We start from the raw sequence: 144,179 nt of genomic DNA on the forward strand, positions 1-144,179 counted from the left end.
CAGCTTTAGTGCTTCAAAATACTTCTAAATGTGAGTTAGGGATAGAAATAACCAGTAAAAAAGGTTAATCAGTATAATCAATGTTATGTATAGTTAAATATACAAAATGAAAACAAGTTATGATAAAATTGTTTCCAGACTAAACCATCTACAGTTATGGTTTAGTGAGAAAAATAGTGATATCACCTACAAAATGTGAACAATAATTACAATAAAATTGTTTCTAGACTAAACCATCTACAGTTATGGTTCAGTGAAAAAATAATGATATCACCTTATATTCTCTTCATATATACTGGTCATGAATCATAAAATTCATTTTTGGAAAAAATTGTGTATGATAAACCTACAGTTAAACAACCTTAGCATTAGTAGTATCTCCACTCACAAAGGGAAATGTTTGACTCTGGATCACTGAGGAATTAGTTAAAGGTGGAATGCGGGAATTCAAGACAAAAACACACACAAAAAAGGATAAACTTTATTTCAAGACATGGAAACCCTAGGCCAGTGTTGCATCAATTGGAAAACAAATGCCTTAGACTTCAGTGTATGCATTAAAGTCATGACAGAGGAAAGGATTCTATTTTACATTCAACAAGATTCAGGGTTTCAGTTGATATAAAATTCAGCAGACATCATTGTCTGGAACAAGAGCATATGTCTTTCATCTTTTACAACAGTGAAGGATGTTTGAAAACGCAAGATAATTCCATATTTTTCTGATAATTACCTGTAGCCTTATATCATAGACAGGGGAAACAGAAAAGGGGGGTTCAAAAACAAGAACAAAAATCAGAACAAAAAATGAAATGGCAACACCCATGACTATCCTAAGGTTCTATCCTTCAATTATTCACTTTAGTAAAGTATAAACAGAAAACTGAATATGCTATAGCACAAAAGAAAGGTAAATTACAATGTCATTTGAGGAAGTGGTCCATGCTTTTGTAATGGTTGATCCTCTATTTTCATATATCTCATAGACATCCATCTTCTTGTGTTATTCCATTATGGCAGATAGTTTAGTGTGACTTGTTTACTGAACCCTTTTTAATGCTATAGGCTGGACATTTGTACATTGTTTATATTGTGTGATTTGTTTGTTTTATGGTTGCATAAAAAAATAAAAAGAGAAAAAAAATTATTCGTGTCTGGGGGTTACCATTGATTGAGGCCCCCCCCCCCCAAAAAAAAAAAGAGAAACATTCTATGGCCCCTAGTGGACTAGATCTCTCTCTTGCCTTGTCAACAGACTCACTAAATGCACACTTCTTAAGTTTGTGAAAATAAGCATTCTTTTGAAACCCACTTTCATATTGAAACATTCTTTTTTTTCTGGAAATGGTATGAATTAAGGAATTAGAAACCAAAAATAGCTGTAAAGATTTACACAATTTGTTTTCACTTCCATGAACATGTGTGATGATACACAGCAGTCATGAGATATGGAGTTTCTTTTAGTTTGTTTCTCTGTTTTACATGTACAAATGTATTTGAATATATTTAATTTGTTATTATCATTTTAAATGTGACATGCTTATTCATTACATGTGATTGATATCTTGGACAAAACATACTCATTTTCAAGATGTGTATATTGACCTTTTTCTGTGACCCCCTTTACTTGAACCCCCCCCCCCCTTCCAGATTTGCGAATGGGGGGGGGGGATGGGGGAGGGAGTTAGAAGTTACAAACAGTTTAAAATGCTCACAGGAGAAGCTTATCTACACAATGTTCATCTTTCACTGCAGGAATGTCACAGAATTCCTGGCCAAGAGAGAGAATGGCCAAGCTCGCTGCAAAGTGCACCTTCCCTCTGCCACCACACGAGGGCTCTCTTTCCTCTCCGGTTGGTGAAACTACTGGAATAGCCACATAGTGCCCACAATGTGGATCTGAAAGGCCGGCAAGCTTTATCTCCACTGACAAGCACTCTGTGTTTGACTACTGGCTCTTTTGAAAATAGCACTGCAAATGTTTACTTTAAAAAGAATTTCTGTCTCTCCCTCTCTCTCCCTCTCTCTCTCTCTCTCTCTCTTCCTATCCTTAGTCTCATTCTTACCCTTCTGCGATTTTAATCCCACGGAAGCCGTGAAATAATACTGATTACCGCTGACTTCATGAATAGTTTTCGTCAATGAGACAATTGCCGGATTTGCTCTTTCTTGGCCTCACTTTCACTTCCCATTATCTCCTTCCGAACCCCCACTTGCCGTCTCAGCGGGGGGCTTCCAAACAAAATCAGCGCTGCGGCAAAAAGAATGAATGACTTGTCGAGGCAGAAGTTTCAGTCAAAAGCATCCAGATTGGAGTATTTTTAGCATGCTTAAGGTCTGGAGCGGAGTTTTAAAGGGAAGGGGGGAAAAAAAAACGTTTTACTAAGGCATCCGTGCTGCACGTGAATGGCCATCCCTGGCAAGGAATGCGAAATGAAACGTGCTCTTGGCAAGACTGTTCACAGTTACGCTCAATTTGCCATTTTTTTAAGATAAATTGAGTGCTGTCAGGGGAGCCTTCTTAAAGTATAGGTGATGGTCCAGGATCAAATTTGACCATTCAAGTGTCAAACCATTCTTCCCTTTTCACTCCGAGCCGCTGAGCAGGCAAATTAAGAGGCATTCTCCTGCTATACCAAACATTCATTGACTAAATGCTCTAAATTTCACCCTTTTTTAGATCCTGGCCACGTACCCAACATGTACGACACAAGACATCCACCAGCACTCCATACCACAAACTTTAAGCGATGTTCTTCACATTTGGCTTTTTTGAGTAATGACACAAAATTAGTGTTTGTGCACCATGAGTCTGTATAAAAACTTGACATCGGACATTCCTAATTAAGATGTGATAGCAGTAGTCTAGCTTCCATTTCAAACACATTCAATGCATATTCAGTTTGAGCATTAAATTCAGAAAGCACATGCTGTCGCTGTTGCTTGGAAATGAAAACAAATTATACTGAATCAACTCAAATGCAATCAAACAAATTAGATAGAGTCAACGCACCAAAACCTCCTCGGTTTCATAGAAGAAAAAAAAAATGAAACAAACAAACATAATCTTCCCTTTTCTACACAAGTCAGAGCCAGCGACAAAAGGAGATCTCTCATAAATATTTGATCTTGCTAAGTATCGGTGGGGCTCAATCCACCATAAAACACCCCTCGAAAGAGATATCGCCCACTATAAAAGTTTGGGCCGGATGACAATGACATGCACCATCGCCCATTCATACATCTGACCCGCAACACCGCATAATCATGCCCCGCTGAGCAATGCACATTTCATTACCCCGATTAAATTTTTGGCTGCTCTATCAAAGTCAGAAGTATTGCTTGAACTCTGAAAACAAATACACGTACACACATTCGCCTCTCCTTTTAAAACATCAAGCTCCTTGCAGATACTTGTACAGGCACTGCTTCTACGGCTAAACAGGATTACTGAGGACAGCATTAGGTCATAAAATGGGCCAATAATTTGTCTCTCCAATGATGTAAATCAACATCAAATACACTAACTAATACAGTTCGACCTCAATTATCTGGGCTCCTTTTATCCGGACGCGTTCACGCAGTGAAGGACTTTTTTTTTCATCCAAAAATTGAGAAAAAAACAGTGACTTTCATGGATCAATTTCACTAATTTCATAGGATGTGCATGATAGGTTTCTCAATATTTAATGAGGTAAAGCATGTATGATATTCACATAAAGATATACTTTATTTTTGTGAAGAAGGGACTACAATTTTGCGCAGGCTAGCATAGATTACACCACCATTCCGGGGTACGCTACCTGCCTAGCTGCCAATGCACTGGGATGGCAGCTTGGACGGCAGCTATACACTATACATTAAAGGGTGTGTACAGTTCTGGTTGAGGTGAGGATTTAGCTTTTAACGTTTTGCGAGATATTCAGAAACCACTCTATGAGATGTCAAAGAGCATGCAGTTCTAAGGGGTATCAAAAGTTTATTCGATGAAAATCGGTTTTGAAATGGCTGAGATATCCAAAAACAAAGTGAAACAAAGAGATCCTAATAAAGTTGTGGCATGTCGCCTTTATTATTAGCACTTTTTTGGATATCTCAGCCATTTGAAAACCAATTTTCATCAAACAAACGTTGAATCCTTCTTAAAATGACATGCTCTTTCATATTTCATAAGAGGCTTTTCATTATCTCACTTGGGAATGTTCAAAACACGAATTCCCACCTCAACCAGTACTGTACAGTCCCTTTAACATTGTGTCTCCCATATCTGGCCAATTCGCTTTAATATCCGAATGAGCGCCGGTCCCGACATGGCCGGATAATCGAGGTTGAACTGTACAACAGTCTGTACCACTAGTATACAGATCTACAAGAGCTCATGTCAGATATTATTTCACAAGGATATTATCAGAGAGATATCATCTAGGAAGCGCATGAAATGGTTTAAAAGAAAAACAATTATTAGATCATCACTGACAAGGCCATTAATCTGCATTTAATACAATAAATTTCCACACTAAATTCTCATGTTGTATTTATAAAACAATTATCTCTCAGTTGTAAACATCTTTCATACCATGCCTGCAAATTACCAATATCTTTACCAGAGAATTTACTTTCATGTGCCGAAAGAGGAGGTTTAAATTTTCTTTTCTTGTTTTTTTTCTTCGCCTATACCTTGACTAATCTGAACCAATTTCTGAATCATGTATTAATAAGCCACACACACACAAAAAAAAACAAAACACAATCTGTTGAGAAATAACAAAGCAACATCATTTGTGTATGTGCATAATATGTGTGTTTGAGAGATAACTTGTAACGTTTCATTTGTTCCCATAGATCTAAAAAAAAAAAAACCACACACTTGTAACCGAGGTTTAGCATGAGAGTCGTGTCCTGTGAAACTTCCATTTTTGTCTTGGTAGTTGTTTTGTATGTACAGTGACACATATATGTCATACTTGATATCCCAGAAATATGTGTATTGTTGGAAGAATATCACATGATGTAGCTAACATACTAGTGGCAGGCTGTACATGATTGTTTGTATATTCTTGTCATTTCAATGTTTACATTTTGCTAACTAGCTCAGGAAGCCAATAGCACGCCGGAAATGTTATACTAATACATGTATGTCAACATTCAGGCTGGCCTAAATCTATGGATAATCTTTAATCCTCTTCTGCTGTTTTCCCCTCAGTCTGGTATTCATATTTGTTCATTTTTTATGTAAATATTTGATACTTGTGCCTGCTTACAATTGTGGAAGCTTTATATTCCATTTACTGAGCAAATAAATCAAAAGAAAACTGTTTTGCTTCACAGATTACACAAACGTCTGTGACTACAGGCTCCATATTCATGTTTCTGTGAGTGACATGACTTAAAACTGCATCCGGCCATGTTACTAGTTCGCTTTATTTGCACAGATATCAAATGGTCATTAAAAAAAAAAACTATACTAATAAAAAGAAAAGCACTCTGAGAGCACAGACCTCCACCAAGCAGCTAATTTCTACTCATGCACACATGTTGAAAATTGTGTTCATTGACCCTATTTGCAAAAAGATAACAAATCCTTCAAAAATCCATAAAATTCACAGATCACTAAAGAAAATTTTATCATCTGTTCCTTGTGCTGTTATCAACATTTCCAGCAAGTTTCATCCAAATCCGTCCACAACTTTTTGAGTTATTTTGCACATAGACAAACAAACGAACAAACAAACCAACGCCAATGAAAACACAAATGTAACCTCCTTCCTTGGCGGATGTGATAATGAATCTCTGTATGATACTAACAAAGGAACACACTCCCACATGTGATGAGAACATGGATAAGAGTGATATCTTGATAGAAATCTATTTTAGTGCTTTGCAATAGTGCAAACAATGAGAAAGATTGCAACAACAAAATGAGTAAACCCGCCATTTGTCAATATTTGCTCTTCCGAAGGAAGTATTGTGGTTTGCACCCACATATGAGCTTTGAGAAATATGTAACAATGATTAAAGTATGTTATTCTGCAAATCTTCAAATACCTTTCTCTCTCTCTCTCTCTCTCATACAAAATGCATATGTGAATACATATGAAATCACACATGTATATACATATACAAATATGATTGTATATAAATGCAAATACAATATACAATAGACAGATAAATATATAAACATAAAGATATAAATGTAGAAATATGCATAGACACCTATAAACATATACAAGTATATTGACACAAAATATCTTTCCAATCCCACAAGCCATCAACAGTATCATGCATAGCATCACTTAAAAAAAGGTGACAGAGTGTACTTTTGGGGATTCGTGAGCGTGCCAAATTTAGGCGTTCGGGTTCACGCAAAGTACTCCAAGACGACGGCGTTCCCAGCACGAGGTACGCCGTGAATTAGGCACGGCTAGAAAACAAACAGACCCTAGGAAGAAGTTGAGGAAATCCAGTGCTCCGGGGCCAGAAATGTGTGTGCAAAAATCAGTAGGCAGCACAGAGGACAATGCTGGTGAAAACGAGAAACGATCAAACGTCTCTGTGGGGAATACAGCAACAAATATTTGGGGCTAAACATCCATAAAATAGATGTTTACTTATTAGTGGCCAAGCCATACAAATCTCTCCCTGCTCTTTTTGTCACAGAAGTTTTTTAACCCTCCGACAAGCAAGCACAGAGATGTATTCCAGGCCAAAAAAGATAGTAGCTAGCCCTTTATTTGCATGCCTCTTCAGCTGTACTGTACCTTCCTACCCAGCTCTCCCCCCCCCCCCCCCAAAAAAAAAAAAAAATATATATATATAATAATAATAATAATAAACAAATAAATAAATAAATAAATAAAAATTAAAAAAATAAAAAATAAAAAATAAAACCAAGCAGTATTCTCATATTTGTAACAATTAAGTAACAATTACCTGGGCCCTGTTTTATGTAGTCTTATAATTGATTATATAGTTGATTTCTATTATATGTCTATGGCAGCCGCTGTGGTGAGGAAATTTATAATCGATTATATCTTTTGATAAAACGGGGCCCTGGTGAACAATCTGACATTTGTTAGAACTGTTAATAAACTTGTTTTATCAATGTATTCCTGGATGAAAACCAAATGGAAAATGATCCAAGAGGATACTCGGATCACCCAACAAGACCCCTGAGTAACAGCTATGCATGTGCTTTCATAGCAACTACGTGTAACATTCAGGGAAATTATATAGTAGACATACTTATATCAATGCATTAAACTCTATAGCTTAGACTGGGGAACTGAATACATTTCACAGAGTTTGAAATACACGACTTCAAAAGCTACGGTTCTTTAGAGAATCTACTACTCACTCTCGCACAGCACACACTCCATTCTGTGAACACTAGAGGGCGCTCTGACACTTTAGCAGATGGTTGCACACCACAGAGGACTGTGTGAGAATTCTACCAAATAATATGTGAGGATGGCAGTGATACCAACCGTATCCCAGCAAATACGGAATGACAGTTGTTGACATAGAGACAATAGCTTCTTTTGTTGTTTTGTTTTCTTCAAATCAGTGATTTTACAGCTGACGCTGAGGGTGGATCAAAAGGCACGCTCCCTTCCCAACTTCCTGTAAAGTTGTTTTCAAAGTCAAGGCTGATGGCCGCTGATCAAAGAATTTTTGCTGAGACACAAAAGCCGATTATCTTCGCTATCTGCTGCGGATCTGACCAAGGTGTGAATCCATTTGTTTGTTTCCACACAACGAAGGAATACTTCACATTCCTGTGGCTGCGGTAATTGTTTATATCACAAATGCTGCATACACTGTCAAAAAATAAATAAATAAATAAAATAGATCCTTCAATCAAGCCCTAAAACGTGGGTGTCCGAAAAAGCTTTTTCAATAATACGTGAACATGCTTTTTTATGAATCATTATCTGCACTGAGATGTGGTTGCTGCAGGACTGTTTTTTTTTTTTAACTTTAATTCTTGAATAAAGGTATAGTTCTCCTATTTGCTCATGAATCACATCACAGCTCTTTTAACACAATCCTATCAGAATTAGTCACACAAGTTTCATATTACAAGTGTCAACAAAATAAGATTTCTAAAGTTACATGTTCACCTGTTATTATACAGTGCAGGTTCCATAGACTTTTACTTTACTCAATGAAGAAATTCCCATTTGCATCAACATTATTCCATTCCTTTTGGGAACCTGGTATATCAGGTACCAGCAGCATCAACTCATAGGCAGGAACTGGGCATACTCAATTACCAAAATGCAAACAAGAATGTCTGCACTTGTGGCATGAATTCATATTTGCTACTATCACACTAAGTTAAAAGTTACTTTTCTAGAAGATTAGAATTTCTGCTATCATATACATGCCTTTTTTTTCTGTCTCAGAACTGCTTGTATTTTGTGTAATTTACCTTTTCCAACATCGCAGCATGCCTGTTTTGCTGCCAAACTTGTATGAAGATACACATAACAATCAAAGCTGAGCACATTAGACTTTACTTTTGCTGACCTCATTTGGGTGCCATTATACAGAAGTGTTACAAAAAAAAGAAAAAAAAAAGTGTGTGCCCAAGTGTACACTCTATTCATATCTCACGTCGGGATTGATAGTACTGGTATACAAATAGTGAATGGGCACAAGTGCGATGGTACATGATTTTGCAAGAGGTGAAAGATAGAGGCGCTCTATTCAACGAGGCGAAGCTGAGTAGAATAGTATGCCTCATCTTTCACCGAGTGCGAAATCTTGCTTCATTGCACGAGTAAAGACCATACACTATTTGTTTTATACAACACCTCGAACGTCAACAGATGTGGTCCACACAGATTCTTGAATTTAGTACAGAAATGGCAACCATTTTTATCATGAAAGGCTGTGGAGTGGCACAGTCACAGTTTAATAGTTGTACACGAAAACTGATCAGTTGAAGTTGTAGACAGTAAAATGAATGACTGAATGTGTTCTTGTAACTGTTGACTGCACAGGACATAGGTTTGTTTATCGTGACATTAGAGCTGTGCAATGGAACAAAAACTATGAGTTGATGATGAGTTTACCATTGGAATCAATGAAAATTGGTGACGTCAGTAATGCAATATCCATTTTTGCTTAAACAATATTGCACAGCTGACAGCGAGAGCGTGCAGTGGTACTTCTGCATGTCGAGTGATAAGTAATCGATCAATCACATACACTTGTAGCTAGATTATTTTCAGGTGCCATATAATTTGCATCGTTCATTGGCACATGCAATTGACCACGAAAATGGAATTATGCATGTATTGTTTGACTGCTTTCACACTGGCGGGTTTGAATCAACTTGTCCATTCCTTGTCAACTGGCAAAAAGAATCTTGCTTGTGAGCATGAAAGGTTCTTGGAGAATTAAAGAAGGAACGGGTTAAGCATGAAAGAGGGAGCAATAATATCTGTACATAATATCCACTGGTAAAGCCATCATCAATACCTATTCAGTATCATTAAGGTAAGATACAATTTAATCACACTATTTATCCATTTGTCACATATATTTCATATATAACAAGACTCATAAAAGTACTTGTTTGCAGAGATACCAATGATTTTATGAGAGCATGTCGAGTGGTCTAAGAAATCAACGTTTCGAGAATACCACCTTCAAAGTTTTCATTCCGACGCGATTGTGATCAAGGGGAGGTGAAAGAGTTTTCATCTCTTGACAATAGAAGATATGCGCCAGCAACCTCCGCAATGATCATTCAAGCTTTAAACAGCGCCAGTGGGTCTATGCATGACCAATCAGTGACCAAGATGCCATGCACTGACCAATAAGATCAATCCCACGTTGCTAGGGGCAGAGTCTATCTGCGGCACTAAATTCAAATCTTCGAACAGGTTTCTGTTCCGTTAAAAGTCGGAAAATCATGGCTCAGAAAAATGCTCATTTCTTGCCTTTCCTTTGATCATTTAGCTTTGAAATTTCAGCATATAATAGCCAAAATATTAGACTACAAAACTATGTGAAAAGCAGAAATTTGATGGTTTTGACCGATTTTGATGACCTGACTACAAACTTGATTTTCTTGGCTCAGCCATCAGTGACTTTCGGATCCTTTCATTATGGCGGGTCGCATATTAAGAAAGACTGACTGATTTAGGGATCCTTTTACTGGGGCTTGCCTCTCTTTGATGGATTGACTGGGTTTCTTGGTAACAACCCTTTACTCACTTCTCTCACCATTACTGCAGTGACAAAGCCTTTGACCAAGGCTAATAAGCACTAATATTTGCTTTCATTCAGAAAAAAAAAAAAAAATACTTTCTTTATTACAGGAAAATTAAATTCAAATAATATCATTGGCAGAATGAACTGACTTTACTGTTTACTTGCATATATATGCGTGAGGAAGGATATCACCTAGAATTGGTGAAGATGATGATAAAGATGCATGTACTGTATAGAGGAATCTGTAGGCATCCCCTTTAAGTATGAGACAAAGAGGTTTATAGGCAAAAGAGTGCACAGTCCAAAATGGAGGCAGTTGCAAAACTCATTGCTGTCACAGGTGCTTGTCTTGCCTGGATACTGTACAGTCATTGAACAACAGATGGCAGCACACAGTTCTTTACTCTCCATACTTCACACATGGTTTAAAATACTTGGATTACATTTAAAATCAATTGTGCTATCATTGAGCAATCACATTGCTAAAATAATATCCTAGTCACAATTTATTTTGTGAATTTAAAAAAGAAAATGCTTTGCTCTGTGCAATAGTTGACAGTATTAAAACATGGTTATGAAAATTAATATCTGACCAATGAAATATAACCGTGGTTCCAAGAATGTCGTTTACAATTTTTTTGTTATGAATTAAATTTCATCATGAATTCTAAGATACGAAGTTATGAATTTTCAAAGTTAAGTGTTGTAATCACTGGATAAGGAGACTACTAGAGAGTATGACGTCATATTATGTGAACAATAATATAACGAACATATAAAGAGAATTCCACAAAAATTAATTCTTCATGAAAATTACACATTTCATGAACTTGATACTGACATACATGTAATTTGTATGTTAAGGGTAGTAATTATTCCCCCTGCTTTCTGAAAACGGTTTGTCAAGTGCTCTTTCATTCGCAAGAAAAGTGAAAGCATGTTGAATTTTCTTTATATTTTCTTTATATTGTTGTCCACACAATCCTATGTCATAAACTCAAGTAGTCTCCTTTTCCAGTGGTTCTAACACCAAAACTTTCACTAATATGTTCTACCAATGTTGCTGCTTTCACTCAATCCGCATTCCTCTTTGGGTTTTCGTTTTCTTTAAGGGCCTTAGCAATGAAGATGAGGTGCCTTGCCTAGGGGCACAAACCGCTCTAGCCGGGGGACTCAAACCATCAAACGTCCTGATTTATAATACATGGTCTCATCTGCTGTGCTACAACAACTCCTCTATACAGTCAAACCTGTCTATAGTGGTCACCCAAGGGAGACGAAAAAAAGTGGCAGTTATATGACAAGTGGCCGCTGTAGACAAGTTGCCTAGCATGCCTTTCCTCTCAGAGGGAATCATTTTTAGAGGTCGTATACAGCAGGTGGCCGCTATATAAAGGTGGTCTCCGAGACAGGTTTGACTGTATAAGAAGGAACAGACAAAATAGTGCTTTTAACAGGAATAAAATAAAACAGAATATGCAAGACATAATCAGCTTTGAAAAGGTAGCTTGTAATAAATTTATTAGGCATGTACATGTACGTTATGTGTGAATAACATATATGTAACAAAATATATCAACAATTGTTCAGCAATTTGCTGCTTTACATTGATCTTGTTCTGTTACACATTAAGATGATAAATGGATTAAAATGCTCGATACACTGCAGCATTTCGTTATCAAAAAGAAAACAAAAAATACATGCATTATCATTTTCAAGTCTTTTTGTTAACTTTGTTTTACATATATATTTAGATATGATGATTTTTTCATTCTACTGCTATAACCCTTTTATAGTCAATAATAAATCCTATTGACAAGTAGTCATTAAGTTAAACAATGCTTTTGACTTTATTAATTCTTCTTAACTGTTTGCATATGAAATGATCTAAAGCATCAATAGCTGCTTGAGACATTGTTCCATGACTGCACTTTGTACAGGTGCAACATACAGCAGTGTCTGTGTTGCAAATTTAGGAGAAGGAACCATGTGCTTTAATTATTCCACATGGCCATTAATTTCATTTAAATTTCATCTACATCTAGTACATTTTATACAAAGATACATGTAGTCATTTTCAGGCTTCCACTAAAAAAGTAGAACATTTAAAGGCTTGCATTTAATGCTATACATTTTCAGTGCTCCTAGGCCATCAAATAGGAGAGAAAATTTCAGTTTATACAGTGGTTTGAATATATTCAAGAGAACTTCTTGAAAGAAGGCTAAAAATTGCACACTGACCATACAAAACACAGGATAAGTTGCAGGTGTGACTGTGGCAGCAATAAATGTGTTGTAGCTATATATATCTTTGTTGGGGCAACAAAACCTTGCATCTCACAAATATCAAAATGTTCAGGAGAGCGAAAAAACATGGCAGCCAAAGCACTATAATGAATGGAATTGCCTTTCACTTGACATGCCATGGTGGCTTCATTTTGGGAATAAGTCAGCTAGGATTTGGATAGGATATCACTTGTGTGATTATCTGACAATTGATTAAAAAAAAAAAGAAAAAAGAGGTGATTTTCACCAAAATTTTAGATACATGGTCTTGTCCCCCGACGACAATACAGTTTATGAATATAGCTCATGTGCTGTTCCAAATCAAAAATTTAATCATATGAAATGTAAATTTTACACAATTTTCCAGAGATTGCAATATTTCTCAAATGAGTTTGATGATGATCACATACGTTCACCAATATCCATACAGTAAGACTTGTCTAATTTAGCATTGAACTAATTCTACTGCATAATCAGATTACATGCTACAATTATGTATGTGTTAAATTTCTCAATAAAGATTAATTTAAAAACTTTCACAAAACAAAATACAGATGAAGTCATTTTTGCATCCACCTTTGCCTCTACTATAGTGATATTAAAGAGTAATGACAATCATTAAAAAAAAAAAAAAAAAACTAGAGCATTGCACTAACCCTCAACATTTCACAATCCTGTCAACTTTGTGATACTACTGTGAGTTATAATACATACAATCTGTTCCTGGAAAACTTACATGTCATGGCAGCATATTTGCATCGCATCGATATTTAAAGATACCACTGCTCTACCCAGAGTTAAAATAAATATCTGGACTCGTTAAATTTTCAGGGTACAAGAACTTAGTGCATAAATACATAGATGTGTCAATGCTTGCTGCTCAAAACTTTTCAACCCGTAAGATTAAGAAAACCAGAGCATTTTACTATACAAGCTAACCTTGCTCACATGAACATGGACACAAAATTTCATTAGTGTGAGAACGTTTTTTCCAGTGTAGATCTATTTTTTGAGCGCATGTGCCTATGGCATAATTCACTTGATATAGGGAGTTTCGTTCTTTTGGAAACGCATACCAGTAATGAGATTTTGTTCGTACAAGAGATTTAACCAGTATTTTCAGTATTGCCTGGCTTGCTTTGATCATTCATGGGTCGTTCTACTGGATTGGGGGAACAACATTTCATTATTATTATTTTTTTTTTTTAATAATAATATGTTAGCTTTATTCTGAAAATGTTGTTCGGTGTATGATGGCGCAGTGTGGTTTTGTTTGAAGGCAACTGTATTGTGATCACTAGATGCCAGAATAAATAATGTCGAACCATGAGCATTAGAGTTAGTGTGATTTTAATTGATAGCGTATGGTCTCTTATTGGGGGTACCCAGTGTGAAATAGAAAAGGAGTCATATTCAGCTGAAGGTATCTCACAACAGGGTAAACCTTTATAGTCACAAACAAATGGTCATATCTGACATCACAACATGCGTTTATCAATAAAATAGTAGTGGATTTATCAGAAGAGAAAAAGACTCTATGTAATAAGTCATTAATAAACCACAGCATTGTACTGAAAGACAAGAGAAAAATAATACAACATAAAACAAAGGATGAAGCGACTGAAGGAAAAGGAAGAACAGCAAAGAATTTTGCTTGAAGAACAGAAAATGAAACTTGATGAAGAACAAAAAGAATCAAAGAGCAGAGGAGGAGAGACTGAAAAAAAAACAACAACAACAACAACCTGCGGCAGCTGAGAAAACAGTGTGAGAGGATGAAGAAAAAAAATAGCGTCAAACACTGAAATAGAATGAATGACAATCCTCACTGGTCAAATGAAGGGCAAGAGAGAGTGTCTTTTGAGAGCTAGTAGTATGCTTTTACCAGATGCCAAAATCCTTACAGATACAACACATGGTCATGTTACCCGTTCGACTCCTAAAAGAAAGAAAGCTCTGCACAATAAGGGAATCAAGCATAGTAAAACAGACAAAGACAGCACAAAAAAATAAAAACACTATATAAATACAAATAAACATATGTTCTGTTTTGTTTTTCTATAAAGAAGATTTTGTATGCCTTGGGTTGGCTACATGTACATCACTACAAAAAAAAATAAACAAAGAAACAAACAAACAAAAAACTTCAGTATTACATCAACGCTGCTGGTGAACTTGGAACAAGAAAAGTATAGCAATCCATTCAGCCAATTCATTGCAGTGAATGATATGGGTAGATCATGTTATAAAGCAGAAGTAAAACCCAAATACTACACAACAAAAATGTTAGCAAAAAGACTTTGCAAACAACTGCTGCACTACAGAGGCCTATTCCTTATTGCTCAAAGAATTCCAGGAAAAGCTTGTCCAGAAGTTTAAAGATGATTAAAATCTTTGCTTTCATGCTACATCTAAAACCATATTAAACCCATGGGGTTTTCACAAGTTGAGAGGCTGCTTGTGTGAGTGGTACAGTATCGAAGCATTCACCTCAAAAAGAGTGAGACCAATGTCCTTTGTGCAGAGTACTAGTACACATCTTCCCCCAGCTGCCACATACATGACAGCTTCTACGCATCTCACCTTCAAAACCCGACTCTTTGACCAAAAACATGAAGATAAAAAATATAACGAGCCAGCATGCACTCAACGACACAGTCTTCTCACTGTGGCGCAAAACTAGCACAAGACCACTCACAGTCACTTCTTGATGAAACAGAAGCTGATTATCCCACTGAGTGAAGTTGTTGGGGACTTTTTAAAAAAACGCAACAGTCCATAAAACGTGACCCGCTACAAGAAAAGGATCCGAAAGTCGGGGGAAGACGATTTTCTGAAAACGACAGGACATTATTCCCTTACTCTTCCGCGTTAATTTTGTGTATAACACGACTCATAAAAGTACTCGTTTGCGGAGATGTTGGTGATTTTATGAGACCATGTCGAGTGGTCTAGGAAACCAGCGTTACAAGAAAACCGCCTTCAAAGCATTCTTTCTAACGCAATTGTGATCAAGGGAAGGTAAGACAGTTTTCACCTCTTGACAATAGAAGGTCTGATCATAGCAACCTCCACAATGTTTATTTAAGCTTAGCGCCAGCAGTTTACGCACGACCTATCAGTAACCAGGGTGCTACGCACTGACCGATACGATCACTCCCTCATTGCTAGGGGTGGAGTCTTGTATATGTGGCGCTAAATGCAAATCTTCGGACACGTTTCTGTTCCTTTGAAATTCAGAAAATCATGGCCCAGAAAAACGCTAATTTCTTGCAGGGGCCTTTCCTTCGATCAGTTAGCTTCGAAATTTCAGCAGATGATAGACTACAAACTTATGTCAAACACAGAAATTCAATCGTTTTGACCAATTTTGATGATCTGTCTTCAAATTTAGTTTTCTTGATCAGCTATCAGCGACTTTAGGATCCTTTTGTTGTGGCGGGTCACAAATGGTACTCCAAAGTAAGACCTGTATTCTCCCTGACTTCTTCAATGAGCCATTTGAGGACGTGCAATACTCCTCTAGCCATCTTTTCTAGTGGTTTTGGCAGCACAGGCAACTACACTAACCCCGAATCGAGATCCACCTGTAAACACCCTGGTTGCTGTCCTTGACTTCACTAAAAATTACAGTGACATTTACAATCACTGATGCTCTAGGACATGAAGCTCCTACAAAGTACTATTTTCATTATCATTATCATTGTCATTGCTTTGTACTAAGTTGCATATCTTTGTAAAGCAGGGAATAACCACATATATTCAAAATATGTAAAGACAGAAGTAAGCAAATACAGAAATACAAATAACAGTAAATCTTAAAAATGTCATATAACACTCCTGAGAAACAATCCAGTACTCTGCTTTGTTTGTTTGTGTGTTTTCATGCACTGATCAGGCATAATCAAAATCACAACTTCAAAGATAAGACAATCGTTTCATTATCGATCATCCATAATGACGAAGAAAAAGTTTATTGATGGCTTCAAAATTCAAGAGACTCTCTTCAAATTCAAGAAAAACTATGTTTTATGTAAAAAGTGTTCATTAATGTCAATCTCAATGGTACTGCTCATGCAGAGATAAAGAATATTCCCCAGGCAACTAAGTTAACGTCACTTGAAAAGACAGAAAGGAGGAAAGATATACCTAGTTTATTCTGAAACTGGGGGAATTATCACACTGCTTGTCACTGACTGAAATTAACCCTGACCAAAAAATAATGAATAATCAAGTCCCTGAAAGCAAGGTATTATTCAAAGGGGTGAAAGTTCAGGTGTGAGTTTCAATTCCTCTCCCTCTACAAATTCCATTTGTAGATGAAGACAAATTGAAGAAACTCACACCTGAATCAAGTCCTTATTGGTGAACACAAGATTTGATGCTTGAGGGGTATGGAACACAAAACAAAATGAGTTCACAGAGTGACATCACAGAACTTTGTGTGTGTCCCACAAAATAGGATAACAGAATCTGAAGGAAGAGAGTTATCAATAAGTTTATAGTCAAATGTCATATGAGGCTAAGCTGATACTTTCGGGCATTCAAATTTGAAATGGAAATAATTTCATACCCCCAAGAACATTTCAAGGATGACTTTCAAAGTAGGTCCAGCTACTAAAGGAGATTTTCTTTGATGCTACAGGTCACTTTGACAAGTGAATTTTGTGAATTTCAGATCAACTATTTGTAAGAATATTGCGCATTCAAGTCAATTTGAAATTACCATTTTGCATTATTCTAATGAATGTCTTTTTCGACATGCGTTTCACAAAATATTTGCTAACTGTACAAGAGTTCAATACACTCATTTCACTGTAGGAGAGGATACCCACTATATGTCACCGGATTGTGCCAAGTCAGTTAAATATGAAAGCATGATCAAATCACTTACATATCTGTATGACACAGTATTTGTATGAAAAAAAAAATTTGGATGCAAAGGTGTCTGTTCACATAAAACATGTAGACATCAAAAAGCATCAGTCAAAATGTGTACCTCTTTTCTTTACACTGCAAAAATCAAAGACTGTATTTAATTGTGAACATTTAATGAAAATTCATCATTATGCTATTTCAAAATGTATGTTTGAAAGTAACTGAAGATCTTTTAATTTCTTTATAGGAGTTTCTTCAGTCACCTATTTAAAAATCTAGGTTTCAAAGTATTTGTGGAGGAACACTGTTGGGAAATTTTAAAGAAGTTTACATTTGACTAGTCCTTACGTGAAGATGTCTAATTTTTGCAAAATTCTCCAGAAATGGCAGTTTCCTATCAAATCTCACACACAGAATAGGATTGCCGAGATCTTGCAAGGAAAGCCGTAAGGTAATATTAAAGAGTATATCACAAACAGATATACTTAAGTGTCGTCACGTCTGAAGCAACAGGTATCTCTGGAGAGGGGCTGGAATCGGCAGCTTTTTCACCACATCCGGCATATGTCGACTGGTAAGGCAGTGGCGCACGGCGTAGCGGCATTGCTGCCGCAGCGGGCGGGGTTGACAGCAGTGCTGTCGTAGCAAGTCGCACAACTCGGTGTCGTCGGCGACGCTCCGCGAAAACATCCCGTCCTCGTCGCGGACGTCGAACTGGCCCGACGCCCGGATGAGCACGTCCAGGCACGGCCGCTCGTTCTCCGTGTCCAGGCCGGCCGCGATGAGGCCCGCCACTCGCGAGATGGGCGTCGCCCCGTCGTGGCTGACCGTGTGCGGCTCGGCGCCGTACTCCAGCAGCAGTCGCACGCACTCGTAGTTGCCCTTCATTGCCGCCCAGCTGAGCGGCGTGTTGCCGTGGATGTCGCTGACGTTGACCGCAGCCTGCCTCTCGAGCAGTGCCTGCAAGCAGCCGGACTTGTTGCGGAAGGCTGCCCAGTGGATGGGGGTTTCTTCATTGCTGCTCAGAGCGTTGGGATCAGCTCCGCAATCCAAGAGGAGGGTGACACAATCCACGTCCTGCTCTGCTGCATAGTGGAGGGCGGTGCGGCTATATCCATCCACTGCGTTCACCTACGTGCACGATTAAGTAACAATGAACAATTTTCTTTCATCTGATTTTTATTTATTAAAGTCTGAAGTACCCAATCATATAAGTTTCCCCATTAAAGTTAAACTGATTTATTGTGGGGGGATGATAGTCTGCCATTTTGAATGAATTCTCCATCTACCTTTACTCTTGTTTACTATTAGAGGTGAAAAAAAATTAAAGAATGCGCAGCTTGAACTCCTAAGTTCAATGACCCTACCTGCCAAAATATTGAAAATCCTTCATAAAATCCATAAAAGTTTCTGGATCACTATTAAAATTTTATCATTTGTTCCTTGTGTCATTCTCAACCTTTCCTGCAAGTTTCATCTAAATCCGTTCTCAACTTTTGGAGTTATTTTGCACACGGACAAACAAACAAACGGTATCGAAAACATACATGTAACCTCCTCCCTTGGCAGAGGTAACAATCTAAAGCACAAGCCAGCTTTGTGCCCAATACTGTAGAAACTCTTGGTGTTACAGCAGAGCTTTGCAAATCTGAATCTCTGGACGGACCACAATTTTAAAGGGGATGGCTAGTAACTGATCAGTGGGAATCAGAGGGAATGCAGGGGGTGATTGTTCCAATCGTTGTGGGATTCATTTAAGAGTACATTATTGTTGTGTGAAAATTATTTGCTTCAGAATGGTCTCATATTCAAGTAATGTGCAGTTTAATGTTTCCAGGTTAGCGTGCCTGTACAGTGACGGGGCATTAAACTGCACATTACTTGAATATGGGACCGTTCTGAAGCAAATAATTTTCACACAACAATAGATATATAATGTACTCTTAAATGAATCCCTACAGGGATTGGAACAATCATACCCCAGCATTCCCACTGATTCCCAATGATCAGTTACTAGCCATCCCCTTTAAGTCTTGGGGAAACTCATGAGATATCCCATTGTTAATACTAGGGGTAAGTTTTACTCCACTTCTTTTTTGTGTGTTTGTGTTTCAGTGGGAGTATACCACACTTCAGACTGACAAGGCTGAGCAGGTGCTTCTGAGAAAACCAATCAAAATACTAGAGAAGTACTCAGAGAGCACAGACTGCCGCCAAGTAGCTACTCTCCACCTGTATTGTGATTTCCACTGTAAAAACAAAAAGAAAAGAAAAGAGATTCCGGATGCAGAGGGTGATCCAGATCGCTGCCAAAACTCAAACATCCTTTGCTTGCATCATATCAATGGTGACCCGCTACAACAAAAGGATCCGAAAGTCGGGGAGGACAATTTTCTGAAAATGGCATGACATTAATCCCTTATACTCTTCTACTTTAATTTCATATACAGTTGAACCTCTCGTATCCGGACAAGTCACCCGGGGCTCATCCGGATAAGGGATTTGGCCGGATACGGGAGACTCAATGCTTTATACATGTACATATACATACACATGTACTGATGTAGCCCATTGTAGTACCACATGTAGTAATGTGTATACTGCAACCTTTTCATTGTTACACTCAGCAACAGACCCCAAAATAGAGGTGTATGCTAATGTTGGAAGTAATATGTAATTCATGTGTGTTTGTGTAGGAGTTCTCGAGGAGTTGGGAATCCCCCTTTCCTCCCGTAATTATTAAAAAAAAAAAAAAAAAAAATCACGGCGAGATTGCGTCCGTATAATAGAGAGATCCGGATAAAGGGAGGCCGGATAAGAGAGGTTCAACTGTATAGCACAACTCATACAAGTACTCCTTTGCGGATATATCGATGATTTTATTAGCGCATGTCAAGTGGTTGAGGAAATCAGAGTTTCGAGAAAAACGCCTTCAAAGTTTTCCTTCCGACGCTATCATGATCAAGGGGAGGCGAGACAGTTTTCATCTCTAGAAAATAGAAGGCATGCTCCTAGCGATCTCCGCAATGTTCATTCAAGCTTAGCGCCAGCGGTCTACGCACTGCCAATCAGTAATCAGGATGCCACGCACTGACCAATAAGATCACTCCCTCATTGCGAGGGGCAGAGTCTAGCTGCGCCGCTAAATCCAAATCTTCGGACCCGTTTCTGTTACTTTGAAAGTCGGAAAATCATGGCCCAGAAAAAACGCTGATCTCTTGCCTTTCCTTTGATCATTTACATCGTAGCTTTGAAATTTCGGCAGATGATAGATGAAACATTAGACTACAAAATTATGCCAAAAACAGAAATCCGTTTGTTTTGACCAATTTTGATGATGTACTTCAAACTCAATTTTTTCAGCTCAGCCGTCAGTGACTTTAGGATCCTTTTGTTGTAGCGGGTCACAATTTTTTCCTAAAAATGTTATCCAAATCCGTTCAGAACTTTTTGTGTTATTTTGGAAATGGACAGAGAGATACAGAGAGACGAATAGATGACATGAAAAACATAACTTCTTCGGCGATGGTAAAAAAAAAAAAAATGCCTGGTCTGCATGCGGTATAATGGTGTGACAATCCAGTATCAAAAAGGGATATAGCGGTGTGACCACCCAGTATGAAAGGGGTATACTGGTGTGAACAACATCTAAAATTCTCACCTCTCCACCATGTTCCAGAATGAGTTTGACAATGTCCACATCACCCCTCATGCAGCTACACTGGAGAGGGAGAAGGGTGCCGTGGGGTCTATTGACGTCTGCTCCTTCCGCTAGTACTGACTCGACAGTGTCCTGTGAGGAAGACGGGTCGATTAACGAGAAAATATATTTCATTTTCAATTCAATTCAATTCAGTTCAATTCATTTATTTCATTCTCATTTTTCTTCCAACAAAACATAACACAAGGTAAGTCAGAAAATCCATCATAAGCATATAGTATACAAAGTGCGAAAGATAAACGACGTACCAGATGTATTTGAAATGGCACATAACCTTAACCTTTCAACTTGGAAAGGGAGTTTAAAGACCCAGTCGTGTACGGAAAAAGAGGGTCTGCCCAGTTGAATGGATCCCTCATTCGCTGTCCACCAGGGTACATTAGAAAACCAATCGAATCCTTTACAAAGCAGAAAAGCACGCTGAATTATCAGCTGTTTTGACTCCATAGGGTTTATGGCCACTAAACACAGGTCAAATTTCCTTTGGGAAACAAAATTGGTGGCCGCTAAGTACAGGGATCTTTAACATAGCTTTTTCCCCCGAGGGAATTTTTAGGTCCCTGTACATGGCAGGTGGCCACTACAGACAGGAGGCCGCAAAGGCAGGTTTGACTGTAGGAATATATCTGAACAGGACAACATTACCAAGACAGCACTCTACTGGACTCCAGGAGGGAGAAGGAAGAGGGAGGAGGCCCAAAAACACATGGAGAAGAACCGTGGAGAGAGAGATGAGGAACTTAAAGGTGCATGGTCCCGGAGTTTTAGTCAAATGCGTACGCGGGCACACGGCGCAAGTTTCCTATAGAGACCTACACTATCTACTCCTCTTTAGCGCTTACGCTTTGGCCCACTTCCCCGAGTCCGAAGAAGTCCGATCCACTGTAGTCAGTGGTCCGATCACAGTTCAGCTCATGATTCAGCTGAGGAGGATGACAACTTAAGCAAACTTCTTTTGTGATGTCATAATAACAAGCACATATGCACGCACCCTGGCATTACTACAGACTGCGCGATGCGCAGAGAAGACAACGAAGGCAACGTTACTTAGCAACACCTACGCACTTTACTCTTGATGACAGCTCAACTTCGGTAATCTTCGTATCAATGCTAACGGTGATCGGCAGTATCATCAACAGCCCCCTCTACACTACCGGGACTATGCCCCTTTAAACTACACCTTGGGGACACTACAGCACCTGGCCATGGACACAGCCGAATGGAGGACTTCTGTTGCTGCTCTACGTGCCTATGGCATAATGGGCAGTACAGTGTAAGTACAATGTAAGTACAATGTAAGCAAGTAGGAATAATCTATATATCCCCCTCTCACACATTACATAGGATCTTACCTTGGGGTTTATCATCCAGCCACTGATGGCTCGGATAAGACGTTCTGACAGCATGTAGTCATGTTGCGCCATGGCAACGCGATGGTGGGTACTCATAGCATAACTTTCTCGTCCGTCATGGGATGTCTTATCAACAGCTGCACGGTGTACTGTACCTGTACCAATAAAACAGACAGCTGATGCATATCATGTTCCATGATTTCATATAATTTGTTTGTTTTTAACCATCCCAAGAAACATGTAGGAGTGGTGATAAAAACCATGATACCTAATCCTGAACATTGGCTTTGGTATAACAAATGTGGTTTAGAATACAAAGAATTTTGGAGCAATTTTTCCCTCTTTTTGACTTTTTTTTTAAAGGAAAACTTACGGAAATCATTGATTACGAGACGGTTAGAATTGGGTGAATTGTGCAATTCATGTGCCAACTGTGTGAGAGTTAGCAGGCTCCCTGCTAGTTCATGTAGTACTGATAAATAGGTACAGATGCAGAGTGTCATAAGTGGAAATGGACGCAAATACAGCTTTGAACATTTTACTGGTTTAAGGACACATGTCATGAGCTCAACATCGAAGAGTCATACAGCCCAAGTCACAAAGCCCAAAAGCTAGACATTGCAACGTATTAAGTGAACAATGCTCATGAGCTCGACATCATGGTAAATAGGCCCACAAACTATAGGCCTACAGTCCATGAGCTAAACACTAGGCAAATAATGACAACAAACTTGTACACAAACAAGGCCCACAAGCTTTTAAAAGAGACAAACAAGGCCCACAAGTCTGACAATTGGCAAAGAAGGCCCATTGAGCTCCACAGGACAAACAACTTCATCTGCAGTGTACAAACCAATGATACACAAGAGTGTAAAGGGTGTCCTGATAATGGCACTAGGCCTATGAAAGAACTGAATAATGGGAGAAAAATATAAAATGATGTCCACACTCAGATCAGCCTTCTGGAAAAATGTACACTTGTGAAATGAAGTTTACAAGGAAGCATTTTACAAATTATTTCTTTCATTAAACTTGATTCTAAAAATTCTTGAGAGACAGGTAGGATAATTTGCATTTAGTCTATATACAGTTGTAGTTAACCAGTGAAGTAATTTAGAGAAAAGAGAGAAAGAAAAAAAAAATGTCTAGCCCATTTACCTTCTGGCATTGAAAAGTAGCAAGCCTAATAAGAATATCATTTACTAGCAAAGACCCAAACTTGAAGCTCTATGCATGGTATACTGTTGTTGTTATTGTTGTTGTTTTGCACTTAAAGGACAAGTTCACCTTCATAAACATAAGGAATTTTTAAAACTTTTGTGTTGGAACTGCTGGACGAGGAGACTACTACAGCTTGTGATGTCATATGAGTACAACAGCATAAAGAATGTGTAAAGAAAATTCAACATATTTTCATTTTTTCACATAGTAAACGAGCATTTGACTTCAATTGCCTCTTTCTAAAGGCAGGGGGAATAATATTACCCATAACATATACCGCTAACGAGTCAAGGGAATGTGTGCTTTTTTCAAAAGATACAATTTTGTGAAATTCTCTTTATATTTTCCTTATATCATTGTACGTATGTGACATCGTACACTGCAGTAGTCTTCTAATCCAGCGGTAACTGCACAAAAATTTCAAATATTCATAACTTTTGAACGGATTGTCCAATTTTCCTCAAACTTTCAATGATGTGTTCTACTAATATTGCTACATTTTCTCAATCCTTATGTTTATAAAGGTGGACTTGTCCTTTAATTATTTTTTTTGGGGGGGGTGTCCATGAAAAGCACATTACGGAACGGAATATAAAATTTGTATATTTTAATAACAATCTTGTGCCTGATAGCATAACAAAACTGCATATCCCCTCCAATCATTTTTTTCTTTTGTCATAATTGTAAAACCCTGTACAATACACCTCATCATATTGACAGATGGCGCTGATCATCCTGTCGAGATCACAGACCTTATTTGCCTAGTGTCGAGCTTGTAGGATGCATTTAGGTCGACGACTCATGGACCTTTTTTTCATTGTCGAGTTCATGGGCTGTATTACGACTTGTGTCGAGCTCCAGGGACAACCTGGCCCATCAGTGGCATCACCCCTTCGACCAAGTGACCAGTACAGCGTAGCTATTTTAGGGTGCTGTTCGTTATTCCGAAGGTTCGATATTCCGAAGGTTCATTATTCCGAAGGTTCGTTAATCCGAAACACACAAATTTCCTATACCTAGAGGTTTGTTAATCCGAAAATGAAAAAGGGTTCGTTAATCCGAACATTTGTGGCGTTATTCCGAAGGTTCGTTCTTCCGAAGATTTGTTAATCCAAAAATGAAATTCGGAAAAACGAACCTTCGGAATAACGAATCTTCGGACTGAAGAGCCTTCGGAATAACGAACCTTCGGAATAACGAGCTGTAACCCTATTTTATTATAGTAGGATAGCCTTGGTTGTGAGTGCTCTGACTGATGCTTCCTGTAATCATTAATTTACCTTCACCTAGTACTAGCCCAACCTGGCGACCATATGCCGTGCGGTAGCTTTGCACGGCGTCCCAGCTGGAGTAGGAGGTGCCTCCCTGGTCCCAGTGACCGCTGTGCACAGTGATAGCGACAGGGCCGTGTACCGATTTGTGGATAAACGAGGCCTAATGAGTAAACTCGGCCCCTTATAATGAGGTCGTGAGGGGTCGAGTTCACCTAGTTAGGCCAAGTTTACCCACAAATATTCTTACAGCAAAATTACCGGTACTTAGTTAACCTTCATCCTTCTTAATCTTTCAATATTTGCAACTTTACAGCGACAGGGCTGCAGGGCTGCCAACCTTGAGTGAGAGTTTGGCGTGAGACACCGGGAGGGAGCGGAGCGACCTCCTGGCTAGCACTTGGCGGCCTGCTGTGCGGACGTACGTATGTACTACGTACACAGTCAATGTATGTAAAGTGATGTAAAGCACACGTCATAGCCATACATGTACTGTAATTTGCCAAAAGTACAAGCTACGCTCACGTGGTATAGGTAGAAACCAATCGTAATCCAATAGCTCGTCTTTGCGCGCGAACCAAAAACGATTATTATTGGGTAAGCTTTACACCCAAGCGGGAAAATCTTGAAATTTTGGGCTTGGGCATATCGATATTCAGAATATTAGAGAATTTAGAGATAGATCCACCTCTATATTTATTTTTGTAGTCATGTACATTCCATTTTGGGGGTTTAGCGTGAGATTTCGTTTATCACAGTGAGACAGTCAAAATTGGTTGAATTGCGTGAGTCTCACGCTCAATGCGTGAGAGTTGGCAGCCCTAGGGCTGTGACTAGCTGTGAGTGACACCATCATCCATGCATTTATAGATCCCTGGAGAGATCAGCACTGAGCAGTGTATTGTATTGTCACTGTCACCAACAAAGCCACGCATGCGATGCTTGCCATCTTGCTCTTGCCAGGGCCTGGTGCAAAGTCCCAGACAAGTTCTAATGAGTAAAATTTATCATTTAATTCCCACTGTGCATGGATTCCCTGGATTCGCAATTCCCAAACCACTGAGTAAATTACTGTAACCGTTAATCTGTATCGTGACCATATTTACTTTATACATAGTTCTAGGCCTACTGCCACTGCACTGGTCTAACGTTAGTTTTATTTTGCAGGTCATGAGTTGCACTCTTGCATTGATAGAATACCTTGGTTCTTCTTAGTTCGATCGGGAGCTTGCACGGGAGCTTTCAGCAAAATGGCAGTCCGATGCTCACTGTCTATATCGCAATTTAGTTTGGAAAAGTGACCTGTCATTCACTGGATCGGGAGTCCTTTCCGGCGAAGCATCAAATTCGTCCGGCTCGGTTGTCTAGATCATATGCGCTTGGCCTTGGTGGTGGTGGTGGTGTTCTACCGGTTTACGTATGTGTGACGCCACGCGATATACTGCAGATTCTCCCGTGTGGTTGTAAAGTCCTTTGCGTGTACCACACTGACCGAACTTGTGTACCAAAGTTTTGTTGCAGTGTTTTGTTATTGTGGAGAGCGCTCTCTATTGACACTTTTAGTTAACTGGAAGGTTGGCGACCCAGGCTAGGGTACAGTCATGTAACTTCGGATTTTCTTTTGACACAAAAAGGTGAAAGGTAAAGCAAAATTAGATATCGAAATGAAACTTATATGAAAATATCACTTTCACTAAGAAACGAAAATAAATCGGCACTAGTAAACTAAAAAGAAGCCATATACATAGGGGATACAAGAGAAGATGTTGATGATTACGGTGATTTCATGTTGCTGATTTTCGGGGGTGTATGTGGGATGTGCAAAAGATGAAAATTTTATAACGATAATTATTCCTTTAATTCTACAGTAATAGATAGAATAAAAAGGAGGAGGAGAAGATTAAGCAAGTAGAGATTTGAAATAAAAATGATACAGATTTCAAAGATGGATATTTATACATGTGTTAGAATAATCATACAGAATGGTCGCTCAAACCACCGGCGCGCCTGTGCACAGCGGTGGTTTGCCGCGGCGGTGCACCATCGCATAATCATGAGAATTGCAAAAGAAAAAAAAGTGTTACATTAATTTTTCATTTGCCCTTTATATAAAACAAACAACCCAAAAAAAAAAAAAAAAAAAAAACAAATTAAATTGCTCAGTTACATGTGCGATGTTTACCTTGTGGACTTGTAAAATAACTGGTGCCTCATAACGCATATTGTGACATAAGATTATTGGTTCCTTCCAATTTTGTGACAGTTAAGGCCGGTTTTGCTCACGTTTTCTCATCAGTTAGACCGTTCCTTATTCCAAAGATTCTTTACTATAACGAAATGAAGTTCGCTACCCGGAAGGTTCGTAATCCCCCGCCCCTAAAAAGTTCATTATTCCGGATGTTCGTTTATTAATCAGAAAATGAAGAATGATTCATTATTCCAAAGGTCTGTCGATCCTATAAATAGAAACAAGGTCAGTAATTTCAAAGTTTTATTTGGTGCCCACCTTCTTTTCATTTTCAGATTAACGAACCTTTTATTAAGAAACCTTTGGAATAACGAACCTTCAGAATAACCCTATAAATGTAACGATTAACGAAAGCCCTTTTCGTGTTCATATTAAGGAACCACTTTTCATTTCGGATAGCGAACATCTATAAGGTATACGAAATTTGCGTGTTTCGGTATAACGAACAGTCAAAACAGGGAACTCTCCTTCATTTTAGAACTTAACGAACCGTCGGAATAACCCGGCGGAATAACGAGCATAACTATTTTCTTCGTGTATTACTTAAACGTATCATCGTTGCTTAGATTTAGTCTATGAATTGTTAAGTTCGCCGTTTGGAAAATGCTCAGCGGGTTGAATTTAGTGCATAGATTATAGATAGCCCATGGTTTTGAGAATCCATGGATTGATTAATATTTGAAACTTTGATGGGACGTTTTGGAATTCGGACCATGGGTATTGTCGCTGTATGGGTGCCGAACCTATTGTGTCCGTCAATAGTGCAAACTAGTTATTAAATTTTAATCATGCCAGGTACTAATTTCAAAGAAAATAGAGAAAGAGGATAGAGATCACTCTCCTTCTCATTCTAATTGTATTTTGGTGGTCACGCCGACAGCCATGAGTCATACGGCCCTTAGAGCTCGACATTGAAAAAAATGGGGCTCCATGAGTCATACAGCTTATCAGTCATACACCCCATGCATAAACTCGACACCATAGCCAAGTATGGTCCACGAGTCCGACAGTAGGCAGACAAGGCCCACGAGTCCGACGCTGTCGCCCCGGACTCGAGGACCTTGTTTGACTAGTATCAGACTCAAGGCCCTTTTTTGTCCAGTGTCGGAATCGTGGGCCTTGTTTGCCTATATGATAGTGTCGGGCTTATTTGGACCCCACTGTATTTGCCTAGTGTCGAGATTGCGAGCTGCATCGCTGTATGTTTCTTGAGCATTATGTTGAGGCAGCCTATATCATCTGTATATCAATGGCTCGTGTGTGTCGGACTTGTGAAGTGCACCCGTTATTTCACAGCCATTAGACACAGCATCGAATCCATTCATATGAACAGTATTATATAACTACTTCATACACTAGTCTATGTACAATGAAATTAATAGAGCTGAATTAAGAGGTGGCACGGGTGATTGATTTCATATAAAAATCATGCACTGGATCAAACTAAAACAAAAACAGAGGAAGCCGATGGAATACCTTGTTATGGTTAGTGGAAATTGTGTACAAACCCTAGTATAAAGTACATGTATGTAACTCTATTACAGGGCAATTTTTTACCAAACTTAGCAAATCTATTGCATCGGCCTATATATGTGGCTTTAGCGACAGTACAAAGATAGATCACACACACACACACACAAAAAAAGAAAACACGAAGAAAAGTTTGAGGAAAATTAGATTAGTCCCTTCTCAGAATTGTGAAATGTTTCTAATTTCGATTAATCATGTTTGCTGCCCTCTCAAGACGAAAATATTACAACAATCGCTATGTCGGGGGTGGTAAAAGCTACATTATGTACATTAAAAAATTACAAGCCTTCATCATTTTTAATTACACGATTCAATTCACTTTAAAACACTTCAAATGCCCGAATTCACCAAGGTGGTACAAATTTAAACCATGGTTTATGCAAATCTCTCCTGCGTAAATACGTACGATCGACTGATTGAGTACGCCAACAGACGTCCAGTAACAAACTCGCATTGATACGCGCATGTCAAGGGTCCTCCTATTTCACGCTTATTTTATATCATGGTCTAAAAGTTGTACCATGGTCTAGGATTTAGCACCAAGTTTAAACCACCTTCGTGAATTCGGGCTTTAATGTTTATGCAACTATATGGACCTTCAGGTTGAGCTAGATCAAATGCTATTTCAATGCCGTGTGAAATGCGTTCGTATGATATTCTTTATACTAATTATTTTTCATATTAAGATATTATAATACACAAAGCATATAACCGACCACACCGCGACGTACGTCTACAATCCTGTAGTTATATTCGAATACGTCTAATATATATATGAAGAGTTTGTTTGCAAAAACCGATAAGCCATATTTGCCAAATGGAGATATTTGCGATTAAAGGTCAAGAAAAATAAAGAGAATAATAAGAAAATGTTTGCTTCTTTTGACCATTACTTCAAAAATATACCTTTATATGTAGTGACCAATATATCATTTAAAAGGTATTATTTTGTACTTTATGACAGAGACCGTACTTCAAAATCCTCAAAAATGGACTTATCGGTTTTTGCAAACAAACCCTTCATATATATATATATATATATATATATATATATATATACCGTTATAATTAGCCAAATGTACTTAGAGAGAACCCAAACCCAGAGAGCAATGTGGATTGCCGGAGTCAGAGTAGCAGCATTAGTAGAACACATCAGTGAAAGTTTGGGGAAAATGGGACAATCGATGCAAACGTTATGAATTTTTACGGTTTTGGTGTTGTAATGACTGGATGAGGAGACTACTCCAGTTTATGACATCATGCGTGGACAACAATATGAAGAATAAATATAAAGAAAATTCAACATGCTTTCGCTTTTCTACATTAATGAAAGAGCATTTGACTTACGTCTTTCAGAAAGCAGGGGAATTATATTACCCTTAAAATAATTATGTCAGTAACAAGTTGATGGAATGTGTGATTCTGCTTTTAATAATGTCGCGAGGACCTTCTTAAGTACATTTCTGTGCTTATTCAATATTGAGGAAAGTAGGCCTACATGCATTTTGAGATTGAGCAGAAACAATGACTTCCAATTTGACTTTCGAAAAATAAAAGCTCCCTATATGGTTTATACAATCGAAAATTAGCGCCCCTTTAATCATATTTCTTTTATTTTAAGAAAAGTTAAAGAGGTGTGCCCGCCGGTGGACCCCCCCCCCCCCCCTCCGATCTCCGGACGGAATCCGTGGACAGCATGTGGTTTTCTTTTGTTTGTTTGTTCGTTTTGTTCCCTTGCTTTTTGTTATCTTGTTTTTAATCCAAAGTGCGCGTTTGTGTGTTTGTGTGTGTGTGTGTAAGGGGGGGGGGGGTGTAGGTGGTTGCAAACTTATAGCCTAGCCTAGCCTAAAACTGTTGTGACAGTGTCGTTGAACATCGATATTTCGACTCCGCCCTCCCCCTTTTGCACCCTTGTTGATTTTCGAATCTTTGCATTCATTCACTTTTCTGCTTTCTTCTTCTCCGTCAAGGTATACTATTTCAAAAATAGTTAAAAAAATATGTTAAAAATAGTGAGCATTTTATTATTTTGGATCAAACATTCATCCTCTTATCAGTGATTGGTTGAAAGAACTTCACGCGATTATATCATTCTAGGTATTTTCAGCTCATGTTTTCATGTTCGACACTCTATGGAGCACTATTTGCAAAATGACGTCACTTTTATGACTACATTTTGCAAATAAGGTCTAGCATGCTATATGCAAAATGATGTCACTAAAGCAAATTTGAAAATGCGCGCAGCTTTGTCCCCTCACGCTGTGAAATGTAAGAATAAATAACAAAAATATCGCGACATCACAAAACATTTTTGGCATTGCGCGCTACTTCGTACCCTCACTCTGTGAAATGTAACAATAATATTCTAACATAACAATTGTGACGTCACAATTGTAGTTCTGACATTGCGCACTGCTTTGTACCGTCACTAGTGCCTCTGTGCAATGTAACATTAATTTCTGACATAACAATTGTGACGTCACAAAGTAATTCTATCAGTGCGTACCCTCACTCAGGATCTGTTATAACTCGTAATGTAGCAATAACACAACTGTGACGTCACAAAGCAATTTTGACATTGCGCACGGCGCACTCTGTGAAATGTAACAATTTTGACATTGCGCACGGCGCACTGTGTTAATGTAACAATAATTTGTAACATAACAATTGTGACGTCACAAAGTAATTCTTACAATGCGCACTGCTTTGTACCGTCACTCTGTGAGATGTTACTAGTACATTATTTTCGAACAAAACGAACGTCACAAAGCGGTTCTGACATCGTGCGCTGCTTCTTGGGGTCAGCGTAGGGTCCCTTCACCACCACACGACTTCTCTGCTCGCATTTTCTCAAATTCCCCCCCCTTTTTTTTTTTAATTTTGAGCCAAAATATAAAACAAAGAATATATACTTTGCCTAATTTCGAGTTTCCAAAAGAACCATCCACGGTTCACTTCGGGGCTGCGCCCTGTCGGCGAATAGTTCTTTTTGAGTCATGGTTCAGCCCATATGTGTAGTTTTAATCAGGAACTCTCACTTAAGGCAAATATTTAAAATGTGAAACGCGGTTCTAAGGCAATTAATTACCCCCTGGAATTACCCCCAAGTTCCCCTAACTCCAAACCAGTTACATTATCACTAACCAGTATTTAACCGGGGGTAATTGTCCTCAAGTGGGGATAATTGATCTGATACGGTGAAAAGCAAGTGTTACATCATAAAAAAAAAACAACAACAACAACACACAATTGTGACATCTCACTAACTGCGCAGTGCTTCGTATGGATGCAAGATCCCCCATCACACGATCATCGCCTCATATTCTACCCTTCAAAGTGTTATAATAAATCAAATTTTAACCACAAATAAAAAATAAATATAGGGGTCGGCATTTATTTTCTGCCTAAATTCGAATTTGTAAAACTTTTGGCCAATCCAGTTTTTCCATCAATAGGACGTTACTTCAGGGTAGCGCCCCTCAGTGAGTATACTCTCTAAATTCCTTAGATTGGATATCAATCTACAGACTACAGAGTATAAGATTGTGGTGAGGGACAAATCTAAATTAGACTGAGAAAAAAAAAAGACTTCTAAATGTATTAGTTTCAGATTTTCAATCTAAGTAATTTGGGCTTTGTCCCATCTCAATCGAAATACTAGTAATTTAGAGAGACAGAGTAGGGCATACTAGTTTGGTAAAACACAACTCTCAAGGCAAATTGTATTAGTTTTGCATAATGTATATATTTAAAAAAAAAACAAACAAACAAACTTGGGAGGGACGGAGATTTTGTTATTTCTTAATAATTTTAGTAGAAGGAACGACCTGTTTTGGCCGTGGGCCAGAATGTAGTATTCGCGCAGGCCTCCGAATCGCGTGCGCACCAATCTATTACATTTACTTCCGGGGCCGGGGACATTCAAAGTAGGCCAAAGTTCACAGACCGATAATAAATGGAGAGACCGTGAATACAGCGTGCGAGAACTCATGAAGAATTCGTGAAAATGGCGTTTAGATGTGTATTATTAGTATTCGTTACTTTATTAACAATACACAGTGTATCTGGTGAGTATGACCAAGCTGAATTTTGTCTCGCTGTTGCTCTTTGAAGTGAATTAGAATGTGATAGGGGCTCGTAGTTACGAATACAAGTATGGCTGTGTGTACTGAGATGCAAAATGGCGTCTTGTTTTGGGTTTCGACGCGAGCTCCGCGCCACGCACTGTCTCTGCAGGTTCTCTCGCAGGGCAGCCGCGCGAAGCTGGGGAGAGCACACCCTTCGCTGTAGCGTCATGTGTATCCAAGACCTGCTGCTCGCTTTGCGACATTCTCATCCATTTCATAATGACATTTTGGGGTATTATCATGTGTTGAAAACTATTACAGTTATCCTTTAACGTTAGTGGCAGCAGAATCTTATATTGTGTAGAACTGAATGAAAATGTGGTGAAGCTTAGCTTAGAGGGACCCAGTCGATTTTTGTCTTGAAAGAAATTCTCGTGCCACATGTCCCATGCCCATCTAACATTACAAACCAGTCACCACTGTGTCTGTGAGTGTGATTGTGACCGAGTTGCCACATGTGCTGCTATTTACCGTGTAAATTTACAACCGTGTGTGGGAATGGAATGGTAATCATTGTTACTGTACTGGGTGCAGTACCCATGTCCAGGCAAAAAAAAAAAAAAAAGAAAAAAGAAAAGAAAAAGTATTTAGACTAGTCTAGAAAAACTCTAGATCTAAATTTTAGTGTTAATTTTAGAAACCACATTATCGCTAAAGCAAGTTGCCCATTTTTCGACTGCCTAATTTGGCGAGCATAATTCTAACGCCTGCGTTGTGCCCATCGTTTGAACACCTGTGCCCATCGTTCGACCCCATATGCCCATGCTTCGAATTTGCGACGTACATGTACTGTCATGCCGCTGCCTATGAATGGGGAATGAACAACCTCGCGAAATATTCGGTGTAGGAACCTGTACAGTATGTGGTGCTAATGTACTTGCGTATCTTGAATTTCAGAAACCCAAATTGCACCAAAATCACAGGATATATAGTTGGACCTACCACACTTATTGTCCACTTTTTGAATGAATACCTTGTATCTAAGAAAATGTCCCTCATGTTCACCCTAATTTCATTCCACTCAAGGCAGAAAATACCGCAGATTCATATCCCGGCTCAGATTGTTGACTCGTACCGTACGCGCGGAATTTTCAGCGACAAACACAAGTGACATTTTTCACTGTACGCCAGCGCAAGCTCGAGCTCATCATTATTAATCGACCGCCCGTCTTCCCATTGAAAAGCACGTAAATCCAGTGAATGGGCAAATATGTGTTAACAATAATTACGTGTATTTTACTAATGAGGATTTTCTTCAATTCTTTTTCCTCCTTTTTCCTCAGGTTATTTACCTGCATCCCCCTAATTTTCTTGATTTGTATTCATGTTAGAATGTTCCAGCGTATTGCGCCCCGTCCATACGTGTTTTTTACTTTATACGCGAGAAAGCCACTGCGCGAGGGTGGTCGATCTAAAAATAGGTGGTTGATGAGTAGTGGACTTACTATTGACCGATTCTGTGACGCGCTATGTGTATTTTTGGCATGGGCAGCGCCATTACGCGGTGTCTCAGCCGACCCCCCCCCCCCCTTCCCACTCCCCACCCCTCTCCCTACATTAGCACGCGAGCAGGATGAAAAACTGATTCATGGTTGCTTTAGCCAATGGGGGTCTCGTACTTAGTGCGCGAACGTTTGTTACAAGTGCGCGATAAATATGTTGCCCGGGGGGTGGGGGAGAGCAGGGGGGGTCGGCTGAGACACCGCAATTTGAGCTCATGGCTGCGCCCAGTGCCATAAAATGTCTGCTGCCCTCAACGAACCCGAATCGGTCAATACCTGACCCTCTGCATTGCACGGTAATTTTGTGTGTATCGGTATGGTCCTTTGTATGTGAAATTTGCACACATTTGACTCTTTGGCACAGAAAAGGTTGGAAACTTACTTCCAATTTCTCCTGAAAATCTGAACCAAACTGGTCATCGGGAAGTGTCGATATCGATGTCGACTTTGCGTCGTCGCTCAAAACAACTCGTTCTTTGCAGTCCATCGTGGTATGCACTGCCTGCACAATCAGAAACTGAAGTCAGCAGTTCAATTTTATGCAACGAATCTAAGATAGTAACCTGGGCCATGTTTCGTAAAGCCTCTTATCAAAAGCAAGTTATTAAAGATAGTTGTTATAAGCTATTGAAATCTTTGCATCTGATTGGCTGAGAGCAAATTTTTCACAGATACGGGACCTGAGAGCAACAAATCAGTGGTTTTACATCTGATCTGGTTCAAATTCATGTGAATAATTGGAAATAAGCTGTCAAGTACAGTACACAGGTGTATATCCTGTGACTTTGATAGACTTTGAGATCTCTACATGGATACAGAAGCACATGTAGAGCTCAAATATATGATAAATGTAAAGAGGAATACATTGTATGATCAAAATTATTTTATACTTTTGATGTCGAAATACTCGAAAGTAACTTGTTATCGTTGCAGCCATTTTTTTTTCCCCCCCGTAGAGCCCTGCAATATATTGCAAGAAGATTAAGTTTGAGCCCTTCCGGGGAGTATGTTTTGGCTTTTAAGTTACAGTCAAGGTTGGATTAAAGTCAGAATTAAGGTTGAGGGAAAACTCACATCTGATTGTCCCAATCCCATTCAGTATTTGTGAATTTTTATGTGGGAGACCACAAAATGGTTTTCTTGAATTATGAGGAACTAATTTCTTCTTTGTTGTTTGAAACGCATAGGAAGAAACGTGTGGTAAAAATCTTAGAACTACGTACAAGGGTACAGTAAAAGTAAAGATGAATATTCTGTACAATTACAATGTAGTGTGTTCATTGTATTAAATTACATGTCTCTCTGACAAATAATCCCCATGAGCTGTGGCAAAATGCAATATTGTACAAGGTAATTTTCAACACTTTTGAAGGGGATTTCCCATCTCGTACATTAGAGATTAAAGAAATTCCTGCAATATAGAAATAAACTTGGCTTGAAGTATAAGTAGTGCATTCTTATCCATAGTACATCCTTCTCTTTCCAAATTGTTATGTGTGGGACTAATGAAGCACTAAATTAACAGATTGATTGCATAATGCCAAGGCAGCATACAAGCAATATCCTACTTTAGAGATTGCTGGGCAGTTTTTGAAATGGGAAGTTTTTTTTTTTTTTTTTTTTTTATGTGGGTGTTGTTACTTTAATACCAACATGTGGTGTAGACTAGTAGAAACCACTCAAATACATGAGTATGTAAGAAGCAATTTAAAAACCTGAAAGTGTGGGGAGGGGGTGGTGATTGAATTTATCTTCATTTGCGGAGCTGTAAATCCCGAATGTGACTTAATTAATACTGTACGAGCTGAAATTTTCGCGGTGGTTTTATTTTCGCAAATTTCGCGAATTGGCTTTGAACCGCGAAAATAACAACACACGAAAATAACAACGCGCAAATAGTTACTTTCAGTAAGACTGTCGCAACCGCGAAATTAACAACACGCGCATTGTCCTCCAAGTAGCAATTCGCGAAAATATCTGTACGCGAAAATTTCAGCTCATACAGGATCTAAATGCGTGCCATGTATTTTATGATAATGCTTCTGTTATTTTTTTTTTCCAGATGACCCTAATCGCCCCCAAAAATGAAGAAAAAACAACAACAAACAAACAAACAAAAAAAATTTGCAAACCAAGATTCTGCCTTTGATGTCATCTGTCAATCATTGCTAAAGTACTGCGGTAATTAACAAAAGACACAGGAATGCACCTTACACTGGGTTGAGCATAATTTGCATGTTTCTGTGTTACTATTATGATTAACAAAAGACATTTTTCAGGGAAACATGCAAGTTACAGCTGTATGCATGGTGCATAGTGGGAAGGTGCATTCCAATGTCTTTATTTTAGCAATGATTGACAGATGATATCTCTGGCAAAATCCTGGTTGTAAAGGTTGTTTTTTATGCCTCCGCCACGAAGTGGTGCCGGAGGCATTATGTTTTCGGGTTGTCCGTCCGTCCGTCCGTCCGTCCGTCCTTCCGTCCGTCCGTCCGTCCTTCCGTCCGTCCGTCCGTCCTTCCGTCCTTCCGTCCGTCCGTAATGAATTTTGTGGACAAGGTAACTATCGAAACCTGTTGAGGTATCCTCATGAAACTTGGCATGTATGTGTATTAGGGGGTGAAGTTGTGCCTATCAACTTTTGGGTGCACATGCTCAAGGTCAGAGGTCAAAAGGTCAAGGTCAAATACATAAAATTTCACTATTTCCACCATATCTATTGAATGCCTAAAGATATTTTCTTGAAACTTAGTGTATACATGTATTACCCAATTAAGATTCTCTGGTGAAAGTTTGGGTCATGAGGTCAAAGGTCAAAGGTCAAAAGGTCAGGGTCAAATACATAAAATTTCACTATTTCCACCATATCTATTGAATGCCTGAAGATATTTTCTTGAAACTTAGTGTATACATGTATTACCCAATTAAGATTCTCTGGTGAAAGTTTGGGTCATGAGGTCAAAGGTCAAAAGGTCAAGTAAAAATATTAAAACTTCTTTTTTTTCTCCGTACCTTGGAAAATTGTTCAAGGTATCTTCATGGAACATAGTATATACATGTACTGACTGGAAGTGATTATCTAGAGAATGTAGGGTTCATGGGGTCAAAGGTCAAGTGCAAGACTTCAAAATTTTACTATTACCCTCATATTCATGCAATGCCAGCAGGGTTATTTTTTACACTTGGTGTATGCGTGTGTAACCTAATAGAAATTCTCTGGAAAGTTTTTTTTTTCTCTTTTTGCCTCAAAGGTCAAAAGGTCAAAGATCAAGTGAAAGTGCTGAACTAACTTTTTCCTCCATATCTCGGAAGTGGCTCAAGTTACCTTGAAACTTAGTACATTATGCATGTTCTACCTGAAAGTAATTATCTTATGAATTTTAGGGTCAAGGGCCAGATGAAAATGGTAACAATTTACTATTCAATTCAGAAATTGCACTTTTTCTCCACACCTGTACCTTGAAAATTACTCAATGCCTAAATGTATGAATGGGTCAAAGTCAAGTTAAAGTCCTTAAATCCCTAGATACATACTCTCTTATTCATCCAATTAAACCTACGTCAAGGAAGGTGAACATTCAACACATTTGTGACAAACTTGTCATTCCAATATTTTGCCAATTTTGTGAAAAATGTAATCACACAGTGTCCACATGTACTATCTAGACCTATTGGGAAAATCATGCATTATGGCGGAGGCATACCAGTCGCCAAAGCGACATTTCTAGTTTTTTTTTGTTTTGTTTGTGTGTGTGTGGGTGTATCCAAGTAATCTGAGGAATGAGACAGATATGAAATCCATGACTTCATTAATATTTAAGGCGCGGTCAGACTGGCAAAAGATCGAGAAGTTAAAGGTCGCAAAGTTTTGGCCATTGGTATGCCCGCAAGCAAGAGTGCGCCGTCCGATGGCTAGTGATTGTGACGTAACAATGCACATCTGTACATGACAATGGCCTCGCGCTTCGGAGGCACCGCCCGCAAACAGATCGAGGAGTTTTGCGGGAAGTTTGCGTTCACACTGGCAAAACTTCGAGATCTTAAAGACCGCGATCTTAAACTTCACGATCTTTTGCCAGTCTGACCGCGCCTTTAGATACTTTTTTGTCAACATCAGTGATGACCAGGGTAAACTAAGAATCGATACAAGTCAACTTATGCTTGAACGGCATAGTCCCTCTAAATCTACGATGTACTTTATTTTGTAGAAGCACAATGGTAGCCTCATACACATAGTGACTTTGTCAAGGTGCTGTTACCATACCCCAATGCTTCAATTTCAATTTTCGTAACTTTATTCTTGTTTGTCTAATATTCTTATTAAAGCAGTTGTCATGTTTTAAATCGTACAGGATATACATGGTATGCAGAAACTTATTCCTGCATTAACAATTTCCCTTCTTAATTCCAATCTCAGAGAGAAATTGCTGCAAGCATGCCTGTGTGATACCTTTGTTTTCATTTGAAAACTTCAAGATGAAGATAAATATAAAATAATGAATGTTTTCTGTATATATGCTGTAAATACAATGTGAGCAATTGCATAATTATTGCCACAATATTGTCTTATAAACAGTGAATAAATAACAGATTTCTTAGTCTTCACTTAAAATTTGTGCGGTAATATGCTTTGATGCACATATTTGCCCATTGGTAATGCTATTCCAGCAGGTATGTGCTTGCCATGTTTGTTTGTTTGTTTGTTTGTTTTTTTATGTACCGTAGTGGGCAGCAATTGAACACCAATTGAAAGAAAAAAGAAGAAGGAAAAAAAGAAATTCCACAGTATCTGTCAATTGTTTTTTCTTTAGCATTCGAAGGAATGTGCAATGAAATGACAAGAAACAAATATTTACAAATGGTATACGTTTGTACCGTGATATTCCCCATTACCACGTAATCCAAATGATACATTGTATCGTGCCCTTTCTATTCATATATTATTCATAATATATCAGAGGAGATATATCTGTGTGATTACTTTAGTGTTTGCACTGCTGGCTATGTAGAAATGAATGGAAAACAATGTGAGTATTATATTGGATCATACAAACATGCAGTCTACTTCTTATTTGCACTTGTGATTGTAAATATACTGTGTCGGCTAGAAAGAATAAGTTCCTAGAATAACTTACATGTATGTCCCAAGTATAAATATTGTAGCCAAATCTGAAACAGGATAGGAGATTTAACAGTTCATGCTATACTGTTTTGTCCTTTTGGTTTACCTCCCACTCCCCCCCCCCCCCTCAACACACACACATACACACAGACACACACACACACACACACACATAAAAACCTGTAAGAGGATGAGGAAAAAAAGGAGATTGCTGTACATCACAAAAGTTTCCGAACAAAAATCCAAATGTGCGTTAAAGTGTAGTTGAAAATATTCTACATTTATGCTCTGTGTAGGAATGAGTCTAGTTGAACTATTAAATGTCTGTCAAAACAAAGCTTTCTACAGATGGGTATCGTCTGACATATAGAGCCCTTGCATTTTATGAATATTTGATGCTTTCAGGTACATTGTGTAGTTTGTTGTACAACAAGTACAAAAACAACAACTCAACTAAGCTCAAAAGTGTTGCTGTAATGTAGTCAATAGACCAGGTATTTTATTTTTTTTATTTGTTTATTTATTTTCATCCTTTTTTTTTTTTTTTTTTTTTTTTTTGGGGGGGGGGGACTTAATGGGAAATATCACTTTGTATACTGGTATACATTTTTGTTATGCATGATTTCATTCTATCTTCTTCCCCCCCCCCCCCCCATTTTGATAGAAAATTCTGCATTAAATTCAGTTGGAAAATGTACACGTCTTGCTCTTTTTTTTTTCTTTTTTTTCTTTTTTTTTTTTGGGGGGGGGGTAATTTCACAGGCTACTTGGTTGTGACTTTCCTTATGCAAATTCTGCCAAACAAACTTTTTCTGATGATTGTCCTGCAATTTGTGTGTTGTCTCCCTTGGATTTCCCTTGGATATAGGGGGTTGTGGCCTGTTAGTGTATGAGCCCTTTTTAACCCCTTTCCCCCTGCCCCTCCCCCTCCCTTGCCCCTGCCCCTGCCCCTTCCCCTCCCCAATTTGAGCAGCTGATGACAGGAGAGCTTTGCGGGTTGTCATTTCATGGTGGTGAGAGCACCGGGGATGGCATTATTATAAAGATACACACTGATGCTTCCAAGCGAAGAAGAGTACAGCACAATATATCTGTCTACTGTATATACTTGTACAATGTATACTGTATAAGTGGTTTCTTTCGCGGTGGTTTTATTTTCGCGCTTTGAGGTTGAACCGCGAATCTAACATCATGCGAAAATGTTTTGAACTCGCCGCTTGTTACAACGCTATTGCGCACATGCACACACGAAGTTTCCGCGCATTGAGTGTATTGTTGGTCAACACACACACAGCGATACCGCGCAGTGTAGGTACAAACATGTTATAAAGTACTCGAGAGACGGGATTTCAGTTAAGCTTGCATTTAATTTTAATTTCTATTTAATAAATCAAAGAATAATTGGATTATTGTTTGGGTTTTCACGTTCAAAATAAAACAGTTTTTGCCGACTGTGAAGTCACAGATTTTGCCGACCGCGAATTTAAACACACACGAAAAAGTCGGCACCGATGGAAACCGCGAAAGTATCTGTACGCGAAAGAAACCACTTTTACAGTAATACGCAAGAATTAAATACTTATAGCTTTTCACGTGTAGTAACATTACATTCCCCCAGTCAGTGCATTGATAGCATGAAGGTGTATAGGTTGCTGCAATGTTTAGATATAGATGTACTACATCATACACAGTACAGTATGCTATAGCTGTAGTACACTGTATACTCAACTGTGGGTGGGATGCATAGGTGCATATGTCAGGTGTGTACAAATGCACAAAGCTGTTCACCATGATGTATGGATATACTGGATTGATGCTGGTGTGGTAGTAGACATGATGCGTATTCATGCTGGTGAAGCTGTATTACATGAATGAGTGTGATGAGCCATTACAAGGCATACAAGTACTGGCATGTGGAGGTGCAGTGGCGCTCCATTCCATGTACGTTAACTCTATTAAACCAATAGTGTAAAAATCAATTAAACAGAAGAGTAGAAGTTGCCACGTAATTGGATGGGAAGTGAGAATGTCATGGAATTTTAAAGACTTTGTATGTATTCATGGACAGTGACGTACATCACCACGTGGGAAATATAGATGAGACTATTACAGATGCCATAGGGGGACAACTTCTTCATTGTATGATGTATGATGTTGACATAACGATGATGCGTTATGTAGTAGTGTTGAGATACTGAAGCTGTGATGGGGAGGGGGGGGGGGTGTGAATAGCTGTTTAATGCATAATATTGAACAATGGCTGTGCAGTTCTTCAGATGGTCTACCATGTCATATATCATGCAAATGAAAATGTATCAAGCATGCAGTTTGATTGAAATGGTGCACTTACACACAACTTGATGTGGTGTTACGCCATACTTTTATCAACACGCATCCTTGGAATTCTAGAACTCATGACGACTGTTCTAGGATTTGACCCTCACTTGAATATCCAATGATAATCATCAATGTTATTAGGTATCAAAACAGGATGTGAAGTTAGTTTCTGTTTTCCAAGAGACCTGAAATTTGTTGTGCATTGCAACAAGGTAAAAAAAAAAAAATAATGCCACAATTTGTATTAAGATTGCATTCATGAAATTCTTTTACTTGCCTCTCCTTCTTATCCACATTGGGCAGTGATTTGGCTCCGGGTACGTTTATCTATTCACATTTTCACAACATAAACTGTGATGTACACATTTCCAGATATTTCTGGAGGGGATTCCTTCTGTTTTGTATGCTTTATTAGTTAATAGGGAAAATCTCGTTTGATTTTGATAATGAATAAACAAGCAAGATATGCCCAATATTAGATATTAGAACTCAAAATGAGACTTCAGATTGCTCAGAAAGATGGCGACTTCAGGCATTGAACATCAAAGGCACAAACGCAGCTGTGGAATTCTTTTGTTGTGCATTTGATAAAGGTCCTGTTTACCTTTGGGAACAGTGATTTGAAAAATGTTCAAGATATCACATTTGATGCATACATGTGTAGGTCTGTTGTATAACAAAACATCCTACCACATAACATTTTTGCAATAAAGCCTAAAATATAAGGATATATCAGTATTTTTCTCAATAAACCATAACTGTAGACGGTTTAGTCTTGAAACTTTTTTATTATAACTATTGTTCACATTTTGTGTATTTAACAATACTTAACATCGATTTAATGTACAGATTCAAATTTTTACAGTGGTTGTTTCTATTCCAACTCACATTTCAGAAAGTTTTTAAAGCACTAATGCTGGGTTTTTGTTTCATCTGCATATGGTAAATCATGCCTTTAAGAAAACTGACAGCTGTTTGAATAGTTCTAGCCAGTTGGAACTCCAGCTCTTGAACCGCCCTGGTTCTGCTTTCCTACCCACACAAGAAAAATATGGGCGAATGATGCAGACCCCCTCGTGGTTCACCCCAGGTGACTAGCGATAGTCTGCAAATGGTGTCAACCAGGCACATTGTGACATACGAAAAAGAAGATTTACAGTACACCTCGGCTGAAATGTGCAAATTGGATCGACACTTGGACGCATTTTTGTCGGATGCCCAGTGGCAGGAGTAATGGCCATTGTTGGAACATAGGGAGCATGAAGTGGAGGGTTACTCAGATTTTTACCTCACATTTTTGTCTCTGTCTATAAAGAAAAGAAAAATAAGAATGTACTAAGTACTACTTGTTTCACTAGGTAGCTTTTGATAAAAAGTTTTCTGTGTAATAATGCATCAGAAGGCAGTGTGCAAAGATGCCAGCCATGAATTTTATGCTGTTTTTCATTTTATGCCAAAGATATGGCAGATCTTATGGAAAATACCAATTCCCCGCATTGTTTATACTAACATATGTAATGTTTATTGCAGGAAAGGTAAAAAAAGTAGCATTTTATAAAAACAAATTTATGCCTTTTCAGCCCTCAGAAAACTGTAGTGCTGTTATGAAAGGTTGGCATCACTGGTTTTTGTGCAAATTGTTTGAAACATGAGTGTGCAACATGCTTGTCTTTTAACACTCTGACACTCACACACAGACAGGCAAATGAGCTTCTGTAATTAAAATGTTCATTTTTCCTCACAATCTGCAGGAAGGACAGGGGTAAAGTGTGCTTGCAACTCTGAGCAGTGTCAGATGACAAACCACACATGCGTGCTGGAAAATGAAGAGGCCATCTGTGTTTTCCGCCTGGCACGCGTGAACCAGGACGGGAAGAAGAACGTGCCCAAGAAGTTCCTTGTGTGCGAGAACAACCCGCACGGGGCGAAGGAGCGGCGCTTCTCCTGCCAGAGCCCGCCGCCCAGTCCGCGCTACATATCGATATGCTGCCACGAGAAGGATTACTGCAACGCCCAGTTGGCGGAGAACGTCTCGCTGGAGCCACTGGTGACAGAGGCGCCCCCACCAGGTAAAGTGACGGTGGTTGTTACTAGTGGTGATGTGAGGCAATTCTCAATGTCGCATGTAAATGAAAACATCTTGTAGCTGGTGGTCAGGTCCGTAAGCTGGCTGTACACTGCAAGCAAGTAAATGAGGTGATCTTACCCACCAACGTGCACCATGAAGAAGTCAAGCATGGTCTCCTTTTCAGTGTTCACTGGTGCACTTTCGGTAATGCGGCGTTACAGTGCAGCAGGCACGAGCAAAAGATAATGTGATAATCACATCTCGTTCTTTCCCTTTTTATCTGACTAAAACAATATCAATTTACAACAGAAATGCATTTTCAGAGCTTCTAAAACTTGCTATTTCTTTTCCCAACATGTAATCAAACATGAAAATCAACAAAACTATAGTTGTTTGGAGATAAGAGATACACATGTAGTGCTCCATGTTATTTTGTGCGCGATCAAAAAATAGGCTCATGCTGTGCACCAGCACAGCCTTGTCAACACATTATCACAGAAATTATTAAGTCACCAACGTTTTACGTTTTTACAGTTATATGCGATAGGGAGAATTGTCTTCATTTGAGGGTCATAGTGTGGATTCTCATGCAGACATATTACTCCTCAATCTGCCAAGTACTATGTACGCCATATATTTAGCTAGTCGTGAATTTTGACGTCGTGACAATTTTGTTAGTGGTGAGGTGCGCAAATGTTGAATGCAGCAATGGATGGGGAAATTTAAAACTGCCTGCATCCATTCCCACAGTAGGTACATCTCTGCCAAAACTTGGGCTTCCCAAACAAACTTCATTATCACGCACCTTGTTCATGTTCTGTGTACGGCCATACCAGTACATGGATGCGAGCGAGTGGCATTCATGTTGGGATAAGATTGAATAATTTAAAGGGCGTTGTTAAATTTGATAACAACACCTGACTTGCGAAATTCACAGAAATAATGACCCGGGGATAATTATGGCATATAACACCAGTACGCAATGTCAGCATTCAAATTTATGCCCTGACTGATTACAAGCCGTTACTGGTGAGAAGTGGCTCCCATGGAAGCAGTGTCCTTCGTTGGTAGAGGACCTCCCGTGAAATTGACGCAAGCAGTTTTTGTTGCCCAATTGCAGCAAGGACTTTTGGTATAGTTGTGCAGTTCCTCATGTGGTATTACTGATAAATGTGATGTGCAGTTCGATTCACACCTGTGCCTAGTCACGAGGTTTTCTCGGGCAATTTCGTCTTCCCCCCTCGTAAGCACCTCCATGCATTATTGAGAAGAGAAGATTTGGCCAACGGCTGTGATGAGATCCCTCCAGCTACACAGCCAGAAATGATGTGTGTGACTCTATTTGTTTTGTTTTGTTTTGTTTAATTATTCTTTTTTTGTGTGTTGAGAGGGAGGGAGGTTTAAAGGGATTGGTCTTGACGTCGGTCGGAAGAGAACTGTTGTTCTTTGCCATGATACTTTTTTGAAGGTCAAGGATGGGGGAGGGGGCCCAGAGTCATTGGTATTTTTGGGCTCCCAAATCCAGCGAGGAGCATAGCAGCGCCGAGAGTGGCGGATGGAAGTCAATAGTAACTTTTTGGAGAAATATGGATGCAGGTTGATGGAGAGGAAATGGGTACTTCATTGTTTATCGCTTGATGCCTTCATTGTTTCCTGACAGTATGTGTTCTGCAGCAATGTTTGCGGATGTGCCCTTCCTGCCTAGCTCCTGTGTGCCCTACTTTGCACATTGCACCCTTCAAATCAGAGCATTTCACTAGTTCATGTGAAATTTTGCTGATTGATATTTCTGATCCGAGACCAAGTGTAATGACCCATCTCCTGCCAAACACGCATTGTAGGCATAAGTACACGTAGGGGAAATTTTGTAGCTATCTGTTCCTTTCAGCCTCTTTTACATTTCCTCTAATTGAAGTTCTGTGAAAAAAAAGGAACAACTTAAAAAAAGGAATTTTCAAGTACTTGCCCTAGATCCACCATCAGCAAGAATTATCTGCAAAGCAGACCAAAAAATATTATTCCCCTCTTTGTTTTTGCCCCCCCCCCCCCATTGTATGAATGATAGCATGGTATGAAGTGGTTTTAATATGATTTCTGTACTCCAAATGTGGGAGGAGGGACAAATTGTTACTCCTTCTTGATTGATGATTGTCTGGGCAGCACTTGGTGAAGTACTTGATGAAGTATTGCAACAATTATTTCAGTCGCCATAGCAACGGCTGAAAGACCCACAGCTGATTCTTTGTTGCCATGGCAAAATGTGTCTGTTGTGGGGTGTGATGCGAAGATGGAGTATACCCCGGGGAGACTAGAGTCAGCTTGAAGGCAGCGTAACATGAATATCAGAGTCTGTCCAAAATTGAGATGGATCTATAGAGGAATTGAATTAATGACCATGTGAATTGTGCGAATGATGACATGATATGAAGTACAGGTGTTTTGATACATGTACCTCTGTCGTGTGTGTGCACTAGTAGTACTAACTTGCTGTACTCCATGCATCTTTTATCAATTTTATCCTCCTAAGGAAAACTGGCTTTTCACTGGATTATGGAATCATATCACAACAAATTTACTTTATACTTTACATTATTACATTGTATGTGATACATCAGTTTGACACCAGAAAATTTTACAGGCATACATTCAAATTGTACATTAGCGTAAGCACGCATACTAGTGAAATATGTATTGGTGGTGAAATTGCAAATGAATATTTCATGACAGCGCAGTGTTTATTTTAGCTAATCATACGTTAAAAAGTACAGTGCCCTTATGTGATGTACACATAGGGCGTTGTATCCATGCTTGCGTGAGTGCCTACTATAGATGCATACGTGTGTTTGGTGTGATCGAGCGAGTGTTTGTGAGCGCACGCTGTGGGTATATGGGTTCCTCTGTTACAAAATGTAATACAAGATGGGAACAGGGGAAAATGATTTCCTAATTACCAATTTCAAAAACAGAAGAAAAAGACAATATTATGTAATCTTCATTGCACTGTATGTGCACACACTTCAGTCAGACTTTGTACACACACTTTAGTCACAAAATGACTTTGCACACATGTGACTTGCATGTTCCACATGCCACTTTAACATGGTGTTTGATGGTTTAGATCTTATTCCTGTCTATTTCTTCATGGAATGTGGGCAGAATCTGTATTTGTGCTTAATCTCCGTCACATTTGATTGCTGCTTTGAATGTACAGACACAGCTGGTTTGTGTTTTTCTATTTATTTTTTTGCGTATGTGTATTAATTATCATTGTTGTTGTTATTATTATTATTATTGTGAATATTAGTAGTCCTAATGGTAGTAATATTGATGTTATCATCATTATATGATGATGATTTTTTTTTCCCTCCAAAATCAAGAACTTTGCAGTGTGTGGGATTCATGTACTGCTTTCCTGTTCCCAGGCAAAATTTGTTTTGCAGATGAAGTTGTATAGCAATGAAATTCAGAGCAATTTTCAAGCATGAGCAAATACACACCCTGCAAGTTGAATTGCTATACCTGTAGCATGTGTGTAATATGTGTTTGCTGATGACTTGTGTTTTCTATTTGTGAGTCTGCGTGTGCATAATGTGCTTGCAACAACATTTGTGAGTGAGGGTACGCTTTGGCTTGTGTAACTTCTTCTTGTAAATATCATTGTCTTTTGATCCATGTCAATGTTATCTTTTTTTTTTTTATCATGATTGTAAACCATGCCCAGTTCAACTCTGTAGTCGTGCATCTGTTAGATAGAGACCGTGTGATTTGAAGAAAAGATGAAAGCGTTTCGTAGGAGTATAGATCATCCATGCGTTTTAATCGAAAGAGTTATCTTTATTTAAGCGTGCGCATGGAAAGTCTTCCAGCATGTCTTCAAAGGTAACATACATGGGCCGCTTCCCGTTGTGAAATCGTAAGCCACAGAGGCAAGTCTTGTATTGGTATCAATGAACCGAAAGTATTCTGGCTTGTGCTTCGAGAGCATGGTAAGAACACATGGCATGGTAATCACTGAAAACAGTCTTCCCTACTCTGCATTTGCAAAGCAAGCATGGAAGAAGGAAAAAATTTGAATCTCCAGCATGTTTAGTATGTAGGCAATGTGACCCTCTTTCATCGGCTTCTGTTCATTGGTGGCGGCATGCAACATGCGTAGTCTAGACTCAAGACTTAAATTAAAAGTTTTCAACTGTACCCTTGTAGCAGGATGATGGATATTTTATGCATTTGTAGTATTTTACTCTGTGTGTTTGTGTGTGTGTTTGTGTATGTGTGAATACTTTTTAATCTTGGACCCCCATAATAAAGTATACACATTGCATACAAAAACATACACCCTGACTGCTGATGTCATATGGTGCAGTAATAATATAGGTTTTTACACATGTAGATGATTAAAAATGCATATGAATCGACGTATTTTGACTGGTATTAAAATAGTGAACTAATGTGCATTGTAAATTAATGAATTCAAGGCAAAAGTGCACAGGGGTCACAATGCTTTTATTAAATGTCTGGCCTGTGAGTTCATGACCAAGTAGCAAACAAAAGAGCTGTTTCGCTCTAGTGATTTTGCGCACTGGGTGAGCTCTGGTGGACTTTCAGTGGTCAGGAGGTCTAGGGTTTGGACCCGGGGGGAGGGGGGGGGGGGGGGGCTGGTATGTTTCAGCTCTAGACAGTCTTTCTAAAATACCAGTCATCTTTTCCTAACAATTGCTTTGAATAACCTACATTGTAGATATTGTAATGAATTCGAAATATGGTAGCATCTAAAAAGGCAGACTGTTCCTCTGAGTAATTTTAAGCTTAAATTCAAGATTGAAATACGTGTTGTACACTTGTAAGGAAAAATTGATTCTGCCATCAGATGGTAAAATGAAAAAGAAAAGAGAGAGAAGAGGAAGAAAAAAACAAACAAACAGAAGACAGACAGAAAACTGCTCTGGTCAAGTGGATTGTACACTGCACTTTTCATGCAGGTCTAGGGTTTGAGTCCTCATGTGGAACATAAGGTCTTTGAGCATGGGATTTTTCTGTACACTTATGAACTATCTGTATTGTAAGTTGTTACTCCTGCTGCTACTTTGCAGCTAGGGAAGGCTTGCTTGCTCACACACAATAAGAAGTTAGCCCTTTGATCTTAACCAGAGATTGAACTTTGACCCTTGTCTGTCTGAAGTTGATGTGTTGTCTACAGAGCCATGCTCTCTTCCAAGCTAGAGATGGGGGATGGGTGTGGGGTGGGAAGGGTAGAGAGTAATAAAAATGATAGGGAAAGGGGAGGGGAAGAGGGGGGGGGGGGGGAGAATGAATAGAGGGAGAGGGGAGGGAGAGGGCAAAGGGAGGTAAGAGGGGAAAGGGGAATGGAAGAAGGGGAGGGATCGGGTAAGGGAAGGGAGAGGGGAGAGTGGAAGGAAAGGGAGGAGAAGGGGGGAGAAGGGAAGAGGAAAGGGAGGAGGAGGAAGGGGAGGAGGAAGGGGTAAGGGGAGGAGGAAGGGGAGTGGGTGGGATGGAAAAGGGAAGGAAGAGGAGGGGGTGGAGAAGGGAATGAAGGGGGGGAGGGAGATAAGGATGGGAGAGCTGAGAGGGGTAGGAGGGGAGGTGGAGAGGAGAGGAGAAAAGGGAGGACTAGAAAGGAAAATGGGGGGGGGGGGAGGGGATAGGTGGAAGGGAGGCAAAGAGGATGGGAAGAGGATAGGATTTTTTTAATTTTTTTTTTTTACAGTCAGGAGATGAGGCTAGCAAGCATGTACAACTGTATGCAGCAGGGAGAGCAATGGCTCAGATTGTGTTAGGCACTAGGTCTCTTTGATGCCCTAATCGCTGACATGGGGACAGGAAATGAATAAGCCTAATAATTGAGACATCAGTGGGCATACCTTTTTCCGTATGTAGATTGCTTTTGTAGTCCTAAGCCCCAGTTATCCTCTTGCATTATTGTGCTGTATGCTTGCAGATCCTGACATACTTTTTTTTTTCTTCTATTGCATAACATGTGTACATATCTTTCACAGCAGATTTAAGTCTGATGATTTTACAGAATCTTGTCTATATTTATGCAAGTATTCATGTCCCTAGTAGATGTTAGGAATGCTCGATACTAGGTCCTGTAGCAATCCAGTTGCATATCCTTGCTGGGCTTCACTAGCTGATTGATGTGTGCACTGGAGTGTTCTGTGTGCTGTAGATAGACAAAGATGTCTGGAATCTAATTTTGTCAGTGAATAGAGATTACAACCCCCTAATCCCTATTGTGCCACCTTGGCCGTCCTAATGAATAGACTGAGGCACACTGCTACACCTGAGTGGGCACAGCTATCCTTTTACAAGTAGGTTCAGCTTCAGATAGGAAGAATTACTGAATTCTGGCGAAAAAGTCTGGCAAGTAAAGCTTAATGTCTTGGTGCATAAATGGTGTAGCAAGTGGCCTAAAATCCAAAGGTTCTTATTCCATTCGAACATTCATGTGAAGTTAAAACTGTTGTTTTTGTATTTGCTTGTTTGTTTGTTTCATTTCCATCTGAGAAGATGGCTTGATAACCCATATTCAGCTACAATAGCTGGTCTTCCATGGGGTCCAGTTGGATGAAAGGCCAGACCACTTCACCGGGTTAAACACCCTGCTCTTTGTGATGAATACATGAAGTGGGATCTTTTACGTGCATGAGTTGTGGCTCTCTCACACAAGGGACCTCCATTTTATGTCGTATCCGAGGGACAGTGTTTTGCCTCTTACTAGAGGGGACGGTATGATTACACAAATCATTGCTCAGTGGGACCCGGGAATTGAACCGGGGTCCTTTGGATCGTGAGGCAGACGCGCCACCGACTGAGCTAACTCACTACACTCAATCCCTCAAATGAAATCAAAGAGCAAATGAGAAAAAAAAATAAATGCCAAGATTTGTTTCTGTAAGAAATGAGGCAAAGATGTATTTCCATAAGAAAAAAAAAAAAAAAAATTATACCTCCCTGTTTGGCTTGCTTAGCTTGAAAAGGGAGGTGTGAATAGTCTTCTGTTCAAGACTCTTGATCAGGTATCCGAGGCTCTGTCTGTAAAAGCTTTCTCCATTACATTCAGTAGAAAGAGGTGCTCAAGTGATCAAGAAGTAAAAATTTGATTTTTACAGCTATGGCCACAGACATGATTGAAAACCTGCTACTTGCTTTCGAAGAAGATTTCATGGTAGAATAAACAAACACAAACAACACCTGCACATAATGTTAACTTACGAACCATGTGCATGGATCGCAACCTTTGCGGCTGTCATACCTGCTTGACGTTTGCTATTGTATCAGTTGTTGCATCAAGTTCATGCTCTGTGAGAATCAAGGTGGGGTGCTTATTGAATGTACAGCATTGTAGGAAATGCTTGCTTGGTTTCTGTACAAAAAAACAAAACAAAACAAAAATCAATCATGTTTCAAAAGCAGCTTCGTTTGCATTCCATTTCATGGACATTCAATGATAATTGACTCCATGAGCTGAAACATTACTGGCTATAAATCTTAAACTATTTCAAACATCATTTTTTTTTTTAATGGTATTGGTATACATGTACAGTTCTTACCTCATCACATTTTACATGCACTGTATGCCCAATCCATCCAGGTTACCTTTGCATGATTGACATCGATGTTTGTTTTTGGAGAGACAGAAAAACAACAAAACAAACACACAAACAAGTGTATGAAATTCTTACATGTAACTACAGGTGTAGTGACATGCTGGCAGCAATTATAGCAGTAATGAAATAAAATACACACACACACACACACACACACACAAGCAAGGCCAAAACAAGAGGAAGTACAGATTTCAGAGAAATTGTTGTATGATATAGGCCTTGTGTGTTATAACTGGTCTTGTGTATTTGACATAAAACTATAATGTGCTTGTCATGTCACAAAACCCTTCCCTTTGTTCTACATGTACCCTATTCCACTGGTTTGCAATGACCAAACACAGTATTATATTGTGTGTCTGTTCTGCTCTCTCTCTCTCTCTCGCTCTCTCTATCACACACTCACACACACACACAAACACACATACTCTCTTTTTCTTACATATGCACACACACATACTCATCCATGTTCATTGAGTTCCAAGTAGAGATAAATGAATGCTTAGAATATAAAATAATGTGAATACGAGGAATGCCAAAATACGAGTTTTGTGAATAGTCACTAGTTCCTTTGTGAAGGTCATCAGTCTTTGCAGACCTTCCTTTGTTGAATATAAAAATTTTCATTTGAATTGCATTCATAAGTCATAGCTATTGCACAAAGACTGCATTTGTTTTGTTGTTGTTGTCAAAATGACTGTTGCATATTTCTATTTCATGTTGGGAGTGACCTTATGTACACCGTTCTGTATGAAAAGAAATTCTGAGGCACTGTTTATATTTTGATAGCCAAATGCATGTCTACATTGTATTGCTTTTATACCATTTAAGTACATGTAATTGAGCTATTGTCTAAAGACAGACACACACACACACACATGCAAAAGTGGATATAAAAGGAAGCTTTATGTGGTTACACGTACATAGCTCATACCATTGCATTACCAAGTGTAAATGTCATAGCTGTGTACAGGACAGTACAGTGTAAAAGGGGATGCACCTCGGTTTCCATGAAATCGTCCTTGTGTCCTTTGGCAAGCTACCCAGATGCAAGCACAATGAATGTACACATGTGTGCGTAGGAAACATTGCTGTTGGGATATACGCAGTAAAGTAGGCTGAATGAATGTGTGTTCGTATGCGTGTGTGTATGTGTGTGTGTGTGTGTGTGGTATTTATGGTGCATACAGTACATTGTGTGGGGTGTGAGCAATGCGGGCTGTCTCGCTCCCCCCCCCCCCCCTTCCTTGGCGTATGCGTGCGAAACATTTGGCTGAAATGCACTCAAAATGGAAATGTGATGCCTGGCAGGTTGAATATGGGTGCACGTTATTAATGCGCAGGGGTTTAACCACATTGCACACATTCATATAGTCGGTAATTGGGCACTACGTGCACTTTAATGAAATGAACAGATCTGTCAGCCAAGTATGTAACATGATGAATGCGCTTGCCCTTAACATTCCAGTACTCCAACGTTCTTTGCTGATGGCATGCTCCATGCTCTGAACAGTGTTATAATATGTATAGTACATTTTTTTTCCCCCCTTGGCGAAAATGCAACAACATTCTATTTGGCACTGTGTTGGTTTTATGGAGAGATTCTGCCCAACATGTAGAGTTATTTTACTTTGCACAGACCCATGATTTTTTCGTGAAAAAAACACACAAAATATTGGTTAATTCCTAAAGAGTACACCATAAAGATCTACCTTTTCCGTTTTGTTGTAAATTCTTCTTCACACTTCATGGTCCACATATAGAAAAAAATTGAATTGTTTTTGTCTCCTTACCATGCTATAACACACAAAAAAAAGTATTGCATCATAAAGATTAAACATGTTGCGAAACCTTAAGCATACAGTAATATCTGATTTTTTTTTAAACAGTCATTAGATGTTTGTAATGTACTGTGGAAAAGAAAGAATCAAGTAGGCACAGGTCCATATGATTGAGTCAGCTGAAACAATAACCACCCCACACAAAAACAAATGAACAGTGTCTGATAGATGACTGAGCATCTAGAATTCTTTACAAGGACAGTCATCCACTAACATTGAATATGAAAGAAGGTCCACGTTACTTGAGTGTCTCACGATACGTGGTAAAACAAAAGGATTACAACATTTCGTTCGCAAGATTCGCTGGTCTTAGTCTGGCAACGTAGACAGAGATCTTCTGCAAGCGTACAGTATGTTATACTGTACGAGCTGAAATTTTCGCGGTGGTTTTATTTTCGCGAATTTCGCGAATCGCCTTTCAACCCGAAAGTAACAACACACGAAAATAACAATGCGCGAAAACAAAAACGTGCGAAAACATGCAGGATCGTGCAGAAATTATAGTGCCGTACCGTACACTACTAGTACTCGTAGCTACTGTAGCTACATACATAGGTCTAGCACACAGCTATCATGAGCTGAGCCATATGGCCATAACGTAGCTAGCATAAAGTACAGTACTTTTGTACTTCGAATGCAGAACACATTCGTACACGCTGTGGAATCCGTTTTTTTCGTGAGAGTTCAAGTAAGTTCAGTTAGACCCTCGCAACCGCGAAATTAACAACACGCAAAAATGTCCTCCAAGTAGCAATTCGCGAAAATATCTGTACGTGAAAATTTCAGCTCGTACAGTACACAATGTAGTGCTTGTGAAGGGTCATTGTTTTCAGAGGTGCGCTTTAACAAAGCAAAGCAATGCCATGTGTGTCTCCAAGTACAAAGATCCTTTGTAAGCGCTATAATACATGCTCATAACAGCATTCGGTCTACATTACTAGACAAAGGCTAGCAGATTGAAATGTTGTGATCGTTTTGTTTCACTGTCAATTGTGAGACAGTCAAACTTGACATTCTTTCGTCTACTCACCACAGTGGTGTTATCTGCCGTACTATTGACTACATATAGTGATTCCATTGGTTTAATCTGTGCACAATTTTCTTGTTTGTTAAGCAATTTATTGCTCAAGGCCTACACCTGTATATGGTACAACTGTCAGTAGATAAGCAATACTGAATACTTTTATGAATTTTAATATTTATATGATTTAAGGAAACTACTGTTTTCTTGTCAATTTTTTGTTTTGGTTTGATATGTTTTGTTAAATGCATTGCATTAGTTTGTTTCTTCATACTCATTCGATGATAGATCTTCAATGAATTAACTGAAAAAAAAAAAAAAAAAATCTGTCCTTTCCACATTTGGATACAGTATGGGTATCACATGCCCACTGAACTCAACATTGTTAGCATCTCTCGCAGTGTTCAGGGTAGATTGTCAGGGGATGACAGGCAGGTCGTCATAAGGGGAGCAAGATCGTCATCAGGACATCGGAAGATCAAAAAAAAAAAAGGCAACAGCAAAACAATAGGAGAAATGTAAGAAGTTTTGCTATTCTGCCTTAAAACAAAAATAGAAACATTATTGTACTATTAAGAACTGAGACTGATTTTTCCTTTTGCAGTTCTGTCATCTTCTCTCATTATCCAAAGGTAAACATTTTGAATGTGCTGTTTACCAGTGATTTTCCCATCAGTTTGGTCTTTTGGCTGTGATGGCATACTAACCATCTAATTTGTTGTCCTCATGTAAAAAAAAAACAAAAAAACACACACACACACACAAACAAAAATGGAAAAAAAAATAAACAAGGGAATCTACTGCAGAAAGTTTTGTCTCATTTAGTAATAGGAAAGCAAACAAACATATCATGCAGAGACAATTGAATTGAATTGAATTGAATTGAATTGAATTCAATTGAATGCAATTCTTCCATTCCCCTCCCCACCCTTAGATTTTAAGTTTGAAAGATCCTGTCTGCTAGTAATTTTTTTTATTTTTTTTTTTTATTTTAAAGAGGGTAGATTTTTCTCTTCATACATACTGGTAATTCTTGGAATTCAGCTGTTCCTGTCCAATGCATTTTAAATGCTTTGAATCAAATCTGCATGCAGTTGTTTCTATACAAAGCAAAGTAAAGGAAACTTTCATTTGCCAATCTTGAACAACCATTGTTTTGAAGGTATGCACAAGATTTGAATGTGCTTAAATACATAGACCTTTCTGTAAGAATAGCTGGAACAAGTACAGTAGTAAGTGAAATACAATGTAGATGACACCGGTGTATGGATTTACCTAGTCTATCTTTTTTGTTTTTTGTACATTGTATGCGCATTTATAATGCAGGTTGGTTGTTGTTTCAACTTGCACATTGTGTATTAGGACATTCATGTAAATTCCCTGATTTGTAAAGCATGAGGCATATCCAAGCTCTTTTGCTTAAGAGGGTCTAATTCATCAGGAAATTGACATTATGACCACAAATTTAATTTTGTGGTATGCTTCGTACATAATGAGTTGTCGATCTGAAGGGTTATTGTATCCTGCTGCGGCACTAAAAAACCACAGTGAGGTGGGAATTGACCAAGAATTCAAGTTTAATTAGTTCCGTACTGTGTGAAAGAACAAAAAAGAACTCTGAACTCTAAAGTATTCACTGTCAGAAAGATCCTGTTAAACCAGAAATGTGCATTTTAATTCTGCAAATATGCCAAGATTCCAAAATTCAAGATGCATGCAAACGTTCTTGTCTACACTATCTGCATTGTATGCCAGTGGCAATTCACAAAAATTTCACGCCGCAAAAGTGGCCGTCGGCTCCAATTCTCCAAAATTTCAGGCTGTGGAAATATCTTGCCTTTTAGTAGTATGTCTGTAAAATCTTTACATTTCCTTCTAGAGGGGGATGATGTCTTAAACTGGCAAGAAGTTTAAAGGTCCAGTTTACCTTTGGGAGCAGTGATTTCAAAAATTTTCAAGATATCACGTTTGATGCATATGTGTAGTTCTGTTGTATCACAAAACATCCTACCATATAAAATTTTCACAATAAAGCCTAAAATATAAGAAGATATCTGTGTTTTTCTCAATAAACCGTAACTGTAGATGGTTTAATCTGGAAACATCTTTATTATAACTATTATTCACAATTTGTGCATTTAATAACACTTAACATAAAATTATGCGGATTCAAATGTTTACATAGGTTGTTTCGAGCCCCAACTCACATTTTAGAACTATTTTGAAGCACTAATGCTGGGTTTTTGTTTCATCTGCAAATGGTAAATTATGCCTTTAATAGTGAGATGAGCAATTCCTCTTCACGTTCAACATGGCTTTTAAACGACAGTAAAATTTGAATCAAGCAGCATGGTAGGACGTTATTTATCTAGGTTAAACACAAACTACAAGGTATTAAAGAAAACTACTCAGTTTGTATTAAAGGGACTGTACTGTACTGGTTGAGGTGAGGATTCAGCTTGTAACATTTTGCAAGATATTTAGAAACCTCTCTATGAAATGTTAAAGAGCATACAGTTCTAAGGGGAATCAAAAGATTATTTGATGAAAAGCAGTTTTGAAGTGACTGAAATATCCAAAATCAAAGTGAAACAAAGAGATCCTAATAAAAGTTGTGGCCTGTCAATTTTATTAGGATCACTTTTTTGGATGTCTCAGCCATTTCAAGACCAATTTTCATCAAATACACGTTGAATCCTTCTTGGAATTACATGCTCTTCCATATTTCATAAGAGGTTTCTCATTATCTCACCAAAAAAAAAAAAATGTTATGAACCTGACATTAGTTCTCATCCAAAACTATACAATCCCTTTAAGTTTCCCACGACAGTAATGCCAAGCAGGTATAAAAGTATAAGGGACACAAACATATCCTCTGTGCTCACTTCCCTACAAGGGAAAAGGTCACATGACCAAAAACCAGAATTTTATTTGGTCAGATGTGGATGTGTGTTTACTTTGGCAAAAAAATTTAAAGCAAAACAAAGCAAAACAATGCATAGCAATAAATCAGCATAACTGTGATACAATTGAAAATGACAAAACAGGCATGCCTGAGATATGAAATATTACTTATCATTATTAATTCATTTTTATCACTGCCATATTTTTGTCAGAAGTTGCCTTGCCACTTTTGTCGAATGACTGAAATATGACTGAAGTTTAATTTTTTTTCCCCCTTTCAGTCTAACTGCCCCCATAATGGTCATTTCATTCAGATCATCCCACTGTCTGTTTGCTCTGTGGTGGCCCATTAGATGCTTTGGGTGGATGGGCATTTTATTACTCACAATCAGCTGGACGCTTGAGTGGCCAGGAATGACCGACCGCATGCATTTTGAACTCGTTGTTGACGGCACTATCCGGAGCCATTGCGCTCGATGCCGTTCAACCCTGCATTCTACAGTACACCAGTGCAATTTGTACAGGTATCCTGGACTTTGTTAGGTGTACAGTTCAGCTTTAATTGCAATCAGTGTGTGGAAGAGAAATCTTATTAAAGGTTTTTAAGATGCACTCATTACAATATTGCACTTAAGAATTACTTACCGTCACATGAATTCTCTTGTGAGTGCTAATTCCAGAGTCATTTTTATCATAGGAATTACAGTCTGGTTATTTTCAAAGGAATTCTCTGTTCCATTATATAAAAAAATCATGAGATGGGATGTTTTGAAGGTATATCTTTTATAGAATTTTGTAGAAAATTAATGTCCATAGGTGAGATCAGGGAGGATTACAGCATCATGTATTTTTTTAAATGCACAGTGCAAATTGCACAATTCGTACTGACGAGAATCTACTTTCCTTTCCCTTCAGTTCAGGGTGTTGTAATAATTGGTCCCACGCACCTATGTTCGCGTTGTATTTCCAGTTGTAATTTGTACCAAGTTATTTGATGACACTGTCTGACCTTTCTGGTGCCTTTATCACGGAATGCATGAGAATGAGCAATATCAGCCCTTACCACCTAATGCACATATTCACCAGAAAGGCAAAAACAACAGCAACAACAACAACAACAAAGAAAGAAAGAAAGAAAGAAACAAACAAAACATATAAAAACAACAAAGTAAACATATAAGCAAAAAAACAAACACAGAGAAATGAAAAAGTACTCATAGCAGTTATTCTTGCGTACAGATATTTATGCTAATGAGGAGGTCACAGACATTTTTGTGAGATGTTGTTTATGTGATTTGATACTGAGGCAGTGGTAAGTGCACTAATGCCTGTCCTTTTTGCAATAATTTCGTGTGTAGCTAAATTCGTGGCCAAACAGTGATTTTTTAAATTTGTGAAAATTAACCCTCACAAAAATAACAACTTTTCTAGTATGTTTTTATGTGTGCCGGTAATCTGTTTGAGTATGTGCATGAGTTTTTAAATATCGTAAATGTAGTGTGTGTGTGTGTGTGTGTGTTTTTGGTAGCGTGCATAATACATGTATGTGTGGAAAAGTGTAGTATGTGTCTGAATTCAGGACTGGGGTTTAGTAAAGGAGCTGTGAGATAAACAAGGGATGAGAGCTGTGGGAAAAACAAGAAATATTTTTTTTTTCTTTTTTTTTTTTTTGAACAAAGGTGAAGGGGACTTGCCACATAACCTATATTAGATAGACTGAAACTCTGATAACCCACAAATTACAGTAGCTGGAAACAATGAGCATTTTCTGTGTAGGATAGAATCCCTGAATAAACGGACGTATTGACAGAGTATATGTGTTAACGGTGCTCGCAGGACCTTTATTTTCTCAGTGAATATTCTGCACCCCTTGTTGGGATAATTCCCCCTTCCAGGGAAAATGTGGTTAGTGCTAATAAAATTGGCATATTATTTTGTTTGAACACTACTCTCTGTGCCTGTCTGGTTGAGACTAGGCGGAGAAAAGGGGGGCTACTTGTGCCCGAAGATATTGCTTTCTGCGTGGGATGCACACATTGTGTACATGTTGTGTACAAACCTAACGGCAGTGACCACATGTAATGTATGTTCTCTAGCACAAGCACACATACATACACATAACGGGGCATGTGCTATTAGGGACATGACGGTGCCCTGGCATTCATACAATGCTTATTGGAGAGCATAGAAAAGCCCGGTGCTGAATGCACCCACCCTGCCCCCACCCCTAACCTGTTAGTCTGTAGTCTTGACATCCAGACCCTCTTTTTTACAACCTGATCAGCTGTGCTCTTGCAACAGCAAGACCAGGTTGCAGAGTTGCTTTAAGGCCACAATACAGGTTTTGGAAGGGCTCAAAACTCATCTCCCATCATTTGAAATTCATTTGCTTCCAATACATTTGAAGGGACTACCATGAAACTCGGTTACAAGTGTAGCTGACACGATTTGCCAGGATGCTGAGTTCTTTTGGAGTGTTTTGAGATCAAAAGGGTAGAATAAATTTGATCATACAATCTAGTATGCGACTTTTATTCCAGAGGAGCCCTTTCCATAAAGCCTGCGTTCAGCATTGTGGGAAGGTAGAATGTAAGATGATGATCCATCATGCCCTTGCAATTGTATTTTATATTGCATTCTAGAGTGGATATCGTTGTGACCCGATTTGTTGATTATTGATAATCTATCATGATAAATTCCGTAGCAACCTCAATGGGATACGCTCTGAGATTGTGGATTTCTGGTAAACCTTTTTGGCCAGTACATGTATTTTGCATTTTGTCAATACTCAACTGAAATTGTCTTATTTGTACACCATTATTTCATACATTTCTTTAAAATGCATTCTTGTATGTTTTAGAGTAATAATGGACAATTCTGCTTGCGTACGAGAACTATGTTTTGGCTTTAAGACACCACATTTTACAACTATACGTACAGCAGCGGGTTACTCCTATGACAGTGCTAGTGGACATCTAGAGATCTATCAGTGTTCTGATACTGTGACTGTCGCTATTGTGGCATGCTGCTGTAGCAGCAGATATTGGACTGTATGGCAGGGCACTTGTGTACATTGCTAGAAATGCAGTAGCTGATGCATTTCACCTTTTGAGCAGTGCTCAGTTTATCACTTACTCTATGTATGCCCTTGCAGGATGATGGTACTGTACCAAGAATGAGCATTTATTCTGTTTCACAAGACAAATGACGTTTTGATACCTTTCTAGTCCACCATAGATAAACATACACCCCTTTCAGTAACCCTCTTAGCTCAGACTAGGAGCGGACCAGGAGCGGACCAAGTCAGAAATTTTGAGTTTATGAATGGGTGCGAACTATTTTAGCGCTGCTGCAGCTAGCACCAGGCGTGGGCCAGGCGTGGGCCTGGCGCTGATCGAAGAGTTTATGAACGATAGCAGTGCCAGATGCGGGCCAAAATTCCTTTCACGGTCAAAGGTCACAGCTTACGCTGTTCAGCTCATAAGCGCGCGGAACGCGCATCAAATATTGCGCGAAAATGCACTTCCGCTCTGTCCATGAGGTGTTCAGTTACCATGGCAGTTATCCCTTACTTGACCGAGTTTATGAATGGGTCATCGTAAAAGTAGTGCGGCTCTGCTATAGTTACTGAAGGCAATTTTTAATGCCTCGGACCAGGAGCGGGCCCAAAATGCATGAGTTACTGAAAGCGGTATGAGTTCGTGCATCAGTAGGCATGTTACAGACTCAGTGCAGCTGAGTACAGTATGACTGATGTTGATTCGAACTGATCTGCGTTTAATGACCCGATGGCTGGGGTACCATGGAGTGGGCAGGCTGGCCCGGCTTGGATACATTCAAAAATCCTTGTAACGAATTGCATGACTGCTAAATAAAATCTCTGATCTCTGTGGAAATATACACACAGCCAAAGAATCTTGACTCCAGTCAACCGTTACTGATGAGCGTACCCATTCCACATCATGAAAATGTCCACTTTTACAGTGTAGGTATTTTAAAGGACAAGTTGGTCTTCATAGACATGTGGGTTGAGTGAATGCAGCAATTCTATAGAACACATCAGTGAGAGTTTGAGCAAAATCGGACAATCTGTTAAAGTTATGAATTTTTGAAGTTTCTGCTCAGTCACGGCTGGATGAAAAGACTACTATAGCTTGTGATGTCACATGAGTACAATGATATAAAGAAAGAATATAGAAAATTCAACATATTTCCATTTATCTCGCATAACAAAAGAACACTCGAACCCTCTCTTTCAGAAGGCAGGGGGAATAATATTACCCTCAACATACGTCAGTAGCAAGTCGAAGAAATGTGCACTTTATTCAAAAAGTAAAGTTTTGTGAAATTCTCTTTTTATTTTCCTTATGTAGTTGTACACATGTGACATCATACACTGTAATAGTCTTCTCTTCCAGCAGTGACTGCGCAGATACTTAAAATATTCGTAGCTTTTGAACGGATTGTCCAATTTTCCTCAAACTTTCTCTAATGTGTTCTACTAATATTGCTGCATTCTCTCAATCCTTATGTATATGAAGGTGGACTTGTCCTTTAAAGGCTAATGGAACCTAGGCCCAAGGTATGTTTGAATGATCTTTGGTGTCTGTACAATACAATAGTCTTCAATCTGTGGCCTCGACTGTACACTCTTGTATGGTACTGTTTGCAGAAAAACCTGGACTGACCGAGGAGAGAGCATGTCGAAACAAAAAAAGACAAAGATTTTTTTGGGGGGTCCCTGCTCTCCAGACTGATTCTTGGAATCTGTGCAGGGTCATTTCATGGCGTGTCACATACACACATGCCCAATGTGCAGTGTTACTGGTAGGCAACATTCATTTGACTTTTACAGACACCACAAACTGCTGAATGATGTACTGAAGTGTGCAGTGTAGTCTATGTGACAATGATGGCAATACAGAATGGGATATAATATCAGTACCTACCGGGCTTGATTCTTTAATATTATACCTACAATGTACAGCCAGATCATCAAGTAATTAAAGGATAACTTCCATTTATCCATTTCTCTCCTTTCTGTCTAAACTACAGGAGGTTAACCCATTGAGGATGGGCTGATTTTGCTACAACACACATTTCCCGTAGATACTTGCCCGAGTATACTCGGGACTCGTCCTCAATGGGTCAAACACTACTCTAGACAAATTATACATCCATGGATAATATGTTCACTCTGTCAAATGCTGGTCGTATAGAATTGACATTGGTGACATTGAACCAGTTTAAGTTTATTCACATTTTGAACATTTCTTCCTCATTTTCTCCTTGTCAGAGGTCAAGGTCGTCCAAGATAATTGGATTGCCTGACCTCGCAAAAAAATGTATTCACCATGAAATCCAAATGGGATATCAAATCATACCAAAACAGATTTGCGTACATGCATGCAGCCAGAGAACACGTGCAACGAGGCGAGAATTGACTTGATTGTGTTGTGGAAATTTCACTGATGGTCTGGAAGCGAGACTAGTGGTTCCACTGAGGCATCCCCAAGTTTCTAACCTGCATGTGGTGATGGATGTTCAAGTGATGTGCTGGCAGTTCTCAGAAGGGCCTACAACTTGATGAGATGACAAATGGATGAGGATAAAGGGGGGCAATGTTGGTGTTGCGTTTAGCCTTTCTCAGAAGCCCTCATGCTAATGGTGGAGAGTCAGGAGCCAGGTACCCTGATTCTGCAGGAGTCTCCCTGAAAATGTCAAAATCTGTTCATGTCTGAATAAGAGAATATTAAAATCTCCCTGATTTGGGAATTTTTTTTTGCCCACTGAAATGCATGTAACACACAGATATCTCCCTGATTGCTGTGAGGAATCCCCTGATTTGGATGTGGGAATGTTGGCAGACCTGCATCCGGGAGAGGGTCTTTTGAAATTGGCAATTGTGGTAATTATTGGTGGCTGGAACAAAGCCTACGCTGTAACCTGCGCACCACCACTACTGAAGGATTCGGTTAGTCATATTGACCAATGAAATTGCTCGATTTGCTCTCTACCCGCCAGTGCACAACATACTACGTGTTCGCTTCTGATTGCTTGCAATTTTTCCCTACCAGCGGCTGGTAGCCAAATTTGAAAATTAGAATTTTCTGCTTGACCTTCAAAGCAATGACTTCAGTGGCAGGGTCTTTGACAAAGGGTATTGTTGTGTGCCTTTCGTTGACAGATAAAATCCGTTGCCGCTACGATATTCCAACCTTTACATTTGATGAGATCTGTGTGCGTTGCATGTGTGCACTGACAGTGGTGTCACACATTCACAATATTATACAAACAGAATGAAACATTGTGAATTGACATTACATTCTCCGAAACAAATATAAGCTCGTCATTTGCAGAGCAACCAGCCACAAAGCCCTCCTTTCCGAGGCAGTACTTACTGAGGTATTGTGGTATGTGTGACTCATTCGCCCCTTGCCCACGTACAGTATGTATGTTGTTCCCTGTGAGAGGAATAGATGTATTAAAGGAGCAAAAAACTACCGTTAATACAATGTATGTGAATGTGTCCTGTGTTGTTGTTGTTTTTTTGTGTGTGGGGGGCATAATCATCATGATAATATGGCAAAAACTGCTAAGCCAGTGGTTTATCAAGAAAATATTTCTCCTGTATACATTCTACATGATACTTGTGGAAGGCCATTATAGTAAGGCTCACATGTTAATGGACACAATGTTTGTGCATGTTTGCCAGAGTTCATGTGTTGGGCGTGTCAGATATTAGCTGGACTCCTTTGAATCATTTCGTGACAGTGAATGTGTGTGGGTTGGAAAGATGGCTGAAGGATTTGCATTGTTCTTCCTTCTTGGTAACAGATTTAACATAGATTTTCTCAGGTTGCTTAGTAGTTGAAGACATGCTTCTTTTTTTTTTTTTTTTCAGTGAATTACTGGTATTGAGAATGGTGTGATGTCATTTATCATTACCTAGGTGCATTTATTGACAAGCACTAGACAAAAATAACTTTTAACTGTATGATTCATTATCTCCAATAGACACAGTGTCCTCAAATCGAGCACATTGATCTCAAAGAAAACTTTCAGAGGACAATTCCACAGAAGTGATGACATCATGCCTATGAATAATCTTATCTCAAGTCAGGAAAAGAAAATGAATAATTCTCTAAATTTCCCATTCTCTATCCATTAGAGCGAATTGATGATAATTCCATAAACCCCTATGTTTGATCTACTTGCACTGTGCAACCCATATTGAAAAATGATGTTGATACCCTGATATTTTGCAGCTGTAAGGCATGTTCCGGTAATACATGTTGAATGCACACAAGTTCATAGTGATCATGTTTCTGAAATTACATTTTCTGTGAAAGATTTGAATCTGAAAAGAAAGTCTACATTTATGATTTGAAATGCCATATAAATCTATGTAAGTCGATGGCACTTATGTTAAATAATCTGCTAAGTAAATAAAACAAAATAAAAAGTGTCAGTTGACATTAATATCCTATGCGAGTTGTATTCCTCTTTAGGGCCTATTCACAGAAATTGAATATCATCTAAATTGATGGCGTCAATTTATAATAGCAAATTCCTCATGAATGCTTTCTGAAAGCATTGCTCATTACATCCGAGGTTTTAAACTCATTCATAAAAACAAAGGCATTGAATCTGGCGGTTTAAAGGCTGGATACTGTAAGCTTATTAGTGTATCGACCGTGTGAGTCATTTCAAGAGAAGGCATTGGATGTGCCGACTTGTGTAACATTGCCATTGATTGTGTCATGCTGGACTGTTTGTGGAGAAGCGACCTGGCTGCATTGGCGAAGGAGCGAGCTGAGAAAGTGTGAAAATGACCCGAAATGTTTACAGGTTGCAGTCCCTCCCGATAGCGCACCTGTCGAGTGTTTTGAGTGCATGTATTATTCAGGTGATCTTGTTTTCGCTTGGGCAGGCAGACTCTGAAAAACACCTGCATTGCCAAGTTTTGTTGCAGTACAAGATGTGAATTGGTCAGGATTCCTTTGTATGTGGTCCATATGTCTTGCCTTATTTTGTTTTTGTAAAAAAAGAACAAAAAAAACCCAAATAAAAAACTATGCCTTTTCAGTTTGTCCACTCATCAAAGTTATATTTCATTATTTTTCTTGATACGGGATGCATTGTTTGCTATTCTACATCTCTATCAAACTTGTTTTCTGTTCAGTTTTCTATATCAGATGATGGTTTATATTCTGGCCATTTAACAGACATGTCTTTTTTCCTGATCAGTCCTTCACAATCACCAGACAGACAAAAGTTAATAGTTGAAGAAGAAGGAGGAGGAGGTGGTGGAGAAGGAACAGAAGAAGGAAAAGATGGAGAAGAAGAAGAAGGAAAACAAAACTTAAATTTGTCCACCAACTGAGAAAGAGAGATGAACATCCAAGCATGAATCAGATAATGGATAAGGGACAATTTGTCAATTAGTTGCAATAAAAAGTAATCAATTTGAGAGTAAATCTTCAAATTGAATAAATCATATCAATTATGATGAATGAGGTAATAAACATTGACAAGCATTCAGAAGGAAGTCTTGAAATGATTGTATTCCCATAATGACTATGTCCAAAAATAATTTTCTGTAGAGAACCTTTCCCTTTAAGAAATGATTACCCCCTTCTCCCATGTAAACAAGCCGTGGTCAAGTGAACTGGTCAAGTGTAGTGACCAGATGATTCCTTGGGGGGTAGGAAGATTTGGAGGGTCAATTCTTGATGGAGAATCTCCGTGCAGAGGTCAAGGCGGCTGAAATCCGGCCTGGGATCTGGTCAGCAGTGAGATGGAATTGACCCGTAGGCAGTTATTGGGACACCTAATTTTCTTGGCATCCTATCGCATTCTCCGCTTTCTGGGTCACGTATGTGTGAACGACTGCAAACGCGCTCCATTAGATCGTGAGCAATCACGCCTTTGAATTATATCCTCAATAGTAAACAGTGGCAGTGAAGAAAATTGAATATATGGATATTGATTGTGCGGCATGGCTATTTTGCATATTTATGAATATTATTTTTTTAACAAAGATGAACGCAGTGGACATCAAGATATTAAATCAAATGAATTCTTATCCCCGAGGAATCATCTCATCGCTAGGCTTGACCGTGTTAATTCCAAATTGACCTCAATAGTAAACAAACAATAACACAGGAAAACTGAATACAGATTGATTGTGCAGCATGGCAATGTCCATTTCCAGCTGTTTTCTTTCAACAAATATGGTGGCAGTGGACTTTTAAAGATATCAACGAAGATTCAGTCTGCTTCAAATGAAATGAAATGAAACAGTTATAGAGAAGTATTTTTTTTTCATTGATCTGCGTTCAGTATGAATGAAAAATGAAATGCATACAAGGATAGAGAAACCACAGATCTAAATGTTTATCAGTGGTGTGTGCTTGTGGTTTGGTAGAACACACAGGCACTTAGGCAGGTTGATTAAAAAACACAAACAAGCAAGAATAACTGTATAAATACATGTATATCACGAATATGTATTGGCCTGCATTTCATGCCCTTCATCATTCCTACTTTTGATTCTGCGGAATATACTGATACCATTGCCATCAAACACATGATTATGATCTGAACTTATGGCTGCCACGAATGCAAAGTGTGAACGTGTCATTGAGGGCTGATCTCAGTATTACTTGCCCAACGGCGAGATTTATTTGGCCTAGGCAAGTCAGGAAGTGAATACTGTAGTACCCATGAATTGTGTTGGAGAAGCCCTGATGTGTGGAATGAAGAGAAAGAACTTTGAAGAAAGGGACAACTCCTTCTGATGTTGCGTGGCAAGTATTTGACAGGGCAATAGAATCATGGAGAAGGGAAGCCCGGTGTGAACGTTGCCCAGAAGCCTTGCTCTTTCATCCCCATTAGGAACATGTTTATGTACACTGTCAATTCCATTTTAATGCAGTCATTCTCCTCAGGGGGTGAACATCTGGCAAGACCATGACTTGTTGGAACTTATTAAATCTAGACCTTGCGTAGGACCCCCCCCCCCCCCAAAAAAAAAAAAAAAAAAAAAAAAACAACAACAACAAAAAAAAAAGAAGAAGAAGAAAAAGAAGAAGAAGAAAACAACAAAAATCACTTCTTATAGCACAATTAGGTGTCTATTGGTAGTTGAAGAAGGTGTGTAGGAAATAATTATCGAACTTTACTTTGTGATTTTTGAGAAGTTGTCTCGACGTCTTGCCCTGAACATAGGACAGTTTCAGCGAGTGTGGACTGGGCCTTTGGGAAGAAGAAGAAGAAGTCTCGTGTGAATGTTACATCTGTGCACATTTTGAGAAAATCATGTGGTGTGAACAATCTCGGGTCGGCTTGGCTTGTGGCTGCTAATTGCCTGTCGTCTCTTGTAAGTGAACTTGGGAGTCAGGCGCAGGCCATTTGGAAAGGGTGGGGTCCAAGTGCAGCTAGCCAAGGAAAGACAAACTCCCTGTTCAAATGCAAGCCAGTTAATACGAAAACTCGATAAAGAAACGACGTATAAAGAATCATTGTATGGCGGACAGACTGTTCAGATGCTAATTTCGACTGTTCTGGAAAGCGGCATATAGATGTGCAGTTTTCCGCTGCACATGCTGTTACGGACGTGGGTGACAGCTGTGGGGTCACCTTTCGTGCGCGTTCCCATAAAGCCCCGCCCAGTTATACCGTTCTATGGTCGCCATACGTTCAGACGCACTGTGGACACGATGGAATGCTGATTCGTTATGGAGTCCTAGTTCATAACGATGCTCTGACCATCGTTTCTTTGCCCGTCGTTTCATTATATGTTGTTTCGTTAGTCAGCGTTCAGATGGATAAATCCATCGTATAGATTTGGTATAGCTATACCATTCTAGTATAATCTTTTTGTGTCTGAACACCCTGTACAATATGTCGTAGATTGTTATTGAGTGGTCACCATAGATGCCAAGTTCAAAAAATTTTTATGAGTGAGATTTTCATGACTCAGCATCTCGGCTCGCGCGCATGTGCGTGAGCAAGGGGAGTGAAGCGATTGAGCGAGGGGAGGGTGTGGGAGGGGGGTGTCCACCCTCCCACGGTAGGGAGCTTTTTCAATTCTGAGCTCTTAATGGTGCAAGCTGGTACATACTTAAGTGACTATTTTTTACTTATTTTGAAAGACAAAAGGGAAATAATATGCCTTCAATTGCAACTCTCACTTTAATCCTTTAAGCTATGCTCCCAATGCGTGAGAAAAATGGGTGTCATGCGTGAGATCGTGAGACAGACCGTAAATGCTTGAGTCTCACTCACAATGCTTGAGACTTGGTAGCTCTGGGTCACTGATTGATGATCTCAGATGATGGATGTTTTGCTGCTCACAAGGAGAAAAAACAATCCAACAGAAGAAATTTTATGTTCATACTCGCACATAGGAAGCTTTGTGGTTTTGTTGGAAATTGTGATCATTTCTCAAAGTGAGAGAGAGAGAGAAAAAAAAACAACAACCACAGAAACCTTAATCTTCTAGATGTATATTGTTAATTTTAGAGTCATTAATAAACACACAAATGAGCAATCAAGGGGATTTTTGAAATTCTGCAATTTAGAGAAACCATTTACAAACAGCAAGGGAATCAATGAAAGATACTTTCTTTTTTTTGTTGCTTTGTTTTGTTTGTGTTTGTGTGTGTGTGTGTGTGTGTGTGTGTGTGTTTAAACTGCAACGTACAGGTATGAAAACCAAGAATGAATAGTGAAAATTATGATAAAAAGATACAGAACCTAACCAGAGAAATATGATTTTTAAGTTTTAGGAGTTAATGGATCATTGAGTGTCAGCTCTCTTCTTCAAACCCTGCACCTTCTCACATCTCTGGTGATAGATGTGTATTTCATTCATTTTGTGTGTGTGATTTTTTTTTAAGTCATTAAAAATACTTATCTAATGCTTATGTGAGGTAAACAAACAAATCCAAATATTGTAGAATGGCTTGTATGTAGCAAAAAGTAAAAAAACAAACAAACTTGGTTATTTGATTCTATGCTTGCTGAGTGTGATGTGAGCGTGTGGAATAGAGGGGAATGGAGTGGGGGATGGCAAGAGGTTGAAGGATGTTGATCAGAATATGCTGCTGCCATGGTGTTTGGAGAGCAATAGCGCCCTCAGTGGCAGACTGCAGGTCAGCTTTGCGCAAGGTCAGCTCTAAACCAGACATGATGAATGTCCCGTCACAGACCGGTAGCACAGACCCGCCCGGTCCCTCGGAAAACATATAATGCAACACCACCGTACCGAAATGTCTTGAAATTATCGCAGGAAATTGCCGTCTGAAAGCCAGACACTCTGTTCCTCTGTCAATTTAAGATTAAAGGGACTGGTCTCCCCTCACTACAATAGGTTTATTCTCTCTCTTTTTCGTCTTGTTTATGTAGACTTATGCTTTTTTTTTTGGGGGGGGGGATGTAGATACACTTGGAAATGATGTTGGAGCATTTGAGTATCTCGCAGAGTAATTGTTGATTTGAATTTTACATCTTTTTTTTTTGCAGCCTTATTTTCTGATCATGTTGTTGCATCATATGGGAGATAATACACACTTTGTATGCATGGACTGGAATGGCGTTTATAGAAATGAGTCGGCGCAGAGTAACAGTTTTCACAGAATAATGAATCAGATCAACTCAAAACACAAAGCATTTCTGCCAAGAGCATGGTGCTGTTCCAGAAATACAATCAAAAGAAAAAAAAAAAGAGAATTGTTCTTTGAATGTGTGTCGATCACTATTCTGTGATTGATCACAAGTTATATGACTAATGGTGGAGAAAGACTGGATAATAACCGGTTTGTCTGTATTCTTCGATAGTACACGGTATTATACTGAATAAAATGTGTTGTTAACAGTGCCTTGACTTTTAAGAATTATTAACAAGAGAAAATGTATGGTTTCAAATGTAGGGTTCAGTTCAGACCGAAGATACATGTGATGCTAGATTGATAAATTGCCATGTTTTGTGATAGATTCTATCCCATAACCTCCCCTCTCAGAAATACACCAAAACTAATTAAAAAAAAAAACCAAAAAACATTGTAAACAAATCCTCAACCCTGATAGAAAAAGGCAACATTACCAAAAAAAAAAAAAAAAAAAAAAAAAAAAAAAGAGAAGAGAGGAAAAAATGGAGGACAATTTTATTAGCATTATCATTAAACTTTTCTGTCTAAACTGAGGGCAAAAGGAGAATGAATTTACCTCAATTTGATGAGTAGTCGCCATTTGAAATAGTCTTAAAGGGATCGATCAGCATCTGTGATCTCAATTTCCCCCCCCCCCCAGATTATGTAGCAAATTATATGTCACCGACATTGAAAGATTGCCCACTCCTGAGTCTAGCACTGATATTTTAGTGTCGGAGAACAAAAGAAAAACACAAAATCTTACATCTGTAGTACCATAATTGAAATAGAGCTGTGATTAATAAAATGCCCAAATATTGTTATGGTCATCTGCTGGGAAATCTTCTTGAACTGCTGTCATTTGACAGACACTGGGTCTGTACATAAATTTGATACAGCAGTGAATAGTAATCTGCTAGTCAGCAGCACTGCACTACACATTTTGTATGAAAATAGTGGTTCTAATTGATTTTTTACAAATATATTACAGTTCTGTCTCTAGGAATATGACAGCTCGTGTGAATATGATATTTTCTGATCAGTGATTTTTGATTATCGAAACCCCGACATTCAAGGATATTAGCACAATAGTCTTGTACTCAATTTCACTGTTTTACATGAACACCATAAAATACCTTCAGTCCCTCCTATACAAGTTGGTGTGATGTTTTTGCACAGCATACATGTACACAGTGTATGTGTTTGCATTACCAACAGTCCACTATTCTACACATCATCGTGTTTGCAAGTTCAAATTTGAAAGCAATGAAACACTGCTGATAATGAATTGGAGGGCATTATGTATTTGTTTTAATTATTTTGATATATATGTTTTATATCTTTTGTTGATTACTATGATATATATTTCATTGGGGGGGGGGGGTGAGGGGACAGAGGTATTGCAATTCCATGAATGCAAACAATTGCCATCTATATATTATTTATAGGCTTTTTTGTTTATTTTTTGTCACCCTGCATTTTACAGAGTCATGCCTTGTAATAATTTTGCAAGAAAAGTCTGGAGACAAATCTAATGACCCTTGACCTTGTGAGTCATACTTCCTGCTCACTTGTTTTGATAATTGTGTGGGCTGTCCATAGTATTTCATTTCCACCTCTCGTCTGGGGACACTGGTAGGTTTCCCTTTCCCACTTTTTGTGTTTGTTTTTCTGCCTGTGTGGATGATTCCAATATATGGGAAGAGTTTGTGGGGAAACTTTTGTGAAAGTTGATTTTGCTGTTTGCGGAGGAGGAAAGTCAGTGGAGTGGTGTACCATGTCATGTGACGTCTGCGTAAGAAATATTACTCTGTCAAGTGGCTTCACTTCCCAATGCTTCCACGTTCCTTGACTGACCTGTGTGCAGTTCTTGTGCACCCCCGCATTTCATGGATTACGTGCAGTTTGTAGCCGCCATAACGGACATGACTGTGGGGAATATTTCGTGATTGTTCGCTTACAGATTTTTCACGTCAGTTTTGTGAAACTCTCTGTCTCTCCGTTTCCCTTGCCAGCGGCTAAACTTTCGACGGGTGGGACTGTGTAGGATGGAATAGCGAGTATTACAGAACCATTTGAATATTGGAGATTTAACACGTACAGTACAAGCCTTTGTTGGGATATGTGCATATTGATTCACAGTATGGAGGATGTGGCAAGTGATTCTCTTTGAGTGCAAATTGTGCTTTTAATGGGAGTCCATTCATGTGCTATAGATGTACAAAGAACTGTGGATGTTTGATATATTATAAAGACAGCCAGAAGAAGGGGAATAGATATTCTTACGTCGCGTGGCTTGGCATGGAATATTTACTGTATGTGTGATTGCCAACCCTGAAATTCTGCCCCAGCAGTGCGTGTATGAAACTGCTGCACATGTGAACACACCGTGAAGAAGGCATCAGAATTGCTCTTTTTTATTTTCCTCGTAAAAGTAGACTTGCCAGTTTACGTCAACAAACTTTGATGTTAATTGTTTGATGTGAAAACCACCAGCGCCAGAACGAGCCAAGATGTGGAATCCTGCGAATATGTCCGCTGACGACCTGGTCCGTTACCACCGCGAGAAGACGTATAACGAATCTCTGCTTGCCTCCCCACCTCCTTTCGTCCCTCTAGATCAGTGCGTGCAGATGCCGATGCGTGGGGACTGCGGGTTGGTGGAGAAGCGCTTCTTCTACAACACGACCAGCAAGGTATGCCAGGAGTTCATCTACGGCGGGTGCGGAGGCAACGACAACCGTTTCCCGGACAACGAGTCCTGCATGAACGCCTGCAAAGGTACAATCAGAACACTCTCACGTCTTGACTCAATAGCATATCGTCTCCATCAGAACACCACACTAAAGAAAGACAAAATATAGAAAGGATTCCTTCTCTTTCCCCTGACACGAACACGATCAATAAACACACAAAAAGGATAAAACACTTCAAGATATTTATTTGCCCCTACTAATTACCTCCACCAAGGGAGGAGGTTACTTTTTCGAGACCGTTGGTTTGTTTGTTTGTTTGTCTGTCTTTGTACAAAATAACTCAAAAAGTTGAGGACAGATTTGGATAAAAACTTGTAGAAAAGGTTGAGAATGACACTAGGAACAGATGATTATTTAAATTTTGGTAGTGATCCGGACATTTTTACGGATTATATGAAGGATTTTCAATATTTTGGCAGGTCGGTCAATGAAATTGGGGAGTTCAAGCTGCACATTTTTTAGGTTTTCATACGCGCACTGAAGTGTGTGCTCTAGTTTCTGCTAGGGCGAGGCGTGCCACACAGCTGAAGGTTTATGCCGTAACAGAGCCTTCTATATTGGGATATCAGGCTATTTTTCAACATGCATACGTATGGGTGAAAATCACAGATCTCAATCGAAGAGTGAGATCGTCAATGGAAAGTAGCTGCTTGGCGGAGGTCTGCGCTCTCAGAGCGCTTTTCTAGTTTTTTGATAAGGTAGTTATCACGTAACCACTGAAGACATGGTAGAAATGACTTGCATCGTTTTGGATGTGATAAAAATGGAAAGTATTCTCTGTGACTTTGGTAGTGCTTTCCCAAGAGCCCTAAACTAGCCAGCAGCATGTACTGTATTAAAAGCAAGATATTATATTTGCAGCATGAGATTTTTGCGAATTGTAGCTGACGACCATACATGATATTTTTTTTGCAGCCTGAAATTTTTGCAAATTACCACTGGCATTTATTTCATGTAGTGTATAGACAAGAACTTTTGTGTGCAGTATAATTTATTGACCCTTGGCTCTCGTGAAATTTGCAAAATTAAGATGCACACGGATATTTCGTGTTTTACAGTTGTCTGTGTGGTCACAAGAAAGGGTGAACTGTTATAGTTTTTCGTGAGACTATCGAGACATGTGCCATAGACTGTACTTACATAGTGTGGCCTGTCTTGCTTTTGTTATCACTAGGACCACTCGTTCTGCCAGTGGGGAAAAACATACTGACATGAGAAAGATATAAACTTTAAATACCCAAAACATTTCCAGAAAAGAAGAAATAAAAACACAAACTTTTTCTTTACATTTTGTAATCAGAATGCTGACTGAAAAAAATGGTCATATTTGTCAACGTATTTGATCACATCTCCTAGTTTATCAACAAAAACTTGAAAATCATAACCAGAATTTCTTGGCTACCATGTACCTTGCCTTAGATATCATCTCACTAGAGTATATTTTTGCCCACAGAAGACAAATAGTTTCAAAGGATTGTTGAATTTCAAAGCGTGGCTAGGTTTGCATGTCATGGTCAAATGAAACCACAAAGAAATGAATTAGTAGGAAACAACAGAAATTCCACTCATTTTTACGTAGGAGGATATATCATTTTTTAAAGAATATATATGTTGGCAGGGAAAATATCTTGGGGTGCGTTTATCAACTCTTTTTCTCGGCAGAAACAGGTTTTCTAAACGGCTTTCAGGGAATTTTTACGAGATGATAAACGCAAAGCTTTTTTGAAAGCCTTTTTGGAAAGCCTTTTCGAAAGCCGCAAATTTGTGCTTTCCGAAACAGGTTTCCCTAAACAGGTTTCCAGAAACCTGTTTCTAGAAGCCTTTTGAAGCGAGATAAACGCAAAGCTGTTTTGAAACGGCTTTGTACTGCAGTTACGAACCATGCACGCCTCAATATGACCTCTTCTCCTCGGGTCGAATTGCGCAGTGCCGCTGTGCAGTGACAGGCCAGTTATCGTGTTCGCGAAGAGTTGATAAACGCAACTATTTTCGAAGCCATTTCTAAAGGGCTTTGGAAACGGCTTTTGAAAGCCGTTTAAACAGGGGAAAGGTGATAAACGCAGCCTTGGACTCTCTGTGTGGAATTCTTCATCCAAATATTAAAAGTTAGAGAGAAAAAGAAGATATGTATGTGTTAATGGAAGTGTACAAGTATTTATACATATGTACTGTAGCTTAAAACTTTGCCATAATCTGGTGTGGTGACCATATGACCAGAGCATTCTATGTTATACCATTGAAATCTACATTGTATCTTATAATTGTAGACATTGTAGGAAATTGGATAGTGAGCCAAGGACATTTATGATTAGGCAGATCCTCAATATGGTCTTGTCCTACATATGAAGCCATTTAAATTGATGGGGGGGGGGGGGTGGGAAGAGGGGGAGACCTCTTAACAAGTTGTTTGTTTGACATCAGAATTAGGCCAACTAGTGCGTCTGAGGGTAGAATGGTGTAAAATCAAGTGTTTGACCACTTCTGTTTCCCCCCCCCCCCCCCCACCCTCCTCTGCGTTCTATCCGTTGCGTCTGTGCCATGTCCTGTTTATCCTGTTGGCACGTTGCACAATTGAGCTCATCCTTCCAGGATATGCCTTTACCCTTGGTATCAAGCAGCATACACTAAATCATCTGGAAGGGATAGTCTTGGTAACAGGTAAAAGATTGAAGCAACCCCCCCCCCCCCAAAAAAAAAAAAAGAAAAAAGAAAGAAAAAAGAAAGAAAAAAAAAGAGCTGTAAACACAGGCACACACATACACATAAAGAAAAGAAAAACAAAAACACAGGAAGTACTGCAAAAGCAAAACTGTTGCGAGAGTCTATTCAAGCAGATGAAGTCTTGTGATAGACCTTGTCCGACAGACAGAATAGTAGAGAAACACTCTTTCAATTGTGTAGCTTTTTCAGTTGTAAGGACAGCAATATGACTATCATGTTTCTGACAGGTTTAGTGGAAATAAAGCTTGAAGTAAAGGGGCATTGTCCATGTTGTCGAAACAACCTGTAAAAGGCCAGATGATTTTGCTGCGCGATACACATTTTCCATGGACACCAGCCTGAGTATAATCGCTACTTGCTTCGCGGGGACGAGGGGACAAGTCCCAGCGAGCGTTCACATTATGGTTTTGAGGCCCCGCATCACGGGGCCAATGTGAACACGGGGACAGTAACCCTAACTCCAAAGGGGGGGGGGGGGGGGTAATTGTCCTCATATGCCCTCATTTAGCAGTATCCAATTCAATTATATATAATTTACAGACTTGTCCCCCTCTTGGGGGGGGGGGGGGGACAAATGAAAAGCCATCACAAACACAATGAGTAGAATTTTCTTCTGACTCATGTTTGTACTGTGGTTACATCTTCCAAGAACTTAAAATTGTTGTTTAAAAAGTATTTTAGTAATGTATAATGTGCATACCAAAAATGCAAAGGAATAGAAGTGATGAATAATGGCTCCTTTTATGGTGGAATGCCATGTTTTCAAAAATTGGGAGGATGAGGAGGATCCTGAATGAGGGGTAAAGGTTCAACGACCCAGACGATATGCTTCGAACCCGGATGTCCCCAGATCATTTCCATAGCAACCAAAGTTACTATAAACATAAGCACTGAGGGCTCCTGACCCTACTCCTCAGCAGGATCTTGCTTTTCTAGCGTTAAACATGTTTGGTTCCCACAATCAACAGAACTTGCATTTCACTGCTCTTTCCCCTTCCCCTTACAAGTTCATATTTGATTTCTCCTGTGTCTCTTTCAAGATAACACCATCAGTAGGGTTCTGAAGTGATGTCTTGTTTTAAGTGAACAAATTATTAATGCCTTCAACATGCAGTTATATCCAGCCTATTTTTCCTCCTCCTTTACCCTCATTATCACTGCGACTGTCTGTCATTTTTGTTTGTTTGTTTGCATGTTTGTGTTTCCTTCCATGATTTGATACACAGCACACCGTGGTAAACAAAATGCACAATATTTTTACCTACAAATGTATGTCAGCTTCAATTCAAAAGACTGGGTTAAGCTGTATACCTGTCAACTTAATATTACGTCTAGGTGCATTTGTATCAGGCTTATTTCAGGGTGACCCCAGTAGCTTGATATAGTTATAAAGAGAGTCTGTGATTTCATATTATTAATATCATTAAAAAAACAACAACAAACAAAACAGGCACCCCCCCCTCCAAAAAAAAATGTATCTAAAATGCACCTCGATACTACTTGCACACAGAGAAGGAAAAAAAAAATGGCACGAGAGCAGATTATGTTGGTTTCATCATGCTCTATTAACATTTCTTAAATTCACGTTCCATTATCATTGTCTGGCAGGAAAGAAAAGAAAAGAAAAGAAAAAAGAAAAAAGAAATATTTTATGTGTGCCCCAAATAGCAAGTAGCTGATAATTAAAAGCACATTATTTTTCCATTGAGCAAATAGGTGATATTGGGAATGAACCTGCACTGGTTGTTGAGCCGTACTTTGCTCTAAGAGAAAGGGATATTTGATCCTGCACATCTATCACTGTAAAAGCTGTTATTTTCGTGAGGGTTTAATTGGAGCGAATTTTACAAATTATGGCTGCGCCACAAATTTCACAACAAGCAAAAATATTGTGAACGGACAGGCATTATGCAGCTGTCATTTGTATGACGCACCTCTTGACCCCCGGGAAATGTGCGTCATGGTCGCGTCAAGTACCACCAATTTGATGACGCGTGGTGCCGTCACGGGAGCAAAATGTCCGTCACAATACTGACCCATTATGTGCGTCATAGTCGGTCATTTAACCAGAGTGTGTCAAAAGGTTCGTTAATGGGACCGTCATGTAATTTTGCGAGGCTTCTTGCATGGGGCATGGTATCCCTCCGTAAACCAAACTCGCGATCGCGAGTCGGCCGAATTTACCGGCTCCTGGAAACGCGAAAATGACACAATTTTCAATCAGTTTTATTATAACATACTGATACTCACTTCATTCTCGTATGTCTTCTTTTTCTATCTGATGTCAGACTAAAGGTCTTTTCAGAAAGTTTGAGTACAAATTTGCTCCAAAACCACACTACCAAACACGATTTGTGATTAAAATCATCACATACAGCCCGCGGCATCGCGAAGCTCGCTATCCTTCAATCGCATTCACTGTGGTGTAGCATCGACCGTCGACCGTGGAACCTGCAGCAAAACCATGTGCGTGATGTCGACCATGTGGTACATGTATACATACAGTACACGCGTACATACGTATACAGAAGGCGAGGCATGGCAGAGGCCAGGCCCCAAAACACATACAAACGATTATGGAACTAACATTACTGAGAGTCTATTAAAACCTGCATTAACTTAAAATAGTAAATTCTATTTAAACACTAGCCATATAAACCATGTACCTAACTTGGGTTTAATAAGGTTCGTGTTTAAATAGGCATGGGCTTCAATCAAGCTGTTTTCGAATCGGGGAAGGGGAGGCGGGAGGTTACGGCAAAAATGACTGTGGCCAGGCCGTAGTTTCGCGAAACTAGATAGTTTGCCATAGCAACGTGTATATCAAAACACGCGTTTCTATGGGATGTCCATGAACTAGGGAACGGTTTAGAGAAATTCGAAGTCATTCGAGGTTGAAGTGGTTTTTTCCAACGCATTTTTTTTTGTTGTTGTTGTTCATATCTAAAAAATTCGATTTCTTAATTTTTTTCAACTGGTATTTGGGAGTCTTGTAATATATTTAAAATGTTGATAGAAATTTCTGAATATATTCAGAAAGTACGCCTAGGCGCCTACTGTTTGGATAAACAGTAAACATGCAGTCTACGTTCCATTCCGAAGAAATCATTACGTCTTTCACGAGGAAAAACATACAAAACAAACAAAAAACACCTACGAACGAATGTTGATAGCCAAAACTTTGATAAGTAATAAGCAGTTATCATGAGCGTGAACTGAAATTAATTGTCATGATTTTGTTGTCTAACCAGGTGATGACTGCATCTCATTGAACCTACTCGTAGTGAATTTCTCTGGGCATACGAGACCTTTTAAGTATTTCTGGCTCAGTTGCATTTTTAATTGACTGATTAATCGATCTTTTTTTTTATTGTTCAGGGAACATAAGATATTCGATCAAGTACATTATATTCGACTGTTTGATGTTTCCTACTATGCGCCAAAAGAAAGGCTATAGAATCACGATATCTTTGCAATGATTCCTTTAATTCAACTAATGAGCTGGTTCTTCGATCGATATTTCCATGATATTTACACGCTGTTTATTCCAGTGCGCGCATTCTTCCGTCTGGCACGCACCTGGGTGTGGCACCTGCTTTTGTGGAAATTTCCACAAGGGGAGAGGGGTGGGGTGTCAAGTTTCTTCGAGCCGAAGAGACTGCATGTAAAACAATCTCTTCGCTCTAATTTATTGTCATTCGTGCTTTCCCCTTATTCTTCGCTGATATTGAACATTTAGATTTAACTTTACGAAGGTTGGTAGCACGTGGTTCTATTTTGTTGTGAGGTGTATGTAATTTCTTTTTTTTTTTATCATTCTTGGAAAGGAAAAGAAGAGTAAGGGGGAAAGAAGAATGAGGGAAAGTAAAATGGAACGAACGGCACGTACGCTCAGCATTCACATCATCACCATCAGACATCACTCAGACCATTTCAGCCTTTTCCTATCAACATTAAGAAAAATAAATAACAAATACAAAGTATCAACACCTCCCAACAACACAAATATTTAGAAAAGACAACACACGGCACACTACAGCGGCTGGTATCAAACTTCGTCGCTTCGATTCGAAAAAGTATTGCAGCAAAGCAGAGAAATCGCCGTTACGAAAATAGCAGTGCGAGACACTTGAAAGAATTACGTCAAATACTTCAAAGTATAAAGGGAACGGATAAAGTGATATAAAATGGAAGAAATTGTACCAAACGATGTGTGAGAAACGACAGTGGAGAACAGTAAGTTTAGTAGTAGGCTTAGGCCCTAGCAACAGTTTACAGCACCGAAAGCTACGCGAAAATAAGGTGAAAATAAATACACATTGGAAACTCGGTATTGCGACAAGATCCTTTGGATCAAGTCAATAAACGATACAAAACAAAGGAAATCAATTCATTTTGACCGGAAAATAGTTTGTTATAAGTATTCTGTTGTATGAGATCTCCTTTGATAGGCCGAGAAATACATCGAGCTTCCACGATACTCGGGAAAGACAGTTCGAACGCTTTTCACCTGCACATACTGCAGTGCACATCAATACACGAACAGAAACTCACCTCTTCCTTGCAGAAAAATGATGCAATAACGTTACAAAAAACACACGCAACACTCTAAAAATCATTTCATACTTCGGAGGCAAGGGACAAGCGGATGAAGAAGAAGAGAAAAAGAAGCAGACATTGCACAACGGAACGCTTCTACCCCGATTCGAATCGAAACAGGGTACTGGAGTGTAGTGGAAGCTGGCTACAGTGTGCAGCTAAGCTACTATACTAACGCTCCCCAGCCGCCCACAACATGGGGATACAGTACCACGGCGATCGAAGTAAACATCCAGGGTCCGTAGGCGACAGGGATTCACGCGGGCGAAGTTCCGTTCGGTGTACACAGTTTGCAGGCAGCGAATTGCGTGAGCGCACACAGAGCTCTGCAGCATTCCAGTCTGGCACGTACTGCGAATAACATGTGCGTCAAGGGTCAGTCATTTTCACGAAGAGGTGCGTCACCATTTTGACTGGTTAATGCGTCAATGTCTCATAGAGGTGGGTCACTTTTTGTGACGGAGGGTACGTCATGGTACCTAAAAGGTATGACGCACATTGGTACTTTGACGCACCTATCCCGGGGGTCAAGAGGTGCGTCATACAAATGACAGCTGCATTAGTGCATGTTGTGTCCATAGCTGTGGTATCAAATTACAAAAACAACATCGCACCATTCCAATGTCCGCGACCTCTTCATTTGCAAAAATTGTCTGCGAAAATATCGTCCTTCACATTTCTTGTCAATGGAGATTGTAATTATAAAGTTTTCTGATTTATTGTTTGCGTGGAAGATAACTCTAAACATTCAAACAGAAATGCAAAACAATCTTGTCATTTGAAATCCATTGGGGTGTAGCTCGTAGCTCATTGTAGTGCATTGTACTTTTCTACTTTTCCTCTTCACTAGCGACTGACATTGGTTTGCACATGTTTCACTCTCGTTCTTGTTGCTAGGATACCTGGACGCGGGCAGCACAGGGTTCAGCATCACAGCCGTGGCTGCTGCCGTGGCCGGCCCCATCTGCTTCATCTGCATCTCCATAACGCTCTGCCTCTTCCTCCGGAAGCACCCCAGTTGCCGTGACGACGGGGACCGACTGCCCATGAGTAAGGGCTCCAAGGACAAGCTTATCATCTCGCCCCGCCTCGACGACCTGGTGGACCCAACGACGTCAGGCTCCGGCTCTGGTGAGTAGTCCTGTTTACGTATGCACCGTAAGTTAACGATTTTCGTAAATCAATTTTTGCACTGCGATGGGGAAACCATTCAGTCATATTTATCACGGACACAACATTTTTATAACTCTAGTGATACGCATCGCGCACTACCTTTTGAGATCTGCTTCACACATTACCATTCACGGCCACAGGAACCCTACTGAATAATCATATTAGCAGGTTCCGGTTGACCAAGGGAATTGTGTGCTGCCCATCCTCCGTCTCGACATTGCCCAGCCTGTTTGCATGCATCACTGACCTCAAGTGGAGGTCAGTGGCATATGCATGCATTCACCGTTTATAAATCGGGTTAGGGTAGACTGACACGCAGATTGGTAAGTTCTTTGCTCCCCAATTTGGATAGCAAAAATTGGAAATTCCTAGGGCTAACATAAGGATGCGAATCAGATCTCAAAGGGCCCTCGTGTCGTTGCACTCAGCTGGGCTCGCTTTGTTTGTCCCCATTTGCTCACCACCATACAGCGAGAGGGCCTTGGCAAAAGGCTAACGACAACGTAGGTGTGGCTTTCTGCTGCATACAGTACAAAAACAAGTCCTGGGATGAGAGCTATGTTGTGTTGTCTAGCAACACTGAGGAAATACCAAGGGAAGTGCTGTAGGAATACTTTCTGCCGGTTCTCATTATCACGCATGCCCATTTCTTTGCTCGATTTCTTTTTCGTTCAGAGGAGGGGAGGAGATTGAAGGGCATGCCATGCGTGTTCATCATGTACTTTGTGTGTTTTTTCAGGGTGTATTTATGTATCAACAGAATGCAGCATCCTCTATGGGGACGTGTGTCATCACGATGTAATCACACATTCTTTACAGTGGAATGCCTGTTCATTTATTAGCCCCGCGTGTGCTGCTTCTTGATTAAAGGGTCGTTCAAGGTCGCAGGGGTTACATTAGACATTTTTTCCTAGGAACCTGTGATGGTTGTGCAGATGTGACGACAGTTAAATCACGTTCCATGAAATTGCCTTGAGAGACCGTGACAAACCATGGTGTTCTGAAACAGACGAACAATGTAGAAAAACGTATGTTTTGATATTTGATAAGAGAAATTCTAGAGAAACATAACTAATGTTTGACATAGTTGCACTGTAGGATTAGGATAGTGCTTAAATGAGAAGAACATGGCAGAATTATAGTTTGGAAGTAGAGCAGGATATTGTTTAAAGCGGTGGGTTTCTACTAGTTCAGTTCAGTTGATATTTTGTGTGTTTTTATGCCCGTTGTAAACATAACCAAACAATCTGTGTACTGTTATATGAATCTCACCTCTGGTTATATGACCATCATATTCAAACCCATTCTGATACTTCATTCTCGATCATGATAACATCAGCAGTGTGTATGACGAAGTGAAAAATTGAGTATTTATACATTTATACATTTATATGTAAATTGTGTGGACTTTGTTTTTCAGAGATTGCAATTCCTCATGTTTTTGCTTGTTTTTGCTTTTGTTTTTGTTTTTATGCCTCCGCCAGGAAGTGTTGCCGGAAGCATTATTCAATTCTGTGGTAACTGCTTGTCAAAGAATAAATTTGCACAGCTGCCTATGACAGTTAGTGATAGGCATTTAACAGAAAAGTTTTAATGATGTATGATTTTTCTTTTCTGTCGTCATTCAGGTCTCCCATTGCTCGTCCAGCGCACCATAGCTCGGCAGATCTTAATCCAGGACTGCATCGGCAAGGGTCGCTACGGCGAGGTCTACAAGGGCAAGTGGCGCGGCGAGTCGGTCGCCGTGAAGATCTTCAGTTCGCGTGAGGAGCGTTCGTGGTTCCGGGAAGCGGAGATCTACCAGACGGTGATGCTGCGTCATGAAAACATCCTGGGTTTCATCGCGGCAGACAACAAAGGTGACTCTCCAAATTGTTTAATTTTTGTGTCAAGCTGTTTTTATTACAACTGATTGACAAATTGCCCTTTGTTAATGTAGATAGTCATCAATTATTAAGTGTTTTAGTAGCCATGGTAAAAAAAAAAAAAAAAAAAAAATATATATATATATATATATATATATATATATATATATATATATATATATATATATATATATATATAATGGGCATTCCTACTCAGATTGGACAAACCTCAGTATTTATATCCGAGCACTTTTCAAAGTCAAATATATTTGAGATAAGAACAAAAACAGAAATATTTTCTTTTGTTTTTGTTCTTTTTTTCACTTATGTGATGTGTAACATGATACAGCATTTTGCGTACATACATTGTATATGTGTAGAGTATACAAAAGTGTTATTGAATCTGTATCTGATGATATTTGCTTACATCAAATTTGCTGCTGTCCTGGCTAGATTGACTACATGCTTTTGATAGTCACAGCTTGTTTCCTCTGAGTGGTTGCTTTAGACTAGTCAGGCTGTCTGTGAAAATCTAAATTCTATGGAATCAATTCTCCCCATTTAAGCACTATGGTGATGAACCCTTCCCAGTCTTCATCTAAGCAGTACCTGTATATTAATTTTAATTTTATGTTGTGTCTCTTTTACACATTTCATTGTTTGTTTGTTCGTTTGTTGTTTTTCTACCAGATAATGGCACATGGACCCAGCTCATTCTCGTCAGTGAGTACCATGAGAACGGATCCCTCTTCGACTACCTGAACGCCCACTCCATCGATGTCCCGGCGATGCTGCGCATGGCCCTTTCCATAGCAACCGGCCTCGCCCATCTTCACATGGAGATCATGGGCATGCAAGGTAAGGAGGAGGCTCTCATTGGCTGTACGATATGTGACCCTGCATCACAAAACCAACAAAAACTTTCCAGACATGGATTTTTACTAAAGGACAGATTCTGAAAGAGCAGACTCTAAGCTTTAAAATGATGTTTAACTCGATTCAAATGGACTCTCGTAACCTATTTAAATATCGGAAACAAAGCCACACTCTGGAAAAATGTGAACTTGAGAAAAGAGGCTCTGAAGTACAGGGTCTAAGCATAAGCCATTATATGTACAGAATCTTCAGTTGCTAATGGGTTAATACAACAATTGTCTTGTAGTGTATGCACAAAGTTTACAATATGATTACACTCTACCACATGAATGCTACATTAGCGTAGCGTACAAGAGGATAATTCAAAGAGGTCTTAAAGGAACTGCATAGCAGTGAATAAATGAGGAATGGAAAGTGAGGTAAGAATTCCCGATGCCCCTTTTTCCATCTGCAGGCAAGCCGGCCATCGCCCACCGAGACATCAAGAGCAAGAACATCCTGGTCAAGCGCAACGGTCAGTGCGCCATTGCTGACCTCGGCCTGGCTGTGCGACATGACTCGGCCACTGACACTGTGGACATCTTCCCCAACAACCGTATAGGTGAGGCCACTGGAATATTCAAATGAATGGCACCCATGTCAGTTTGGTCATTTGTCAGATATGTAGTGCCCCCAATATTGTTTTCTGATGGTGCATTAGTTTGATTCGTCCCATTATCAGTGCTTGAAAAGACTGAGATAAATTATTAGTGATCATTTTTGTACACATCTTGGTAATCAGCTTCCATAAATACAAGAGAATTAAATATTTGTGTGTGGTTGTAGTTGTGTATTTTTTTTCCCTTTTTTTTTGTGGTGATTTTGCTGACAGTGAGCCCCAAACTAGAATATTATTAACTCACATTCATACCACAGATGAAATTTCTTTATCTTGTGAAAGAACTGTGAGCTTGTGGAGTTTATGACAAGGCTTGAGTGTAGGTCCATGAAGAGCTCTTTTGGGTTGAATGTGGACTTTTTGACCCTTCATGTCAAAAAGAAGTAAGGAGTGCAAATTCCAAACATATGGCAATTTCACAACTTTGATTTGGTATGTTGAAATATCCATGGAATGTAATGCCAGATAATCTACTGAGATTCCGTGGGTCATAACTTCCTCAAGAATGTAGAAATTTTTGTCTAGTCTCTTGTTGTTGTTGTTGTTGTTTTGTTTTTTTGTGCTCTCACTTGGATGTTGAACTTTCATCATATCGGAGAGATATTCTCCCTAATCCAGCTTAATGAGTGAAGAGCCCTGACCCTTTCCAAACCTTGGACTTCACATTAATATCTACATCCACATCATATATGTCGTCTTCTCCTTCTCCCCCCTTCCGTGTACATCTGCCACGTGTGTGTTCCAGGAACCAAGCGCTACATGGCTCCAGAGGTGCTGGACGAGACGATAAACATGAACCACTTTGACTCCTTCAAGCGGGCCGACGTCTACTCCTTTGGACTGGTCCTCTGGGAGATCGCAAGACGATGCTCCATCTTTGGTAAGATGGGGCAAGGAGCTTCTGCTAAATGATACCTCTTTCTGATTTTTTTTTTTTTTTTTTGGGGGGGGGGGGCTGGAGAATGAGGGTGTAAGATTATCCCTCAGCAAGCTAACAGGATAGGAAACATGCGTCGCTGGGTTAGAATTCATAGAAAGTGATTTACTTGCAGTTACGTCATTATCAGATAGATGTTTGATGGTCTGTCTCCAGTAAACTGATATCTAAAAGAGATATTGTTAGCTAAAGTAAATATGTCGTTTTGCTCTAGTGGTTTTGATGTGGCAATGGTGAATTCTGGGATGGAGATACTACATGTTACATGTAATTGATTAAAAAAAAAAAATGATGATGGTAGTGCTGGAGATGGTGCTGGTGCTGGTGCTAGTGGTGATCATTATGATGATGGTGCTGGTGACGGTGATGGTGGTGATGGTGACGGTGATGGTGATGATGATGGTGATGATGACGGTGACGGTGATGATGATGGTGATGGTGATGATGATGGTGATGATGACGGTGATGGTGATGGTGATGGTGATGATGATGATGATGATGACGGTGACGGTGATAATGATTATGATGGTGATGCTGCTGCTGCTGATGATGATGACGATGACGAAGATGAAGAGAGAGAAAAAAAGATGATGGTGATGATGATAATGATATGATATCTGAACCAACTTGTTATTCTTACACAGGCATCTATGAAGAGTTTGCCCTGCCATACCACCCATGGGTACCGATGGACCCTCGAATTGAGGATATGAAGAGGATAGTCTGTGTGGAGAAGAGAAGACCGCCCATTCCAAACCGATGGACGAGCCACAAGGTATGTCCCCTCTGTTCACAAAGTACTTGCCAAACTGTTAAAGGGATGGTATAGTTTTGGTTCAGATGGGGGCTTCAAGTTTCCAACTTTTTTTTTTTATGTGAGATAATTAGAAACCTCCTAAATATGAAAGAGCATATAATCTAAGAGGAAATTTATTTGATAAAAAATTGCTTTGAAATGGCCGAGATATCCCAAACATAAATAAAAAGTAAAACCAACCTTTAATTAGGATCGTTTTGTTTCACTTTGTTTTTGGATATCTCGGCCATTTCAAGACCAATTTTCATCAAATAAACTTAGAATTCCTCTTAGAATTGTATGCTCTGTAACATTTCTTGAGTGGTTTCTTCATATTTCACAAAAAGTTAAAAGCTCAATTCTCATCTCAACCAGTACTATACCACCCCTTTAAAACAGACAGATTTGATTTTCTTGAGCTCATTTAAAAATGCAACACATCATATTGTGACACACGAAATTACAAACCACTACTTAACTTCCCTGGAATGCCGATTATGTATATCAGCATTCATATCTGCACCAGTACTCTGTTTCTTTTCTTCATCTTCTATGGTCTGTTTCAGTTTGATTCAAATTTCTGCATTTTCCCATGAAAAGAAGGGTATTACTCTGTATGAGATTACTGTGCTTTTTATTCACTTTCACCGTTATACCCTCATTATGAAAAGGTTAAGATGGAATATTCATCTACTTATATCCTGGGAACGGCTGAAATTAAAGTAAAACATGTTTATACCAAATTATGACCTTGCATCGGTTTTGACTTCTGTCTCATCCCCACACAGGTGATGGAGTCTTACGCGAAGGTGATGAAGGAGTGCTGGTACCAGAACGGCGCGGCGCGGCTCACGGCTCTGCGCATCAAGAAGACGCTGACGGGCCTTATGGGGCCGTCGGAGCCCGAGGTGCTGCTGCCGCCGGCCCGGATGCAGAACGGTGACGTGTCGCACAGCGACGACAAGAAGGAGTGGCCGGCGCCCGCGCCGGGCATCATCCCTACCTCGCAGCCGGTGGCGCCCAACTACTACGCCCACCAGGGGGCGCCCAACTTCTACGACATCGGAAGCTAGTGCAGGGACCCGTCGCCATCCCAATCGCGGTGGACGCAGAGAGCGAGAGTGGGAGAGAGAGAGAGATACAGAGAGAGAGAGAGAGAGTGAGAGAGAGATGGAGAGGGCCATTGAATGACGAAAGAGACGTTGCCCTGCTCAGAAACACCTGTAAGGTTGTCAAGGTGACCCTCATATTGTTAGGAGTGTTCAAAAACAGAAGAAAACAAAAATACGCAAGATAATGGACTTTCAACTTTTCTTTTGCCCTCCGGAGATTGCCCACTGTGTTGAGAAAAGTCTGCAAAGGATAAGAAGCAGGAGTGGGATAAAATGAACGAAGCATTAGAAGCACGATTGTGAAAACTTTCTCTCTGCCACTTTACGTCTTTGGATGCCGTCGACAGATCATTCCGTGTTGGCCATCCCTGCGAGTCCGCTTTGACAGTCCCCTCGGAAGGACTCTCACGACAAACTCTACGTCGTCACCCCACACCCCCCTCCCCTGTTGGGTCACGATGCATGCCAGCGATGAATCCACACCGCAGGTGTGCAGCTTTATAAAAGACGAAGACACGCCAGGGAGCATATCGGCCCAAGTCTGCTGTGGCACGATTGTCCAGAGTTTACGGGGAAAGAGAGATGTGGCAGAAGTTGTTCGCACGGAACGTCAAGAGTGGCTGTCACGAGGCTGCGATCAAAGAGCAGAAAGGGGTGTGGCGGGTCGCCCCGGCCAGTCAAGAGGAGAGGCAGACGCGTCCTCATCGCAAGAGTCACCAAACTTTAAAGCGTGTAGAACAAACTGCGTCAAGTAGAAAATGCAGCAGGCCAGGGAAAAACAAAGTAGCAGGGCCGGACTTTGAAATCAGGTTGGCCGTCTCATTGGCTGTAACACATATATACCTCTGCACAAAATTTTCACGCAAATGATGAGCAACGTGATTCCCCCCCTCCCCTTCATCTGTTACCACTTTAGCAGGAGTGTCCTCTTCTCCTGTGATGAGTCCGCTTCACGTGAAGACGCGCCGCCGCGGTTTTTTGCTGTGGCACTTGCATTCAATAGCAACGAGAGCAGCAGAAATTGGCAAAATTTGATGAGAGCATCAGAGGATCGACCCTCGGGGAGGACGTGTCCGTGATTTCGTGGAGGTGCGCCAAAGTTGAGCGTTTTTCTCTTCTTACGCGTTAATGGAGACATGTGTCAAACCGCGTCTTCAGTCGCCCACGTAGAGTACGAGTGCAAGCTAACTCGAACAAACGAAGAAACAAAAACAAAACAACAACAGCAACAAAAATTGTGTGTGATGGGCTGTTACCGCCTTTGGCAGGGCGGGGTACTGGATGAAGCAATAGCCCAAGAGAGTTTTGGCGCGGCCGTGTACTGAACGCTACGATGGTTATATCACCTTGTTGAGGCAGCCGGCACGAAAGGCAAAATGTGTAGGACATTGATGATGTTTGTATTATTGTATCACATACTGTATAAATGAGCTCTTCTCAGAGCTATTTTCCTAGAATTATATGTGTTGTGTGACCACCTAACCTATGTATTGCTGCCACATGCTAAGCGTGTATCTTAATAATTATTGTTATTATTATTGTTTCATTTTTTTAATTTTTTTTGGAAAAACATTTTTTTGTCTTTTGAGACAACACTCTTACAAAAGACAGACCCTGATACTTACCTTTCTTGCTGTGTCAGGCTAGGCTTGCAAGAAGTCATATTCTCACCTCAGGATGATTTCAGGTTCTGGGCTCCAGGTGGTGACAAATCGGCCTGGGGACGAGTTGCCACGATTTCTCACCTTTTCAAGAGACGTGAATTTGGGTAGTGTAGAAGATGATGACCGAAACGCAAATGCACTTGCGCATTTGCTCTCAAAGACTTATAATGTGTGATACATTGCGATATTTTTTTCTGTGATGTTCAGGCCAGTGCTAACAATTTGACGAAATCAGATGTCCATCGGCGGTGGAGACTGCGGGGAAAAATGTTGGGATCTGTTTACGACAGACCCTCTGCGTACGAACGTTGTGCGCAAAACGACCACGATCCCTCCAGTCTCTTCTTTTCATATCGGATTTGATTTTGTGAAGCAATTTTTTTTTTTTCTAATCTTAATCCTGCATTTTAACTTGATTCAGGCTTTTTATCAGCAAAGAAGTGAAGCACAAAGATATAACAAATTAGTACGAAGAAAGCAGTGTAAGGATAAGGAATTAGTGCCCCGTCCCCTCACGACAAAGTCAAAATTATGCTGCATGGATATTATGTCTAGTTCAAGGACCGGCACAATTTTCCTGGACTTACAATCCCACCTCAGTATACGCCAGCCTATATGCTTTCTTTAAGTAAACTAGGAAAAAAATGCTTACAAATGAAAAGATTAAGATGAGAGGGAAGGGACAGAAGAGGAGGAAACTCCCTCCATATTTGCAGGGATACTGGACTTATTCACCAGTGTGTATGTAAAATTCTCAGGACATATTTAGTGGAGCTAGAGTGAATGAAAAGGGGAATCAAAAAATAGTTGTTATATGGAAGATCATTCAAATTGATAGCGATGTATTCATGTAAGTTTGCCGCGTAAGGTTAGGCTAAGTGCAATGGAAAACTGAATCAAGCGCAGCAACACTTGCAGACCTTTTTCGTTTGTGTGCCGGTAGCACGTTACCGTCACACAAAAAGTTCGTACGAACAGGGTAGCCGAGTGTGGTGGCGTGGCGCTGGAGTGATGGAAATTTAGATTGAAAGTACACGTATACTAGCTCGAGTGTTATATGGTATGAAAGTAATTCAGGAAAGTGATAGTTAGAAGGCATGTAGGATTAGTGTCATTGCACAAACGTCTGCCAAATTTTAGCGGCATTCAGGAAACGTTTGCACGACAGCAATATTGTTATGGGGGAAAAAGAGCTCCTCGCTCTGCTTATTCAACTTTTTTTTTTCTTTTTTGTGTGTGTGGACAAGGTCAGGGCAGGGGGCTTGATCAAAGTTTGAAATGCACTCAAACACCCCTATCACTAGGATGAATATTGCTTCTCATTTATGAGATACGCAAGTCATATTTTCTCTATATTCCCCCTTGTGATACGAAAATGCCAGCCCTCTTGCAGCAAGCAGAGAAAAGAAAGCTTAAATGTACTGTTTCATTTTGATATACAAATGTGTATATATAAGTGCCACGTGTTATCATCGTCTATTAGACCGTTTTGTAGTAGACTCGACCACTCTGTATTAAGTGTTGTACATATACAACATATGTATATACAAACTTCGACATCATGAGTGGCGAAAACGTCACGCTTGTGCGTTCCGCCGAGAGTCTACCTCCGAAAGTAGATTACGCAAGGGGGGCAATGCGGGGAGGGAAAAATGAACTCTGCCCTTCTGCGCTTCTCCTTCTACTTGAGAAACGTAGAGTTTACGTGTACATACTGTAATTGCGGTTAATTTCGTAAATGTTGCTGAAGCGACATCAATGGGGCAGGGTGCACAACGGGGCAGAGAAAACTGGGGTGAATATGCATGAGATTTATGCAAGTAGCAAACCTTTGTTAAGTAGAAACTAACCCAGAACAAAATAAAAGAGGAGAAAAGAAATATTGTACACACACACAAAAAAAAGTCTTATGCACATTTTGTTGAACCATCTAAGCTCCAGCATGCATTTTTTTTTTCACCATTTTCAAATGTCACCTCAGTTATCTACTATCACAACGTATACTTCTTTATTTGCAGATACCTTTTGTTCACAATGGAAGCCTTCTTTATTTTTTTATTTTTTTGGCGGGGGAGGGGAGGGGTGATATAGCTCAGGAACAAAATTCGTAAGTAGCAGAAGGGGGAAAAAAAACAGTAAAGCTCCACGTTTGAAGAGGAATTCCATCCCTTTGCGAGACATTGTAAGAGTTGTTGGAAAGATGGCTCCACTTTAATTGATATCTCAGATATCTCAAAAAATAGCCTCGATTTCTCAGAAAGTGAGTCATCACAGATCCAAATGATGGTCATAGCATAACATGTCATTTATTCTTAAACTCCCCCCAGCACTCCTAATATAGCTTATGACCTGAAATCGAAGATAATGGTAAAATCAAGAGTTAGTTGCTCAAGGAGATGAAAAGTTGAAGCTTGTATGAATTTGTTTTTAAACAGATTTCATTAAATTTTTCCACTAAAAAAACTTTTTATTTTCCATTCCTGTCTCTTCGTTCGAAATATAATTATCACTCTTTATTTTTGTTTTAATTTGTTAAATATTTTCATTTCTGCTATTCTTGTGTTTCTCTTACATCTCATCTCTGCAAAGAGCATACCTGAAAATGCAAAACTGAATGGTTCAACAAAGTATGTATCTGACTTTGGATGTATTTAAAAGACCTGGATTCGAAGTACTTGTACAAGCACATTAATGTCCAAAGTAGCTTGCTTTTGTGTGTACATCTACTGTAGGTATATATTATATCTTGTCTGATCATGCATATAGGTATGTGAGAGCTTTTTATATGTATGCTGTAGCTTCTTTGGAACCTATGAATATATACTTGTGACAGAGTTTCATTTTTTTGCCTTTTTTTTTTTCTTCTTTAACTTTACATCTTTGATCACTTCCGGTGTGTGCAGACCGAATTCTCACTGTATTCCCCCAGCTGTGTTACCTCTCTTGTAGTTACAGAAACTCCCATGCCATGTTTGAGCCACCAGATGACCTTTTTGTTTTATTTGTTGTTTTTCTGTTGAATCTGGTACGCTTAACAAGCAGTCATAGTATTTTTTTTTTTTTTAAAGAGTATTAAAAAGCTGTATTTAGGTAGTATTTTTTTAATGCTCTGTTTTTCACAACATAAGCAAGATAAATAAGTCTGCAAGAATACCAGGCATATTTCTTGTGTATCTACTTGTAATGATGCGTTGCCATGGTAACCCCTCCTTCAGTCAGTCTGCTTGTCTCTTCTGTGCTCCTTACTATATGCTAATTTCTTTGAGTCTTGTACATTTAGCTTGTTCTAATTCATCCCTCTGCTGTCTACCATATTTCTTTGTGTGACCCTTATTGCTCTTTCCTGTAGTTTTGTCTCGTCTGCTTGTCTATTTGTGTGTCTGTCTGTTTTTATGTATGTCTGTCAAACTATCTATCACTCTATTTATCTGCCTATCTGTCCATTTGTTCATTCATCTATCCATTATTATCTCCATGTCTGTCTGTCTGTCTGTTTTTTATGTGTGTATCTCTCTGTTTCATTCTGTACATCTGTCTTTTGGTACCTCGTGTGTCCGTTGTTAACTGTAGGTCTCTTCTCTTACTTGCATACAGAGTAGGATGACGAGAGAAACACGCACTTGTATGGTTATGCACATGTGTAAACGCACCCTTTGGTACAGTTGTACTTGCACTTACCCCAAAATGTGTAGACCAGTCAAAATCCGCATACTGCATTCATTGGTACTTGTCTTCAAGCCATTTCTTCTGTGCGGACGTAATGGGGAGCTAGGATTTGATTGCAGGGTGTGTATATAATGTACTTGTATCTACATGTACAGCACCAATTTGGCTCGCTCTGTACATCTTTTAAAAAGGGAGGTATGTTTCTACTCCTTGCCCTTGTTTTGTACCTGTAAACCTCCTCTAAACTGACAGCCCATGCAACTGGATGTTAATCCAGCTGCGGGTCTTTGATATTTGGACTTGTGTGAACTGTTTGTCTTTACCTGTGCTAGTCAACCAAGTGTTCCCAGCAAAAGAAAAAAAAAGAAAAGAAAAAAAAGACAGATACTTAATTCATAGCAAAGTTTAGAGGGAAAAAGAGGTAAAGGGGGGGGGGGGGCAGAGAGAGAGAGAGAGAGAGAAAGAGAGAGAGAGAGAGGGAGGGTGACAGTATACACTAAGAAAATAAAAAGCCTCATAAACAAGATCAGCTGATTTTTTTTTTGTTTTTCAATTGTATCCAAAGACAAAACTATTTTCGTTCATTCCAAATATGTATTATTATGTCAAATAAAGAAGTCGAAAATGATAAGAAATTCATCAGAAGAAAAAAAAAAGCACCCCTCTTCCTGCAAAGTTTCCCCCGATTGAACTGTGATGCTGTGTTCCCCGCTTTCTCACTGATAGATGAAATGTTGTTGAAAGCAAAACTGCGTTTGTTTTAAATCTCTTTTTTTCTTATGGCCTTCATGTACAGCACCAAACAGACGAGCTACGAATGATGTGTTCAAAGCCAAAAGAATGAGGCGGAAAGTGAGGGGAGCTGTTCTGCGAAAAAAATGGGAACAGTGTGAGAAGGCTGTTGATGTGTTTTGATCTCGTTCAAAAAGCGCAGTGAGGTGACTGTAATTTTGTCGCTTTATTTCTGCCTAGGACAGTCTGCTCATGATGTTGCTTGATGTTTGTGATATTGTGCACTAGAAAGAAAAAAAAAAAAATCAAAAACAAAAACAAAGACTGTTAGAAGTAGAAAACATGAAAATATATTATGTAAAAGCCTTCTTTTTTTTGTGTGTTTTCAATTGGATATAATTTGGTTCTTTACTTCCTACCAATTACAATGCTGCATGCAAACATTTTACTAATGAGGAAAGACAAATTTTAACTGCGTACAGAGAAAAATACTGAGAGACGGAGATAGAGAGAGAGAGGGAGGGAGAGAGAGAGAGAAAGATGGAGAAATAGCGTGGATCTCAAAGAGAAAAAAAGGGGAGATTCCGATCTCCTTATTTTACGAATCATATTATTTTTGATACAAAGACTGGTGAGAACTGGGCGATCCAAACCTGAACACAAGAATGGCTGCATTGTTTCTACCGCGACCCTCTCGCCGGAGGGACGCGAGTGTGTGATGCCTGCTTTTACCATTTCATTGTATACCAAACTACGAGCTGTTTTACGCTGTCGCGTTTTACTCGTTCTTACTTTAACTTCGTGGTGGAGTACTGTAGTAAGTGATGTATTTGTAGAACTTGAAAAGTAGTCTCTTAAAGGGGAACTGTGACAAAAGCAGGAGCTGCTATTTTGCCTTTTTCTTTCTTAACTTTTTTTGAGCAGGTGGTTGTGTAGTCCAGCTTGGATTAACGCTCACTAACGGAGCCTTTATACTGGTTGTGTTTTAAGTGTGTACTCATTTTTATGTGATCAGGTACAGAATGGCCATGTAGCATGGCAGAAACTTAACTGCTGCCCCCCCCCCTTCTTTCTCGGTTCTGTTCAAGCCCCACATGGTTAGATTATATCGTTCGAAAATGAAAGAAGTGGCCAACTTTTATTCCGCATACATGTAGTTGATGTCATGTTACACAGTTTTGTTCAACACATGTTCTTCAGGTTCTGCGAGATGTAAGCAAAAGCATGATGACTTGTTGAAAACATAATGTGCTGCAAATTACTCACATAGATCTAAGTATGTGGGACTAGCAGTATCGTGTTTGCTGGAGAGATTTATTACTCACTTGCCGAAATTTTGTGTGTGTATCTTTGTTTTTCTTTTGACTTAGTTATATTGTTGGTCCCATCTTGCGGCTATTTCATGTGAGGTCCTCTCTTTCATATGGACAATCAGATAAATCAGTTTGTTGTTGTTGGGTTACAGTACATATCAAGGTTTTATTGCAAGTAGCAAGAACATTTCGTGACCCAAACAGAACCCACTGGATGATGTGGCATACACATATCAGAAAATGACCTCAAAAAGTACATTTATATCATGTGTATTTTTTCTTCTCCTTTGGTTGCTCCAAAGACAGATCATGTGAGCATTTTGAATGTGTGTACTTCGTATGAACCACTAAAAATCCTTTTACAATTCACTACATATGTACCCAAAGGACAAAACTGAGATAGGAAAAAAGAAAAGAAACAATAACAACAGAACTATATGAAGCATATGACCTACACATGTTAGCCCTCATGGATAGCTTGGTGGTCTTTGGTTGAAAGATAGAAATGTGCTAGTCATGATGCATTGTATCACAATATTGTAGTTCATCTGTCATAATCAAAAAAGATTTAGAAAAAAAGAAAAACCAAAAACTTCGCTAAAAGGTCTTCTGTCTGTGATGACATAATATTCACTACTCTATTGTATCAGAACAAGAGGATATGAAATGTAAATCTCTTGGTTTTGTCAAGATATCTACTGACAGGTCAAAGGTCAGAGCTTGACCTGTAGACTGAGCCCCCAGGCTCCATGTTATTTTAGGTAATCTCCAACTCTGTCTGCTGCTGTGCCATTCTGTGCCCAACATCATAGCTCTGGTCCTGATTTCCTAAATGTTTGTATCATTACTCCATTTTCATCCTGTGACATATTTTCTGATCTCATAAACATCAGATAGTCTTGCTTCCAGACTCTAGGCTCTGCTTTCCTTCCTCTCAGCAATTCTTTGATCTTTGTACATATGTATCAGTGTTGAATGAAGTCTGTGCCATCATACATGAGTGTGCTATTACTACAAGCTACGCAAGCATGCTAGACTTCGCTCAAGACTGCTGCATGTGAAGATAAGCTGCGGAGTCAGCAATATTGTATGTGAGTGAGCTGAAAGCCCCAGGGACAAATAGGTCTGGAGTTCCTCTAACACCATACAAAAGATTGCGAAAAAACCTCTTTGTTCCAATCGTTAAAACCGTGTAAAGATTGAGTAGAACAACTCTGTTAATTCTGTGAAGTATGTAGTTGTCTGGAACTGAGACTGTGAGACTTTATATCAGTAAGTCTTTGTCCCTTCTTTTAACAAGCATTGTATCACCCCGTTTCCCTACATCTTGATTTAGAGTCCTTTACCTGCTTTTATTGATCACATAAGAATAAGTACCATGGTAATATGTTGTTTTTTGTGGTTACACTTTTAGAAATTGTGATGGATCATCTATTTTTTTTTCTCTCTCTCTTCAGTAAACTTTGATAATGTGCTAAATTCTTACAGTATTTTCATAGTTTTGAGTGTCATCTAGCTTGTGGACCAGAGAAAAGCCTATATAAGAAAGCAGCTGGTAATACAAGACTAATTGTGTTTCTTATCAAGAGGAAAAAAGGAGGAAAAAAAAAATATACTGCAGCTGTGAAGAAAGAACTATGCATGAACATAGTTCTTTATTCATCAATAAAAAAAACAGATCTTTTGCCTTCTTAGATTTCATTTAATTTTGAAAGAATTTAGATGTACTATTTTATCCTGTGAAAGGAAAATTTTTATATTTTTTTCTTTTGTTTTATGCAAAGATAAAGAGATTTGAGGTAAAGTGTCAAGGATGTGTGGTGCTTGCGTTGATGACTTAAAAAAAAAAAAATATTGGGGGGGGGGGGGGATGTTTTGTTCATAGAATTGTTGTGTGATGTGAATCAGTGGTATATAGAATGGAGCTTGTTTAGTGTCTGTTTGTAAGCAATTCCAAAGATACACCGCCTCCAGAACCAAGAGCATTGTCTGTGTGTTCCGTGTATCGGATTGCCCACACTTGTGTGAGATTGGGTAAAGCCGTACATTATATTTTGCTCGTTCTAATATCAGCTTTGGTTCTGTTGACCTGTGACACTTAGAGCGTAATTGACTTTTACTGCAGTTTCGTGAAGATCTTTTCAACGTGCTGTATACAACTGTCCATGATTTAATGGATGAAGAGTAATGAATGTAGTTTTTTTAAATAGATATTTTAAATACTTTGTGCGTTTGTCTGATATGCCTCGTTTAATGAGCTATTTTATTTGCATATTTTTAGTAAACAAGTTTAGCTGGATAATTCTGACAAAAAACAGCAGCAAAGTATTGGTTGACACAACAGATACTTATTACATGTATGTTACCTCTCACACTACAGCCGTCATTTCTGTAGAGTTTGCCGACAAACTGGCGCTGGCCGGCAATTCTGCGATCGCCAGCCGGCCGGATGATGGCTCACTTCCGTAATGGCATTTGTACAGGTTGTGCAATGGTTAGTAAAACAAAGAAACAAAAAACAAAACCAAACAAAAAACAGCAGTCATGTTTGATATGTGCACATAACTATTCGCCATCCTATACTTGTCCAGAATTTGCTTCACCTCTCGCCACCGAAACTGTTGTACGTGTATTCGTGCGCAAGATATATTGATGAATTTACCTCTGGTCAGTGATATCTTTATATTCAAGCATGTTCTTCAAAATATCTTTCTATTTTTTTTTTCTTTTTCTCTGACTCTGCTTTATGAAATGACTGACTCTTAGCCACTTGTAATTGGCATCCCTTTCCGATGGTGTTCTGAGGGAGAAAATATGATTTTTCATCTGTGACAAAAGTGTTCTCGTTTTATATGTACGTCATGTCAACTTGCAGATTTGGATTCCGTCTATACGATGAAAGGAGATAAGAATATTCGTCCGTTTCAGAAATGTGAGATATATTGAATAAGTGAAATTATTGTCAGACAGTGATTCTATTTATTCTTTTTTTCGCAGGTATTTATTATCATCATTTTTTTTTTCTTCTTCTTCTTTTTGAAATGCACATGTGCAAAGCCATTTGTAGCTTGGAAGCCTGCTAACGTATGGGAAGGAATTGATATTTTGTACTGAGTGAACGCACCCCGGCAAACAGACAATGTGTACAAGTATGAATAGGTGCATTGCAAGAATATCAATGTTTCTTTTTTTTTTTCTCTCTCTCTTCTATATTCTGTATGAGCTTCGATTGTGCTCAAATTTGATGACTGCAATTCTGGTCTAATCGTGATAGAGAGTGATACATGTTTTATCTTTTGTCAGTTTTATTATTGTCATTATTATTTTTCTCCTGAGTTGAAATACAATATTCTTGCACCGTGGACAGATATTCAAAGGGCGGCGTAAAGGCTGAATGATTTTTTTGTTTTTCTTCTTCTTGCTTCACCAAATGCATCATTTGTGTGTAAAACATTACAGGTGCATTGTTGCTATGGCAACACTTAGTTAAAGTGTAGATTTGCTGGCTTTGTTCATAATGTGTGTGTAAATGTACATAATAAGAAAAAAAATAACATGTTCTCTGGACGCAACTTCTACTTGTCTAGGGATATACAAAATCAAGCGAGGAAAAAAAAATACACTTCTCTCTTTAGAAAAAAAAAAGAAAAAGACAAAAAAAAATCATAAAAAAGGCAAAAAAGGTACAAAAATAAGATGTTTGTGAGAAACTAACATGATGTTGGTGTCATTTTAGTTTGAATGAATGTGGAGATTAAGTAGCAAGTCGTTGTGTGTAGCTCTTAATACGTATTTTAATGGGACACACGCCACAAAAGTGTACATGCTAATCCGTGGAGGACACGCCCGTACGCCATTCTGAAATCACAAACCTCCGCAGACCATTATTCCGACACTGTCCAGTACCGCTTCAACCCCCAGGGAGTGTTGGGCGCGAACCGAAGTCGACAAGATATTCACTCTGTAAAATGTCGTGTAGAGAAGGACATTTTACAGGGGTCGATAGCAAAGATACCTGTACGTACCAACCAATAAGAAAAAAAAAAATATGAAAACAAAACAAAAAAACAGACTTGCAGCTTGAGGTTTTACCATGTTATTTTCATCATTGTTATTGTCGTTGCCATTCATGTCCTCAGCACATATGTAAACACTGTATGTATTTTTGTATCTCGTTAAATGCTGTGTGTTGCTATGGGATTGTCCAATAAATAATGATTCACTCCTGTTATCAAAAAAAAAAAAAAAAAGTCAACCTCCAAGACTCATCTTTCTTTCACTGTGTTTGCGTGTACAGTGGACTCCCATTACAACGAAGTCCTCGGGACCAGCAATTTTCTTTCGTTATATAGAAATTTAATTATAACCGAACAAAGAACAAAGAGCGGATAATTTTGCGGCCTGAATTTTTGCTTCGTGGTAACCGGAATTTCGTTATAAATGTGTTTGTTATAATGGGAGTGCACTGTATTTGTAACTTGAAACATCTTACCTATTATATTGATCATGCTGATATTTTGTGAGTTGATAATTTCGCACTGTCATGATGATTTTGAAAAAGAAATAGCACAAATATTCAGAAGAAAGTTTGACTTCTCAAACAAACTTTTGTTAAAACATTGCTTGAAATGAGAACAAATCTCTCAGAAAAAGAAAAAGAAAAAAAAAAAAATGTCGCTATGGCAACTGGTATGCATGGTTTTCCTAATACATGTACATGTAGGTCTATAGTACAATGTCTAGACAATGTGTGATGGCAGTTTCACATAATTAACAACATATTAAAGTGACAGGTTTGTCACGAATGTGTTGCATGTTCACTTTCCTTGAACTAGTTCGAATTGGATGAATGGGTATATAGTCTAAGAGTGCAGGTATTTGGGGATTTGAGGATTTTTACTTGATTTTTGACCCTTTTATAAGTTTAAAGAAGAAGTGAAGTTTAGCACTTTCACTTGACCTTTAACCTTTTGGCAAGAAACTTCCAAGAGAATCTCTATTGGGTAATACATTCATACAGGTACACTAAACTGTAAGAAAAATCCTGCAGGCATTGCATCTATAGATAAGAGGGAAATAGTGAAATTTTGAGCATTTGACCCTGACCTTTTGACCTTTGACCTTGAGCATATGCGCCCAAAAGTTGATGGGCACAACTTCACCCACACATACATGTACGTGCCAAATTTCATTAGGATACCTCAAACCGTATTTTAGATACGCTGTCCACAAAATTGATTATGGACGGACAACCGAAAACATAATGCCTCCGGCGTCACTTCGTGGCGGAGGCATAAAAATACTAGTATTCCAAGGATTTGAGCAGGAGGCCCGATAGCAAGGTATGGGGGCTCTACCACTAGTAGTCACTCGATATTGCAATGCTACATTTGGATCACAATTGTATTGGGCAGTTCCAAGATAATTACCCCTTGGACAATTACCCCCAAACCCTTCCCCTTCCCCTAACTTTTTAATAATTTTAATCCTGACCCTAAACCAAATTTTAACCCTAACCCTAACTCTAACCCTTACCCTAATCTTCACTCTTAACCTATTACAGACCGGTATTTAGCTGGGGGGTAATTGTCCTGCAACGATATCAGGCCATAGCATTATCCATCACACAAGAGTTGGATGGCATGCAGCTAGTGTACATGTACTTGTTAGCTGCATGTGGTTGCTAGTGCATGGTTCAAAATGGGAAGGCGTCTCGGGGAATAAAAGTTGTCTTATGATGGAAGTTATTTTACGCTTTTGGTCTCAAATTACTCCAGAACAACTTGTTATCCCGGCAAACAAGTTTCTTTGAAGAACCTTTCGTTACATTGCAAGCAAATTCCAAATAGTGGGAGATGAATTTTGAGCCCTTCTGGGAACTATCAGTAGTTACGTTCACACGCTGTTACTAAATGTTAAGTTTAGGTTGAAAACTTAACTCTCGATGATTAGCTTGTAGTTTAGCACCATGTGGACGCACTCGAAAGTTAGCAATCTTAAAGGGACTGTACAGTACTGGTTGATGTGGGGATTCAGGTCTATAACATTCCAAAGTAAGATAATGAGAAAGCTCTGTATATGAAAGAGCATGTAATTTTAAGAAGGATTCAACGTTTATTTGATGAAAATTGGTTTTCAAATGGCTGAGATATCCAAAAAAGTGATAATAATAAAAGGTGACAGGCCACGCCTTTTATTAGGATCTCTTTGTTTAACCTTGTTTTTGGATATCTCGGCCATTTCAAAACCGATTTTCATCAAACAAACTTTTGATACCCCTTAGAATTGCATGCTCTTTGACATCTCAAAGAGTGGTTTCTGAATACAAATGTATCTCGCAAAAATGTTAAAAGCTAAATCCTGACCTCAACAAGAACTGTACACACCCTTTAAAATTTAGTGGATGAGTAGAACCACGAGACATCTTGGGGTTTACGCTCTCTCCACGAGCCATGGGGGGTCCCCACTCGTAGTTTCACTCCATGTGGACACAATAATCAACGAGCTTGTGAGTTTGCGTGAACCTCGCGTCTCGTTCGCTGCGCTATTTTGTACGGGCACAAGGTCATCTAGCAAAGACTCTGCACTTCCGTTGTAATCATTGAGTGAGGCTCGCTCGTAAGTTGTAACTTAAAGTTTAGGTGCGCATGTGAACCCGCGTCGTGAATTCACGAGTGGAGCTAATCATCAACAGTTAAGTTTTCGACCTAAACTTCAAGTTTGGCAACTGCGTGTGAACGTAACTTATGTATTGGTCAGGAAGTGTCTCCCATTCTGACCTCTCTCTTGCAGCCACTTACAATATTGTGTACTCTAGACCTTGGACTATTAAAGGGATGGTATAGTATTGGTTAAGGTGAGGATTCAGCTTTGAACGTTATGCAAGATATTCTATGAAATGTTAAGGAACATACAATTCTAAGGGGAATTGAAGTTTGTTTGATGAAAATCGGTTTTGAAATGACCGAGAGATCCAAAACATGGTTAAACAAAGATCCAAGTAAAAGTTGTTGCCCGTCACATTTTATTAGGATTGCTTTTGTGGATATCTCGGTCATTTTAAAACCAATTTTCATCAAATAAACAGTGACGTATTGGGAGAGGTTTCTCATTACCCCACAAACAAACACACACACACACATGCACACACACACACACACACACACACACACACAAAAGTTGGAAACCTGCAGCCCCATCAAAACCAAAACTGTACCATCCCTTTAAAAGAATATTGTTGACTGGAATTTTTGTGTGACAGGTTGGCAATTTCTGATTAATCCTCTTTGGGCCAAGGCCCTTGCAGATGAACTTGTTTTAAGTGCACAGATACCCTGGAAAATCAAATTTGTGAACAGCTAAGAATACACAATAAACAGCCAGAGCTGCCATAATTCACTTGTGACAGTTCCCGAAGTTTAGATATTTCACTAAATCGGATATCTTTACAGTGTGTATCCAAAAAAAAAAAAAAAAAAAAAAAGAAATGAAAAAAGGTAATTCAACTTTGGAGGGCTACTACAGCTGCATTTCATAATTGTCAGCTATCGAGAGCAATGTTGTTGTGAGGAAAGAAGAACTCTTCTCTTTTTAATGGTACTTTATTATGTTGACAAATCCCATGCATGACTGAGCACATGAACTTTAAAGACAACATGACAAACTGCACTTTTTCCAAAGTCTGAGTGTCATCACAAAGAAACAATGAATGTTTCACTGAATGGATGAGATCTGTCAGTGAAAGTGGCCAAGTAAATAGGCCAGCCTGTACGAATGCAGGTTTGTGTGTAGGGTGTCTTCTAACATTTTATGGTCCATAACCTTCAACATGGCCACCTGTCTGATAACTTGGTCACTCCCACAAATGGCAACTCACACAGTCCATTTTTCTCTGTTTATATTCAACACTTAGCTCACAGCGACAAATCATGTTTTTGTTTTTGCTTTAATAGCTCACAGCAACAAACCATGTTTTTGTTTTTCTTCTTTTTGTCATAAGGATATTCACTTGCAATGTCTGTTCTCACAAATATCATTGTTTGCCAATATACAGCCAAGGAGGTTTTATACATGGAGTTCCAACTGGCTGTAGTTATTCATACAGTTGTCAGATTTCTATTGATGTACAAAAGAATTCCACAGGTGCACTTGTGCCTTTGATGATCGATGTTCCAAGCCGCTGTCTTGCTGAGCAATCTGAAGATTCATTTTAAACATTATCATAATGTTGGCCATATTTTGCTTATTTATTTATTAAATGAAATGAAATTTCACTGAATAATAAAGCATGTAAAACAAAAGTCAATTCCGTTCAGAAATTTGCGCAAAAGTGTAAATCAGAGCTGTATTATGTGAAAATATTTAAAACTGTACCATCCTTGAAAGCTGCTTTTATCACTTTTCCACTTAATTTCCCCAAATGAAACTAATATGTACTAATCTTCAAGTATAATTCTTTATTGATAGATATATCAGATTAGTGCCCGCGTATGCCCAGTCGAGTAATTTTCATCTTCATTTCAGCATTTTTTCCTCAATTTCTGTTCGCGCTTCCTCATGTCTGTACCACCTACCTTTTATAAGAAGGGATAGCGAAAAGTAATTACCATCACAAAGACATATCTTCCTTTGAAAGTGGCTGGTGATTATGCAATGAGACACGAGTCAATTGTCTTCGTATCGGCACGGCAGATCCTGTTTGGCACATGCTTCAAATATTTTTGAGCGCCGGCTTCGAACATAGATCAAACGGAATAACTCTGTTGTTACTCCATCTCTTCAACCTCCTTGATACAACACACCATTCACTCAAAGACCTTAATAAACAAAAACAAAATGCATGAAACACAACTGAGTTCTTTTTTTGACTGTCATATATTTCTTTGTGACATTGGTCCACTTTCTTTGGGCAATCTCACAATTATCATCTTTTTGCTTTTGTACCAGCAAGAAACAATTAAAATGAACATGTATTTGAAAAACAAACAAACAAACAAACATATAATCAAACCAAGACACTGATTGACAAGACGGTAGTCATAGATGTAACAGAAGAAATAAGATTCAACGGCATCATCTCTCAATGAGTGCATATCAATTACAGTTTTCTATGGATTCAAAATTACAGTGATAACAATTATTTCAGACATGAATGCACAAATGTGTCAAAAACAAATTAAAGGAGGAAACAAATCACTTATGTTTGTCACAAACATAACAAAGTCTACAATGTTCTAACTGATGAACGTCTGACCACAGTGAACCCCCGACTGACGGATCGCATGAACTACTCACACTCCAGTCTATCCCGCATAGACTAGCACACCCTCTTTTTTAAGATTATTTTTCTTCTTAGTTGCTATGTCAGTTTTAAATTATCATATATTTTCTCTTTTTCTTAATCTCATTTCACCAAATATATTCTCTTCCATATATCCGCCACCTATGGGGACTCTATTCGTCGTCATGTGCAAATATTTACAGAGCTTGAATACATCAATGTGCCAGTTTACATACAGTACGTCACCTCTCCAAGTTTAAGGCTGCTAGTCCCTTTACATGACTTTTGTGTGGCTCATGTAACCACATCCAATTTCTGTCCAAAGTGCCATGATTTTCTTTTTTCTTTTTGAAGATCAGAGTCCACTTACATCGCATAATAAACATCACCAACCGCACATGATCAACACCATAAACCTCGCACAGTACCAACAATTTCCTTTTTCCTTTAAGAATCTTTTCTTCTTGCCACATACATCAAGAGCCAAAGAAATTATCCAACACATTTCAGAACTTTGCGCCACTCCTGGTTTCAGTGCAAGGAAAAGCAAAGGATATGAATTTCAGTAAGTTGATACAGTATGTATTCCCTTTTCCCTCATAGAGATAGGTCAATACCTTACCTATTTGACACTGAATTGCAGTTTCTGCACATATATATTTTAATTTTCACCTCAGATTTATAGAAGATAACAAACAGCTTATCATCTAGTCAGGTTGGAAGATTCACCCCACTGATATCCAGTGTATACAGCGTGCATATAGTAATTTTAAGGAAAGTCAACTTAACTTATAACCCTTACTTTTCAAGTGCAAATTATGAACAACAAGAGTCTGTTTAAATCAGAAAATTTACTTTGATGGTACAGCTAATCTCTGATTTTAGCCCACAGCTGAAATTCACAACAACAAAACTGGTTGTTGTTGTAGTTGTTCACCTTCATATACTTGTGGATTGAGTGAATGCAGCGATATCAGTAGAACACATCAGCGAAAATGTGAGAAAAATCAGACAATCTGCTCAAAAGTTATGAACTTTTAAAGTTTCTGTGCAGTCACTGCAAGATGAGAAAACTACTACAGTTTGTGATGTCACATACGTAGAACGATATCAAGAGAATAAAAAAAAAAAAAAAATCATTTTTTGAAAAAAAAGTACACGTTCCCTCAACTTTTTACCTACATAAGGGCTTTTATTATCCCTCTGCCTTCTGAAAGAGGCAAGTTAAGTGCTCTTTTATTATACAAGAAAAGTGAAAATATGTTGAATTTACTTTTTATTTTATTATATCATTATGATGGTGATATTCATGGAGAAAAAAGACATTTTTTTTTTTGTTTCTTTAAACCAGACTGATGTTCGTTCTTGTAAATACCTTGCCTATTTGTGAGGAAATATAAAATTTATGGAATTCTTCATGATTTCTGAAAAGAGAATTGGATGGATTGGTACAATAGTGGTGAATACATGAAAATCACAATTTCAATGTCACAAATGCCATTTTTGCCAAATTCTTGGTAGAAAGCACTGTTGAGACCCTTGAACTTTTTATCACACATTATAAATCATGTATATGCACCTATTTTTGACATAACACAAGTGTACCATACTGAATTGTATTGTTCAGTCTTAATCAGTCCAAAAACAAAATACACCAATGCCATCATGATCTGAGCAATACCTTGGCCATACTTTATAGTCCCAGATAAGACATCAAACATATTATACTGCTTTAAGAGCAAAAACGAGCATGGATACAGAAAACATTACAGTGAAATGAGTGCAAGTATTTCTTTAATGCCTTTACACTATCACCTGTCAGAGTTAACTAACCCATTGATTGTCAATAATGTTTCTATATTTGTTTACTTAGCACATAAGTTTATGAACTTATTTATGTATTTACTCATATATGCATTCCTAGGTATACATTTATGTCTTTATATACTCTTATTTTGTATATTTATATATTCAAATATTTATTTCTGTATCTTTGCATCTATCTGGCAATGGGAAACTCATTCAGTAATTTATTTATTCATTTATTCCACAAATTCTGATTCGGTGTACTGACAACTGCTAGTAATATGCCATTGTCTGACTTTTAATGTCGGCCTCAAGAGACACTGTCAGTGTTGCCCTAGCACATACAAGTGTATGTGGACCAAATGTCAGAGTACACTGCAGAAGATGAAAGGTAGTCCTTCATAATTCTCCGTTGCTTGTAGAAATGAAGTTTCCTCGAAACCTGTTGCAGTTCACACTGATAGATACATGTACAACCTCTACTGTTGTGGTGCATAGGAAATGAAATACACTTGAATCAAATAAATAGAAACAAAAGTACTTTGCAGAACTGAGGCACATATATATATCAATACAGATAATTCCGATTTACACAAACTCTAGACATAAGAATTACAGAATAGTAATAAACATTCATATAGCACAAAAATACATCACAGATGTTCATAATATTGCACTAAAGCTAGCCACTCGTGCTGTACGAAGCAGAGACAAGTTTCAAATACAAACGGAAATTCAGTATAAAAAGAAAAACAATTCAAAAATTGCATGACTCTTAGTCAGGTAGTGAAGCCAACTGCTTTGCAAATTGGCCACTGTGCATATTTTGGTGATCCCCAACGAGAACGAGCGAAAACTGCTTTGAGAACCGGTGTGAGCATCACAGAAGAATGTTTGGATGCGGCACTTAAGACGTGTTCACGTGTGAGGTAGTTCTTTGCGTGGGTTCCGGGTTTATACACACCACGAGTCCCACTTATGCATCGACATTACAAACCTTGATTTTTTTTTTGACGAGTGCATGAAAAAAATTGCACGCACCTGCGAATCAGCACCAGTTTGTCAGCGTTTTTTCCCACAACTTGTGCGACATTAACACACCTGTGCAAACCACAATCTTGTTCAAATTCTACACACAAACAAATGTAGACAGAAACGTCCTATCTAATAACAAGATGTCAAGTTGACCCCTTGACCTCGACGCTGCCATGATGAAAAACAATATTTTTGACAGTGATTCAAATGAAAAGTTTTGATGTATGTACAATGGAAAAAGAATAATTTCATGAATGTATTTCTATACGCCCAAAGCAATTTTGAAGAAATCAAAATGATATCCACATACGGCGGCTTGGAATAGATATGTAAATAATTACACAACATCATAAAGGATTGCCCATTAATGTAACAGCATACGATGACATCAAAAGAAGTGCAATATTGATGATATTTTTTAACTCCTTGACAACTCATCTCTTCTTATGAAAGCTATTTTATGTTACAAAAAACTCAGCTGTCTTTACAAAATGTATCAAAAATGGAGCAGACGGATCGGGCACAGTGCCTGGGTAGGTATTCGGGTGACTGTTAATAACACGCTTTTAATACAAAAGATGTAGAAAAAGGAGGGGGGCAAGTGGGACGAGCACAAAAAACTGTGACGTTGGAAAACGAGTCTAGAAAGGGGTTTGTCTTGATTCACTCGTGGGAAGACAAGCTTGCGGTTGAAGAGGAGGACATGCTGGAGCAGAGGTTGCTCCGGTTACCAAGGTGATTGCCAAAATCGCCGATGGCATCAAACACTTTGTTGCTGTGCCGCGCGTTGAAGCACTCCGTGTCGAAGTGCTCGCTGAACTCGCCGCTGCTCGGCCCGCTGTTCTCGCCGCGCGCGCCGCAAGGCGGCTCGCTCTTGGAATGGAAGGGGCTGCCCCCGAGGGTCAGCGTGGGCGAGTCCTGGCCGAACGGGTCACTCTTGGTGTCTTCCGCCTGCAGCAGACTGGTGTCCAGACACCCCCTAATCCCATCGCTGACTCCAAACGACTCCTTCATCCCGCCCACTCCGTTCTGGGGGCTGATAAGGGAGAGAGACTGGTCGTCCGTAAAGTGGGTCTCGCCGGCGTTACTGACGTACATCTCTTCCAGGAAGTCAAAGCAAGCGAGGGCCTCCTTCTCGGGATCCCCGAAGCGGTTGTAGAGTGAGAAGATATCCATCTGCAGTAGGGAGACGCGGCAGTACACCGACTGTCGCACAACCTGCCGCCGCAGACCTGAAAAGGAGTACACAAAAGACTTGTAAACTGACTTGGATGTCATTTTAATCCCTTCATGGGCAAAAGCCAGACTCGTGTACACAACCAGAAGATCACTTGAGTCAGTGGTATCATGGGGGTTAATGAAGCTTGAACTGACATGGTATGTACCTCATATTCATCACATATCATAAAACTCTGTGTGCTACGCCTTATGGATAACAGGCATTGTCTAAAAATATTTCCCACTGAGGAATGCAAATTGCACATTTGCACGTTTGCACATACATGTACTCGCTGACCAGTGCTACAGTGTATATTATGTGATTTTCGAATATACAGTTGTACTGCGGTAGGCAGCGAATGAATCGGGCAATCCATAAAATCCCCATGCTACCCAGCCTTTGATTTGAACTTCTCATTTACCTTTCTCGCCAAGGAGCTTCATGAATTCTCTCTCCCCTGGATGGCTATCCATGCTGAGGTCGCCAGAGTCCTCCAGAAAACCGTCCAGTTCACATTCCTCGCTGTCATCGCTCTCAAACAGCGAATCCAGGAGGTTGGCACGCTCCTGGGAACCAATTAGAGAAAGGCCACAGCCGCGGCTTTTATTAGATGGCAGATTTGATTTGGTCATCTAAGAAATATCTGCGATGACTTTTTGAGGGAGATACACGTATTTATCTTTATAGCTGTATTCATCATCATCCTTATCACTATTATCATAATCATTACCATTACCATTACCATTATCATTATCATGATAATCCTCCTCCTCCTCCTCCCCATCATCATCTGCATCATCATTATCATTATAATTATTATTACTATTGTTACTAACAATACTAAGAAAACATTGCATCATTTACAACCAGTACAATGCAAACTGTATTATAAGTGATATATTTTGCAGTGTTTTTATTTCTGAGGATTTTGCAAGTCCACTAGTATTTGAGAAAACTTTGCCTCTTGTAGCACAAATGCACAGTGGGAAATCATTAAAGTTTCCTCTGGAAACGGGGTAATATTCATTCCTCATTCCAACAGATGGTTGTCAATAGTGGGAAAGGCTAACTTAAGTCCTTTACTTTTAAACTCATGTCTCTTGTCAGTTGGATACCAAACAAAACAAGACTCTCATAAAATCTGGTTCAAACTAAAAAATCCATTCATTCTACTACAGCAGCCACTTCTAACCTGCTGCCTCTTGCAAGCTTTACCACAGGATATAGCTAGAGTTTGTACGCTAGATGTGAAGTGCTGTTGCACTGGCAATATTTTTTAATACTGCTTTGCATCACAAAAATAATAAAGCATGAACATGTGCACATATCTCTTTCATGCTTTCTTAAACCCTGCTTTGTATTTTTTTTTTTTTAATCCTCCCAAAACAAACAACAGTTTAACCTATGTTTTCTTGACTCAAGAAATAAAGGCATGAGTTTACATCAACAGGTTCTCATGAGTGAGATCTTTATGGTTGAGGCAATGTGGCACTTCTAATCATGAAGTTAGTCTGAAGTTTGTTCCCATGAAACATCAGAGAAATGAGGTCCGTGTTCATACCTTTTCAGTCAGCTGGGCCTCCTTCTCCCGGTCGCTGCTCATGGCATCGTCCTGACGGAAGTCTTCAGCCTCAAAGTCCTCCATGAGATCACTGGACACCAGGGGGACGTTATATCTCTTGGCCTCATCCTCGTCACCCTCAACGTCTCCCGGCAGTCTCCCATCACTGCTCTTCTCCGGAGTCGAGGTGACCGATGGCACGAGGCTGCCCCGCCCGATGCTCCCTCGACCGAGGCTGCGATGCGTCAGTGGTGACCCGTTGTTTCCCGACGACTCATCGTTGCCGAAGAGGAAGAGGCTCTTGAGACCGAACTCGCTGGACTTGGCGCTCCAGCTGCCGATGCTCAGGGCGTCAGTGTCACTGATGAGGAGTCCGTTCTTGATGTCCTCAATCTCCTTCTCGTCGAGATGGAGCTCCGAGCCACTCCCATTCTCGCTCCTGTCTCTCGCCACTCTGCCATTACATGTTGGGACGGGTTTGGGAGGCGTGCCGTTGCACTTCGGTTCATCTGGAAGGAAGACGGAGTCATTGTCGGAGCCGCTGCTGTTGGCCAATTCGATTCCGCTGGCGCGTAACCTTTGGAGCAGTCCTGGACTCAGCTTGGGAGATGGCCTCTGGGGACCCTCCTTTAATCGCTCCTGGCCACTGGAGTTGGCATTTGGTACATTGCTTTTTGTTGGAGATGCCTGTTGGTCACCAACCTCACTGTTTGGACTCTTTGATGAGGCATCTATGAAAGGCACATTGTCCACAACGAAGCTTGGAGTTTTGCTTAAGGGCGCTGCTTCCTTGCCAGCACTGTCACCCTGTACAGGCTTACTTGCCTCCTTTGTTTTCGCATTTTCAGCCTTACTGGTCTTTGGAATAGATGACTTCATTACTGACTCTTTGCTGGACACATTTTTCTTTTTACTGGACTCAGACTTTCCTGGGCTGGATTTCAAGCCTTGCCGAATCAGCTGGGGTATCCGGCTTTTACTCTTTGAACTTGAGCCTTTACTGTCAGAACTCACATCTTTTACTTTAACCTCAGAATCTTTTGACCTTGACTTTGGAGTACTCTCATTTTCCTTGGCCTTTGATTTGCCATATTTCAAGTTCAGTTTCTTCACTTTTCCTAAGGTTGACTTCTCGAGGTTTGGACTTGTGGGAGCCCCACTACCTGAGCGAGACTGGTTTTCATTTGGATTCCCTTGCACTGCTTTTCCAGCCCTCGTCAATGCCTTGGGCATCAAGGACGTCCTGGAAACTCCGGCCCCTTTCCTCTTGTTCTCACTGCTGGGGTCTGCGGCAGTGTTCGCTTTACGAGTCCTTTCTGCCTCTCCCTTCCGCGCATCAAGTATACTCCGGTTCCGTGGAATGTTAGACTTAGGAGCACTCGGCCCCTCCCCATCCCCCCTTTTGCTCTTCTCACCGCTCTGAGTTCTCGTCACCTGAGGTCGCGAGGTCACCTTCATGCTCTGTGATCTCAAGACCTGATTTGACTTCTTGCGTGTCACACAGTCATCCTTCGATGACATGTTACCACTCTTGTCACCTTGAGAAATGTCTTCTAGTCTAATCTCGGCCATGATACTCGATACAAAATCCGACATGATGGAGGCATTCTCCGGGTTCTTGTTCGAACTCAGTTTTAAATTGCTCCCTCTATCGCTTCCCATCGTCTTGCAAGATGAAGTCACCTGCCCGCCGCCGACTCTCGCCTCGGCGCACCGTTCCTTCTCCAGCAGCTCCTCGAGGATCCGCCTATCATCCTCGCAGGAGTTCTCCCCCTTTCTGGAGTTAGTAGAGTCCTGCCGGGCCACACCCGTCAGACTGCTCTGCCTACTGGCTGGGGAGGCACTGCTGGACCGTACCACTGGCGAGTGGGGGTCGTCAGGCAGAGGGTAGTTGAGGATCCACTGCTCACTGGATGCTGAGCTGGTACTCTCCGTTCTGTCTAATGACTCTCTCACCTGTAAACATCAAACATGACAAAATAAAAATGCTGTCAGATCATGTCATAAAAACTCTGTAAATGCTCACATCTTAAATGTTCCAATATGCTCTTCCAAATCCATCCCAATAAAAAATTATTGCTTAGAAGATTATGTTAACATCTGTGGTACTGTAAAAGTGGAAATTTTCACACATTTCGCGCAACCAGAAGCTAGCGCAAAAACAAAAGCACGCAAATATTTTTGTACACCACATGTTCCAGTAGTTATTGTCCCGATTCCGCGGAATCAAAAACATGCGAAACTCATCTTACCTGTCCGAGCGCGAAAATATCCACTTTTACAGTACATTAACCCCCTCCGCTGAGCCCAACACACACTGCATTGTATTGAAAGGAATCCCACTACATACATACATAGTATCTGTACATATCATTTAAACTGATCTATATAGAAGAGGGTTTGCCAATTCCTGTCAATTCCAGGTCCAGGATTTGTACATCAGCTACTCTGGGTCACTTGACTGGACATAACTGGACATTAATGGACACATGCATGACAGTGACCCAGATGAAATCTCTAACTATGCATGAAGGAGACACCATTACTGCTACAGCATCCTTAGGATGGCAATGATACCGTTGCTGGCAAAGTTTTCTGGTAGACAGATTGACCTCAAGGTTCCTGTTGTGATCGCCAAACAAACCCTTCACAGTTATCAACGTACCCGTTCCCTCCCTCCCTCCCTAATTCCATCTGTTTCACTCTGTCTGTCTGTCTGTCTGCATGTCTGTCTCTCCCTCAGTGTGTCTACTGGATAAGGAACCAGGGGGGCTGGTGGGAACATTGACCCTTAACCCCACCACATGACAAAACCTTACAGTGGTCCCTAACAGGGAGTGTGTGGGAATCCAGCATTGAATGTTTTTGGCTGATTCCTTCATCATGGGAGTAGAAATTTCTCTCTTAATTTGAGATAAACATGCAGTGATCTTGAGAGAGACCATTGTGTGGAAGACAACCCGTACACATATATTAATTTTATTTATATAGGGCCTCATCCACGTCAATATAGGGCCTCATCCACGTCAAGCTCTGCTTATGATGACGGTCCCCTGTATTGATTTCTCCTTTGTTAATAGATACAGTATGCCTTAATATGTTATTTTGATTCATATGTCACTTCAGACTAATGTTGTTACGCAAATGATATTTCTTTTTTTTTTGTATTGATTTGTATGTTATCTGTATCATTCTGTTTTCATTTGCAATTGTATTTGGAGAAAGAAAATGCAAAAATAAACCAAACAAACAAACATATATTAATTTTACTTTCATCAATTTGAATCTGGGTTCATTTATCTCTTTCAAGACCTTGCATCAAACTATGGTATAGTGTCTGAAAAGCTCCTTGCAGATCAATAAATAAGATGTGATGTAAACTTCTGCAATTCTGCAATGCTGTAATTCTGCAATTTTTTGGCCCAGCTCAGATATATGCAAGAATCCTCATAAACAAAGTCTGCACAGCTTTATTACTGATCTCTGGTAAGTAAGTACACACGTAGCTGCAGAATCTCTACTGGAGTCGACCGTTATCGATGGGTGTCCACTTCTATGAACATATTCACTGACTAGTGCTACCCATTATTGTATTTATGTACCCCGGAATCGCGCCACCCATGAATCCCAATGCTCTCGGGCCGTTGAAGTTCACTTACTCTCTTCCGGTGTTCCTCAATACTCCTGTTGGGGTCCCACTCCGGTAGCTTGATGGGGGGCGTGGACCGCGCCTTCCACATGTCCACAAAGTTGACGCTGGCTGCCTCTTCCTCAGAGTCCGAGTCACTGGACAATAGCTGGCTCTGCAAAATATTAAATATAAAATTGTAAAAATTAAAAGAAAAATTTCAACTGAACACAAATTACCAAGGTGTGCAGATAAGATGACAAACTGACAAATGATGTCAGTTTGCTAACATCATTCGTTTGAAATAGATGCTTGCCAATTGCAATGAAAGCTAAGTTTGGCAAAAAATGGAGGGACACACTAAAATAACATCTCAACTGGTGGATCGTGAAGCTCTTGCAAATGGGCCACAATATTGGCCAAAATTATAATGAAAATAAAAAAAACTAGATTGTGTTCAGTCTCATTGGGCCTCAGAAAACACAAAGTAGTGAGCGCATTGGGACATTATGCACTATGTGTTATGTGCTTCTAAGCACTAATCTGGTAATCAATTATCATTAAAGAAAATAAAATCATAGGAGCCAAAGCGGGCCTCAGCTTCAAGACAGTCGAGAGGCATGGCACTAAAATGCAGGGTGGTTCCCTCAAAGAAAATCAAAATAAACAGATAAAAACAAATACAAATATGAATATTGAAAATATCAAATCATCAAGATCAGTCATGACATGGGTAAGAGAGAGAGAGAAAAAACAAAACAACTTTTGAGATCAAGCTTAAGAAATTATTGGTATTCCTGCCAAATTTGGGCAAGAAGAGTAGAGGCAGAAAAAAAAAACACAAAACTTAAAGCATAATACTAGCAAAGACATGAGGACTATACTGAATTCTGTATAACAAACCACACAGAATAAAACTCAGCCAATTTCTTGTAGCGTCAGTTTGGCAACCAAATACCAGCCTAACTCAACAGCATAATGGAGAAATGGTAAAATACTGATGCAGTTGAAAGACATGTGAAAAAAAAAGCGTTGAAACATATTGCTTATTATCCTTCGGAGGTAGTACAAACACATTAAAAAAAAAAAAAAAAATTGCATAAGCAGTCGATAGATGCCATATTTGTTTAAAGTCACAGCTGGTATATTGTATAATGAAATATACCTAAGACAGTACTTCTACGACAACTTCGGGGGGGGGGGGGGTGCAGAAAAGAAGAAAACAATACAGAAAGAATTTATGACTACAAAAACAAGTGTACCCTTTAAGATTAAAGCCATCATTCAATACTCAGGCTTGACACCATGTATACGGGCATAGAATTCCGACAACACGCCAGCACGTCCCTTTAGTTGGCAACTTTTGAATCTGATTAGCTTTGCCCTTGTTGACATCAGCACACACAAAGTGCCGTGAATAGCCAGGGGCAGGGTTATCTTGGGGGACAAAATCTCTTTGGAATTCTGTTTTATCTCTCTCGCAAAGATTTTGCCGCCGAGAATTCTTTCTGTGAGTGGAATGACAATGACGATCATTGCTAATGCTCCATCGTAATCCAATATTCAAGGGGCAGTTTAAGAATGTTTCAAATCAAAAATGGAAGGGGAAGATGTACGAATGTGGCAAAGAAAAAGGACATTATTCATCCTTTGATAACATCAATTTCTCAAGTATTCAACCTTATCAAACACATACAAAGCAATATCATGACGTTCTATTCATTTTTTTTTTTATTTCGTGGTGATTCCATCCGACAAAAGGCTAAGTCCTAATCAAATAAAGTGAAAATTTATGTTTTTGTCCACAGCGTTATCATCAGCATGCTATTATTACTCTATGGAAGGACAAATCGTCAGTTGAGAATGATAAGGGCGTTAAGTTGCCTCCAAACCAATAGTGTTCGAGACAACTTAACGCCCTTCTCATTCTCAACAGACGAAATAATGCCTGTGTGTCTGCAGTAGCTTGAACTGTTGATGAATGACATGGCTTATCTAGAGACATACTCCAGTCACAGGCAAAAACATGTGAGCTGCGGAGAAAGGAGAAGCCGCAAAATGTGAGGTTATTTGGAAAGAAAAAAAAATTATATTATGCCAATGGATTTCCCTGCAAGGATTATCTTTGTGCAACCATAAACTAGGTTTTCTGTGCTTGTATCAGATAAATGTGAGGAAAAGAAAGAGGAAAATGATACGACATGAGTGTATGCTGGTAACAATAGTTATGAGATGGACAGAAGGTTGCAAAAATCTGCAGAGCAAAACACTCACAGATGAAGTATATAAAAAAAAAATACACACACACACACACACACAAAACAACAAAACAACATACAGTGCAGGGGCAGATCCAGGAATTCTGTAAAGGGGGGTGCAACTAATATTTCCGGTGCCACTTCTGGGTTTCATTTCATTTTTTTATTTTTATTTCTTTTGTTTTTAACGAAAAATAAAGGGGGGGGGGGCGTGCGCTGGTTGTGCCCCCCTCTGGATCTGCCACTGCAGTGTACAAAGGCAAAACTCTATATTGCTTCAGTAATGATGACCACACTGCACTCACTTAGCAAGCTAAATTAAATTATAAAATGATAACATTTTTCATCGAGAAGATGTGTTTCCTGCTTGGGATAAAAAGTAAAAAAACAGAAAAAACAACAACAACAAATGAATATCAGCTAAACAAACTTACTAGCAGCTCTGTAGAGAGGGTGATGTTCTGCATAGCACTATCAATATTTAGAGCTATTACATGACACCATATTTTTAGTGACTTTCTGAAAACAAATTTGAGGTACAAAGAAAAAAGACATATTTTCTATGTTTTCCACGAGGATCGACCGTCGACGACGGAAACTTACGAGGGGAGTCGGTGACTTCCTGGTGGTGCTGTTCTTGCTGGGCGAGTCCCAGTCGGCCGACGACCCGAGAGAGTTGGTGGACTGGAGGGATTCGGTAGACATGCTCTTCTCCGAGGCCTGCTCCTCCAAACTTTGAGACCTGAGCATTTTGAAATGGAGAGAGATTCAATTCCAATTCAATTCCAATTCAATTCAATTCAATTCAATTCAAATTCAATTCAATTCAATTCAATTCAATTCAATTCAAATCAATTCAATTCAATTCAATTCAATTCAATTCAATTCAATTCAATTCAATTCAATTCAAATTCAATTCAATTCAATTCAAATTGAATTCAATTCAATGTCAATTTATTGATTTCATAAAAGTAATACAGCCAAAATTTCATGTACAACTAGAAAAGCACTTGGGGAGCACAGACCTCTGCCAAGCAGCTCATTTCCACCCATACATACATGGTGACAATCAACCAATTTCCCAATATAAAAGCCTTTTGTTTTAACACGTCATCAGCTTCCAGCTACGCTGATGCGACGCCTCGCCAGAGCAGAGTTTGCGCTTAGAACGTGTATGCAAACTTCAAAAAATGCGCAGCTTGTACTCCAAAGTTCATTGACCCTGTCTGCAAACAGATGAAAACAAAGTCTTTCAAAAATCAATAAAAATCCCCGGACCAGTACCAAAAGCTAATCATCTGTTTCTTGTGTCATTATTAACTTGTCCTGCCAGTCCCATTTAAATGCATTTGCAACCTTTTGAGTTATTTTGCAAACAGACAGATAAGCCAATCCCAAAGAAAAGATAATCTCCTGCCTTGGCAGAGGTAAAAATTAGAAATTGGGGAAATCACTATAATGCCAGTGGCTTTAGGGTTGTGATTTCCTTTACAGAGATAAAAAAAAGACAAATAGGCAAGGAAGTAGAGAGAGGAATAAACATGTATATGAGTATATACATGTATGGATATATAGAAAGGACATGTGCTAAAACACTAAATATCACAAATACATCGTACCGTCTTTCTTATCATCATCACTACCATCCGTTCGGTGGCAACATTTTATGATGGAAGTCCCATTAAATCAATGCGATTGTCATATAAATCATAAGAAATATTGTTGTAGTCTCAGCAGCACTTGGATTAAACATATTACCAGGACTACTATATTACAAAAATAAACAAAAAAGAAAACAACCCCCCCCCCAAAAAAAAAAAAGTAAAACACAACATCATCTGAGTAATTGCAGAATATGCATTTACACATAATACTGACACAGACCAGTGGAGCTTTTCTTCGATTTTGTTGTTGCATGTTTATCTTTCTTATTTGGGCAACTAGCCAGAGGAGAAAAGGTATGTAACAAAAACATCAAATCCCATTAAGCATTCATCATAACCAGATGGTCAGCAGGGAGGTGACCGTCCACTAAAGAAGACAGAAGTAGGTCATATCAAAGGGCCCAATCCTTTCGGCTATTGCTTCAGCTGCAAAATTGACAGAGCAATATTAACCTGTTGAGGACAAACTGATTTTGCTATAGCATGCATTTTCCATAGACACTAGCCTTCTAGTATACTCGGGACTAGTTCTGAACAGGTCAATTCTTTTTTAATATCATTATTTTCTTTCGTAGCACCAGCACATGATCAAGTTTACTTTGCATGTTTGAAACAGAAGCATTTCAGTCTTTCTTTTTTATTTGTTTGTTTCTTTGTTTGTTTAAAAAAAAAGAAATGACAAAAGTCATCAAAGTTTAAGGCGCTCTAAGTTAGGCAAAACATGAAAATGTATATTATGAAAGAGTCTGTAACACTGTAGTCGTTCCAAATTCTTTCCTGTACGATACATATAATAGAGATATCATACCAAGATTTAGACTTCATAGGGTTGACTGTAGCCAATCAAATCGAGAAAGGTATCCAGGGATGTGTGTACGTATGCCACAGGTTCTTCATAAAACACAGGACAGCGTTTTTAACTGCAATGTGAATTCCTTTCTGAGCAAATTGCACCATATCCAAGATGGATCATATTCAATTCTCTAGTACTCCCGAGTCCATGCACACATGGCTGACCACCGAAAAAACACTGGTGAAATATATCTTATTCATTCACTAGGCGCATCGCTTGGGTCTGTCCCCAAAGTAGGCATAGAATTCCACGAGATATAATATTCTCAAGGCCCATGCAGAGCCTCGCATGCAAAGTTGCTCCTGATCGGAAGCCATACTACCGAACTCAGGGATGCTCTCTGCTGTTGATGTTGAGCTGGAGACAGGAAGACCATGTAGAGACTAATGCACGTGTCACTCCTCATGGACACACAAGATCATAGTCAATGATATTCCAAGAAATGATTTCTCCACAATGACATGCTGGAGCAAAGTTGTATAATTAAACTGCACCAGATGGGGAAAGAAAGCCCTTATCACACCGCTCAGTGCACAGACTGATTACTCCTTGATGATTGTTCCACGACTGTCACACAAACCGGCGCACTGAGACATCCCACACAAACTCCCTCTACCCATCTTGTACTTATTGATTTGCAACATCACTCAAACCATGAAGACATTATTGGAATTCCCGCACACGACATGCATCCCAGATCATGCACGACAGTGAGCGATTCCGTGCTGCGCTCCGAGCTCAGACTCAAAACTGACTCTACTTCGGAAAAGAGAGAGCTAGCTAGCTTCTGACAGAGCATCTGTCTTTGGGTCGAAGTATATACAGAGATAAAGAAGAGCTGCGAGCAGATGTGAGTTTACTCAGTGCATACCAGCACCACAACATGGAAGAGGAGAAAAAAAGCAAAGCGGAGTTAGCCCTGAGGGTACCGACAGATAACCTCAGCCTCAAAGCTTTTTTTTTTTTCTTTATTCTTCCTCCTTTTCTTCTTTCCCTTTTTTGTTGTGTGTGTGTGTGTGTGTGTTGGGGGGGGGGGGGGGTAATGAAATGGTTCATCTCTCTTTTGTGTGTTGCTGTCTCTGCGGATGCTTTTCATGGGCGGACGAAAAGACCAACAAAAGAGATGATCCAGGAATATTTTACGAGCGAACGGGCATGGCTTGTTGTCGACACTCAGTCAAAAGGTACTTATTTTTCTTCTCTCTTTCTGCATGTCAACCAGGTAATTTTCTCCTTTGTCAAAGTGTGTGTGCATGTGCGAGCTGTTCAGACAAGAGGGCAAAGGAATAAAAAAAATGTACTGGCATTGAGAGAAAACAGCAAGCGAGGCTGGCTGGCTGGAGTCGGCACAAAGCGATCTTTAAATACACCCCACTTGACTTTTCAATCTCCCATCGATTCTAATCGGATCTGCACCTGACATCTGCCCGGCAATGGAATTTGGAGGGCTTTAATTCTTTCCGAAGTCATAAGGGTGAAGGTTGGCCGTTGTGTGACAAACAAAATAGAAATCAAAACCCACAATTGTCCTCCAAACCCACTTCTACCCAAAAGTGGATGCATTAAAAAAAAAAGACAAACATCATGCACTAAAAGTCAGATATTTGACCCATGTTCCAAGTCGTACCATTCGGAAGTTTGCTTTGCTTTATCAGGAATGTAGTCTTTCCACTTTGATCTTTTCATTAAAAAAAAAAGGATTGAAAAGAAAAAAGAAACAACTTCTCTGGGTATAGTTTTGGATGATTTGGATTGTTACTGTAATCTATATCAAATGAATCTGTCATTGTTTGTTTGTTTGTTTGTTTTTTTGAGGGGGGGGGGGGGGAGTTAACAGCATTACCTGTACTTAAACTTCGTCACTCTTCAAAGTGTGTGGTACACAAGATAATGTTCGCTTTATGCTTGACAGTGTCTCACTTTTCTCGTAAAATATACCCTTTCATCTGAAACGAAAGAGATCAAACAGGCTTCAAGATGTACCAATTCTATACTTAAAGGTAGGGGATACCTTTTACAGACCTCCCAAAATGCAGCAAAACATTAAATATGAACCTCAGGGGACTTGTTTAGGCCACTGCCGAGAAATTTGGAAGTCAACAGTTAACTACAATTTGAATAATGCACAAAACTCAACTACTCAGTAGTTCTGTGTGTCAGCCACAATTAAGCCTTTTTGTTGCAGTCTTCTGCATTTTTTAATCTATAAACACAAATCTAAAAGTATAAGAGCTGATGTAATAACATATAGAGTGTGTGGCAAGAATGTATATAGAAATGTTTGTAAGTTTTGATGAACTTTCTTCACAAAATATACATGATGGACACACATGCAGTCCATGGGTCTGCAAAGGTAGCCTAGTAATGTACTGGAATTTACGGTGAGCCCCGAAAAAAATTCAATTCAAAATCTAACGGTCAATAAAAATGTACTAAATGTTACCTTCCACTTTCAATACTTTATGAGAGTTTCTAAAATGATACTCTCTTCAACATACCACTGTATTTATACAACTCTTCATTTGAGGCATGCAAATGGGATTCCCTACCTTTAAAACATTCCAGCTGCCGAAAGCAGTTTTGAAATGCGAAAGGTTGCTATAAAGAGGCCAAGTTCTGAATCTTACACACAATGTAACATTTATGGACATTCCAGCAAAGGAAAAGGATGATTCAACATTATCTTGAATCTCACCCACTGCCTGTGCATGTCCCATTTCTACTTAATGCCTGATACATATGTAGTTTCCTGTTCTGTTTTTGTTTTTGTTTTTGTTTTTGTTGTTCATTTTCTGTTGTTGTTCTGATCACTATATCTCTTTCTTTTGTCAATGTTATTTTTATTTTTTATTATTATTTTTGTGTGTGTTTTGATAGGTTTTTCTAATTTTTCATTTCAATTATTATTTTTTCTTTTGGCTCACACCAATCAAGGCTCCTGATACCCAATGCATAGTCCAGACAATAGTTCTAGAGGAATATGTATAAGGCCTATTGTAATCACAGACCTCCCTTTCATGGGCACCTATCATTTCACACACGGGCCAAGGGTACGGGCAGTAAGTCAACATTCCAGTCAAATCATAATTCTGATAATTCTGGGGATGGTGAATAACCTTGTCAAAGTTATCTGTGCTCACGGCATTGTAAGGATACTGAAAATATAGACTTGTCGGACGATGACACCAAATGAGTCCACTATAAATACTGGGTTTACCGTGTATTCATATTTTGACTCCATATAGGGCATCTATTATCCCTATGCATGCAGTGAATAGGCCTATTCGTGATGAATAAAGATTGGTATATTTGAAACCCATGTCATCACAGGAATCATGTAAATGTATCATTAAGTCTTTGTCTACAGGAATACACTACCCACATTCAAGTTGACTTTGTATACTGATAAATTAGTCAGCATTTTTACAGCTGCATCAAAATCAGTCACAATGTAAGTCAGTTCTGGACTTAAAATGCACTTTGAAATGTTTCTGTGAAACCATGACATCAGTCACAATCATATCACTGCAAATTATATGAGGTTAGAATATCACTCCGTAAAACTCACAGATTGTTTTCATGCAATCAAATATGGTGTTCATTTGATTGGTTCAAGACAGCAGCAATATAATACATGAATGGATGAGAATGAGCGTAAGTTTTGTTTACCATTTTGCTACATTTTTTGTTGTTGTGAAGACTGGTGAGAATTTTGAGGCGATGACATCATCATCACCTCAATAATTTGCATATATGGATGCAACTAATATCACTTGAAAGTGAAAGTTTGGTGTCAAAGAACATACATGTACTTACATTGCAGATATTCATACCCTCTGAAAGTGCTTGTCAACTAGGACAGACTTACAGATGAGGCATATGGAATGTGGGTCAGAGTGCTCTGGTCCTAAAAACCATCTGGACACTGGTGATTAAATTGACCTTAAAAATCTGCAATCACCCCCCCCCCCTGTCATTTATGTAAGATTTGCTCCACAGAAACATTATATCAAAACAGCTGATAAGCTGATATAGGGAGTTAGATAGATCAATCAAGAAAAGAAAATGAAGAAAAGAAAATGATATGATCTTGATGCTCACCACAGTACGCTATTAATCCAAGAAGAGACTTAGGATGCTAATATGATTTGAATCCACAGCCAGTGCTCGTCTCGGAGACGTAATATCACGACAGATGACACAAACAGCAATCATGATGGGACGACAATCAGGTGGAGATAATCAGACTCGACTCCAAACAACGAAACAAACAAACTAGCCAGCAAAGCAAGCCACGACTTCTGATCCCACGCACCGGCATCCGACGACGGAGAGGGAAGATGCTCCGCACAGGGCACACAGGCAGCCTCATGTGCTCTTCTTAATGTTATTAACACAACTGGCATGTAAAAAAATGAGAGACTGAGATAGATATGGGGAGAGAGAGATAGGGGGAGGAGGAGGAGGAGGAGGAGGGACCACGAGACCAGAAGAGGAAGACGAGTAACTGGGGGAGGATTCCATCCCGGAGGATGAGGATGCATCATGGAGAAGCAGGAGGATCCCTGATAGCCATCCCACCCACGGCAGACCATCGGAAGCAGGGAGAATTAAAGCCTCGCGTCAGGAACTCGTCACACTGCCGGCGCACGCGGACGGTGCCAACTGCGAAAACAAATACTCTGGCATGCGGGGCAGCATCTTCTGAAGCTTGAAACCATACCCGCGAACGAGGCGCTCCGATGTAGGCCGATGAGTGACTTGGTGCTGCACATGCAGATTGGACGTCGTCTCTTTCAAAATGCTACAAAGAGCACATCAGATCTGCCCACTACCATTAAATCCATCCCATCCCGTACTCCGGTGTATTGATGAATTTAAGATGTAACATTATGTTTCTGGGTCAAATGACGAGTGAGGAAGCCTTTTCATTTTGTAATCTGAATCTTCTTTTCCCTCAATTTCGTTTTGAAGACTGAAACTTTCCTTGCAGACACGTCAATCATGGATGTAGGTCATGTAAGCCATATATTAGCTAGATTTACACAAACTACTGAATTGCCAATGGATTTGGATCTGGAGTTTGCATGTAATCTCAGTACTTCAGTAAAACCATTACAATGACAAGGATTGTATGTATAATTAGCATGTCTTTTTGTTTGATATTATCTTCAAATCACATACTTTATACACCTTTTTCCCCTAAACTTATACATGATCTACATTTTCATGTTGGAAAATGTGTTTATTCATTTTTCATTTATTTATTCATTTCTTTTTTTTCTTTCTTCATTCATTCATCCATTCCTTTATCAGTAACCACATTGCTTTCAGCTATCTGACAAGTTCTATACAAATCCACAGGGATTTCAACATTTTAAATTGGTGAAAATTATCAGCAAAAATGAATGGAATGCTGACTTTTTAACAATCACTATTGACATTATAGGGCTGTATATTTTACATCACCTCCTGCTCACTAAATTCTACTATAGGGTCCATGACATTCTCAGTCATTCCATACATAGTCTTTACCTATTGAGGCAGCAGCTTTATTTGTTTTATTGGATGTTGCTTTTTGATGTCTTTTGCTTTTTTTTTTAATTGAGTTTTATATTTTGATTGACCCTTCTGAGAGATTTCATGGTCACATGAATTTCATGAGCAAACATCAGAAACTAAAACTGCAGATTTGGCAAAGTTTACTATTAAGATATAAGAGCACAGCATTAGAACAAACCTTGCATTGCACAACCCATAATGCATAGAAGAATTTTATCTCCACTTTTTTTCTTTCTGCTGCACTGCCTCGATAGGATAGTTTCCAAACATATCAAGCACAGACATATTATTCTACATTCATCCTTCTGGTGTTCTTTGGTTGCGATCTTAATCTCAAAATGACGTTTGACATTGAGAAGAGTACAAGATACCACTATACACCAATGCCAAAACTTCATTGTAAAATGCCAATATTATTCACGGAGACATTTCAAACTAAGAAATACAAAATTGGGATGACTAAGTGACTACGTGAGAGAGGTAGAGCTAGATAGATATATAGAGAGATGGATAGATAGATAGATGAATAGATAGATAGAGAGAGAGAGATACAAATGTAGATAGATAGAGAGATGGAGATAGATAGATAGATAGTTAGATAGATGGGTAGATAGATAGATAGATAGATAGATAGATAGATAGGTAGATAGATAGATAGATAGATAGATTGGTAGATAGATAGATAGAGAGAGAGAGAGAGAGAGAGAGATGGAGAGAGACTGAGAAATGAATGGAAAGGTAGACCAATCAAGGGGCAGCGAGGGATCAAAGAAGATAAAGAGAAACAGGAAGAAAATGAAACAGAGATAGCAAAAAATATACATAGAGAGAGAATTGGAGAGAGACTGGGGAACAGAGAGAGAGAAAGAGAAAACTTGCTTTACAAGAAGGAGGGAAAACATTAAAACATAGATGAATTAAGCGAGATAGAAAGATAAGAGGGACAGGCAAAAGAAATGAGAGAGTGAGAGAGATACAGCTAAGGAGCGATGATGGATAGAGGTTGAAGGAGAGACATAGATAAAGGGGAAGATATAAATGAATAAATGTATAGATAGAAAGATTGATAGATTATTAGAGAGAGAGAAAGAGAAAGACAGATAGAGAGAGAGAAGGAGAGAGAGGGAGAAAGAGAAGAGAGAGAAGATGACATTGGTCTAGAGACACGGATGAGCAGATTCAGGATAACACGGCAGACAAAACATCCATCTTCCCTCCCCTGAAAGAGGTGAGTTGATGCTCCGGTATGCCAGGAATTAACGAGCACCCTTTATGTGCACTTGATGACTGGCAGATGAGTGATTAAGTCTCGTGATAACAAATTGTCAAGGATTTAAAGGGTCAACCAGGAAGATACTCCGTTCCACTTCCAGAGAAAAAGGGTTGGCCATGAGAGATACAAAGAACCATCTGAATCATTTTGAGCAAATTGTTGTTAATGCACTCTCCCACCTCCCACCCAACTAAAAAAGGTCAACAGCTAGTGAACCTAGTACAACAAAACTTAGAAACAAATCAAGACTGCCTTTGTCTTGTTCTAAAAATCACAATCTTCTTTTGATTCCACAATATGTGTTCCAGACAAAGATAACCAAGTGTTCCTTCTTCTTGTTCTACCAAACATCATCCACTCTACCATAGAATTCCATATGGCACTGTCATCACTTACATCTGTAGTTTAGTGAAAGGTAGTGTTTTTTTTTTTCATTCCCATATTCAATTAAATCAATTAGCTATTGGGAAGTTTAAATGCTTTAACCTAGAATACTCTTCTTTGTGAGAGCAGGAAATAATTTCAGACTATTGATACATTTTTGCTGTTGTTAAAAAAAAAGTATCATTACAACAGCCTGACTACCATAAATGTTTCAGAGTATTCATCAAGTCTATACTGATCAAATATCAGAAACATGACCATTCCTCAAGTGCAGAAAGAATCTACTCTATCTTCTTTTGGGATGCATAATTTCTTACTGTCTATAGCAAATCTCACAAGAACAAGGAAAGTGAAGTTTGTAAACAAGAATGTATTTCTCTCATGACACTGTAGGATTATTCTACCATTGCATATAAAACTGACGATAGGTTTCATACAGGCAGTGCTGCTGTAACATGATAAAGACAAACACTTTAAAGGGGACACAGGACATTAAACGGCTGTCAGAAATTCATGCAGAAAAGTTTTTATGATATTTGTCATACAGTAATAATGTGGCTCAAATTCGATGGATCGCATATAAATGTTTAACCCTATTCTAACTGGGGGGGGGGGGGGGTCAAATTGACCCCCCCTCGACGTTTCGCGCTATGATTCCGCAACGCGCAAAGATTTTGCCGCGTCGTTTCATGACTTTTTTCATTCGAGTCTCCCGCATATTTTGAGACCAAATTTGCGATGTCCAGGTACACCGTTCTGAAGTTATGCAATGTTTTGCATATGCATGTCAACCCGAAAAACGCTCGAATTCATGATTTCGTGTGCAAATCCAATGCAAACTGTGTTTTTTTGTTTAATTGATATAAATTAGATTATTTCAACTTTTAACCATTGAAATAAATCAATTCTAATGTAGATAAGCTTGAAAAAGTGCCTCCAACAAATTTTGGCAAAAAAAAATAGAAAACAAAAGATCGAAAAAACAATAAAATACATAAGAAATTAACAAAACAATAAAAAACAAAAGAAAATGATTTTGATTGCACTATTTTTTTACTAGAAAATTGTTTGATGTGTCTTGAGGAACTCTGACACAAAAAATTAATAATCCTTCAGTCTTTTTGATGGAGTTATAGGTGAAAATATGATTTCATGCGTTAATTTGCATAATTAATTTATTAAAAAATATGAAATCAAAATTTTTCTATTGTATGACCATGTAATCTTGTAGTTGACATCCGGCTCTATGTTCAGGCAAAATTTTACGGCGATCGCGCGATCGGCGGCCGAGATCTGAAGGGGGGTCAAATTGACCCCCCCCCCCCCAGTAAAAACTTGGTCTCAAATAGCCCAGTTAGAATCGGGTTAAACATTTGGACACTAGCGGTCAGGTCCATGTGCTGGCCATACACTACGTGCAAATCTTACTAACCTACACGCAACATGTGGAGGTCAAGTGGGGTCACACATTTGGGGTTCACTTTTTGCACTTTCAGTAATGTGGAGTACATGTAACAACGCGGCGGGTATGGGCAGAGCGTATTTGACAGTAATCACATCTATTTTTTTCCCCTTTTTACCATGACTAAAACAACATCACTTCATAACAGAAATCATTTTCAAAGTATACATCTGATACTTCTTTTCCCAACATGTAACAATTGCTACGAAAATCTATAAAACTATAAAAAAATTCGAGATAGATACACTCTTCCATGATTTTCATGTATGTTCAAATACAGTCCACGCAGTGTAGCAGCATATTTGCCACCATATGAGCTTTACAATTATATGCGATGGCTAAAATTCTAATTGACATGAATTACTGTTTGATAGAATGTATACATTATGATTTCCTCTTTAACGAAACATTCTCTTTCAGTGCTGACCTGCCTTTCAGATGATGATGTGACAGAACACTGATGTTGGAGTCAATTGGTATAATGGATATGGTACTCACGTGAATTCCACCATGTCTCCTGGAGTCCCAAGGCTTGTCCGACAGTGGTCTGGAGAGGGCGACAGAGAGAGGGCATGGTGAGGGGGAGAGGTCATCTGTTTTCTCCCCGGTAGGCGCGGCGATGAGTCAAGGACGGGAACATCCAAAGAGTACTTCGTCATCGGTGCTACTGCGTTTCCCTGCCGGGAGAGGAGAGGTCGGTCCAGAAACGCGGGCCCCAGCTTGGATAGCTGTGACATCTTGGCATTCAGCGAACACTGGCCTACCTCACCCCGCATGAAGTGTTGTTTCGTCTTCTGCAAGAGGGAATCGGTGGCCTCTTGCTTCGATTGTGATGAAATCTGCTTTGCAATTTCATGTTCCCTCTGAATGGGGATTGATTCCACACTCGGGTGACTAGCCCTGTCCGAATTTTTCTCAGTTGGTTCCAGATTTCCAGCCTGCATTGCTACAGATGAACAAGTCGTTGCACCATCGTCATGTTTCGTCACCTCTTTTGTGGACAACACTGGCAATTTTGGCTGCCTGGTAACGATGCTGGCTGGCAGCCCCGATGCATCCTCGCCTGCTCTCACTTTGACATCTGCTCTCGCAATTGATCCTGCTCTCGGGGCAAGCTCCGCTGCTCCAGATGGCTTGCTCGTTGTCGCGGGGAGTGCAGACGGCTTGGTCGCTGCTAAACTCATCTTTGGGATGTGTTTCGGGGACTGCAGCTTGCCGATGTGCCTTTTGGGAGAAGCCTCGCTGTTTGGTTTTGCCCCGGGTCTCGGCGACTTCTTTGTTTCTCCTTCTCTGCTTACCATAGGAGAGGCAGCCATGAAGGATGCCACTCTCACATCCCGGTCCTTGCTCTCCTCCTGGTCCGTCTCCTCCGCACCACTTTCACACTTCTCCTCTCCGTTAGAGGCCTCCACTTGTGACTTCCTCTTCCAGACTGGACTTGACGTGTCTTGGCCTGGGTCACCTTCTCCTAGCATGGGCTGACCGGGGCACTTTGACCGCGAACTCTCACTATCAGGCAGAGTTACTTGTAGTACCCCCTCTGTTGTTGAGCTCTCTACATGGTGACTCTGGCAGTCATTGGCAAGCTTTTTGTTCAGTTTATGTTTAGCTGAGGTTTCATCACACGAAAGGCTTTCTACAATAACTTCTCCTCCAACTCTTTTCACATCGTGCTGCCCACTTTCAGTACTGTCATCAAACTCCTTATGTCTGCCATTGACCTGTGACCTAACGTCTTCTGCCTCCTGACAGCAATAGTGACCTTCTCGCTCCGCGTCTTTCTCCGGTTGGTTTGTCGCCCTCTTGCAGTGGAGAGCATTTTCTTTCTGCATCAGTTGAACAGTTTTTTGAGCTTCGTTCAAAATATCTTTCTCCTTCACGGACACTGGAGGATCTGACCCAGAAGTCCTATCTTGAGGGTGTTCACATGCCTTGGGTTCTCCGGGACCCTTCTCATTCAGCTCATCAGGTGCATCCTGCACACGGTCAGCTTGCTTTTCCCTTTCTGCAGCCAGCGACACATTTTGCTGGTGGCTCCTCAGGTACTTGGAATGCTGGTAGTCTTTCTCCGACGGATCGATGTCTGTTGTTGGCGGAGATGGCGTGTCTGGGGGCAACCGGGAAGGGGATCCCGTCGAATCATAGAGTCTGTTGCCCCCGTACTCTGGGCGCCACTGCGTGTTGTAGTCGCGGTGTGTGGGAGTGCCCTGCGAGATAGCTACAGGAGGTATTCTTTCAAGGGTGGTCTCCACGCTGTCTGTGCTGGTCATACTGCTCGTGCTGTCCATCAGGTATCTTGGCGAAGCTGAACTGTTGAGGGATTCGCTGCTTGCATTCGAGGCACAGGGGGAAAAGTTCTTGGCCAGCTTCTGGCGCTGCATGGCTGGCTGCCCGTCGTGCGCCTTCCGCTTCTGCTGGCTACCCTGCTTCGGCTCCAGTGTGAGACTCTCGAAGCTCTTCACGCTGGCGCTGATCTCCTGAAGTTCCTTGAGAAGACTCTGGGCGTACTGGAATGGGGCATGGACAAACGGCTTGGTGTACTGATCACCAAGGATGTACCCATTGCAGCTGTCTGTTGCATCGGATGGTGAGCTCCTCTGTGGACGGTCCTCTCCCATAACCTGCATTTTGGTTATCCTTGCGCCCAGGTCTTCTGCTGTTGGCAAATTCCCATTGAGGGTCTCGTCACTAAGGCCTAGCCTCCCTAGACCTGCAGGCAGGGATGACTGCCTCATTGGAGGAAAGGCATCCACTGCATTCATGGCCCACGTATAGTCCTCAAACCCCATTCCCTCCCCGGCTCCTTCTACCCCAGGCATGTCACACTGGTAGGCCGGGAATGCCGGAGGGAGGTACCCTTGCTCCGAACTGTGGTGCATGTGCCCTCTACCCTGCTGGAAGCCTTGGTGACCGAGATTCTGGGAGGGGTGCGGCGCGTATTTAGCCGGCGCCGAGAGCTGACGGTAGAATTCCTGAGGTAGTATGCGTTGTTGCTGGTGTTGGGACGAGGGTTGCTGCTGCAAGTGGTGATATTGCTGAAATTGTTGCCGTAAGAGTTTTGGATAACTGTCTCGCTGAGGAGTTTCCCTCAGGTGGTCAGGCATCCTCAATCTTGAAGTGCCATGGTCCTGTGTGAATACAATGAAATAAAAATGAAGGTGTGAATATAAATGAAAAAAAATGAAGTCAAATACATCTGCTATTTCCATTAAAATCTGATGACACACCTACATGACAAATGCATTTCTTGAGAAAGCAACAGGATTGAAGCATGATCTTATGACTGACATGTTGTTAAGTTAGCCACTGATATATATCTAAATTTATCTGCTTGCCACCTATACTGACAACATCATTGAAATACTTGAAAATCATTCCAGGCAAGGCACTTTCTTTGGTTTTGACGGACAATCTGCAAAATATCTTTATCACAGGCAGTTTGAATCCATGTGAGTTTAAGTTTGATAGGAGCATTGGTACACTTCAAACTATACATTTCAAAACGGGTGAATACAGCAGTACAGATTTGACTTTAGACACTCAGTACTGACATGTGTAGTACAAATCAAAACTGGAACATTCATATAATTACGTTATAGAAGGTTTAGGAAAAAAAAAATGAAAGTGAAAAATTTCTCCCCTCTAAAGCTGACAGAGTATTCTGGAGATTGTCACAAGAGAAATATGCTAACTATTCCAATGAATTATATTGGAACATGGTGTCTTGAGCAGGTAGACTACAAAAGTACAATAATACAAAACGTTAACTGCAAATTTGATGTAGCAGCAACTTTTTCAGACAAATTTCCACGGGCAAGCTAAGTGCATGGTCCAGATATTATGCTAGCTGACAGAAAAAAAGGGGAAAAAAAACTTAAGTAGGAAGAAATATGCTAAACATACTGATCTTTCAGCATTTGCTGCATATTTAGCTTTAGAATGCTGAAGTCATCCTTTCTTATCATTGTCAAAAACACATAACCTTAAAATTACATTTTGGATAATATCCCACACATTCCTGGGCTGAATGTTTTTTTATAGATATTCCCACTAGCATATGAAAGCTTTTAAACACCTGGCATATGACCTTTATCAACCACTTTTCCAGAGCACCATATTTCTCAATTTTCTGTTTTCTGTCCGAGAAAGGGAGAAAAGGAAAAGCTGCAGCAAAAAGATAATATCTGGTAAGTATCTATTTTGCTGCCTTGATGTTTAACCCCTCACATGCCCACTTGCAAAATGTTGTCATCTGTCTTTAGTCATCCTCCCAAACTTGACCCAGTATTAAGGTTAGGAAGCCACTCCGATAACATGCATTATTAGTCCAATGGGTAGGCTATGGTGAAACAGAAGGGATTAGGGTGATTAGGTGGATTACTGTATATGCTATAATTTTTGCGTACATAAATTTTCGCGAATTGCCGCTGTCACACATTTTCGCGAGTGGTTAAATTCGCGATCGGGGGACCAGAGAAAATATGAAGTGGCAAAGAAAGTGTGAATTTTCAACTTACTAGCAAATAAGAATGATACTAGTTATACACTGCATGAAGAAAACTTACCAAACTCTGCGAACTAGTAAGTTAGAATTCAACATTTTTGAAGTGGTTAAGTCCACCGCGCTAGATTTCTGACGAGTGGTATGAGGGGTTGCGATAATGGATTGGCTCTACAGTATTCGTAAGTAGAAGTGGAGTAGCCCGACCACCCCCCAGACTATGGGCTTAGCCAGTATGGTCTGTTCGGTAAGCCGTGACATGGTATACTACTATTACTAGTACTGAAATGTTCGTATCATCAAGGCAAGGGATTCATTTTGGAAGGTACTATTTTCGCGTGTTGTTAATTTCGCGAATAGCTCCCGACTCGCGAAATTCGCGAAAATAAAACCCACGCGAAATATATAGCGTATACAGTAGGTAATCTCTATCCACTGATATTCAAGTTCCCAGGCATCTTAAGTGCCAATTGGCGAGGAAAGCAGAGTAAAGGTTAATCGGGAGTTGTCTCACCTTTTTGGAGTTGGCACTGGGGAGCAACCGTGGACTGAGAGGCGGGTCCTTGCCGCTATCTTTGCTCGCACCTGTGAGGGCGGGCTGCGTTGGGGCGGAGTGCTTGCTCCTCAGAGGGTGCGTGAAGGAGGTGGCGAAGGGACAGGGAGAGGGTGAAGGCGACTGGGAAGGGGACGGGGAGGGGGAAGAGGCTGGGTGGGGCCCAGGGGGGATGGTTCGACCCGGAAGGCTTGGAGAGGTGTTGGCGTAGGGACTGCGCTGACCATACTGGTGGAGAACAGGTGAAGAAAAGTAGAATTCAACATGAATGAAGATAATAATAAAAATAATATCAATGACACACTGCTTAATAGTGCATATCACTACCATAGTGTCTCCATGTGCTTTAAGGGAGAGGGTTGAAAATGGAAAAGGAATTAATTCCTTGTTCTTACTCTCAATGAGAATCTCCACCAAAAAAAAAAAAAAAAAAATCAGATAGACAATAAACTTTTCACTGACAATATGTAAAGATGTAAAGCTTCAAGAATTCACACAAAAAAGTGACATTCATCTGAACTCCAAAACAATATATCTGATATCATTGCATTGATTGATGGTAATGAAAAAAAAAAAAGCCAAATGAAATATGGACCAGATTTAATCATCAACTACTTGCATAGACTAGCATGATATCACAGGAATTATTTCTATCATTATACTGGGATTAGTGTGGGGCATGTAAGACGGGGGTGGGGGGAGGGGCAAGGGGTTTGCTTACCTGCGAGGGGGAGGGGACGCACTGGGCAAATCGGTTTTGGTCAAAGAGGCACCTCAGGTTTCTGTTCTGGTGTTCCAAGTCCCGCACCTTGGTATGGAGCTTCAGGCATTCGTCACGCAGGTCCTGCAGCAAGACAAAAAACACAGAGCATTGCTCAATGAGACTTGTCACACTTACGTGTATGATAATGAAAAATGATAGTAATAAAAGTAGCAGTAGAAGGAGTAATAACGTAGCAGCAGCAGTAGTAGTAGTCATAGTAGTGGTTATGATGATGACAATAACAATAATACTAATGATAATCATCATCATAAACTACATCAACATCACCACCACCAATATCATCACATCATCATATCATCATCATCATCATCATCATCATCATCATCATCATCATCATCATCATCATCATAACAATAACCATAGCAAGGAAACTTCTACTACCACCATTACTACACATACATGTACTCATAAGAATTTTACTAATTATGACAACAATGATGAGAACAACAAGAAAAGCACTCTGAGAGCGCAGACTTTTGCCAAGCAGTTCATTTACACCACTGAACTTGTTCTTCCATAGAGATCAGTGATTTCCACTCCCATACATATGCATGCTAAAAGGTACCCGATTTCCCAATATAGAAGCCTCTTGTTATGTCATGAACTTCCAGCTGCGCGGCGTGCCTCGCCTAACAGAAACTAGAGCATGCACTTTAGTGCACGGATGAAAACCTCAAAAATGCGCAGCTTGAACTCTCAAGTTCATTGACCCTACCTGCCAAGATATCAAAAATTCTTCATAAAATCCACAAAAATTGCCAGATCACTACCAAAATTTTAATCATCTGTTACTTGTGTCATTCTCAACCTCTCCAGTAAGTTTCATCCAAATCCAGTCACAACTCTTAAGAGTTATTTAGCACACGGACAAACAAACCAACAAACCACACTGAAGAGAACATACATTGTAACCTCCTCCCTTGGTGGAGGTGAATGATAACAAAAACGATAACAATAATGATAATAACAGTGTGGGTGGAGGAGTGGTAGAACGAAGCTGACCCAAATTGCAACTTAAAGAAGAAAGGCTTTGTTGGACTGACTTGGACCACAAGGTCAAGTCATGTGACTGACTCTTAACAGGCAACATCCCTCCATCTCCGTGGCAGCCTTCAGTGCCTTCAACTGTGGGCTGGACAAGAATTGTCTGCCCAGTAAACAAGGTTGACCTGATGGGGATTATCAAGATGTTCCTGACTGTCCACCAGTCTGTCATGAAAGATTTTGCTCTTCATTCAAATTTCCTGATCATATTTCGTCCCTACCCCCCCCCCCCCCCACCCTGAGAACTTGTCAGGGGTCATGCATATATGAGAATCCACTAGTTAGGTGCGATACTCACTGAAAGCACTGTTCACTGCTGGGACGGAAAAACCTCTTATCTTAAAAATGTCAAATATTAAGGAGAGCGAAAAAAAAAAAGACAGCCAAAACACTATGGCAAATGGGATAACCTTTCCTTTCAACATGCCGTGGGGGCTTCATTTTTTGGTTAAGACAATTAGGATTTGGACAGGACATCACTGAACTGATTACCTGACAATTAATTTAACAAAAGTGCCTTTCACCTAAATTTGAGATATAACATCTTGTCACCACAACACGACATGATGCACTTTTAAGCATTTCACCTTGTCATGAGAAAGATTAATTTACTATACATACATTGCACATGCACAGGTATAGGCCTACCTATAATCAGGGAGGTCCTCCCTAGTAGAATACACATACTGTACGTGTATGCAAGTCTATGTACGACAGAATGTTGTTTATTTTCTGTTTCTACTGCATTATCTTGTTCAAGCTTTATTCACAAATCTACAATGTATTGCCAAAAAATATCAGATATCTTGCTTCATTTGACCAGCAAGGAAAATGAGAATTTGATGGATTTTTGTCTAACTGAGTGTACACTTTCCAAAATTGTACTTTTTCCTCGCAGAGCATCTTTAAACACAATCATATTGCTTCTACAAACAGACACACACACACACACACAAACACACACAACCACCCCCCCCCCCCCCCACACACAAAAAAGAAGATACATGTACTGGTATAATGCCATTTCCTGCATGTTAAGAGATTGATAAATTTATACTCCCCGAAAATGACTACACAAACAACCTGACTCAGGTGAGCATGTTTTCCTTGTCACCGCAGAGTACTTCTCAGTCCCAGGGATGATGATGATGATGATGAATTTCTTTGTGATGAAAAATATCTGACGGGTCGGGGGAAGAGCACTAAACACAAAAACATCCTGATGTTGCCCAGACCTCACGCTGGTGCGCCTAATTTGGAAGAACCCGTCACTTGACAAAAGGTCATTTGGGAATGATGCGTTCCTATCCCACACGCAAAATAACTTTTTACCCACGTACTGCCAGTTGCACAAAACCTGATGAATCCTGTATAGAGCCTATGGGTGCTTTTTTACTCTTGGTAGTTAACGGATTAATCAGCCAGAGCTACCCCCCCCCTTTGCGTTCTTCCTTTTTGTCCCACATAAAAAAAAAAATGTAATCTATATGCTTTATAGGCATGTGTGTGTACGTGCATGTAGGCCTACATACCAAAATACTGTAAAAGTGGGGGGCAGAATCAAAAACAGACAAAACTCATTATACCCTGCCAAAAATTGCCAATGTCTCTATTTAAACAAAAACAGAAAAGAAAATGACAAAAAATACTAATTTGTAGACTATGTTAACTCTATCATTGCCATCAGTGACATGATTGTAAGCGATGTCAATGAAATTTTGGGGTGCCAGTTGTGAGAGGGTAAAAGCAATGTACGAAGATGTAGACAATTAGCAAGGTTTGAGAAATGTCGGGACGGACAAACTTTGAGATACCATGAACAAGGGATACTGTAAAACTAGAAATTTTGGGGTGCATGACATTTTAGTGAGGAGCCAAGATTCACAAAATTAAAATAAGCACGAAAGTTCTTGCCTTTTGATGTGCTACACTGTACGAATTGAATGCCAGTGGCAATTCATGAAAATCTCATGTTGCAAAAATACTGTTGGTTCTAATTCTCAGAAAATTCATGTGCCAATATTCCTGATTTTACAGGAGCTGAAACATGGTCTCTACACAAACACATCTCATACAGTAATTGATCAAACTTTACAAAGTTATTTTGACATTAATTATTATTGTTTTTAAATGGAGGTCAACACCATCATCCAAACAATCACAATCACTACATTCTCAGTAACAAAACAACAAAAAACACTTCTTGTGAATAGAAAAACAAGACAAAAACAACCAACAAACATATTAATGACTCATAATTCGTACCCCCTTATCATCTTCCCTTCCCCCCACTAAATCCTTCCTGTTATCTGATACCCATCTTTCAAGCCTGATTTCTGATGTGGTTAAATATCTTGGGGCATTTCCCCATGGCCAATTTTTTTTCAGTCACCCCCATTCTCTAGTACTCACACCCCCTTTCCTGTTTAACCCACTCACAGCCACTTCTATTAAATATCACTGCCATCTAGTACAGTGTATAGGCATCTGTGATAATGAGGAAGTTATGAAATGCAGTGTATCTTTTTCTTGGAAACCCTCAAAAGTTTAATTCTTCAAATACTGACATCAGTATGTTATATTCTCAGTCAAACTGTATCAACCATACATTAAAAAGGACTGAAATCACAGCTTGATCAACTTGTTGACTTTTATGTCAGTTACCCCCTTTTAACCCATTGAGGATGGGCTGATTTTGCTACAACATGCATCTCCCATAGACACTTGCCCAAGTATACTCAGGACTCGTCCTCAACGAGTTAAATTGTTGGTTAGATTACAAAAACAAACTTAACAAAAAAAAATCTTTGAAAACAAGACAATAAACATGAATGCAAAGTCTTGATTACGTTCTAATCTGGCTTAATCAGGTGACATAATGTATGGGTTACATCACCCCCTTCCCCCACCTACAAATATAAGAAGCATAAAATCTAAACCTGGAATCTTGAAAAATCCCTAAACATAACCAAATACCACAACATGCGCTGACAAAATGCAGAGTTACCACAGGCTGTGGTACTTGCGGCTTTTTGGCTTTTCGGTTGCCCCAGTCCATGCCCAAAACCATCTAAGTAGGACCTAAACACTAGTGACACCTGACCTTAACAACTTAAACACACCCCGTGATCCTTGCGGATTCATGGATGACATCAAGGTGTGCTAATCTTCCCTCAGTCAAGCATGGCCACCTTCTCATTTACAACTCAATGCAAAGCCTTTGATTTTTTTTCTTCTTCTACCATGAGGCCCGTTTACACACAACGAAAATCGAAATTACAATCGCGATCCAAATTTCGATTTTTTTTTTTCGACCGTTCATACACAGGGAAAAATCGCACTTCGCAGCAAGGAAAGAACGATCAGCGGCCAAACTGCGCATGCGCGAAACTTGCATGACCGAAGACTGACCCCGCGGTCCCAATAGAGTTTTGCACGCGCTACGAACGATGGGATTAAAAATACCAATTTCCGAATCTCGATCGCGCTCACACACATGACGCTTGGCAAAATAATCACGATTTTTCTGAAAAATCGCACTAATAGTTGGATCGCGATTAGGATCGCGAAAATTAGTGAGACTTTTCTGAACATACAGGAAAAAATTTCGAAATTTTGATCGCGATAAGAAAATCGATTTTTAAATCTCACTTTTTCCCTTGTGTATGAACAGGCCTAATGTGATATACTTGTGAGAAGTTTCAGACTATGAAATGAAATGAAATGAAATGAAATGAAATTTATTCATATTCATATTCCACAAATTCATATTCCACATAGTGGACATTATATGATAAAATATACAGGGTATAACACATAGTGGATATGATATCAATACTATACAGAGTATATGACATGTATATACAAAATATCGTGATATTCTGAGATAAAATCACACCATGTACAAATGTGGAGGGGACTACTTAGAAGCACTGCTTGTTAAATGTAGTCCCCCTACAGATTATAGACAAAATAATATCAAAGATAAGGCTGAGTGAAATAACAAAAACACCATATATATTTACAAGGGCACAATTATTATGAACCGTACTATGGATATACAACAAGTCATGTATATGTTACAAAGCACAGGTTTATGTATAAAGTGTTTACAGTGTACATTATATACCATTAGAATAATGAATGAAACAGAAGATAACCTTCCGAGTATACTATCACTAACATCAGACTTGTTTGGACCCATGTGTTTCTGAAGTGCATTGCTACAAATGTACTTTGTAGAGTTATGACGTATTCAGACAATATCAAGTCCTCTCACTAATACCCCTTTCATAAACTCAATAATGCGGATAATATCCGCAACATTTGGTCGTAAAATCGGAGCGGGGATAGAATAATGCGCATTATTTCGACCCTTCTATTATCCGCATAATAGCAGCATCGGGACCAGATTTTGAGTTTATGAACGCAAACCCAAATAATGCGGATAATTGCCGGGGTGTGGTCAAACGTCACCTGTCTTTCCCGCAGGAGGGACGTGTGCAGTCACCATGACGATTATCCGCCTTTTTCAGGACGGGTGCTCGTAAAAATAACGCGGATTATTTTCAGAGTTTGTGAACGCATTTTTTATTGAATTGTCCGCATTATTCTTATACGGATAATAGGAGGATGAGTTTATGAAAGGGGTATAACTTTGGCTTAGTAAGAATGACACAGCACGCAATAGCGTTAACATTAAAAACTAACACTGAATAACCCGTTGAGGATGGACTGATTTTGCCACAACACATATTTGTATTTATTGTATGCACATGTACATCTCAATTGTACATTATTACACTAGGCCCATGATCACTGCAATAAATTGTGTATAGGGTTATATGCAACACACGTTTTGACCGCTACTGATAGGTGTACATTTTTATCTTATCCTATGTCTGATCTTCATGAAATTTGTAAGATCATTCTATATGTTTGATTTGACTCTTCAAATGTATTAAAGAGTGCAACATGAAAATGGAGTGTTATGCTATATTCATAATATTTCAATATCTTTCAGCCATTCTCCTACCCCCATTTCCAGCCCTGTTCCCCGGAGCGCTCCCATCCCTCTATATGAATCACAGTCTGAACCCTGTGATGAAGAATGGATCAGCTAATCCCTTAAGACTAATCTTAATTGCATGGCAAGACAGGGGGATCTCAAATCACATCCCAGATTCTAATCCGCAATCATATAGCCATGGGAGCAGACAGACACCACGCCTCTTATTAGGCAGAGACAGATGTTGTCTTTCTGAAAAAAAAAGAAAAGGATACAGATGTAAAACTACCCTGCCTTCCCCCTCCCCTTACTACTACCCCCCCCCAAAAAAAAAAGAACAACACAGAAACAAATATATAAACTAAAACGGAAAGTTGCTGCATCTGGCCTGGACACTATTAAAAGACAGTACATTGGCTTTGACCTATATGTGATTTTCTGCCTCCTTCAGGGTTACATCAGCCTTCTCAATCATAGATGAAGAGATGGATTAGTTTAAATCCTAATCTCATTAATCTCAATTCTCTCTGTCTTTGCAAAGCACATCACTTATGTGGCTGACTGGATTTGACAATTGTGAAGTGATACCGTCCATCAACTGACGCTATAGTTTGGCGGTAGACACAGAGCAATATTGTGATCCATGAGATGTAGTGATGATTGGGATAACTTTGTAGGGAAAAAAAAAGGAAAAAGAAAGAATGATGCAACGTGAGGATTGAGGCATCGCATCATAACCTATGATGGCATCTCGACTTTAATCTAGGAGCATGGGACTTTTTATCTCTGATCTCTCTCCTCCTATCACCCCCCCCCCCCCTCCCCAAGACCCTCTTCCTGCAGGGGGCGGATGAATCACAGTGTCCTGGTATTGGGGATGAGGAGGAGGGAAGGATTTGGTTGATCTCGCCTGACTGATCCCCGGGGAGAACATTGCTTGAAGGATGAGGTAGGGCAGCGAAGATGGGAGAGAAGAAGAGTATGTTGAGAAAACTAGGAACAGAACAGATAATCTGGAAAATCACAGCCCAATTATAGTCACAAAGTACTTTGTATATAATGGAACCTTCACAAACAAGTGCATTATTTTCCTTTACCTGGTATAATTAATTCTGCCACTATGATGTACAATTGTAAAAGAAGATTTCAAACGACATATTTGCAAATGTGGTGATCACCAATTCATAGGCCTCCTATGATATCATTGTTTGAGGAGCCAGTACTTGTAAGTTACCAAACATTTTTGGTCACCTGGGAATAAAGACATTGGAGCTCACATCAAACCCTGTTGTCCCACATATACCCATCTATGTTTGGGTACTCATTTATAGGAATAGTCTCTGGGGTTTAGCAGCTCTCTATTGTCCTTGCTTTAAAGTCTTCTTTACACGTCTTATGATTTTTTTTCTCTCTGAAAGATGTTTATTTGAATGATTTATCAAATAATATATATATATATTTTTTTATACAGTACTCTTAAAACTCCACATACATTGTTCATTGTATGAAAATAAATTTGATGATATTTCTTAATGTTGTTGTCTGCATTCTTACATAAACTTGTCGAAAAGAAGGTGGATTACACATATTTTTTGTATTAGACTTAGATCCTGATCCAATCTAAACCATGCTGTCCTATGGCTTTAGCCTCAAAGTGAAATTTTGCAATTTTCTCACAATTCTGCCTAAAAACTATGCCAGGACTTTAAGGCTCTCCAAGGTTACAAAGCCAGAAATAAAGGCCAAGGTAGCTATTTCTGTGCAGAACGAAAACAAAGCCTCGTCAGAGGGTGATCTCGGTGTTTGCTCCGTACTCCCACCCAGCCTACCCCGGTATCAAAGCCAGACCCTCCATCCGTTCATGTTAACTTGCCCTTTTTGAAAAGGCAGACGAGTGATTGTGAGGTGTATGCAGCTTATCTTTGTGATGGCACAGACTTCAGGTTCTTTTTGTTGTTGTCGTTGTACTTGCCTGGGGCTGAATTCAGAAAGGTGAGTAATCGATCGAGTGGGCTACGGCTTGATGTCGTGATCGTGGTTATCATCCAGCGATAGCTCGCTGGACAGCGAGGGCTCGAAATAGATCACCACACATCATGATCTAATCTCAGGTGCAGATGAATCTCTTCACAGTCACTCGTAAGAAATCAAGTGTTTGCGGCAAGAATGACTATATTGGCACTACATGTATATAACCTTACGTGAGCTAGAGGGCTTGACACGTATCTCAATCGAGACATTCGTTGCAGGAACAGAAATAGTATCCGCACCGTCAACTAAATCCTTGAAAATGCATGTTCATCATTCATACATGTGCCTCTTGATACACAAGTGGAACAGATGAATTTATACTCCCCTGAACAATAGTGTCATGTGTTGCCACCTGTAAAGAAAGATTGTATTAATCAAAGGTGAAATCCCTCTTTAAAGGTGTCTCAAGTTGTGTCCAAAACATTTCTGGGGAAATTGACATTGATGGGGAAAAGCAAGTTCTCAATCATCACAAACATGTTGCCAACTCCACTTGCCCTCTGGTATCTGAATTGTTTTTAGCATTTTCTACAGTGAGGGGATATTGGTAAATGTGAATGGTAAGGTAATCTGTCTGCAAATGATTAGTAACTAATGATTCAGTTTGAGACATGAATCTTATATGCATGGTGGTTGATGAAAGCGACATTTTTTTTCTGGTATTTTCTAAATTTCCTGATTTTAGCTACTGCATTCAAATTGATGTCTAGACATTCAATTCAACAAATTTTCCCCGTGCCAAAAGGTAAATGATATTCAATGATCCTTCATAGTAAAGGGAAAATGACGAATGTTCTTTTTATCAGAAATATTCAAAATTATCATCAGCAACACCAGAATCAGATATCGACAGAAGACAACTGTTTCATGTTATCCAAAATTAGCACAAAAAAAAAAAAAAAACGCGAAAAATAATGTACCGCAAATATTTCTACATTTACAGTATGTATGACATTTGTTGAATTGCTGTAAAGGAGTCATAAAAAGCAACTACAATATCTAAATAACATACCTGTTGATAGAATAAATAATTTTACATACAATTAAAACATAACTTGCTCAGAATGATAAACTATCATCCGTTATTCAAAGCTGAATCACAATCGTGATCTTTAAACCAAAAGAGATATCACTCGTGACGTCCCCATTACGAAAGCTTGAGCCTCTGCCCTGAAATGACATAATAAATCTGCAAAGCACAGATAGATTAATACTGATCGAATAGATTGGAATCTATGGGTGAAGTGATGATGAACTGCTTAAGCTATGTGTCTGTGTGTACTGTATGTGTGTGTGCTATTACGCTTTTTGCTTCTTCTTCTTCTTCCTCATCTTTTTTCTTTTTGCAGGAAATATCACATGACGGCTGATTACGGGGATATAAATCAAACGGTGAGTGTTACTTCCCCCTACAGAAGCTATCAAGATGTACATCTATCTTGACAGATTAGTGGGTGAATGTCAAAACGTTGTTAAATGATGAAACCATTATTTTCACTCCATTTTTTTTTTTGGGGGGGGGGGGGGTGGGGGCTGATATGGGGGGGGGGAGGGGGCAGTGATACTTGCACAAATCATCAACACATCTTGAGTAAGAAGGAATGATCATTAGGCAGGCACAGCACCATCTCAGTCTACTCAGATTTGACTTCATATACATGCCCCACATCGCTAACCCTTATACTGCTGAAAATCAGAAATCATTGAAAAATAGAAGATACTCACATGAACTCCACAGGTTACCCTTGAATGTATAATGCATTTATTTAGTGATATATCCATCATTTTTTTTTTAATTGCTGTAGAATTTATTGTTTATATCAGTCATCCACCCATCTATTCATTCACTTATGTTTTGAATATTTCATATTTTGTTAGTTTATGTAATTATTCATTTATATATTTGTTAAATCATTCAGTTAAGAGTGTAGATCAACCCATTGAGGACGGACTGATTTTGCTACAACATGCGTTTCCAATAGACACCTGCCCGAATATTCTTGGGATTCGTCTTCAATGAGTTAATTAGTCAGTTACTTAGCAAATATTTTATTCTTCCTGGGTGGCCATAATGGAAGTAAAACCTTGTCTTGACTATTTTGGTGGAATACAACATGAAAGAATGATTCCCATTGGTCAACTGTAGATACATTGGTCATCTGTAGTTACTTTGGTCATCTATGGACACATGGTCATCTATGAATAGTCATTAATTTGTAGATGCATAGGTCATCTGAGATTAATTGGTCATCAGAAGATACATTGGTCACCTGTATGTACATTGGTCAGCTGTAGACACAAGTCTTGCTTGACCATTGCCACACCTCATGTTCACTGGTGACATGTGATTTAACAAGGTGGATGTATAAGACTGGACTCCAATATGATTATTTGAACCCCGGTACAGTGGCGGATTCAGAGGGGGGCGTCCCCTCTTTATTTTTTGTTAAAACAAAAGAAAAAAAAATGGGGGGCGCGTGTGCCCACCTTTAATTTCGTGAAAGCGCCTTCCCTTTACAGAATTCCTGGATCTGCCCCTGCGGTACGTGCCCGAGCACTTTATAGCTTAAACTGAAAACTTTTTTCATCATCTTTCAGTTATCCCCCAAAACTTGACCTAGTTATAAAGTTGGCAAGCCAACTCAGGTGCATAGCAACATACCCCAGATCAACATGAAGGCCATGGTAACAGAATACAGATTTAGGGGGGGGGGGTAGGAGGATTAGGTAACCTCTTAATATCACTGGTAATTAGAGAGAATGATTAGTTGGTAGATATCTGTACCACTTTGCAAACAAAAAAACAGTAAGGGTTAAGTATCTAAGGAAAAAATGATGACATAAATGGTATCCCGGGGTACCAAATAAAAATCAGCCATTTTGTTGAATTATTTATTTTTTTTTAAAAAGGTTGTACCCTGGGTGCCAAAAAGAGGAAATTATTTTGGTGCTGGAGCTAGCGCGCACTAGCCACTGCACTGCACTACACTAAAGCACACGCTAGTGGTATCGCAGCTTTCATGCACGCATAGTATAACATGCAGTGGCATGGGAAGGACTATGTACACGCACACACGATCTACGGAGGAAATGTACAAATGTAGGTCAGAGATTAAACATTCTATACAGATCACATAGAATTCAATGTGGAATTTTGTATGCTTTACATTGCGAGAGAATTCCATTATAATCACTCTGACATGCATAGAGGAAATTGATATGGATTTATATTGATGGATAAAAGTTGTTGCAGCAGTCACCGATGCACTAAATAACATAAAGCACACGACCTTCCGCATGCATTAGCACCATTCCACAATCAATTTCAATTTTGTCTCTTTGATGCACAATCTAATTGTTTTGCTTTCCATGACCAACCTCCCATTACGTAACTCATATCATCGTAAAGAGAGAGATAGATAGATAAACATAGATAGATAGATAGATAGACATATAGATGGATAGACAGAA

General features: G+C 39.5%; 3 protein-coding genes across 3 annotated transcripts in view; 1 reads left to right on the forward strand and 2 right to left on the reverse strand.

Moving 5' to 3' along the window:
* Window positions 1-17,438: 17,438 nt before the first annotated feature.
* LOC140245422 (ankyrin repeat and SOCS box protein 8-like) lies at window positions 17,439-22,565 on the reverse strand. The gene is made up of 3 exons (XM_072324999.1): window positions 22,462-22,565; window positions 21,050-21,181; window positions 17,439-18,519 (listed from the first exon to the last, which is right to left on the reverse strand). The coding sequence occupies exons 1-3, from the start codon at window positions 22,555-22,557 to the stop codon at window positions 17,884-17,886; spliced, it is 864 nt and encodes a 287-aa protein (XP_072181100.1). The 5' UTR covers window positions 22,558-22,565; the 3' UTR covers window positions 17,439-17,883.
* Window positions 22,566-32,693: 10,128 nt separating this feature from the next.
* On the forward strand, window positions 32,694-87,388 carry LOC140245385 (TGF-beta receptor type-1-like). Its single transcript, XM_072324961.1, has 10 exons — window positions 32,694-32,798; window positions 43,571-43,888; window positions 72,554-72,715; window positions 80,908-81,141; window positions 82,812-83,042; window positions 83,739-83,906; window positions 84,379-84,525; window positions 85,328-85,462; window positions 86,164-86,294; window positions 87,104-87,388. The coding sequence occupies exons 1-10, from the start codon at window positions 32,738-32,740 to the stop codon at window positions 87,386-87,388; spliced, it is 1,872 nt and encodes a 623-aa protein (XP_072181062.1). The 5' UTR covers window positions 32,694-32,737.
* An 18,810-nt stretch (window positions 87,389-106,198) lies between these two features.
* Window positions 106,199-144,179, reverse strand: part of LOC140245015 (uncharacterized) — a 352,187-nt gene continuing 314,206 nt past the window's right edge. Inside the window, exons 9-16 of the mRNA XM_072324605.1 lie at window positions 132,553-132,685; window positions 131,803-132,068; window positions 127,286-129,915; window positions 116,193-116,331; window positions 113,363-113,506; window positions 109,704-111,659; window positions 108,564-108,708; window positions 106,199-108,155 (exon numbers count right to left, since the gene is read on the reverse strand). Coding sequence (XP_072180706.1) covers window positions 107,587-108,155; window positions 108,564-108,708; window positions 109,704-111,659; window positions 113,363-113,506; window positions 116,193-116,331; window positions 127,286-129,915; window positions 131,803-132,068; window positions 132,553-132,685 — 5,982 coding nt within the window. The 3' untranslated portion in view covers window positions 106,199-107,586. The remainder of the gene's footprint in view (window positions 108,156-108,563; window positions 108,709-109,703; window positions 111,660-113,362; window positions 113,507-116,192; window positions 116,332-127,285; window positions 129,916-131,802; window positions 132,069-132,552; window positions 132,686-144,179) is intronic.

This window comes from Diadema setosum, chromosome 22 (assembly GCF_964275005.1).
Source record: "Diadema setosum chromosome 22, eeDiaSeto1, whole genome shotgun sequence".
Taxonomy (NCBI): domain Eukaryota; kingdom Metazoa; phylum Echinodermata; class Echinoidea; order Diadematoida; family Diadematidae; genus Diadema; species Diadema setosum.

Excerpts from the sequence above, each read along its gene's own strand:
- LOC140245422 (XM_072324999.1), bottom strand. The coding sequence starts at position 22,557 with ATGAGTACCCACCATCGCGTTGCCATGGCGCAACATGACTACATGCTG. Across the intron at positions 21,182-22,461 it reads GCTGGATGATAAACCCCAAG|GACACTGTCGAGTCAGTACT; the intron begins GTAAGATCCTAT and ends TCTTCCTCACAG. Across the intron at positions 18,520-21,049 it reads TTCTGGAACATGGTGGAGAG|GTGAACGCAGTGGATGGATA; the intron begins GTGAGAATTTTA and ends TCGTGCACGTAG.
- LOC140245385 (XM_072324961.1), top strand. The coding sequence starts at position 32,738 with ATGGCGTTTAGATGTGTATTATTAGTATTCGTTACTTTATTAACAATA. Across the intron at positions 32,799-43,570 it reads AACAATACACAGTGTATCTG|GAAGGACAGGGGTAAAGTGT; the intron begins GTGAGTATGACC and ends CACAATCTGCAG. Across the intron at positions 84,526-85,327 it reads CTTCCCCAACAACCGTATAG|GAACCAAGCGCTACATGGCT; the intron begins GTGAGGCCACTG and ends TGTGTGTTCCAG.